The 126,764-nt window shown below is 39.2% G+C and overlaps 4 protein-coding genes across 9 annotated transcripts in view; 2 read left to right on the top strand and 2 right to left on the bottom strand.

Moving 5' to 3' along the window:
• The first annotated feature begins 6,222 nt into the window (after positions 1-6,222).
• LOC136828773 (protein MMS22-like) lies at positions 6,223-64,712 on the top strand. Of its 2 annotated transcripts, none has more exons than XM_067086991.1 (23): positions 6,223-6,425; positions 14,556-14,706; positions 15,001-15,226; positions 16,281-16,554; positions 19,200-19,463; positions 20,028-20,141; positions 22,613-22,858; positions 25,174-25,424; positions 32,434-32,537; positions 33,933-34,093; positions 34,336-34,538; positions 35,220-35,314; positions 36,126-36,248; positions 36,519-36,738; positions 46,002-46,269; positions 46,466-46,636; positions 46,915-47,037; positions 47,440-47,580; positions 53,645-53,767; positions 54,990-55,177; positions 59,072-59,263; positions 62,214-62,289; positions 64,537-64,712. In XM_067086991.1, exons 2-22 carry the CDS (start codon positions 14,562-14,564, stop codon positions 62,278-62,280), a joined length of 3,699 nt encoding a protein of 1,232 aa, XP_066943092.1. In that variant the 5' UTR covers positions 6,223-6,425; positions 14,556-14,561; the 3' UTR covers positions 62,281-62,289; positions 64,537-64,712. The 2 variants fall into 2 exon arrangements, with proteins under 2 accessions (XP_066943092.1, XP_066943091.1); XM_067086990.1 differs by lacking the exon at positions 6,223-6,425 and adding an exon at positions 12,015-13,326.
• A 15,669-nt stretch (positions 64,713-80,381) lies between these two features.
• On the bottom strand, positions 80,382-108,739 carry LOC136828775 (uncharacterized). 2 transcript variants are annotated; one of them, XM_067086993.1, is made up of 2 exons: positions 108,416-108,739; positions 80,382-83,228 (listed from the first exon to the last, which is right to left on the bottom strand). In XM_067086993.1, the coding sequence occupies exon 2, from the start codon at positions 83,222-83,224 to the stop codon at positions 81,824-81,826; it is 1,401 nt and encodes a 466-aa protein (XP_066943094.1). In that variant the 5' UTR covers positions 83,225-83,228; positions 108,416-108,739; the 3' UTR covers positions 80,382-81,823. The 2 variants fall into 2 exon arrangements, with proteins under 2 accessions (XP_066943094.1, XP_066943093.1); XM_067086992.1 differs by lacking the exon at positions 108,416-108,739 and adding an exon at positions 87,959-88,097 and having other exon boundaries at positions 81,503-83,228.
• Positions 94,883-111,930, top strand: LOC136828777 (protein XRP2-like). Its single transcript, XM_067086998.1, has 7 exons — positions 94,883-95,049; positions 98,347-98,556; positions 105,673-105,845; positions 106,057-106,213; positions 106,941-107,097; positions 107,386-107,541; positions 108,607-111,930. Exons 1-7 carry the CDS (start codon positions 94,970-94,972, stop codon positions 108,727-108,729), a joined length of 1,056 nt encoding a protein of 351 aa, XP_066943099.1. The 5' UTR covers positions 94,883-94,969; the 3' UTR covers positions 108,730-111,930.
• Positions 111,931-113,395: 1,465 nt separating this feature from the next.
• LOC136828776 (NADH-cytochrome b5 reductase 3) overlaps positions 113,396-126,764 on the bottom strand; it is a 60,484-nt gene continuing 47,115 nt past the window's right edge. For all 4 annotated transcript variants that reach the window (XM_067086997.1, XM_067086996.1, XM_067086995.1 and 1 more), the window contains 5 exons: positions 124,512-124,713; positions 121,747-121,865; positions 119,819-120,023; positions 117,781-117,975; positions 113,396-116,541 (listed from right to left, as the gene is read on the bottom strand). In XM_067086997.1, coding sequence (XP_066943098.1) covers positions 116,369-116,541; positions 117,781-117,975; positions 119,819-120,023; positions 121,747-121,865; positions 124,512-124,713 — 894 coding nt within the window. In that variant the 3' untranslated portion in view covers positions 113,396-116,368. The remainder of the gene's footprint in view (positions 116,542-117,780; positions 117,976-119,818; positions 120,024-121,746; positions 121,866-124,511; positions 124,714-126,764) is intronic.

Raw genomic sequence — 126,764 nt, 5'->3', positions numbered from 1 at the left:
GACTGTACAAGGATCAGTACAATTATGAAAATGAAAGCACATGCCGCTGATTATCTGCCCCACATTTCAGTCTCCAATGTTATATAGGATGAGGTTTATTGGGGTTATTCTTACATTAAATACAACCACAGAGATATTAGCCATAAACACACTGATGAGAATATATTGTTTGTTGAGGTAACGCTGAGATAGTTAAAGCCTTTGTTGCTCTTGGAAGCTTCATCCAAATTTTTGGTCAAGGAGAAAGACAAATGACACTAACTTACATATAAATTGAACTGAACTCTGCTAAATTTGCAAAATTCCATGAATATACCTGAAAGGGAAATTTTTATTCCCTTTTACCGTAATATTTACAGCCTTGGCGTCTAGTGTAGGATAAGTTACTGAAATTTTTGTTGTGTAAAAACCAAGTTAATTGATTGAATTCTCCCAACCTCTCTCTATGTCTCGTTCTCTCTCTCTCTCTCTCTCTCTCTCTCTCTCTCTCTCTCTCTCTCTTTATCATTCATCAATCTATCTCTGGTTCTCTTCTTAGTTCTTTTTCTCTCTGTTATATTTACGTTATTCATATATCATTATATCACTACAGTAAACTCTATCTCTCTCTCTCTCTCTCTCCACTGAATATTCAAGATTGCTTTTCGTTCAGTATTTAACAATTTCTGTTTATCATTCAGTTTTGTATCTATTTGAGAGGGAGCCTTGAAATCTAAGAGCTTCAACCGGGACCTTTACGAAAAAACCGATCGAAAGTGATAAGTTTCACCAAGGAGTGGCGACCAGCGGTTAACTTTTTGTCATATGAATGAAAATTCACTATGATTATGATCTCTTTCGATTAGTGTGTGCAGTGTCTTAGGTCTATATATAACATACACTTTTTAATAAGGATCGGAAAAGGAGAAAATTCAGTCGATTCGTGCTCCAGGTTAGGAGATATATATTTCCTCATACGTGAAAGCACAAGTGGGGAGAACGGATGCATCAAAAATGAAATGACAATGTCATTAAATTTTGTCTCGGCCGTAGGCTACTTAATCGCATCGCCCTGACGGAACTTGATTGCGCTTTTAATCTGTCACATTCAAAAACGTCTGCGTCAGAGTTTTGCTTTGCTTCAAGTCTTGCATTTCATGCTTGTACTCCCAGCTCACTTTTTTTTTTTTTTTCGCTGTATAAACACATCTGAGGGCGCCAGTAGTAGCCAGTGAATACAAGTATGACGTTCAAGGTCGTTCTGCCATTAATAATTATTCACCGGTTGTTTCGCTATCAAACCCGAATTTTGTTCGCGCTGATTTTCTAGATTTCTGGGTAATCATTCTGGATACAGCGTTTACGAACTTAAAAGACAGATATAGCCCGATCTTTCGTGTAAGCGCGGACTTTCCGTTCTGTTTTTTTTTTTTTTTTTTTTTTGTACATTGCGTCACTAACCATGAGGTGGGGAATATACTACGGGGTTGAAAGAGGTTTTTTCTGTGCATCATTTACACGTGAACGGTCGCTGGTCGTTCGTTCTGAGTACATACAGTCACTCTCTCTCTCTCTCTCTCATATCGCGTATTAATAGATCGTTCTACAGTATGGCCATATACAGTTCTCTCTCTCTCTCTCTCTCTCTCTCTCTCTCTCTCTCTCTCTCTCTCTCTCTCTCTCTCTCTCTCTCTCTCGCAAATCTGTTTTTCATACTGTTAGATCGTTCTGGGTACATATGCAATCTCTCTCTCTCTCTCTCAAGGAGTCACGCTGCTTAGTGGTTTAAGTCTCTCTCTCTCTCTCTCTCTCTCTCTCTCTCTCTCTCTCTCTCTCTCTCTCTCTCTCTCTCTCTCTCTCGGAATCATGCTGTTGCTCGTCTCCCATCCCTCCTAAACTTGTAAGCGAAAACAAGCAGGGCGGGTCGTGTTTGCCCCAGAGTTGCGGTCTTATCGCAGGGTACCTCATCCCAGGAGTCAATTTGCCAGGTGCAGGTCTCGAGTACGTATATGGAAACACCATTAAGAAACTGTACTGATTTCCCCATATCCCTCACCAAAATCTCTGTCAACAGCCGATAAGTCAAGCTGTGTTTATGACCCGTTAGTAATTCCTCGATGAAGATAAGGAAGGTCTGATTTAATGAACAGGTTTACAACACCTCGCGCACGTACACAAATAAATGATACGGCAGTTGAAATATCTCATGCACGTACTTGATATATCTGCAATTTGTAAATAAAAATAAGTAACTCATGTACGTATATGGAATGGAATAAATCATAAAATGCTTCATATACTCCTCTCTCTCTCTCTCTCTCTCTCTCTCTCTCTCTCTCTCTCTCTCTCTCTCTCTCTCTCTCTCATATCGCGTATTAACAGATCGTTCTACAGTATGGCCATGTACATTTTTCTCTCGCTCCCCTCTCGCAAATCTGTTTTTCGTACTATTAGATCGTTCTAAGTACATATACAGTCTATCTCTCTCTCTCTCTCTCTCTCTCTCTCTCTCTCTCTCTCTCTCTCTCTCTCTCTCTCTCTCTCTCTCATGTACGTACTTGATATAGTCGGGATTGATAAATAAAAACAACCTTCATGTACGTATATGGAATAAACGGCAGATGAAATATCTCATGTACGTACTTGATATAGTTGGAATTTATAAATGAAAAAAAAACCTCATGTACGTATATGGCATGCATCATAAAATGCCTCATATACTCTAATGAATCTGATTATAACCCAGGTAAGACGACGAACTCTTATCTCGGCCCGGTCACCCTTGATAACATCACAGGTACAGAGTTGGGGTGAGGTGACAAGCGGACAGGAGGCGATTTGGTATGAGGGGATTTGGGCGGAGGGGATTTGGGCGGAGGGGATTTGGGCGTTTTTCCCATACTCATACGGAACAAGCCCACAGGGGCCATTGACTTACAATTCAAGCTTCCAAAGAATATTCAGATGTTCATTAGAAAGAAGTGACAGAAGGTAAAAGGAAATATAGAAAGAAGACGTCACTTAATAAAAAAAAGAAAAAATAAGTTAAATTAATAAATAAAAAAATAAAAATGCAATCAAATTGTTAATATACCAGGAGAATTGCTTTAGGGTAGTCTTGCATTGCATCTTCGCTCGAACCTATTATTATTATTATTATTATTATTATTATTATTATTATTATTATTATTATTATTATTATTATTATTATTATTATTATTATTTTTATTTTGTCTATCACAGCCATCCTTCTTGACCGAGTGGTTTTCTAGTGTGGGTTCTGAGATGCATCCTGCCTCCTCAGGAATCCATCACTTTTCTCATTATGTGTGCTGTTTCTAGTAGCTTACATTCTTCATGAGTCCTGGAGCTACTTCGGCATTTAGTTTTTCCAGATTCCTTTTCAGGGATCTTGGGATCGTGCCTAGTGTTCCTAGGATTATGGGCACAATTTCCACTGGCATATCCCATATCCTTATTTCGATTTTCAGGTCTTGATACTTATCATTTTTTTCTTTTTTTCTCATATACTGTGGTGTCCCATGGTATTGCCACATCAATGAGTGATACTTTCTTCTTGATTTCGTCAATCTACGTCACGTCTGGTCTATTGGCACGTATCACCCTATCTGTTCTGATACCATAGTCTCAGAGGATCTTTGCCTGATCGTTTTCTATCACTCCCTCAGATTAGTGTTCGTACCACTTATTACTGCAAGCTAGCTGGTGTTCCTTGCACAGCTCCAGTGGAGGGCTTTTGCTACTGACTCATGCCTCTTTTTGTACTGGTTCTGTGCAAGCCCCGGACATTCTCTTGCTATGTGGTTTACGGTCTCGTCTTTCATATTGCACTTCCTGTATATGAGTGAAATGTTATTTCCACCTGCTGTTCTTTGAACATATCTGGTTCTTGGGGCCTGATCTTGGGCTGCTGTTAGCATTCCTACTGTTTCCTTCTTGAGTTCTCTCCTCTGTAGCCGCTGCCATGTTACATCGCTGGCCAGTTCTTTAGTCTGTCTCGTGTACTGTCCCTGCATTGGTTTGTTATGCCATTCCTCTGTTCTGTTCTTCATTCTCCTGTCTCTGTATATTTCTGGGTCTTCGTCTATTTTTATCAGTCCTTCTTCCCATGCACTCCTTAGCCTCCCGTCTTCACTGGTTTTCAGATATTGCCCCAGTCTGTGCTTAGTAGCCCTCTCCCACTTTCCTGTCGTGTTATGTATAGTCTGTCTGTATTTGCTCTTGGGTGTGATGCTCTGTGTATTGTCATGTGTGTTCTAGTTTTCTGGTCTATGCTGCGGAGGTCAGCCTTCGTCCACTCACTTAAAAGGATACACTTTTATCAAAAAAAAAAAACACATACTTAATTGTTACTTACAAATACAACAGTCAGCTCATTCAGAGACTAATTACCATTCTTTAGAGGAAACCAGGTTAAGCTGATACTAAGTCGAGGTTATAATTCATTATGAACTGTTCTGCGTAATAAGGATTTAAATTAGCTTTTGGGAAAAGGATAAACATCCTAGACTTAATAATTCTATTTTTGTTTTGTTTATTAAGACTCTCTCTCTCTCTCTCTCTCTCTCTCTCTCTCTCTCTCTCTCTCTCTCTCTCTCTCTCTCTCTCTCTCTTAGTATCGTGTGCATTATCAGCTTAAATCTTCCCATATCATTTTCTATAAAGTCTCTCTCTCTCTCTCTCTCTCTCTCTCTCTCTCTCTCTCTCTCTCTCTCTCTCTCTGTTTAGAAGTTGTTTTTTTTTCATGTGTTTTTTTAGCGTGACATCAAAGTAAATTACTAGACTCCTCAAACTGAATAGCTGACCAAGGTGTGGAAGGTAAGTATGAGCAGACAGAAAATGCTGAAGAAATAGATGATAAAACATATTGTTGTTTTGTTGAAATGTAAAGTAACAGATAGCTATGTCTATAACAATATTAGGCCTATAACTTTTCTCAGTACACCGGGGAAGGGTTACGGTATGTTGTTATGCGTTTCTGTTATCAAAGGTATGGTCGTATTGAACAGAAATGCCCCTGTTGTGTTCAAGGGATATTGAACTTTATTGTTCAAAATGCACGAGTCTGCTATAAATAATGAGGGGAGTGAGAGAATTTATTAAAAATGGATTGGACGCTCCAGCATATGAGTCTAAGGTACCCAGTACTAGGTTCCTGGTTCCTAAGCGCTCACTCCACAAATACAGTCGACATTATCACTTATTATAAACCCTTCCGTTTCTAATTACTTTCAAAAAGTGGAGGTGATGTTACGAAGCTTATTTTGACAGAATATTAACATGCAATTTCTGCTTTACTTTTCATCAAGAGATTATACAGTATAAGTTCTCTGGTACTATGGCTAATAAAAACATTCATATTTAGTGACGGCTACACCAGCGAAAGATTAATGCTGTTTACAAGTTTAATCATTATGTTTATAATAGAAAAAACTACTGTGCTGTGTAGCTTATACATCATCCTGCTAAGGACTTGAGTAGTGTTTCTCGAATTCTCTCTCGGCTTTCCTCTTAATTTAGTTTCACTGTATTTTTTTTTGCATGACAGTGAAAGTTTGTTGTTACTTCATAGATACTGAATGAACTATGAATTAATACAATCAAGTACATTGTTGTCACTTCTCTATACAGCAATGAGAAATGTTAGCGCAAAGCAGTTGAAATATTTAGACCATTCTAAACTGGCTTCTAATATTAAATCAATAATTTAATATGTATGTATGTATTCTCTGTTTATAAAATAATCATGGTTTCTTTCCATTTTCTACTATCGTAAGCAAAGACTGGAGGAGGTAATACTAAAACATACCACATATTCAAAATTACAAATGGCGGAAACAAGTGACGAGGGAAATTAAAAGTACTTTTAGCATAAATTTTATATTTGATTAATTCTATTATACTATTTTGTAGCATTCTCCGTAAGAAATTATAAGGTTTTCCTGGTATATCCGTTTCTGAAGCAAACATTTAGAGAAGTAATACAAAATCCTAATTACATTCATCATCATAAATGGTGGAAATAAGCGACGAGTGTTGTTATGATGTTTTTCGTAAAAATTTAATATTTAATCACTTAAATTATTCAATAATTATATCTTATTATCAAAATAAATAAAAATTATTATATTTTATCCTTGTATCCATTATTAAAAATAAAAATTAAGAGAATTAATACTAGATCTTAACTTACATCACTCATTACAAATGGTGGAAACAAGTGACGAGCGAAATCAAGTGCTGTTATGAAATTGTAAACAAAGCTCTAGATCAGTTACGACTGAAAAGTGACTTAAATAACTTAAGTAACGTAATTACTGTGGTACTTTCGACTCCAGAGTGAAGTTTGATTGTTACTGAATACATGGAGTGATTTTAAAGTCGGTGTAAAGCTTTAAAGAGCTTTAAAATAAGTGTTTATTAAGGTAGACCTAAATGTGAATTTTTTTTACAATTTAGCTTAGGCCTATGGCCAGGATTAGCCAGGCCTATCGTAGCATAGTTAATATTTAAACTTACAATTAGCCTATTTGAAATTAGCCTGTTAAGCTTCAGTTAACCTTTATTAATCTGTTAAGCTTCTGTTAGCATTCAGTAAGGTAGGCCCAGCCTAAGCCTAAGTGTCAATCGGATATTTCCATAATTAACCTCTTTTAAATTACCCTGTAAAGCTTTAAGGTAAGTTTGTTCTGACACAATATTCAAACCATCGGTCCTTTGCATTAGGAATTACGGCGAAGCTGGACACGGCCATTAAACTCTTGAACAAGGTGGTTAGGCGGTAACTACCGTCAGGTAGGCAGGAATACCTGCCTACCCGGATGTAACCATTCCAGTTTGCTTTCGGCCGTCATGCGGTGCAGACGTGTTTTCGGATCTCTTTGCCAGACTTTCGTTGAGCTCTTTAGTATCCCGGGGGAATCTTTTTGTATTTTGTGTATCTATTACGTGTGTTTGATATTTATTAATACACAAACCCACAAGGTATAGCCTTGCATAGGCCATCGTGTCTGTGTCCTGGGTTTGATGGCCAAGGGCATATTTAGAGGGGCGTAACCAAGTGATAATGCTTCTTTTCCAGTAGCCCTTTATTTAGATACTGAAGGCGTTTCCCCGTATGTTCGTATATATTAGATTGGGATGCAATATCTTCGCTCCCCTTCTTGGGCTCCCGCCCCCTGTGTACAAGGGCATGACTACTTCCTTTCTACTTGTGCTGAGAGTTGTTTTCAAGGCCTGCGCTTGGAGAGTTTGGTTAGGGAGGTTGCGGGCGTCGTCGGTAAGTTTTGCTTCCACGGTGCCCTTGGTGGCCTCCCCTCCTTCCTTTTCTCTTCCTGTAAGTTCTTCCTTATCTCCCCTTCGGGAGAGAGCTCTCTCCTTCGTCCTCTTCGCTCGCTCGTCGGGCGAAGACCGCGAGGGGGGGCCACCGCAGGCGGTCGGGTGACCTCTTCTCAGGGGCCTCCTCTTGCTGCGTAGGGCAGTTCCCCTCGGAGTGAGAGGAGTCTTCCTCTAATAATCTTTGTTTTTTCTTTCAGGTTGACAGTGAGCACCGTAGGCACAGCAGTAGTTGGCTGGGTATCTCAGTTAGGATATCTTTGCCTGAAAGAGGCCCGACATTCATACAGTGTTTGCTTTGGGATCGACCATAGTAGGTGGTTGGAATGGCATAGATCCAAGTCGGGATGTGGATTGATCGCTGTCATTGCTGTCCTTTATGTATGCTGTCGCACTGCCTCTGGTGTATCTGAGGTCCGTCTGCTCCTGCTGTGTTTCCTGTGTTATTGCTTCTGTTGACTTGGCGACAGTCTCTGGGCAGCTCCTCCTGGTCTCCTGCCACAGCTGTCCTGATCGTTCCTGCCTTCCGAACCACTTTCGTAGCTCCAGTATCAGCTGTCCTGATCGTGCCTGCTGCTTCTCCTGGTGGTCGTGTCCTGGGCCGCTTCCATTGTGATCCTGCCTAGCTGCCCTGGAGGTTATGATGTTTCATGTCTACCATCCTGTAGAAGATGTTGAAGTGAAGGTGAAGGAAGTCGCCCTGTGGAGGTAGCCGCCATCTTCTTCAGCTTATCTTCGATTTCGTCTTCTGCTGCTTCTTCCCTTTCTCTCCTGAGGTTCGAGGGGGTCCCAGGAACCGGATAGACCTCCGTTGGCCGAAGGAGAGGAAGGCTGCTTCTTCCCCCTTGATGTCATTTGGACATCTGGGGACTGCCTCCTTTCGAGGAGGCTCTGTGTCTCTCGTTGGCTCTTTTCAGCCTTCGGGGCTCGGGAACCAATTTGCATCCCCTGGGTTTTGTGTTTCGGGAGCCACAGGCGCGCAGACCTTGGTTTGCTCTCCCGTTCCCAGCCCTGGAGGTTCTGCCGCCGGACGGGTGCTACTTTGGGCACTTGTTCACGAGCCACTCCAAGTGTTCAAGATTCTGTGGAATATCAAGTATCCTGATCTGGTCTGGAGAGTACTCTCCTTGGCCCAGCTCGGGAACAGTGCGAGAGAAAGGGCCAAGGCATCCAGGTATCTCGGCTCTTCCTGTCAGCACTACAAGCACTCCCCGAGTGCTTACCCGTGCTCGGTCGGATTCCCAGCCTGGTGTCTCAATTCTATCGGTTCAAACACCAGAAGAAGCAGGGAAAAGGTTCCCTTCAGGAGTCCTGTGGGACTTCTAAGGGATTGACTCTCTTCTGGGAGGCAAGTTTCTCTCGGCTTTTCCCGCCCTTGGGCAGGAACTGATTTACATTCTCCTCTGGGGTCTCACGTTTCTGGGACGGCGAAAGTGCAGCCTTGCACCCTCATTGCCAGTCTTAGAAGTCTGCGTCTAAGATTGGTTCTGTGCCTGGCTCTTTTCGATTTCTTAGGAAACCGAAAGCAGCCGTTCCCATTTTTGGGAGTCTCGTAGGTCGCTCAAATTCTATGAATCACGATCTCTCTCCTGGCGAGAGGCACAGGACCAGAGGAGGTGCTGAAACACCTGGGTGTCTCAGTGCTGAGATGCCCAGGTGTCTCGATACTGCCCGCCAGCTGCTTCAGTTGCTTGGCCCAGTTTTCATCCTCATGTCTTGAACCTTAGGGTTTGAGCATGCAGGATAGCAGACACAGAATTCCCCTTTAGACCTTCTTCTCGAGGGGCCTAGGCCTCGAAGGAGTTTAGAGTTTGGGAAATTAGCACTAGTTCATGGCAGACGAGTTCCGCCCTGTCCAGTTCCGATTGCGTTCGCGTGATTGGCTCACTAGGCTTGCTTGCCCCACCCAGCTCCTGGTCGCATTTGCGAGACTGGCTCAGCTTGGCTCGCTCACTTACCTCCCAGTCCTCCGCTTACCACCTGGTCTGGATTGCGTTTGCGTGATCAGCTCAGTTTGTTGTGGCTCAGCTCAACCCCACTCGGTTTTTCCAAATTGTGTTCTCAGCACTGTTCGAGTGAACTTTTTGCTCTTCCCAGGAAAGCGCTTTGCCACGGCACAAGCTCTCTTCTTCCCCCTTGTGGCAATAATCTTCTTTGTTTGATTATCGCTCACGGTGCGCCTCTCCTGCTGGTCTTACTGGCAGGACAGGTAGGGGTACTCTTTCTCCTTACCTGTTCTCTTTTCCTCTCAGTTGTTCCGAGAGGCGCGAGACGGACATAGAGAGCTCCAATGAATTTGTCTTTCTTTGGAGTTTGGCTGCCAGGCATGCTTTCTGTGTCGGTCCCCCGATTGTCTCATGGTACAACCAGGTAGCCGAGGAGGGTTTCTTGGGATCTGTCAAGGTCTCCCTCCAGAGAGAGAGAGGTACAGGAGTTTCACACTTCAGAAGCAGTGAGGATCTTCCTCTTCAAGTTGCAGTCGCCCTCATTTCTCGGAGAACTTCACTCTGATGAATCGGCACGAGGATCCCCAAGACAGGACCGCGGCTCCCCCATTGAATAATTTTCACCACTTGCAACCCTCGCAATTCCCAAAGGGGCCTAGAGTTTTGGGGGCCGCCATGGTCTTTGCTTGCGAGAGCATTCTCAACCAGATGAATGCTTTTCTTCAGACAAGGGATTCATTCAGGTCGAGACACCAAGCTCCTCCCCTGCCTCGACAGAGTACAAATTCTTCTTACCTTGGAAGGGTCTTGCCGACTGCAGGTTGTTCCGACTCTGCTTCCTTCGGACTGGGTTTTCTGTCTGCTTCTCCTTGCCCTGAAGGGTATTCTCTTCCTCTACGAGAGGCAGCAATCTTGGAGGGCACCTGCTGGTTCCCTCCAGACAGTCGCCTGATGGATCCATGATCCTTCACTTTTAGACTTTCTCTTCTCGAGTTCGACCATTCCTGGAGAGAACCCTGCCTTCTGGAGGCTGGTCCTGTCTGGGGGTGGGTCTTCCTATATCAGACGGCAATCTGTGGGCAATTCTGGTGCTAAGAAGAAGGACTTTGCCCTAATTCAGATCTCCGGTTTCGTAAGTCCCGAGTTGGCTCGACCCTTAGGAACAAACCTTTACTTGGCTCTGCCTTTCTCTTTCAGAGATTTGCCAGATACCGCAGTAATCAAGGTTTGTACCAGGGCACTGCCTTCTCCTTTGGACAACGGCCAAGACCTATGGGTCTTAGTCATCTCGGCTCAACCTTAAGTTCAAGCCAGCCCTCCTCAACTCCAAAGAATCCCAGGCTTCGGAAGAAGATTGTGGAAACACATAGCCCTCTTCTTCCCTTTTGGGAAAATGCACATGTGTCCTTTTCCACCCTCTTTTCCATAAGGAAGGAGCGCAGAAGGGAAGAGAGAAAGAAGTATTGACTGGCAGAAGTTCTCCTACTGCTGATGCCTGGATGAAATGATACTTATCAAGTCTCTGGACCTGGCAGCGACATTGCCGAGACCTGGGAATGGATTCTTTCAGGAGGAGTATCTATTTCCCTTGGGTCTCAGCAATTCTTTTCATCAACTTCCATCCCGCTTCCTCTTCCGTGCTCCCGATTCAGGAAATGCCAGCCCGGCTAGAGCTAATCGTCTTGGTATCCTGTCATCTTGCAGAAGCTCCCCATGGTGGAGAATGAAGGTGGTCTGCTTCCAGTCCTCCATCCTTCTTTCCTCTTCAGAGTATGAGGAAAGAGTTAGGCTAATGCTTGATTGAAGAAACCTTCAAATATGCTTGCATATTCACCTCATCACGTGTCTACTCCCAGATTCACCGAACAATGAATAGGCGCACACCTGTAAGACTTTGTCTTGAAGGTGTGTGACCGAGACAATTATCATCTTCTCATTAACATCCTGAACTCAAGGCGGCCTTTTGGCCTAACAAAAATTCAGGATGAGTTTTGCAACACTCAGTAGTTTCTTTGAACAACAGAACCACAGTACAGTAGTGGCATACATCAACAAACGAGGGAATCGTTTTTTCCTCCTGTTTCATTTGTCGACATTTGCAGGTACTCAGGTGTTCTGTAGCGCACTCGATAGCTCACTTAGCTAGCTACATTCCTGGTGGGGATGTATTAGGAGGCGAGCTTAGCCTCGGGTTTAAGTGATTGGGACGGAACATGCTTTCGTTCATTTCTTCACGAAGATTCATGAAGAGACTGCTCGACTAAGAGATCCCTACCATCTTTCTGTTTGCCTACCTGCACAACAAAGTCTGTCGTTTTCTCACTCCGTACCAGACCCACGGGCTTCTACGGTGAGGCATGCTGTCTTTTTGGGAAACATCAATATCTATTTTTTTCCCCTCTGTAATATTCTTAATCGCTTGCTTGTTATTTTCATATTGATTGATAGCCCTACCCATACTTTTTAGGTAGCATTGCCATCCATGACATTTAAGCTACGAAATTTTATGAGACACAAGACGATAAATGATGAATGCACTGCAATGCCATGTAAGGAATGAAAGAATACATTTTATCTTTAAAAATTTCTTGTTTATTTCACTATCAAATATCTTACCATTAAGTTTATTGAAGTAAATAATTCATATATTATAATCCTTCAACCATTGGCTTGACATGTTTAGTGATGAAACTGGGAAACACTACTATTCTTTGGGTAAAACTGAGGTGTAATGAAAGTTATAACTTTTGAAAGACATATTCTTCAGGTGTCGGAGCGGAGATGTTCACTGTTTGGAGCTTTGAGAGAGACTGCAGGCTGGCCATTTTCCAGTGCTGTGATTGACTGACCACTAGCCAATCAGGAGCGTCGTAAGGGACGGCGCTAGACACCAAATGCACAGCCGATGTGAATGTACTATAGTTCAGCCACCCAGTTTCTCAGCTGCTGAACTTCTTCATTCAGAATTCTGTTCACCTGCTTTTTCTAAAGAATTTTTCAGTGAATTTATTTCCTGTTCCTTATTAGCCAAATCCTCTTCCTTTGCATTTTGACCACCTAATTCAGCTACCCAGTTTCTCATCTGCTGAACTACTTCATTCAGAATTCTGTTCTTCTGCTTTTCATTTTCTAAAGAATTTTTCAGTGAATTTATTTCCTGTTCCTTATTAGCCAAATCCTCTTCCTTCTTTGCATTTTGACCACCTATTAGACAACAGAAAAGTTCGTTTGGCATAGAATCAGGAAGGATGCTCGAGAGTGGGCAAAGAACTGCATACCATGCCAGACGAGTAAAATCTCACAGCACACGGAATCAGGCATCGGAGATTTCCCTCAACCATGTCGGCGTTTCGGGCACATCTATGTAGACGTTGTAGGGCCTCTGCTGCAATCACGGGGCGCCAGATACCTCCTGACGGTCATAGACCATTCCACAAGATGGCCGAAAACAACCCCGATGATGGAAGCATCAACGAGCGCCTGCGCAGAAGCCTCCTGTCAAGTTGGATAAACCGTTTTGGTGTGCCCGACAACATTACTACAGACAGAGGCCCCACATTCTTATTGGAGCTCTGGGTCTCCCTGGCACGCTTGATGGGGGCAACTCTCCACAGTACAATGGCATATAACCCTGCATCCAACAGCATGGTAGAAAGGACCCACCATTCATTGAAGGCAGCGCTGATGGCATGTTGCACCGATGACAATTGGAAGGCGCAGCTTCCCTGGGTCCTGCTGGGTCTCCGCACCGCACCAGGGACAAACGGCGAAAAATCTCCCGCAGAGAAAGCCTACGGCAAAACACTGCCCATACCAGGAGAGTTCTTCCCCACGCAGCCGGACATCACAGATATGCCCCCTCCAAGGCTGAGGGAAATTGTCAGGCGCGCTGTTGTTCGTTCTGATCGATGGGACAGCCCGTGGATGGTGTCGAACGTCTGCTTTCTCCTTGATGTGGGTATCAGGGCGCAGGTGGCCAGTGCTGGTGTCGCAGAGGAGTGTTGAACTGGACCCATCTATTGGCACATCTTCCCACCTCAGTTCGGTAGGCTGCTGTTTCTGGGTCCGTGGCTTGTTGCTTCTCCAGGTCCTCATAGTCTATGCCCAGGTGGACTGAATTTATCTCAACTCTTGATAGGGCATCAGCCACTGGGTTCTTCTTGCCAGGGACATAGCTAATGGTGCATTAAAGCATTAAATTGAATATAAAAATTATCATTTCTTCAATCAAATTGAAATAAGATATTCAAATGTACTTGTAAAACAAAATAGAATTTGCTATCCAAGTTACACAATCATTACTCAGTCCTCAGTCATAGCTATACTATTCAGGTGGTTATTGCCCCACTATATTTATGGAATTTGTTGAATAAATATTTTTTCTTCTCTTCTGATGACAACGGAAGTTATAGTATTTCTTGGTTGATCATGCGACAGGGGATGTAGATTCGACGGTTACCTTCTCGATTTTGTACTTCTTGAAACGTCCTGGAGGAATATCCTTGTGTAATTGTATGTCTCAACAAGCGTGTTATGTGTTGGTGGTTTGTTTTGTCATTGTTTGGGAAATCATGATACAACAACTGAACAGAGTACAGCCTGATCCCCTTTCCCTGTTGCAAAGGCAGCGTACGGTTGTTATATGAAGGAAATTGGAGATATATATCTACCTAGTTATTTTTTTAAGGCAAGGCTTAGGTTTCGTGTGCTGGAAAGTAGTAGCTTTGCCAAGGGTTTGCCTATTCATGACCCAGTATATCTAGTTTCACCTTGTTGAAATCTTCATGACACCTCCAATTCATTCATCAAACATTATTGCCTTTCATTTCATCATATCCATGACTCTCCATTTACAGACCCCACCCTACTTACAAACGAGTTTCATTCCAGACAGTCATTTGTATGTTGAATTGTTTATAAGTTGGTTACTGTACTCTTCATGGCTATTTAAGTACAGTATGATTTAAAATCAGTACAGTACCGTACATTTTTTCACCCTAAAACACAAAACATTGTACATACAGTATGGTATGCACAGAATAGATGTCCAAAACAAAATTTGAACTTACGGGTGACAAAAGGAGAGCTCTGAACACAATTTTAATTTGTGATCCCATTTGTTTGTGTCTGAATGATTGTAAGTTGAATGTTCTTCAGTAGGGTGGTGTCTATATTTCCTACAGAATTAATTCCTTTCACAAGCACTGCATTCATGATGCATCCTGTTATAAAGGCTACTGAAAAATTATAACTTCCAAAACAATTATCTTTCAGGTCATAATGTCTCAGACGCCCAACATATCCATGACACCCCCTTTGACCCCTCCTTTGGAGGGTGAGGGGAATAATTTTGGCAGCGACAGTCTCGACTACATGGATTTCTTCAACACGGAAATGGATGCATCCCCCGTGAAAGAAATGGAAGGTTAGGCAACTTTTGTTTGGTCTTTTACCCAGCCAATTTAATATTTGAGCAAAAAAATTGATGTGATGTTTAAAGTTGTAATTCTAGAATCATATGAATGCTATATTTGCATATATGTCTAGAATGTTGTTAGGTGTCTCCTTACCTTGCTGTCACATATTCTACCAAAATTCATAAAGTTTATTGTATTCTGTAGTGCATTTTGTTACTATAGTTCATCTTCATTTTATGTTAAATAATATCATGTTCCAGGGAAGTAGAATTTTTTCTAATGTATTTATTTCTTATCTTTAGCTCAGGATCATCCAATCGACTGTGGGTTGTTACTCTTCTCCTGTAGAAGAGAAGCCAGGTGGACAGAGAGTCTCAGCGATACGCCATGCATCGGCAAGAGAGTATTAGTTCACCTCCTCCAGCAGAAGAACCCGTCTCCTTCCTTTTCTTCAGATTATACTTTTTATTTGCCATGCACAGCTGACAATGTGCAGTGTAATTTGGAACACTACTTTTTGTGTGTTAGGTAGGACTCAAATCTTTTAGTTTTGCCTAAATATATGCCTGTTAGACTGGGAATGTTTCCAGTGTTCAGGACATACCTCACATGTTACTTCCTTTCCTTGCTTGCAGTATATTTGGGTTAATGTGATGATTTTTACTTTTCCTGTTTTAAAGTAATTTAATAAGATTGCCGAGTTACTTTGCTATACCCTTACAGGGCTAACTCAAAGGATTTATTCTTGTACTAATGTTCACTCTGTTTGCTAATCGTATCTGTTGGTGTAAAAAAATTTCTCTATGGCTGCATAATTCATTTAGGATACAGACAGTCCCCGGTTATCGGCGGGAGTTCCGTTCCCGACAGTGTCACAATAACCTAAAAACGGCTATAACAGCACTGATCCCGGGTTATTGGCACCACTGTAAAGTGGGGACCAGGGCTGATAACCAGGGATTGGCGCTGGTAACCAAAAATTGGCACATATTGGCCCTGAAAATCCAGTTATCGTCACTGCTAGACAAGTATCGTAAAACCAGATTGCCGATAACCGGGGACTGCCTGCACTGGCTTTGTTGCCATTATGAAATTGCTGGATATTTATAATTTTCAGTATCTTCAGAGAAAGAAAACAACGGAAATTAAGAAACTGGAATAATGAGTAGATATTAGCCAAAAAAATTATGTAATCATCATGATTGTCATTCATTTTGTGGGATAGAAAATGTACTTGGATCTTACGTGATATTTGCTTGATGGTAGAGAAAAATAACATTAAAAAACCTATTTGCTTAACATGAAAATTAGATGTGTTAATAGAATTAAGAAACAAAATTCTCAGGAGTAGTATTAGCATAATTATCACCATAATGGTAGTTTTATTATCTACATCATTAAACAATTGCAAACGCTTTAACATTTCAAGCATGGATTATTTTTAGTCACTATCGTTTAGAATGTAAGTTTATTTTACATATACTTCTTGTCCACTTTTCAAATCAAACTGCAACCAAACTGTGAAGTTGGCAGCTCAGATTGCTAGTAATATCAAAAATACCTTTCCTGTTCACTATTACAGACAAGCTGTGTCCGAGCTGGAAAGAGGGGCTCAGTCAAATGTTTGCCTCAGCCAGAGTTGCCACGATCCTCAGTACCCCAAAACGCGAGAAGAGGTTGCCAGGTTCTTCAATTGTCTGATCTCTCACGTCATCACATGTGGAAGCGAAAATGTGTGTGACGAAAACTTTTTGAAAAATGTCATTGCTGAGATTTTGGACTTGTTGTTATACATGCGTCCACTTCATGACCTGCCGGAACACGTGACATCAGCATCTTCACCACGTGGCAATAAGGTAAGCGTTAATAAATATTTCAATTTTGAATACAAGGTCATGATCTCAAGATATACATGTATGCAAAGATATTAAGAGTTTGTAATTTGTGGTACTGTATTCTGTAAAGCTGCCTCTTCATCAAGAACTTAAGCATGAGTGTATTGTAGATTTTCCATGTGGAAAGAGATGGACTCTTTATTGTGAAGAATAAGCTATTCTCAAGCAGTAACATAGTAAACTGTAATATTTTAATACAATTTCCACATTATGGTAGGAGGCAGTCTCTATCACATTGCATCTCCATTTTTGGCCCACATCAGTATGCTGTTAGCTACTGCAGTGAAAATTTCTGAGTGTTATTTCTATTGATCAAGGAATGTTCTTATCAAACTAAAAGCAGTAACCCACCATATCACAAAAAATAATTATGCTTTGTACAGTGTGATGTGTCCCCCAAGTTTATGGTTCAAAGTGGCCACAGTTGACCCACTACTTGAGCTAGGTATGAATATTTTATATTTGCGTGATGCACCACATGTATTAATCACCTCTGGTTCAATATTTGATCATTTCATTATTTTTTCTTTGATATTGCAATATGCAAAACATTTCTCCAATAAGTTATAGTTCCATTCTTTTATATATCCATAAAAGTATAAGTACAGAATGTTACAGATACTTGTAGGATATGACCCATTGATTTGTATAAACTGTTTCTGACAGACAACATTGTAAACATGATTGTCACAGAGAGAAGTGGGTCTGCTCAGTGAGTTACTGATGGCTGTCAACTTACAACTGAATTTCAGTTACATGGTTGGAAAACTCAAATAACGATGGGATAAAGGAATACTGTATATTGGTATTTTTACGTTTTTCCGTGGTTTTAGTTTGAAATATGCTCTGTGAGACAGGCAGCAACGATTTAAGGTAATTTAGCCTTGTGATTCTGACTTCGTGGGTACAGGAAAACGTAAAAAAAAGAGGAAAACAAAGGAGAATTTCATACGAGCATAGGGCTCTTGTTACTGAGGGAAATATTACGTAAAACACGTGGGCAAATTTAAAGGAGTGTATTTACATAATTGATATCAGTACGGGAAAGAGGAACTCAAGTAGATTACTATCCTGAAGGAGATTCCTACGGGATTGAATGAAACTGGGGGATTCCAGACACAGTCCGAGAAGCTTCCACGAAATAGGATCCCTCTGAAATGAGAGAGATGCACATTATATGCCAGTAATGAAAACAGACAAAAGAATAATGAATTCGAAGCTGCACTGAGGGTGCCAAAGGAGTAATAAAGAATTAATACTGCCGATGCAAGAGGCGCACGGACATTAGACAAGGGAGATTTCTGGCTTTCTCTTTAAGAAAATATTACGAGACAAAAGCGTGACTGAAATGGGGCTCTTCCAGGGCACTTTACCTTAGCAGATTTTCCGAGGGCGCGTGAGAAGGCGGTCCGTGGGTGACTTGCGATTTCCGAGGGCGAGTTTCTTCCACGTGGTGAGATGCAAGGGCTTCCGTAGAAGGGACAAGGCGATGGGGACTCCTCGAAACTCCAAGCAATGGCGTGTGGGCTCGAGGCAGGCCAGCGGTGGAGAGAACACTTGAATACGGTCGAAGGGCACGAGGAAAAGTATACTTTGGAAAGGGCCACGTGGTTAGGATGCAAGGGCATCGGTGGGGCCAGGTGTTGGGGACGTCTTCATTCCATATCTTCCAGCCCGCGTGTGTGTCGAGACCTCGTGGGCTTTTTGCTTTTATCCCTCCTATGGGGCAGGGGTGCGCCCAACACAGATGTTTTGACTCATTGCACCTGCTGCCCGCAGGGGAGGTTTTTGGCCTGTAGGAGAAACACCAAGCCAGATTACTTTTGCCTCGAAGGAAAGATCTTTATCAAAAATGGGAGCGCCTTTAATCTTTTAAACCCTTGTTTTAAGTCGATAGACAGATGGTCTATCGATCGGCCGGCTGGCGGTAAATGAAACACAACAGAACAACCAACAACAACAAAGGAGGGGGGGGAGGGGAGGCAATTTGCTAGCGAATTCTTGCTAACCATAATAGTATGATGGGCCTCAGTTCCCAGCTAGAGATTGCACTGTGAACTTTTTTCCTATTACTATTACAGTATAACAGCGAATGAAAAATTTTAAATAACCAGAGTCACGTTGCTACACTTGGTGAACATTGGACTGGCTGCAAGAAGTTTGGCAGCCAAGTGGGAAAAATCATAAGGGAATGAATTAGAAGTAAAAGGCAGAAACGAATGCTGTGGGAGTTGAAGGACTGCTGCAGAGAACTGTTTATATCGTCAACAATATTGTGCTTGAGGTGCACTGTAAGTTTAGAATGTGTGGACTGTCCTGTAAGATTTATTTCATCGTAGCAAAACTTGGTTATAAATGATTACTATTTGAATATTAGCTGTGAGATGATTTGTTGAAGGAAATTTTGGGAGCATGAGATATCTTGGGATCTAGTCCTTCCCTCTGTTAATTAGCCCCTGTAATTGTACATACAATTCATAAAAATTAGAGTAATGTCTACTCGTTGCATTGTGCAAAAGTGGTGAAAATATTTTGTGAAATATGTGGCAGTGAAGATATTGAGATAGCTGACAAGAGAGTTCATGGTATTGTTACTTTCTTTACAGAGTCTGTCTGCTGCTTACCATCTCTTACATCTTCATCTGGATATCCGATGGTGGAGCCTTATACTTCTCTACATCATTGAATCTAACTGGGGTTGTCTTTCCTTGCCTGCAACTCATCCCAGAGTCTCTTCAGTTCTTGTGAATGAGCCTGTCATATCTTCAAATATTGGGATGGCAGTTCTAGATGAAGCACCAGTCTTTGAACAGTTAATCTCTCTAGTAGTGTGGGATCTGATCACCATTATGTGCCGCGAAGGTTTGAAGGTAAGGACTAGTAGTTCTTATGTTACCCCCAGGGACAAAGTTTGGTGTTAGTGCCTTGAAATGTGTTTGTCTGTATGCTAAAAATTATCATGGAAACAAATGAACTGATTCTAATTAAGATTGGTGAAAATGGTAATTTTGACTTCTGAGAGATATCCACAGGTATTTGTATAAAAATAGCTTTGTCATGGAAAGTGTAAGGAGGGATGTAGAGAGTAAGACTGTTTGGTATCAATAAGAGATAAATTATGATCTGCTGAGGTTGATTATGTAATGTTTATTACACTATGAATATATAGGTTCATCTGACCATTGTATAATATACTTTTTACCATAATATTCTTTTCTTATCCTAGAACAGCGTGTGACATGTAATTCTATTAATTTATTTTTTCTTTTTTAATAAGCGAGCTTTCTTTTTTATGTATTCTTCTTAATGGACACCATATTCATTGGAAGCTTGAATTTCAAATCAATGGCTCCTGTGGTGGGCTTGTTCCATATGAGTAGGATTCATCTTCTGAATAATAATAATAATAATAATTCTGTAAAACTGATTTTCAGAAAACCATTAGTGACATGCACCAAGTCATAGGATTTTCGTGCACTTGTTCACTGGAGTTGGGCGTAATGATTCTTCACCTTCTGGACCACAGGCATTCAACTCTAGGCAAGCAGGTAAGTGGTAGAGTGCATTTTCACCATGTTGTGTTAACTTATTTAGAAAGCTTGATGATTACATAGAGCTTGGGTGGTATGTGTTTATTTTCAAAGTGAAAATAGCTATTTCTAAGATAACCCCAAGTTCATTGTCATATGTTTGAATAGTGAATGTTACCAAAACAAAATAATTGTTAACATTAAAATACATTGAGGCATTATTCAATACAACAAATTCTCATTTTTTCCTCAGCTAGATATTAAATTTAGAGTAAATTCATCTCTAATAAGTGATTCAAGTGCATGAATTGTTTCTAAAGATTTCACGCTCATTCGTTTTTTTATTGGATATTGATATTTGTGTAAAGGATAGAAATACCAATTACTGAAAATGTTAATGAGAATCGTATTGTGAAATGTTTTTAAATCTCCATCATACATTGGTATCCTAAGTTTGCGACAAATAATTCTCTAAGGTGGGGGTATACTTTATGGTGTGAGTTGTTCATTGCCTGTAGACATTACCATAAGTTCATTGCAATATCCTTTTGTCTTTTCCTGCTTTGCTGCCCAACTTCTATACCTTCGTCTTCAGTAAAGTAGTAGTCTCGTGAAACAAAAAAATATTTGTCCCGACACGATATACAAACCATCGGTCCTTTACATGAGGAATTACTTTCAGCGAAGCTGGAAACGTCCATTGAACTTTTGAATAAGGTGGTTAGGCAGTTAACTACCATTTGGGAGGTGGGAATCCCTCCAGCCCAGATGTAAACATTCCAATTTGCTTTCAGCCGTCGTTGGGTGTAGACATGTTTTCTTCGCTCTCTGCCCAGACTTCCGTCATGCTGCCTTTTCCCAGTGATCTTTTTCTTGTTTGCACTTTAATTATGAAAGCTCTTGACAAACCCTGTAAGACTAGTGCATGTCCTGGGGTTGGCAGTAAGAAATGTAATAGCTTTCGCTCTAGTATTAAGATGGACCCACACGCCCTTTGCTCTTCCTGCAGGGGGCGAGTGTGTTCATGTACTTTACCTTGTACTGAGTGTTGTTCCTGGTCTGTTGAGCAGTGGGTGAAGTTTGAGGGGAGGAGACAGTACCGAAGGAAGCCCACCAAGGCATCATCCGAGGGTTACACACCCTTGATGACTCCCTTGGTGGCTGACCCGTCGGGATCACAACAATAAGACAAACCCAATGCTTGTATTTGCCTTACTGCCACCGACTTTCAAGGTTCATCATAGCCTACTTTGCTTGAACTGATGTTTTTCTCATTCATGCAAATGTACCCAGAAGTCTGACAATTGGTCTTGAGTTTCTTACAGCCCAGCCATTTTGTCGGAGGAAGTTTTTCCTTCCTCACTCTATCGACCAGGAAGGGAAGACAAGGTGTAGTGAACTCCAGTCAGTTCATAGAGACTCGCTCAGATTCTTCCCTCCAACCAGTTAGTCTACCTAATGTAAAGGACCGACGGTTTGTATATCGTGTCGGAACAAATCACAGTTTTTCAAAGTAAGTTGTATTTTTCCTAACTATATAAACCTGAGGTCCTTTACATTACATTTTCATGCCCACCTCATGCCACCCCTCAGTCTGACATCTGGGCTGAAAGGCAAATTGGAATGTTTACAACTGGGCAGGCAGGACTCCCGCCTCCCAGATGGTAGTTAACTGCCTAACCACCTTGTTCGAAAGTTCAGCGGCCTTTTCCAGCTTCGCTGAAAGTAATTCCAAATGTAAGGGACCTCAGGTTTGTTTAGTTAGGAAAAATACAATTTACTTTAAAAGACTGTGATTTAATAATGATGAGAAAATATGGTTTCATAATGCTTGAGTTTAAGAACTATTCTCCTATGGTTTAAAGACTGGCCATTTGCTTTCTTAAGGGTTAAGTACCCATATTTGTCCATCTCCCTCCTTTTTTCATTGAGGCCTTAGCTAGGTCAGGGTGTTTGAGTTCCAAGGGTTAACTAAAAAGTGACAGGCGCATAACTAAAATAATGTTTAGACTAACTAAAACTTCCTTGACAGTATTTCCCCAGCTTTGTACTCTGCAGTAAGCTATATACCAGTATTATTTTATAGTAGTTTAACCTGGCTACTGAGAAACATTTTCATACTCTCATTGTTTTGCCCAGGAGGATGTTAGTGAGGGACAGAAATTGGAGACAGACTAAGCTATGTAGGTTGGACAGCTAGTTCAGAAGAGACCAAAGAGATGAAACTAAAGAAAAAAATGCAGCACAGGACTGATGTAATGTCGCAAAGAATCTTGACGTGCTTGGCAGAAGGCATACTTGAGGCAGTGATCTCTTGGGAGATGATGGATAAAAAGAAGGTTCAGAATTCACTGGCATCCCTTTTGCATTTTGCTTGTTATGAGTTAGTTTGGTTAATTCACTTACAGTAATTTTAAAGACTGTCTTGAGTGTTGCCAGTGGAGTCTGCTCTTGAAGAAAATCCTAATTTTCATTGTTGTCTTTTGCAGAGTTTTTGGGACCATGTAAAGAACAAGATTTTAATCCTGCTAAAGTTACACAATGAATCGTCAAACAACAGTGTCATCTCAGTCCCTTCAGAAGATGCTGTGTCAGCAGATCAACGATTTGATGTCCTTCAGTATCCGGCCCCAATAACCAGAGGAGTGAAACTCCCTCACATTTGGTGGATTTTTGTCAATTTTTCTAGATTATATACTTATGACAATTTAGGAAGACAAGTCCAGCCAAAATCTGTAAGTTGCCCTTTTGTGCATTGTACTATTTTTTTATTGTTTTCGGTACAGACACCACCCTGCTTACAAATGAGTTACATTCCAGACAGCGATTTGTAGGTTGAATTGTTTGTAAGTTGGTTACTGTACTCTTCTTCATGCCTGTTTAAGTACAGTATGATATAAAATCAATACAGTACTGTCCTTTTTTTTTTTTCATCCTAAAACACAGTACACTGTACATACAGCACTGTGTGTACAGAATAGGTAAGCAAAACAAAATTTGAACTTGCAGGTGACAAAGGGGAGCGCGTGCTGAACAAAATTTTAATTTGCAATCCCATTTGTTTGTAAGTTGAATAATGTTAAGTAGGTGGTGTATGTATTCCTAACTGTATGACCTAAGATTGAAACTGGTTGGTTGAGAATAGTTTGCAAGTCATTTATTCGATGCTTGATGTACAGAATTAACTAAATGGTTCCATGGATAAATTACACACTGTATGTGTAAGAAGTTACAAATAAAAAGACCTATTCTAAAGACATTCTGTAATCTTGAAAAGCACAACAGTTTCAAGCACACTTGGCTTTTTTAATCTTTTCAAAATTAAAGAATGTCTTTGGAAAGGGTTTTTTTATTTGCAAATGTTTCTTTTGCTGGGTCAGAAGACAAGACCTCATCAATCAAATCAACTTGATGCTTGACAGTTCTGAAGTAGAGTGCATGTAAAAGATTCTGAAGTATTCTCAGTACCCCTGACTAAGGAGATAATTTGTGATGAGTTACTTAATTTCTTATTATATGGGGTAGAACACTAAATCATGCTGAAGGTTCCTTAAGGGGACACAATGTGCACGTGTATTGTAAGCAGGTGGTGTTGGGACTAATTATGAGGTGCATGTTGTACGAAGTAATAGTGGTTCCTTACATACTGTAAACTGTGCTGGGGTCCAGTATGATATGGACACTGTAAGCATAGTGGGTTGTTTTCTGGGCTTTTAATGTAAGCATTGCTAGAAGTTCTTTGAGATTTTAATGTAAATAGTGCTTTGAGTTACTTGACATGATGCGCAATGATGATAAATGTAGTTTTAATGCTTGGCTGAGGGCCTTTTTACCACAGAGGGTTTATTTACAAATACACCCTCTGCCTTATTTAGGGCATATGCAAGATATGGATATTAATGTATGCTACAAAAATTTTTTTAAAAATAGGAAAAAATTTGGGAAAAAATAAATTTCTTAGAGCCATGTGCTTGGCATCACTATGCTACTAAGTGCAGCAGGAGTTGAATACCAAACAACAGATTATGCCAACACCGACATTTTAGACTCCAAGCCAGTCCACTTCTCTTATTCACAAATCACGACTAAGTCATTTTTACAACTAGTACTTAGTGACTAAGACAACCCACATGTATCTTATGATACCATTGCTTTTACTGCCACTCACTGTAAGCAGTCCTGGTAGTCATGTACAAGTTGCACTGTGTAGTGTAGCTAGGGGCTCTGTACAGTGAGCATACTGTAAGCAGTGCTGATTTTGTGCAGTGAGCCTTCTGTAGGCACTGCAGGGAAGCCTTTTACAGAGTGCATCTGGGTAACCAGTGCTGAGGAGGCTCTGTGCATTGCCCAGAGGTTTGCCTGGGGCACAGATTGTAAGCAGTGCTTAGGGTTTGGTAAAAGGATTATGCTCTGCATGATGTTTAGGGTTCTTTTCATCCTCAGATTACAGGCAGTCCCCCTGTTATCGGTGGTCCGGTTTTATGGCGCTTGTCTAGCGACGACAATAACTAGATTTTCATCCCTGATCCCCTCTTATTGGCACCGATATTCATCGATTTCCGGTTATCAGCGATTTTCTGTTATTGTCACGCTGTCGGGAATGGAACCCCTGCCAACAACCGGGGACAGCCTGTACTCTCTTTTATTTTTCTTAAGTTCCCTATGATATTTTTCATTAGCTCTCCCTCCTCTCTTGGTACTTACTTGTCCAACAGAACTTTTCATGTTAATTTGAAATTTATGCATGCTTTTATTTAACAAAGAATTCTTTGTTTATATTTTGATTTTAGCATATGCTAAAATTTGTCATATTGTATTACATTCTAGCTACCCTTTGTTGTGGTCAATTCTTTGTAAGTATTTTAAAGATAATGATGATTATTTCAGTGAATTTGTATTAAAAATTGCCCATTTGCTGTTATCCAAACCTAGAGTTGTTTTTTTGCTGATTGTATGTGTGAATTTGACTTGATAAATGTAGATGTATTAACTGACTCATTCTTAGAATGAAATTGATACAGTATTAACATTTTCTTTTTGCATTTTACAGAATGAAATAAAGAGCGAAACCAAACTACTTAGAACTCTTGTCAAATTATCAGTTGTTGAACCTAGAAATGGTGCACAACCCACAGAGGTTGAACTTCGTTTCTTCGTCCGAAGTTGTTTGATTCTGCACAGTTTATGGGGTGGAGAGAGAAGTAGCGAATGGGCATCATCATTGTGGGATTACTTTTCTAAACACTTGGATTCTAGTTTCCTTTTGCCAGGTGCTGGAGTAGAGGGCTTGGCATGCATGAGGTAATGGTAACATTTTCAGATCATATTTTATTTTAATTTACTGTACTATTGAATTTTGTTCCTAATGAAATGAAAACTTGAACCTTTTGTGTCATAGTACAGTGGCACCTCAGATTATCGGATGAGTCCAAGTCCAGTAAAAAGAAAAAGTATATTTCGTACTTTATGGAATAATCCAGTAAGTACAGTACACTAGATTTATTGGACAGGGAACTAAACAAAAACAGCTGCTGCTCTCCTTTCCAAACCTGTGAGAGTTATTGAGTTGGTTATTCATCTTCTTTAGTCAGTTCCTATTTCCCAAGCCCTTCATTCCTTCAGGGAGTGTGAAAAACACATGATATTATTTTACCATCACTGGAGGTACTGAGGGCCCCAGGTGCATACCTGAAAAAGTGGAAGTGTTCTATTCTTAGTATGTACTAATACAGTAATACCTTGGATTTTACATAATTCAAGTTGCGCGAATTCACAGACACGCAACTTTTCATTGGAACCTAACTAATTGTCATACGCAATTTTTTCAAACGCGTGACATTTGCGAATCCTCGAGAGAGAGAGAGAGAGGTCGTCCTTACTTGAGAGAGTGAAATTATTTATTAATTATTACTTATTACGGAGAGAGAGAGAATAACACGAGAGAGAGAGAGAGTTGTCCTTACTTGAAATATCAAGTTAAATTATTTATGAATTATTATGGAGACAGAGAGAATAACAAGAGAGAGAGAGAGAGAGAAGTTATTCATACGTTAGATATCAAAAGGTGGAAATTCATGATTTATGAAGGAAAATGGAAAAAGAAAGAAAGAAGGAGAGGGACAGGCAGACAGTACTAGAAATCCTTTGAACAGGAAATGAAATTTTTTTGTTTAAAATATCACTTAATTTTGTAATTACAATTATATTATTATTATTATTATTATTATTATTTTATTATTTTATTATTATTATTATTATTGTTGTTATTATTATTATTATTTAATCTTATTAATATATGAAAATTAGTACTTATTATAAGGTAAATCATTTATTTATCATACAAAACAAATAAACATGTATGTGTAACCATAAAAATTTTCTCATCTCTTACTGAGATGAGAGAATTTTTATGGTTACACAATCAGGAAAGAATATATGCAGAGACGTAAGGCAATACCCAAGTCAAAACTCAATGCCGGAATCATGACGAAAGCCATAAACACATGGGCAGTACCAGTAATCGGACAAGCTCAAGAGTAGTGGAGTGGACGAAGGCTGAACTCTGCGCCATAGACCAGAAAACTAGAAAACACATGACAATACACGGCATTACACCCAAGAGCAAATACAGACAGACTATACATAACATGATTGGAAGGTGGGAGAGGGCTACTAAGCATAGAGGACTGCGTCAACATCAAGAGCAGAGCACTGGGGCAATATCTGAAAACCAGTGAGTGGTTAAGGAGTGCATGGAAAGAAGGACTGATAAAAATAGACGAAGACCCAGAAATATACAGAGACAGGAGAATGAAAAACAGAACAGAGGAATGGCACAACAAACCAATGCACAGACAGCACATAGGACAGACAAAAGAACTGGCCAGTAATGAAGCATGGCAATGGCTACAGATGGGAGAACTCAAGAAGGAAACTGAAGGAATGCTAACAGTGGCACAAGATCAGGCCCTAAGAACCAAATATGTCCAAAGAACAATAGATGGAAATAAAATCGCACCCATATGCAGGAAGTGCAATATTAAAGACGAGACCATCAACTACATAGCAAGCAAATGTCTGGTGCTTGCACAGAACAAGTACAAAAAGAGGCATGATTCAGTAGCAAAAGCCCTCCACTGGCACCTGTGCAAGAAACACTAGCTAGCTTGCAGTAATAAGTGGTACGAACTCCAACCTGAGGGAGTGATAGAAAACGATCAGGCAAAGATCATCTGGGACTATGATATCAGAACAGATAGGGTGATATGTGCCAATAGACCAGACATGATGTTGATTGACAAAATCAAGAAGAAAGTATCACTTATTGATGTCACAATACCATGGGACACCAGAGTAGATGAGAAAGAATGAGAAAAAATTGATAAGCATCAAGACCTGAAAATTGAAATGAGAAGGATATGGAATATGCCAGTGGAAATTATACCCATAATCATAGGAACACTAGGCACGATCCCAAGATCCTTGAAAAGGAATCTGGAAAAACTAGATGCCAAAGTAGCTCCAGGAGTCATGCAGAAAAGTGTGCTACTAGAAACAGTGCACATAATGAGAAAAGTGATGGACTCCTAAGGAGGCAGGATGCAACCCAGAACCCCACACTATAAACCACCCAGTCGAATAGGATGACTGTGATAGAAAAATAAATAAATAAATTTTTAAAAATAATAATATAACTGTAATTACAAAATTTATATATTTCCATTGTAAATTGTGATATTTTAAAAAAAATAATTATCATTTCCCAATCTTTTGTGAAACTTTGAAGAGAGGGGTGAGGGCAAAGCTGTCAAATATGTCAGTCGTTGCCCACAGCATGTCAAAGGATTTCTATGTACACACACACACACACACACTCTCTCTCTCTCTCTCTCTCTCTCTCTCTCTCTCTCTCTCTTTTTTCCTTTTTCCTTCAAAAATCATGAATTTCCATCTTTTGATATGAGCATTTCAGTCGAGAAACATGCCAAGCGCCATCCTGGGCCAAAGTATTTTTATTTTATTTTTCACTGGTTTTATCCTTGTACATCACAGATCCATTGAGAAACATGTCAACACCACCCTCCAATATGGTCTATTTGTTGTTCAAACCCACCCTATTGTCACCTCTCGCGCATATGTCGCTTGGACTAATTTCTCGAAGCTCCCGAAACGGGACACAGTTCCGTGAAGTAACATGACACCTCCAGAACCACGCTAGCTTATGGCGCTTGGCTGGTGGCTTTTCTTCAGTCGAGAAAGATGTGCGTTATGTCACAGTGCCTTCGACCAATCAGCTTTGCCGTACAGCGTCAGCTGACATAGAAGGAGTGACTTTGTAAACACAACATGCAGTTTCACGTGGTGATTGCTGGATCGTCTGATTATTTCACCGAAATCGTGATTAATAATAAGTGTTGTGGACTAGTAAGATTATCAATATGGCAGAAAAGCGTTGTGGTGTGCTTGGGGGCAAAAAAGAGAAGGGTAAACAGTTATTAACAAAGAAAAAGCCAGTGAGAGACAGTGATGGAAAGTTTTCTGTTAATAGTTTTTACGGCCATGCTTTGCATGATTACCAAAGTTCGTCAGAAGAAAGTGACGAAAATGTTGATGTGGAGATTACTCAGTTGATTGATATTGTGTCAGACGATTCTCTAGTAATCGAAGGTGTGCGAGCAAGGTAATTTTGAAGGGAATATAGAGGGTAATAAAGGGAAAAATGAAGGTGAACCTAGTGTTGGTGAAGAAAGCCTTACCGGGAGTGTTAGGGGTAAGAAAGGCGTATGCGTGTTAGTGGCGGGAAAGGGGATAGTGATTTTGAGTTCTCTGATGATCCTGAGTACAGTGTAGGAAGTGAAATTTATTAATGTGGAAAATTTGAGGGTGCATCAGGCAACTGACCCCAGCATATTTGTGTTAAAACATTACTAAACACATAACAGGCATATTTCATGCATAGTTAGGGTATTTAGCAACAAACATGCGTTTATAACTCATTTATTGGCTTATAGAGGGGAAAATGCATACAAAATTAGGGTGTTACGTTAGGGTTTCACACAACTGCCAAAAAACTACACATCATATTGAAAATATTTTATGTTAGCTGTATTGTGCATAAAATTTGCTACTGTTTAGAAAAAAATGAAGCTCTTAGCTATTATATTTACCGAGTAACTCACGATTGAAAATTACCTATTTTCAATCGCGATTTCTTCAATATTTTAAAAATGGCACTTGGCATGTTTCTAATGTAAGAGTAATTCTCTCTCTCTCTCTCTCTCTCTCTCTCTCTCTCTCTCTCTCTCTCTCTCTCTCTCTCTCTCTCTCTCTCTCTCTCTAATAATTGATAAATAATTTCACTCTTTTAAGTAAGGACAACCCTTCTCTCTCTCTCTCTCTCTCTCTCTCTCTCTCTCTCTCTCTCTCTCTCTCCATAATAATTGATAAATAATTTCACTCTTTTAAGTAAGGACAAACCCTCTCTCTCTCTCTCTCTCTCTCTCTCTCTCTCTCTCTCTCTCTCTCTCTCTCTCTCTCTCATTCGTAGTTAGTGCTCACACATTTTTACAACTTGTTATTCCTCTATACATCTTTACCTGTACAGTAGGTAGTTGTAATTGTATCTGTATCATGTACAAACTGTAAATACCCTAGTGTGGCAAATTCGTTCTGAAACATAGAGACATAATAACTAAGAGTTGTATTAGTCCAAACAAAAAACACTGTTTGTTCTTGAAAAAACATTTCAGAACAAAGAGAAAGAGGTGTAGAATAAAGAAGTTCTTGAAAATGAGGTTGAGAAGACTTCTAAAAATAGATCGGTTGGAAGGGGGGAGAGAAATTCTCTTCCAACTCTATTTTTATGTGAACCATTTATTTCTTGTTATAAGGGTAATGTATTATGCTAACTTTTAAATGGAATTACACTAACTTTAATTTCATTTAAAAGTTAGCTTAATAATTTGGGAGCATGATTAGGGTCATATTTAGTGTTTAAACTCTTGAACATTTATTAGCATATTTAGAGACCGTGCCAAATTTACTCGAAAATTTGCCTTGCGTGAGGGGGTTATGAAACGTAACCTCGCGTAAGTTTGGGGTATTACTGTACAGGTATGGGTTATTGTGAATCAATTGTTTTGTAGTAAAAATTAAATTCTGACTTAGGAAAAAATTCATGTTGATGTTTTAACAAGATAGCCAAGTCAAAATTCTCAACTCTCTTCTCCTATTATTTTGGAAAGATATATATATATATATATATTATATATATATTATATATATATATATATATATATATATATATATATATATATATATATATATATATATATATATTATATATATATTATATATATATATATATATATATTATATATATATATATATATATATATATATATATATATATATATATATATATATATATATATATATATATATATTATATATATATTATATATATATTATATATATATTATATATATATATATATATTATATATATATTATATATATATTATATATATATTATATATATATTATATATATATTATATATATATTATATATATATATATATATATATATATATATATATATATATATATATATATATATATATATGTTTCCTGGTGCAGGTGGTTCAGTATGACTCACATTTATTACTTTACTCAAAAATGGCCTTGTAAGATACCCAGGACATATAAAACACAAACAAAAAAAGAAGTACACGGAGCGGAGGGCTCCTTCTCAAGGGGGAGTGCGTGAAACACGTGGATATAAAAATAGTTATATTTGATAGCACACAAGATCAAAGGGAAAATTAACTGAGAACACGGTAAATTACTGCCGCAGAAGTCCTCCCGAAGGGGGGGAGCTTGGGAATGCCAGGAACACGGACCAAGGATAATTCTACTACAGGCGTCTTTCTGAAACAATATTAGGACCCACGTTACACATCTAATGCTGGAATTTGGGGATTGAATTACTCGGGGGTGCACTGAAGGCGCCAAAGGACTCCCCGAGGCGTTACTTGTGACTCAGAGGAAAGAAGCTGGGAACACCTGGGCCTGGCTTGAACCAAGGAATATCAGGGAACACAACGTTATAGGCCCAGAAATTAATAAATGTAAAAGGGCTAAGTAATCGTGACTAGCAACTCGTTTTGGGTACATTACCACATTGTAGGGGAGCAAGGCTGACGACCTCTTCTGCCGAGGACCACGTGTGGGAGTGTGGACAAATGGCCTCCCTCTCCAAGGGATTTCTTCAAATCGTAGATTGGGGCGGAAAACGGGCGCCTGTGGGATGATGGAAAGGCCGCCGTTGAGTATCAGCTCGCGTTTGGAGACTTGCAATCCCCCTTGCAGTCTTCTAAGGCCATGTGGATCGGAACACGGAGCACAAAGGGCGGCGATGGGCTCCACGTGGCGGCGAGCTGAATGGAGGGCAGGGGGCAAGACCGCCGAGACGTGACTCCTTCTCTTAGACTAGTGACCGCGTGTGAGAAAGGGCTGTCCCTGACCTGCCCTTTTATTGCTTCTGGCCAGGGGTAGGGGGGGCGATGTCCTGACCCAGGGCACGCTGCTATTTCACAGAAAATGGTATTTTTCCTGCCCTGTACCAAAGAAAACGGTGCAAAGCAGATAACTGTTCCCCAACAATTATATTTCTGAGCCCTATATACCCAGACTTTCACTGGTTCAAACTAACCCGATCCAGTAGCCACTACTCCTCCCAGGTTCAAAGTAGACAGAGGCCTATCTATCGGCCGAGCAAAGCAGGAAGGAGCGCGGTTTCATAGCGTATTTTGGTGCTAATCTTTACAATATATATATATATATATATAGAGAGAGAGAGAGAGAGAGCGAGCACAAAAGCAAAAGGAACTTGGTATTGTACATCTCTCATAAAACTATTTCTAGTTTCATTTCCAATTTTTATCCAATAACTTTTTCAGAACTGTAAAAGCCATTGATACTATATTCTTATCAGTAAACCAGAAAAGAGAACAAGTAAAATATGTTTTAGATTGTTTTTATGCTTAAGTATAAAAATTTATATTTGTGTTTTTTCACTTTTGACAATTATGTACTGTATTGCATATTGAGAGCCTGTATATTGATAGTTCTCAGCTTATTCAGTAGAAATAAATAACACCTGTTGCACTTCTTCACAACTTTATTTTTTTATGGTCTTAACTTCATTTTGAAACTGAAATTATTGGCTGAATGTTAGTGTGTGGTGTTGGCAAGATGGGTTTTTCTGGATGTAGATGTACTATAATATCTTTATCCATTTTTTGTATAGCAAAACTGCTGGCGGGTGGCTAGAACAAGTCAAGTCTCGAATTTCAGACCCAGAGCTGCTTGGAAAATCTGAGAGTTCGTGGCAACTTTTCCTCAGGATTGTGGGTGAGTGACTTTGTTTTACTTTCAGACAGCTATACAGTACTGTACGTACAAATAACTACGTGAATGGCAATTTGAAAATGAAATTAAATTTCCAGTGTGTACGTGATGCAGTATCAAACATTGACATGTCATCTTTTTGCATTCACTAGGTACTTCTTTAACATTTTTGTGGACCCTTTGCTGATATTGTACTATTATGTTTTTAGAGCAGTGATTTTCAACCTTTTTCATACAGTGGCTCCTTATGAGCAACTCAGTACATATGACTGATGACCTCCTTTAAAATTTTTGATTCAGCAATATGTAGGCTTACCATATTTTCATCAATCAAAGACAGTACAACATGTTTTTATTTATTCTTCTTTTCAAATCTGTTAGACATTTTTCTTCTGACAGGTCACAAGTTGATCTGAAAACAGGATTTTTTTGCTATTCATCTCTACTTCCAAATCTGTTAGGCCTTTTTGCTCTGACAGATCCAAAGTCTATCTGCAAACATGATTTTTCACTGTTAATTTGCCGTTTACACAATCCAACTGAACACTGGAACATTGATGTAAGGCAAGACTGTTTGTCCTGAACATTCTGGGGCATTTTGCTGACTGACCAGGATGCCCAGGACAAGGCCTCAAATCCGGGACGAGTCCCAGCCAAACTAGGATGTATGGTAACCCTAATCATGTGTAATGTCCTAGTACAAAAATAGCACTGCACTGTAATAAAATTTGGTACTTGCGTTAAAAAGATATTATTTTAACTATTGGTACTTGCCTTAAAAAGATATTAATTTAACTATTTCTGTTAAATAAGTTGAATTATAGACTGTTTTGGCCTAATGATCAGGTGTTGCTTCGTGTAACAGTGGTGAAGTTGAAAAAAGCTAGAACATACCCACGCTCAAGAATAATCTTGTGACCCCCAGAAAATATGCTGGCTGTTTTAGAGCTTTTAACTTATCACATGTCTTGATGCTAGTATATAAGGCATTTGTATTGTTGTTAAGGCATGACTCTCTTTTTGTAAGAACTTTTGCTTAAGTCTACACCCTCAGTGCTTTTGAGATTGCCTTCTGTTCATGTCTCCCAGCAACAAAATGCACGCCTATGATTCAAGTCATTGTAAAAACAAAGTTTAAGTTAATGCTTCTGGGTAAGATATTAAAGTACCATTAATAAGTGTTGTGAAAGATACTGTTGGCAGCAACTCACCCCCTCCCACCAGGGAAATAGGGAAAAAGTTTTGTGGAAAGGGTGACATCATTGAGGATCCTACCATTTGGTAAACTCTATGTCTCCAACCTTTTTCATAATAATACTGTTAATTTTCATAAACCCTGAAGGGATTACAGTATAATTAAGGTTTCATACGCGTACTAACCGTAGGTTTTTCTTAAAGTTGGAGTTGTTCAGAGTGGAAACTTGGAGTGGAGGCAGATGAGGGGTCGAATTTATTCCAAGTTCCATGGCCGTAAGATGTTGGAGCTCTCCCCAGTGGGCCTGCACAATTCCATCACCTTGTTCCTTTGTTTAGCCAACACTACAGATATGGTTGACGTGGTAAGCCAACAAGTAGTTCATGTTGCCTTTTTGTTATTATGATTTGTCTTACCTACAATAATTATTAAATTATGTTAAACTTTAACCATGTGTGATTTGTTAAAAGTTTTCATATCCATCATAAAGTTTAGTATTTACCACATACTGTAGCCAAAAACATATAGTACTCTTTATGGTAAGTTTTAGAGTGATCTTCATGTGATATGCAGATGATTTATTTTGTAATTCTATGACCCTTTCAGACAAATAAACTTTGTGAATTGTTGATGATGGCTCCTCCGTCAAGTATCAACAAATCAAAAGTAGTGTGGCGTGGGTTCTTAACGACAATTTTGTTGCTTGTGGAATCCGGTTGCAACATAGCTCAAATCACTGAGAAGTTCAGTCCTCTCATTGCCTCTGCATGTCAGGAGTACATAACATCAAGGGATGCTATGCTTAGAAGGTATGTACAGTATGTGGTGATTGGTGGTACCACCTTTTACTCAGTAATTAAGTAAGTCATGCAGTTTTAATACATCAACGATGTCTCCATCAGGGTAGAAACTTGGGTAGACCTAGAAAATATAAGACTTACCTTTGAAGTTGTATCTGACCTCCCTGCAGGACCTTCCCCTTTCCATATTCTCTTAATACAATTTTTGCAAATTGAAATTTAGATTTGTTTATACCTGTTTTTGATGCAGTATAAGTTGGTCAAGATTTAGTCCAGCTCAGTGGTCTGTTTATACTACCTAGTAGAAACATTTTTTTTACTTTTAATTGGCATCTTTTTCTAAAGCTTCACCTTGAATAGAAGAGTGTATAAGTGTAATGTTTTGAGAGAATCCAGCCTCTGGTTACCTTGAAAAATCTGGTAATTGCTCAAGTTCTCATATGATTTAGAGTTCCAAATTGTATGATAACTTTCAAACCAGCTGTGCTGTTTGTGTAATTTGTGTATGAGTGATTCAAAGTTATGATGGATATTTAAGGGCCACTTTGTTCTTTAACTCCAATGAAAATGGGATACCAATTGTCTTGTTTTAAGGCATGGCAAAAATTGATCTTTAGATAGATATACTTTCAGGATCTCAATAGATCTCTTCTCATGGATTGACAGAAAATATTATCTTCCTATTTTCAGAGACTATGGTCAGCTAATAATATTGTATGCAGAAGGTATACAGGAGATATTTGAACACAGCAGTGATCTTACTTTGGGCCAGCATTCTCTCTTGTGTAAGTATTGTGCAAGGTATTAAATTTGTCAGTAGAAAAGGCAGTCTGTCTAGGAATATCGTATGGGTTTTAAGCTTTGTGTTGATGGTGTCGGTGAGAATTTTATGAAAATTAGCTTTGTTGTAATCCTTCACTGATACTTTTAGTTATTCGTGTGGGTGTAATCATGTGGAATAAGCCTATAAGTGGTAAAAGAATAAAACAGAACACAAATTACTCTAAACTGCAAATGCAAATAAGTGTAAAAATACAGTACATTTGTTCCCAAGTCCAGATCTGTGTACATGCATAATTTTTTACTGTTGTGCTCCTCATTGTTGCATATCTACGATGATTTGTTTGATTACTGTAGTAGGTATTTATTTGCTGTCCAAGAGCCATAAAAGAGACAGATCCCATAAAATTCAGATGACATGGGATGTAATGAGAAACAGAGAGAGCCAGTTGGTTAGAAAATACGAATATGGGAATAGCAAAGCCCCAGAAATCCATTTAGAAAGTGCACAAATGAATATCTAAACCAAATGGGAATTCTTACAAAAAGTACTCTAGGCAAAGTGAAGTAGAGAGAATTAATTTTACATCTGAGACTGTGAAGAGAAAATCCTTAGTAAAAATGTTATTAATTGTGATTAGTAGAAGTTTATGATGAATGAAGATCCTGATGTATTTTCAGTGGAATGAACAAGCAATTTCTTTTTGTAAATATTTAGTGATACATATACAAGGTTATTACTGCTTAAAGTTGCGAGGCAAAATTGATTTTTAACTGCTGACTATAATTATGTTGTTTTCTCCTGTCCCTTCTTAGGTACTGGGTTAAATTCTGTCTTGCAGCATTGTGGAATATCGGAGATGAAAGCCATATTACTAGCAGTTAATTCTGCACTTACTAAGGTTTTGAGTAACGCTGAAAAATTTCATTGCTTTACAGGTACTGTGTTTCTGTCCGTTATTTTAGTAAAGAAGCAATCACTGGGAATAAGCATTTAAATTTTATATTTAATCTTGTGTGTGGATTTCAAAATTTAATCTCTTTTCCGGTTTAGTTTGTAATTGTTCTAATGGGAATACAAACCTGTGATTTCATAGGTTGAGTACTCCATCTGTGAAAATGTAGGTTCATATTTTGTGAAAAAATACAAATTTACATTGAATTTGATATATTTTATTGTTTTATTGAATTCCATCTTGAATTTTTCAGTTCGTGCAGGAATGGCTGTCATTGAAACCATCTGGAAGGAGTTTGGTATTTTCATCAAGTCTCAAGCCACTGTTCTGACACCCCCTGCTGTTTTAGGGTCCGTTGCAGCATCTCTCACACTCTCTTTGGCCCTGTATAATCAGAATAACATAGATGGAATGAAGGAAACACCTTCAGGGCTGTTCATCTACTTTTTAAGCAACGAGGCTGTTAATGCTAAGTGAGTTTTTTGTTCAGCAAAAGTCTTCATTTACTTCAGATATGAATTACAGACGCAACCCTACTTACAAACGAATTACATTCCGGATGGCCATTTGTAAGTTGATTACTGTACTCTTCATGCCTATTTAAGCACAGTATGATAAAAAATAAATAGTACTGTACATTTTTTCATCCTAAAACAGTAATCTGAATACAGTACTGTATGTACAGAATAGGCTCTCAAAGTGAAATCTGAGCTTATAGGTGGCAAAGGGGAGTGCTCTGAACACTATTTTAATTTGTGATCCCATTTGTTAGTAGCTCTTGAATATTTGTAAACTGAGTGTTTGTAAGTAGGATGGTGTCTGTATACTAAAATTTAACAATAATTCTGTTGAATTATAATGTTAATAAAAATTACAAATCCTCTTATCTTTGTTGGTATTTTAAATGCTAGTAAGGGTGGACCAGTCACTGAATATTGGGTAAGAGAAACAAAGTGTCTCCTTGTTTTTTAACATTTTGTACAATTCAATTGCCAAAAATACTTGTTACCATTGATTTTCTCACTTAAAACAACTAAAAAAAGGATGCAAAGTATTACTTGGAAAGCATGTGGCATTCTCTTAATGAGGGACACCTCTGTTCACTTGTCAGGCGCTGTGATTTGTTGGCTTGATTTCAAGTGCATTTGAGTTCATGTTTAGTTCGGTAGAATATAAATGGACTCATGGCTGGAGGGTTCTTTCCCCTGCCAACAGCAATTGCCACCATCTTTCCAGTCACCCTTCTCACACAGATGTGGTAACATCTGTGCTCACCAGTACTGATCAGGTCCTCTTTTTTTTTCTTTTCTGTGATATCCTGCAAAATGTTTACTTGAAGTTTCTTGCCTCTTTATGTTGGTGAGCATGGTCCTCTACTACGTTTCTCTATAGAGTACATTTAAAATTGCATTTACGAATTCATTCATTTTGATGTGATGCAGTCTTCTCCCTGCAAGATACAATTCAGTGTTTTCCTAGAGCATTGGATTCAGTTTCTTATCCCAGGAAATCTTATTCCCAATAAGTCAGTGCAAGAGTTTTCAGCTGCTGGACCCATCTCAACAAAATTGCAGTTCAGGCTAATTGTAAGAAGCTATGAGGTTGTTTATGAAAGAAAACTAAGGTTCTTGCCTCCTAACCCTTCTGTATTTCTCATAGCTAATTGTCAAGACTGCACTTCAAGTGACATTATTTTGCTGCCTAGGACCTCAGGACATGTGAGGCACAAGTACATTGTTCACAGCCAGCAGAATATTTCTTTTTGAACAAAGAATGAACTGTTCACGATTTGCGGAGACAGTGATTGTGTTAATTACGTGTGATGGTTGTACTGTGTATGAAAAAATAATACAATGTATAAAATTTATATATTTTCAGAGGCTGCAGTTGTAAAACAAACTTGATGGTCAACATGCTTATGCTATGACTGTGCCTTAGATACTGGATTCTGGGCTGCAATGGATAATCACAGGGAGTTCTTTACACTGCCACGAAAACAACTATATTTTACCAAAAATCTGACTAAGTAAGACTGGGTAAGGCAACTCTGTAGATGAGAAATCAAGGGAGAAAATTTGGCTTAGGGCATCCTTCATTGAGGGAAAGATTACATAAACTCAAGGGGTTCTCTTAAATAAATATATTTACATAACAAAAACAGATCAGAAGAATGAAGAATTTGTTCATGAGACTTACCTGTCAGATATATATATAGCTGTATTCTCTGATAGTCCGACAGAATTTCAAAACATACGACACACGCAGTGGGAGATCAGGTGGTTAGTACCCATTCCCGCCGCTGGGAAGCGGGTATCAGGAACCATTCCCATTTTCTATTCAGATTTTCTCTGTCACCGGTACTGTCAACACCTGTTTTCAGTACCTCCGTCTTTGGATTTCGTAAACTTGGTTGTCACTTAAGTATTTGTTTGACTTTTGGTTTTTTGACTTGGACTTGTGGCTAGGCATACGCTATTGTGGACTGTTTTGGATTTTGCTTTGTTTTTACTTGGATTAAGATGTCTGGATCTAGTTCTTCTAGTTATAGAGTTTGTTGTGTGCAAGACTGTAAGGTGAGGCTACCGAAAGTTTCGGTAGATCCTCACACTGTATGCTCGAGGTGTAGGGGGCATGTTTGTTTGTTTAATGATCGATGCAAGGAGTGTGAGACTTTGCCTGATGCTAGTTGGAAGACTTATGATTCCTATGTGCGGAAGTTAGAGCGTGATAGGATCAGGAGGTCTTCCTCCAGGAGTGTATCAGTGAGTAGGAGTCAGGGTAGTGTTTTTTCACCTGCTAACCCTCCCGTAGACGTAGCTATTCCTAACCCTGTGGTGTTGCCCTCGGGCCCCGTGGTTGTGTCTGCGGAAGGGGATGCCCTGTCTGTAATTATGACTTCCATTCGTAACCTGGAAGCTAAAATGCTCGCTCTTCAAAGTGCTGTGAAGTGCAGTGATAGTGTTTGTGCCCCTAGTGTTGTGGAGGGGGCGTCAGATCAGCCGTATAATGCCTCTAGGCCTGGACCTCTGTCGGACTCCCAGGACTCAGGGAGTGGGCAAGTCTAAAGCCGCAAGAGGGTTACGCGGACCCCCCACCGATCTGGCGTCCCTTCGGCAGGACCTGTTGACGCTTCCCAGGCTGCCAAGGATCGTGCTCGTGCACGAATCCTTAAGGATTGCTTCTCGTCCCCCGAAGCTTCCTCCCCGCGTCAGGGGTGGAGCTCTCGGAAGGACTCTCGCCCTTTGAAGAGAAGCTTCAGAGAAGGAGACGCTTCACGTCCCTTTTCTCGAGATGCTCTTCGCTCTTCTCCGGAGAGTTTTGACGCCTTCCCGCCGCAGAAGAGGACCAGGACGTCATCGGACGATGACGCTTTTGAGCGCCCCGGTCGCTCCAGGGAGAGAGCTGTTGCTTCCCCTGTGAGAAGGAAGAAGGCGTCCCCTCGCCCCTCGTCTTCTCACAGGATCAGCCCTTCTCCTGAGAAGGAGACTTCTCCTACTCAGAAGCTTCTGCTAGACATGCAGCGGCAGTTGGCCTCGTTTATGGCCCAGAAGGAGACAGATCCGTGTCGACGTCGGAAGGATTCCCGACTGCCGATCAAGAGGTCCAAGCCGTCCCCTTCTCCTTCTCCTCGTTCGTCTTCTTCTCATGCTTCGCCGCCCTCTAGAAGTCCTTTGGCTCAGCGCTTTACTGGTCGCAGCAGGGATCGCCAATTTCCTCTTTCTGACGCTCTCCATGCTGCTAGGCTTGACGCCCCTCGTTCTGGCGCTCTGCATTTTTCTCGCCATGACGCTTCTCATGCTGCTAAGCATGACGCTCCTCATGCTGCTCGGCAAGACGCTCCCCTTGCTGCTCGACCTCGCCAGGATGCTCGTCAGGGACGCAGTTCGTCAAGACGCTTTCTTGCCTTTCTTGCGAGATATTCGCAACCCTCTCGGACTTCTTCCAAGCAGAAGTCCCTTTTTCGAGTTGGACTGCAAGGGCTTAGACTTCTCCCGGAGTTTCTCCAATCTCTTCGGTTGTTCCGTTGAAGAAGGAGAGCTGTCAAGTGCATCGGAGCCTGCAGATGAGGAACAGCCCTCTTCTTCTTCAGCTTCTTCTGATTACCAGGTCTTGACACGTCTGCTGAAGGACTTGTTTGGGGACAAGTTTCAACCCTCTGCTCCTCGCCCTCCTCCTTCGCAGTTAACCTCATCAAAATCACAGAAGACTTCAGGTTTTGTGAAGATGGCCACGTCTCTCTCTACGAAGAGGGCCTTTAAGAGAGTTCAGGAGTGGATGGACTCCAGGAAGGCCCAGTACAAGACTTCTTTCGCCCTGCCTCCGTCAAGATTGAGTGGAAAAGCTGGGATTTGGTATGAGACAGGGGAGAGGATGTTGGTTGGAGAGTTCCTTCCTCTTCCCAGGGAGATTTCACCAGCATTGTGGACGCGCTCCTAGGAGGTCTCTCCTTTCTTCAGCTAAGGTGTCCTGGACGTTGTCTGAAACTGATCACCATCTGAAAGGCCTCTTCAGAACAATGGAGGTGTTTCAACTTTCTGGACTGGTGCCTGGGAGTCCTGGACTTGCAGGCTCGAAGCCCTGACTCCATTAGTCTGGGAGACTTATTCAGTGTCCTAGCTTGCATGGACAAGGCTGTCAGGGATGGTTCTGAAGAGCTGGCTGCCCACTTTGTGTGGGGCTTTTAAAGAAGAGGTCCTTATACTGCAACTTCACTGCTAAGTCGGTCTCTCTTTCACAGAGGGCAGAGTTGTTGTTCGCTCCGATGTCAAGCCATCTTTTCCCCAGTCCTTGGTCAAGGATACTGCCGCCACTTTGCAAGAGAAGGCTACTCAAGACCTCCTGGCCCAGTCTTCTAGACGTCCAGCAGTCCCTTCGACTTCTTCCCTTGGGCAGGCTTCCAAGAAACAGAAGCCCCTTCATGGAGGAGCTTCTTCGAGATCGTCCCCTTGAGGAAGAGGTCTCTCCAGAGGTAGAGCCCCTTCCAAACCTAGGGGCAAGAAGTGACTCTGTGGACCTCCAGACACCTGTTGGAGCCAGGCTTCTTTCTTTGCAAGAGCCTGAGAGAGAGAGGGACGGACAGCTGGTCCCTCAAGTCTTCGAAAAAGGGATACAAGATCCCATTCCTCGACTTACCTCCGTTGTGCACGAAGCCCAAGGATCTGTCGCCCTCCTATCAGCAGGAGAAGCAGCAGATTCTTTTCGACCTGCTCGAGCAAATGCTCGAGAAGAGAGCTGTGGAACAGGTCTCAGATTTACAATCCCCGGGCTTCTACAACAGGTTTTTCCTGGTCCCGAAACAGTCAGGAGGATGGAGACCAGTCCTGGACGTCAGCAGGTTGAACCATTTCGTTCTGAAAGAGAAGTTCAAAATGGAGACGTCCCAGTCGGTTCTAGGAGCCTTAAGACCAGACGACTGGATGGTTTCTCTGGATCTTCAGGACGCCTACTTTCACGTCCCTATACATCCTCTATCAAGGAAGTACCTGAGGTTTGTCCATGGGACAGGTATATCAGTTCAGGGCTCTCTGCTTCGGGCTAAGCACAGCCTGATGGTCTTCACGGTGTTAATGAGGAATGTGGCAAGATGGCTTCACCTTGCAGGGATAAGAGTCTCGCTTTATTTGGACGATTGGCTCATTCGAGCCTCGTCAAAGTCGAGGTGTCTGGAGGACCTTCACACGACGTTGGATTTGACGAAGTCCCTAGGACTTCTCGTGAATTTCGAAAAGTCCCATCTGACCCGACTCAGTCCATCGTTTATCTGGGGATTCAGATGGATTCAGTGGCTTTTCGAGCTTTTCCGTCACAGGAACGACAGCAGCAGTGCTTAGAAAAAGTTTCAGCCTTCCTGAGGAAAGAAACATGCTCGGTGAGGGAATGGATGAGTCTGCTGGGGACCATTTCATCGCTGGAGAAGTTTGTTTCCTGGGAGACTGCATCTCAGACCGCTTCAATTCTTCCTTGCAGAGAACTGGCAGGACAAGGAGGATCTGGAAGAGAGTGTCTCTGAAGATCTCGCCAAAGGTGAAGGATCACCTAAGATGGTGGCTCGATCCTCAAAGTTGGCAGAAGGGGTTTCTCTCAACCTTCAGAACCCCGACCTAGTGTTGTTTTCCGACGCGTCCACATCGGGATGGGGAGCAACACTAGGGGGGGAAGAAGTGTCAGGCACCTGGAGAGGGGAACAGGTGTCCTGGCACATAAATCTCAAAGAATTGGGGGCGATTCAGTTGGCCCTACTTTTCTTCGAGGAACAAGTCACAAACCGAGTAGTCCAGATCAACTCGGACAACACCACGGCCCTGGCATACCTAAAGAAACAGGGAGGAACTCACTCTCGGTCCCTGTTCGCTTTAGCAAAGGACATCCTGCTGTGGGCCCAGGCACGGAATATTACGATCCTCACGAGGTTCGTTGCAGGAGTGGAGAACGTCCGTGCGGATCTTCTAAGTCGGCAACAACAACTGCTGCCGACCGAGTGGACCCTGCACCAAGAGGTTTGTCAGGGACTGTGGAGGCTATGGGGACGTCCCTTGGTGGATCTCTTTGCGACTTCCAAGACGAAGAGGCTTCCTCTTTACTGCTTCCCTGTACTCGATCCAGGAGCGATTTCAGTAGATGCTCTTCTCTGGGATTGACGGGATGGACGTTTATGCCTTTCCCCATTCAAAATCCTCGGAGAAGTCATCAGGAAGTTTGCATCGTCGGAAGGGGTAAGGATGACGTTGATCGCCCCGTTTTGGCCTTTGAGAGAGTGGTTCACAGAGGTCATGACCTTCTTAGTGGACTTCCCGAGAACACTGCCCATGAGAGTCGATCTACTCAGACAGCCCCACTTCGAGAGGTACCACAAAAACCTCCCGCTCTGAGTCTGACTGCATTCAGACTATCGAAGCTGGCCAGAGCGAGAGGTTTTTCAAGATCAGTGGCAAGAGCTATTGCCAGAGCCAGAAGATTCTCTTCCAGTAATTTGTACCAATCGAAGTGGACCGTTTTCAGGAGATGGTGTAGGAAAAGGGCATTTCCTCTACCACGACCTCTGTGAGTCAGATAGCAGACTTCCTCTTGTTTCTGAGGAGGGAAGTCAAACTAGCAGTCCCGACTATCAAGGGATATAGGAGTATGCTATCAGCCGTTTTTAGGCATAGAAACCTGGACCTGACTAACAACAAAGACCTTCACGATCTATTAAAGTCATTGAAACCACGAAGGTGCCTCAGCAAAGGACTCCTTCTTGGAACTTAGATGTTGTTACGGTTCCTGATGTCCAGTCCTTTGAGCCTCTCTATTCTGCGACATTGAGGAACATTACCAGAAAGGCTATTTTCCTAACCGCTCTAGCGACAGCAAAGAGGGTTAGTGAACTTCAAGCCTTCAGTAAGCATATAGGCTTTAAAGGGCATAATGCTGTTTGTTCTTTAAGTCCTACATTTTTAGCAAAAACGAGAACCCCGTCTAACCCTTGGCCCAGTAGCTTTGAAATTAAGGGTATGGCTGAGATTCTGGGTCAAGAGCCAGAGAGAGTCCTGTGCCCTGTCAGGGCTCTCAAGGTCTACTTGGACAAACGAAGGAAAGTCGAGGCCCCTCGGACAATCTATGGTGTTCAGTGAAGAGACCGGACTTACCTATGTCCAAGAATGCACTGGCATTCTTCCTGAGAGAACACAATTAGAGAAGCCCATTTATGCTGTCAAGACACTGATTTTAAACTTCTGAAAGTCAATGCTCACGAGGTGAGAGCAGTTTGCAACTTCAGTGGCTTTTCAGAAGAATATGACACTCAGTAACATTCTGGGTGCCACATTTTGGCGAAGCAACTCTGTGTTCGCTTCACACTACCTGAGAGATGTGAAGACGACATATGAGAACTGCTGCTCACTAGGACCATATGTTTCCGCAGATACAATCTTGGGGCAGGGAGTGACACTCATCCTATCCTTTAGAAAATGGTTAGGAAGTGTTTTTATGGTTGTTGGGTCAGCTGCCAGAGGCAGACTTCCCACTCTTTAGCTTTAGTTTTGCTATCCTAACTTAGTTAGGCTTGGTCAGGTGGTTGTTTTTACTCCTCGTTTGCCCTCATTGTATGGTCAATATGGTCTAGTCACATTGTGGTCACGCCCCCGTTGACAGATCATCTAGAACTCACCAGCTATACAGGTCACTACCTTGCTGGAGACTCTAGTAAAGCAGAAGCGGACTTGGGTGACAGTAATCACGAAGTCAGCTATGCTAACAGGTAAAGAACCAAGGTGTCAATCACCTACATGTATTGTGTTTCCTAAATCCTATTCTGTCTGTACCCACCTCCAATGGTGGTATTCAGCTATATATATATCTGACAGGTAAGTCTCATGAACAAAATGATATTTTAATAATAAAATAAAGTTTGTTCATACTTACCTGGCAGATATATATATTCATAGTGCCCGCCCACCTCCCCTCAGGAGACAGTGGCACTAGAAAATCTGAATAGAAAATGGGAATGGTTCCTGATACCCGCCTCCCAGCGGCGGGAATGGGTACTAACCACCTGATCTCCCACTGCGTGTGTCGTAAGTTTTGAAATTCTGTCGGACTATCAGAGAATACAGCTATATATATATCTGCCAGGTAAGTATGAACAAACTTTATTTTATCATTAAAATATCATTTTCGGGGCCAGTAACAATAAGGTCCTGCTAAATGAATGAATTCTACACTGGAGAAATATTCTACACCGATGATGTCTTCATAACAGGAACATCGCAGAGGGGTAGATTAAGGGGTGGCCTAAGGCCACTGCACATGGGATAGAGCTGAGATTTGGTCCCAAAGCCAAGGCCGATCTGCAATAAGATGCAAGATGGTTACTTGTACAATAATAATAATCTCAAAGGGAACTGAGGGAGTGCACAAATGGTGTCAAATAACTCAGTTCAACTCTAATGCAGAATTACGTTAACACTTAATACTTCAACACCAATTACTGAAGGTGATCACACAATGAATACTTCAACACCAATTACTGAAGGTGATCACACAATGGAAATAGAAAATAAATCAGACAGAAATAACAGGATCGTGACTGACTAAGAAACCCTGTTCTGGTACATTACCTTTGTCAGGATGACGATGTCCTCATCCAATGGGGGCGCCGGCAGTGGAGGGAGGAAAACGAAGGGATGCCACTACAAAAGTGTACTGGTTCGACCCTTGGGGTCAAACACATGGAGGGAGTACAAGGGACAGGCAAGAAGAATGGACTGTAAGTGCCCTCAATGGAGTTCTGAGGGCCTCTCTCCCTTGGCATCATCATAGGTGGCGTGCAAGTCAACCCCTGCCTTGTTTTCTATAGTGTTATGCACGTGGGTCGTTCCCAGGTGTCATGGTGACCAGACTTTCTCTTTTTTGGCTCCTCCCCTTCTGGTTGTCCGCTGCTGGCGAGGAATTTGCATCTTCGAAAGCTGCACTTAGAAATCATGATTTCAGGCAGTTGTTTTGATCAGAGAGAGGGATTAAGGCTTACCCATATAGGGAAAGAAGGAGAGAATTGGGGAAGGGGCAAATGAGACCCACAGTTCTTTTATTTAAAAATAATTAAAATTAATACGATCCTCATTCCCAAAAGAAAATCCGTAAATCCTATTCTTTTATAAACACGATATATTATGGTAAAAAGCTGGTGAGGTGGTCTGGAAAGAAGTTTCCTTCATTGCACATGCGATATGTACATTTACAAAATTATATTTATATGCAGGAGTTCGCAGCAGTACCTTCATTCACTATTGTCAGAGCCCAGTTGCATAGCAAAAATCAGCCAAGTTTGTCCCACCTATGAAGTACATTTAGTTGCCAACTGGTTGTCATCTCTCGTAACTTTGGGGGACACTGAAGAGTTCCTAGCCATAACGCCTCTCATTACTAGTCTGCCGGGAGTTTCTGAAGTTTGCCAACCTCAAGCTTGTCCGTTCACAGCCGCTAAGGCATTTGTGAAAGGCGTAGGCAGAAAGTTTTCAAATTTGACTGTAAGTTACTGGTTTTTTTTTTTTTCTTGATTTCTGTGTCTGCTTAGAACCATAAAATCTTAATTTTTTTAAATGCCACATTAGTTTGGGCACAGATGTCTTTGATTTTAAGACACAAACTTTCAGATAAGTTTGAGATTTGAAATACAATCCTTCCAAGCATCATAATTAAACCTGTGTTGTAATTTCTCACCAGAATTTCAGCGAGCGCATGGCATATCGTGACATAGCACTGCAGTACTTTTCTTCCCTAGACAAGGCTTTTGGAGCTCTGCTTAAAAAGCTCCCACTTCCAGAGTATCTTTTGTCTGCCATGGAGTTATTTGCATCCATCATATACTACTGTCATTCTGTTATATACATAAAGGTAAGGAAAGGGTGTCCAGTATATTGTATACTTCCTTACAGTACAGTAAAATCTTAATGTTATGGTGCTCACTTAAAGCCTTCTAAAAAACAGATACCTTAAGCCAAGTGTTTAAATTTTAAACTTCTGCCTCCTGTGTAGTTGTGCTATTGGCTGGTACTGTATACTTACAGCACCTCCTTCCCCTGTTCGTTTTTGTAATTATTGTATAACTGAAGCACTTGCTTCTTTGCATTATTCCAAGCAGTTTCCTTAAAACTTTTTCTTTTCTTTTCCAGTCTCGCCCTACATGTCCACTACCAAGCCTTATTAGCTCAGTCATTCTTCCAACTAATGTATATAGTTCTGAAAAGCCTCTCAGCTCACCCCTCTTAGCTGCATTGACACCAAATATGCCCAAGGTAAGATAACTATATTTACAGTACAGTAGTAACATTACCAGTTGACAATTCATCTTGTTAATAAAGAAAGAAATGTTTTTTGTATTTTAGTGGATAAAAATAAGTTCAAACTGTTAGGCCAGCCTTGTAAGGTTTGACTCATGGTCTGGATAAATAGTAAACTCAGGTGACCAGGTTTAACAGACATAAGTTAGTTTTCTCATTCTTTTTCCGATTATTTCTCATTCTTTTTCCCATTATTTTCCTTATGTACTTTATGTTAGTTAACCTGGCCACTCAGTATCAAGAACACAAACTCTCTTGCGTATTCAAATGGTGGAGTAATAGCTAGTATACTGATAATACAACTGCTTTTGTATGATTTTTCTTTCTGTGAACCACTTAATACCCTTTTGTCTACAGATTTTGTGGGGCCTTGGGTATCTCAGTGTAACACAAGATCCGTATATAATGCGCTGCGTGAAAGATATTTTTACACATTACATGCATCGCTTCCCAATCAAGACTAGCAAGAACTACATCACTGTTACTCATCCATTTATTGTAAGTATAAAGTACCTTTTAGAGATCTTTGTCTCCAAATTCCCTGCTTTCATTTTTTTGTCTTTTCTGAGTTATTTAGAGCATGCAAGTTTCCAACTGCCAAGAATTAATACTACAAATTGTTAATGAACTCACGTGTGTGAAGTTATACTTCCAAGTATATCTTTTATGTGTACAGTCATACATTGGGTTAGCTGACTTAATCTGTTCTAGTGGGCTGTCATTTAACTGACTTATCCTCTAACCAAGTGAGATTTTCCAGTAAGAAATATAATAGGAATTGGGTTAATTCACTCCATTCCTCCAAAAATACAAGTAAAACCATATTTAACACGAATTTAACAAGCCTAGCATGCAGAAGTTGTACAAAAAGAACACCAAGTAAAATTTGTTTAACCACTTCACCAGTAATTGAGAGTTGATGGCCTTTGTCCTTTGTTAGAGGTGTTTAGGCATGTGAAGATGAAGAGAGATGTTATTGTTTGGAAGGGGAGCCCCCCACCGTAAAAAAACAGTAGGTAACTGTGCTTGTGGGGTTGTTTCTCTTTTCTCTCTCTCAATTTTTTTTTTTCACAGTTCTCTTCTTGGGACTCGCTGTTTCTTTCTCACTGAAAACCTGTCCAATGATACATGTTTTTGCTTCCATTTTAAAATGTCCCTAAAGTGAGAGATAGCATTGTCACTCAGCAGGTTTATAAGTGTTTGCCACAGCTTTGTCAGGGTGATATTTTATAATGAAACTTTACACTTGTCCCCAGTTTGAGCACATTGTATTTATTAATGCACTAGGGACATCCTCCCTTCCCTCCCCTCCTCGGGAGAAAATTTCTTAGCTGGTGTCTGTTGCTGCTCACTATGAAAGTCAAGCAGTTCTTTTGTGGTGAGCTCTTTCTTGTGCTCCAGCTTTTAATCTCTAAAATTTACTCGAATAATAACTATACAAAGTACAGGTATCCCCAGTTACTATGGAGTTACGTTACAATGACCCCATCGTTACTTGAAAAAAATCGTAACTTGAAATTAGCCCAGCCTGCACTAGGGTATACAGTAAAATCTCTTCATATACTGTAGCCTAGCCTACACTATACAGTATACTCTATACATATACAGTATAATTATTAAAATCTGCTAATTCTGGAGGTTCAATGCAGATTAACTTGTGGTTAATTAGTACACAGAGAAATTGAATAACACAAACAAGAATCAGACATGTACTGTACAGGGGTACTCACCAAGATTCGGTCCGTCGTTGCCGTACTTGAACAGTGTTTTGGCTGTCGAAGGTTACTTATAACTTTCCTACAGCATGCTGGTTGATAATTTTCATTTTTATATAAGTAACTTACCCAGTAATTACTTAGCTAAGAGTTTCTACTCGAACGGCAGCTTAAATTTTAAAATTCACAGTAGCGATTCTCTTGATTTTGTGTAGGTGACAAGGCTCTGCCCACTTTCGGGGTAAGAGAGAGGAACAACTAAGCCAGTAGATCAGTTTGTTTCTGCTGCTGGTATCGTTCACACATCGTGTTGACTAAGCAGCTTGCTTTTGACAATTGTTTTTTCTTCTCATCCGGTGAAGTATTCTTTGTATGGTAGCCTTTCGGCATTGTTTGTTCTTGATTGGATTTTTGTTACTGATTATGACTTTTTAGCTAGTATGTCAGACACTAGCTCCTCCAGTATCTGGTATTGCAGCAAAGGCTGCAATACCTGGTTAACTAAAATTACCTATGACTCTCATACCCTGTGCACAGATTGCAGAGGGCAAGTTTGTACTATTGATTTGTCATGCAACAAATGAAGGGATTGGGACGAACATAAATGGAAGACTTTGACTTCTCATTTGAATAAACTAGAGAGAGATCGTAAGAGGAAGGCAGCTGCTAAAGCTGGTGAGAAATTAGCTAGTCAGACGACTCTTAAATCTAACGATATAGTTATTCCTGCTGTATCTCCTCCTATCATTCCTGTTTCCCCAGTATTGGTAAATACTCCTAGACCACCTACTCCTGTTTCTGTTTTTCACACTTCCGGGAAATTAGCTAGTCAGGCTTTGACTCCTAGATCGGATAAGGCTGACATGTCTGTTAATTCTCCAACTGTTAACCCTTCCCCACCTGAATCAATTAATTCTCCTACTCCTTCTTCTGGCGCCATCACTTCTGAACCGGATCACTTCGCCAGCCTTGAGAATAAATTTGAGCAACGTTTAAATATGATTCCCACTCAGAAGATTCTTTATTTGGGAGTTCTGATAGACTCTCTGAGTTTTCGGGCTTCGCCGTCACTCAAGAGAGTAGAATACTGTCTGAGGAAGGTAGACCTCTTCCTCTCGCTTCATTCTTGCTCCTCCACCCAGTGGATGAGTCTCTTGGGGACGATGGCTTCTCTGGAGCAACTCGTAAGACTGGGGAGACTTCACATGAGACCTCTCCAGTTCTATTTAAGAACTTGCTGGGATCGGAAGGTGCATCAGGATAACCCCAGAAATAAAGTAGGATCTGCGGTGGTAGAGGTCCACAGACAGACTTTTGGAAGGGAAGTCTCTCATTCTGGTGAGCCCCGACCTAAATTTCTTTTCCGACGCGTAGGACCTAGGTTGGGGAGTGCTCCTCAAGAACTTGAAAGTCTCGGGGAGATGGTCTTTGGAGGAGAAAGGGCTTCATATCAACGTGAGAGAATTGAAGGCGATCATCTAGGTCTGCAACACTTGGTGACGTAGGTGCACGACAAGACTATAATGGTACATGTGGATAATAGTGGATAATACCACATCCCTAGTGTACATCAAACATCAAGGGGGAGACCCAATCATTTTCACTCTGCAAGGTAGCGAGAGAGATGCTATGCTGGGCGGATCGGAACCAGACTCAATTAACCCAGTTCATATAGGGCAAGTGCAATGTCCTGGCAGATGAGTTGAGCCATCAAAAGCAAATTCTGCCCACGGAGTGGACACTAGATCTTTGTGTTTGTGCCAGCCTTTGGAAATTATGGGGTCAACCAGACATGGACCTGTTTGCAACTTCCAGGAATCACCGCCTTCCTCTGTTCTGTTCCCCTTTTCCAGACTCTCTAGCATGGGCAACAGATACAATGATCCTGGACTGGTCCAACCTAGATCTTTATGCTTTTCCTCCGTTTGGGATGATTCGAGAAGTAGTAGGGAAGTTTCGCTCACACCACAATGTAAGGATGACTCTCGTGGCTCCTTACTGGCCGCAGAAAGAGTGGTTTCCGGACCTGATTGATCTCCTCGTAGACTTTCCGAGACTCCTTCCTGAGTTTCCAAGTCTTCTCAGACAACCCCACGTCAGGAAATTTCATCAAGGCCTATCCTCTCTGGCCCTAACAGGATTTCGACTGTACAGACTCGTCAGAGCGAAAGGATTTTCTAAATCGGCATCAGAGGCTATCGCCAAAAGTAGACGCATCTCCTCCAATAAGGTCTACCAAGTTAAGTGGGCACGTTTTAGGAGTTGGTGTAGAAGAAACAAAGTCTCTTCCTATAAAACATCTATTGCTCAGATAGCAGACTTTCTTCTCTATTTGGAATCATCTAAAGGGTTGTCTGTCTTGACAATAAAGGGTTACAGAGCAATGCTCAGCTCCGTTTTTCGACATGGGTCTAGACGTCCCGAACAACCAAGACTTGTCCAAATTAATTAAGTCTTTCAATATCTCCAAGTCCAAGAAAGAGGAGTCCTTCTCTTGGAATCTTGATGAAGTTCTTAAATGGCTTTCCGACCCTCGCTTTGAACCTATGCAGTCTTCCTCTCTAAGGGATCTGACTCGGAAAACTCTCTTTCTGGTTGCCTTAGTAACAGCTAAGAGAGTAAGTGAACTTCAAGCAATAGAGCTAAGAGAATAAGTGAACTTCAAGCAATAGACAAAAGGGAACGCAGTCTGCTCCTTTTTGCTAGGATTTCTAGCGAAAAATGAAAACCCATCTCATCCCTGGCCCGTTCCTTTTCGATTTCAAACGTATCAGATATTCTAGGCACAGAAGAGGAAGAGAGAAAGCTGTGCCCAGTACGTGCCCTCAGATATTTACATTGGACAGAGAAGATTAGAGGCCAGTTTAGTAATCTCTGGCGTTCGATAAAAAACCCCTGTAGACGCCTATCGAAGAACGCCATTTCGTTTTTCTTGAGAGGCACACTCTCATTTAGCAGAAACTGACTTATCGCTATTGAAAGTTAAAGCTCATGAGGTAAGAGCAGTTGCTACTTCGGTAGTGTTCAAACAGTCTTTCTCTCTCTGCGATCCTGGAGGCAACTCATTGGAAATGCAAGTCAGTGCTGGCAGTGCACTATTTGCAGGACATCGAGACAGTTTATGATAAATGCATTATATACCCTGGGACCTGTGTCCGTAGCTGGCGTGGTGATGGGTGAGGAAGTGTAGGAATTGTCCCTTCCTTTCCTTTTCTCTTCACCTTGAAAATGGTATTGAGTTCTTGGGGAGCATGGGAGGGTACGACATACCTGGAGTGCCCACCAGTTTTTAGTGTTGGGTAGTGGTCTTTTTTCATGATTTAATCATTGTTTAATTATGGTGTAGGTGACTTTGTTGTCTGGTATATTATTTTGTGGTACTGTGCCCAGGGCAGGGGCAATTATGTATGCTTTGTCAGCCTTCGGTGCACACCTTTGTCGCAAAGCTTGATCTTGCACTTCGTCAGCCTTCGGAGTACTCCTTCGCTGCAAAGTGTCCCACTTAAGTAGAGGCGTGTATGGCCATGCCGCCACGTCACTACAGGTCGAGATGAGCGCCACTAGAGGCAGTATTTAGCTGCAGCAGCTCTCTCACCAGGTAAGGAACAACAATTATCTCATCAATTAAAATGTAAGCCTTTGTCCATGATTCCCCACCACCTTTCAATGTGGAATCAGCTAAGTAATTACTGGGCAAGTTACTTATATAAAAATAACATTTCTATGATATAATTAAGTTTTATATACCCCGAAAGTGGGTGGGACATAGTCACCTACACAAAACAAAAGAATTGCTACCACGGAATTCAGAATTCTAACTGCCGTTCGAGTAGAAACTCTTTGCTAAGTAATTACTGGGTAAGTATATATAAAACTTAATTTTATCAGAAAATGTCATATTTATGCTATTCTTAAATTTTGTAAAATCCTGTGAAGCTTGAAGTATCAGTTACATTAATAAAGCTATAGATGTTTTCAACTTAATTTTTTATAAATGCATTTAGTACAGTACATCATGAATCTGAACGTAGTCACTGAGGCATTAAGAATAAAAAACTGATGTACTATATTGATACTGTATATGTACTGAAAGTCCCGAAGGTTCTGGTAACTTTTGTTGGTTACCATTAAGCTCAGTATTCTTTTTTTACAACAGTCTTCATGATTATCAAATCAGGGGGGCACTGTGGCCTCTATATAGATACTGTATTTTAACTTGAATTTGGAAGTATACTACAACTAAAAAAAATTACTTTTAGCATAAGCAACTCAAAGTATTGTATTAGAAATCATTTTATGAATTTCAATGTATGGACTAATAACAGTTAGTCTTAATATTGTCATGATCGTCATGCCCTCCAATACTATGCAACTCAAAGAACCTCTCTGAAATTTTGCCACTCACATCTTTCACGTACTTTATCTTCCACAAATCTCAACTCATCCCCAGCCTCTCACCACATAGTTGTCATCCAAGTAGGTCTGAGTATTCTAACTCGTGGACGTAGTGTTACACCTCTACAGAAGTAAATTCCTGTTTATCAACCAAGTACTGTAGAGTGCAGGTTAAGTTATAGGTTCACCATTATATTAATGTCTCAAAGTTCTTGAAATCTGTGACACTAGTAGGGACCCATATAATGCAGGCTTATTTTTAGACATAGATATTAAAGTCAGTTATACATAATAGGTTTGGACCTATGAAAAACCTGTTTTTGGTAGCTGCTGTGAGTCGTCAGGGGGAGTTACACTGCAGTCCCATTAGGGCTCCACAAGAAAGATCATATTCTTGTATGAATTAATTTACGTACCAATTTATGTATTTATCACTAGATTATTTTTGCCAGATGTGCCTTCATGATGCTGACATACCAGAGGAAAATCTACATGATTTGCGCAGCACATTTTTAGAGGTTGTGCGGGATAATTACTTCGAAAAACCTGGTGTCAGCAACATACATCATCAGATTGTGAGTAATCTCATACCTTAATGCATTAATGCACTCTTATTGGCTTCTATACCTGCACTATGCCTTTGACTGCACCCTTGTTCTTTCAGTGTTAAAGAGTGAATATATGTAATCACAAAGTCATAAAAATGCTCATAAAACTGCATACTGTTTGGATGGCTTTACTTCAAGTACTGAGCATAATTGAATGTTCAGGCAGGGGTTGTACAGAAAATTAAATTATCTCTGCTCAACTAGGCGAGCTAGCTAGTTACCATACACACGGCAATGATTTTGTGTATAAAACTCAGACAGCTAATGATTTTGAGAATGTAAACATTACCAGAATGCAAGTGGTGCATAGTTGCAGTTTGAATTTTATAGTGATCATATGTACACGTAATATAATTGGGTACAATAAGTAAAACAGGTTTTATTAAAATTATCTTTAAATATATCTGAATTGTGTGATTTTTGCAATAGATTCTACCCTCCACAAAAATTTCAGTATTAGAGCAATTGGGCATCTATAATTTCAAATAAGGAATTTTAACTTGTACCTGTTTCAGCTGAATGTAGACAGATTCATTGCTTCCTCATTTGAGTCTTTCGTTCTTTTTCACAACAACATCCTTCAGCACATGGTTAGTCTGACATTATTCACAACTGTGGAGTAGAGCAAGCTTTGGGTTACTTGCTAATCTCAGTTCCATGTGCTCGAAATCACATCTTTGGTTACAGTTAGCTCTATACATACAGGAGTTCATCAGCAGCTAGTTCCACTTACCTAGATTTCAATTCAGACTATTTAAATGATGGGCTTATTTTCAGTAAAATTTAAATTTTAAAAACAAAACTTTTTTTTTTTTTTTTTTCATTATAAACCTTTTACACATTGAATGCCCTACCTATTACAGTACTCTTCTGATTGCTTGTAGCTGCAGCTTAGATTACAGAAGTGCAGTTCTTACCTGCCTTGACCAGATCCTTTAGATAGAGTGTGTGTATATGTTTTAGCTCTCTAGTCAACAGATTTTCCTCTTATAATTTGGAAATTGAATGTGAAGGATTCACAAAGACCATTAATTGAGCCAAAATAAATGATGACTTCACATTGATAAAATTATTTTTGGATTAGAAAAGTATGTGATTGTTTATTAATAGACAGCACAGTGCTGTACTATTTTTTTTCTCTCTTTTTGAATGTACGTAAAAGGAGATAAAACCATGCTTCTTCCCTTAGGTAATATCACTGCTGCTAGAAATCATGGCTCGAAATTCAAGTGAATGGGTGACTAGATTAACAAGAGTCCTTTTGCACCCTTTGTTGGAGTTGCTGCTAGCAGTGGAAGACCAAGTCACCAAGCGAATGGCCACAGATTTCCTTCAGAAGTTGCTTTTGGAAGCACAAGAACAGAATTCACCCCCAAGGTATGAAAGTGATGCAGTTGATATTGGTTGCTTTTAAAAACCTAGTGTCATTAATATGAGCTAGTCATTTTAATAAAAGCTTAACCATATTAAAGTACTTAATACTTTTCGTTCAACTGAAATTTCTATAGAGCACAGCCACCATTTCAGAAGTAAAGTTGTTTCATCACGATCCCTTCTCTTTAATAGCCTGTGTGTGTGTGTGTGTTGCGGAGAGATCCCAGACACAGTTCCACTGTAGGAGGAAAAAGCTTAAGTGGCTTATGTGGCTGCATGTTTCCTCAGGTTCCCAGTAATTGAATTGAATTAATCTCTGTAAGACTGCTGGACTTCCTACCAGCTTCCCTGTATTCCAGACATTTGGAAATCAGTGCTGTTTCCAGTTTTTATATTCAGTTTACATTGTATTTGATATTTTTATATAAGTAACTTACCAAGTAATTACTTAGCTAACAATTATGCTCACACGGCATCCTAAATCCAAAATTCGTGGTAATGCGTCCATTGCAAAGTGGGGGGCGGGTGACAGGTTCTGCCCAGTGCAAGGGGGGCGTAGGAGCGACTAACCGCCAGCAGCTTTATTTTCTTTTATGCCGCGCTGCCGACAGCACATCACACACTGCAATCCTGCCTAATTTGCCATTCATACTTGCTTGCTGAATTCAGGAAGTATCCACTTTTGTTTGTCAAATTGTTGCATTTTTTTATTTCTTTTTTGCATTAGATTCTTTCTTCTGTAATTATGTTGGATTCTAGCGCTTCCAGTCATCATTACCATAGCGAGGGCTGTAAGACTAGACTTATTAAGTTTTATATAAGTAACTTACCAAGTAATTACATAGCTATCGTTTCCACTTTACGGCAGCTTAGATTCAAAATTTTGGGTGTAGTGCTACAATATATTTTTTGTAGATCAGCCCATCCCACAAATGGAATATTGAAACAACTTAGCAAAAAATTCTCGTTCGTTTCCTGCCGTCCGTGGTGACAACCTGGTCTGGCGGTAGCTTTTTTTCATTATTTTCCCGTTATTTTACCGGATTCTGATGGAGGATTCTTTTAATTAGCCATCGGAACACGTATATTGTATGTAGCCTTCAAGTTGAAATCTTTCAGGATGAGTTTTTTCTCATTTTGTTTTACGTTGATTCAGTCATAATCAAGCCGCCAATAAAGGACGCCATTTGCATGATGGTTTGTTTGCCGGTTAGGCTTCTGGCTGCGCCGATAATAGTTTTGCCTTAAACTTGGATATTACAGCATTCTATTATAAAAGTACAGGCAGTCCCCAGTTATCGGCAGGATTCCGTTCCTGACAGCGTGACAACAACCGAAAATCGCCGTTAACCGAAAATCGGCGATAATAGCACTGACCCCTGGTTAGCGGCTCCGATAACCTGTGATCAGCACTGCCGATAAGAGGCGATCAGCGCCGATAACCGGTTATCAGCACCGATAACTGGTTATCAGCGACGAACATCTGGTTATCGTCGTCGCTAGACAAGTGCCGTAAAACCAGATCGCTGGTAACCGAGGCTGCCGATAACCGGGGACTGCCTGTAAGTTGTATGTTACACATTTTCACTAGGCCAATAATAGTTTTGTTTTAAAAGTAATTGTCGAGTGTTACGACACTCCATTATAAAGTAATTGGTCTAGAGACACTATTATAAAATAATTGGTTTATATGGTAGGCAAAATGAACGTTCTCGCAGATGAACTGAGTTGCAGCAAACAGGTTCTACCGACAGAGTGGACACTCAAACCACAGGTGTGCACCGACCTGGGAAACGGTGGGGAAAGCCGTCGGTAGACCTGTTTGCAACATCAAGAAACCATCATCTCCTTCTGTACTGTTCCCCGACTCCAGATCTGCAGGCATGGGCAACGGATGTCATGTTGCAAGATTGGTCGGGTCTGGATGTCTTCACCTTTCCTCCTTTCAACATGGTAAGAGAAGTGTTGAGTAAGTCCAAGACCCACAGCAACTTATCAATGACCTTAGTGGCTCCCTTTTGGCCACACAAGGAGTGGTTCCTGGACCTTCTGAGCCTACTAGTAGACTATCCAGGGCTTCTACCTCAGAAGAGAAATCTCAGACAGCCCCATTTTCTTCATTTTTACTGAGGCTTATCCACTCTAGCTCTGACAGGCTTCAGACTGTCAGGGAGCTTGTCAGAGCGAAAGGGTTTTCAAGGAAGGCTGCAGAAGCTATTGCAAGATGTAGGCAACAATCTTCTGCTGCAGTCTACCAATCGAAGTGGACAGTCTTTCGGAGCTGGTGTCGAGACAGAAATATATCCTCTTCTCAGACGACTGTAGCTCAGATTGCAGATTTTTTGCTGTTCCTCAGATCTTCAAAAGGTTTAGACAAATCAACCATCAAGGGATACAGAGCTATGTTGAATTCTGTCTTCAAACACTGAGGAATAGACCTTTTATGAAACCAGGACTTAAGTGATTTAATAAAGTCCCTGAATACTAGTAAGCAAGAGGAGAAACCTGGATCTTGCGTGGAAATTGGATATTGTCCTCAAATGGCTCTCAGGCCCACCCTTTGAGCCTCTAGAATCCTCCTCTCTTAAAGATCAGTTGGTTTGATTTTTAACAAGTTTGTGGTGTAGATTTTAACTTTCTAGTCATATTTTGTACTGCGCCCAGAGGGGGCACACACATTTCGATGTGTCTTTCTTTTGGATTGTTAGCTTTGGCAACCTGCGATTAACTCCTACGTTGCAAAGCACCCACTGAAGTAGAGGTAACTCTTGACTCTATTGCCAAGCCACTACAGGTCCAGTGGGGCTCTGACCAGAGGCAGTACCCACCTGCCGTAGCTCCCTCACCAGGTAAGGTTACAACAAGCATTTCACGACGCTAGCTAAATTTTTGTTTCAAATTCATCTCTATCCCTGAGTGGTTTTGAGTAGTTTTATCCATGTATCCCACCTCCTGTCAATGTGGGATTCAGCCATGTAATTATTTGGTAAGTTACGTGTATAAAAATGACATTTTTATAATAAAATAAAGTTTTATATATACTTACCAAATAATTACATGATCAGAGCCCTCCCTCCTCCCCTCTTATGGACCCAGAGCATAAACAAAGTGAGCTCTTTAGCTGTGTTGTATCTTCCCCGAAAGTGGGCGGGGCAGTATGACTACACCTTAAACAAACGAGCACTACCATGAATTTTAAATTTTGAGCTGCCGCATAAAGTAGAAACAAATAGCTATGTAATTATTTGGTATATATAAAACTTTATTTTATTATAAAAATGTCATGTTAGTGAAGACAGTAAAATTTTCAGTGTAACTGTATAACCCCAACTTAGGTTTGTGAACGGTTCTGGTAGTTTTGCTTTACCAGTATTAGCTCAGTACACCTACTACCTAATTAGGTAGTCAAGCTTTGTTGAAGGAATGGTTCTGCCATGAAAAAGTGTAAAGTTTAGAAATATATATATATATTTTTTTTAATGAAAACTCAGTACTATAACATAATCGCCTGCCTCCCAACCCCATTGCTGTGTTGTTGCCAGGTCACACACTTCAAAAAGTTTTTGGCTAACCTCAAGGAACCTGAGGGAAATATGCTCATGCTTCAACCTACCTGAGCCACCTGATATTCTTTTTATTATACACTGGAATGATATGTCTGGAGTCTGCATGCGACTCACAAGTAGGCAGTGTTCAAGTGATGAGTTGTTGAAAATTTTAATTTTATATTAGTGCAATGATATATCCAAGTACCAGATGATATCACTATCAAAACCTTGTTTTGTTAATACTGATTTTGTTTATTCAGTATAATTGTACAGTATTGTTTTTCAGCATGATATTGGCCAAACCCATCATCGTTGAATTTTATTGCTGTAAATTGGCTCTACTTTCCAGAAGTGTATTGGTGAAAATTATTAGGAAATTTGTACTGCAACACGTCTCTTGGTCTTCCCATCGATTATTCCGTGTTCTTGGTGTGATGGGAATCACATGCAGGCCACTTCTGGTTGACTGTCTCCCTGATATAGCATATGCTGTTAGAAAAACTGAAGAAAAGAGAGGCACTGGATTGGATCATACACTAAGGTGAGAAAATTATTTGTATTCTGAGTTTTTTCTTGCGTATAGGTATGTTATTCTGTGGAATCTATTTATCATTCAATTGGTAGGTGGATCAGTCACCATTTTAAACATCTTGCATTTGCCTGTTAGAAAAATGATACAGTTAACTCCATATTCGCGGGGGTTTTGTACCACACCCCCCTGCGAATAGCTAAAATCTGCAAATACTTAAAACCCTTCTAAAAACACTTAGGACTGCCTATTTTGATAGTTCAAACACACAAAAAACTAAAAATGCTTATACAGGTATTATCCTACTTACAATGGGGTTGGGTTACAAAAAACCCATCGTTTGTCGGAAAAAACGTATCTCGAATATAGCCTATCCTACACTAGGGTATTCAGTACCTTGTATACATATATGGTAGCCTAGCGTACACAATAAAATATACTCTATCCATATACGGTATAGTAATTAATAATATCAGCTAATTGTGGAGGTTCATGCAGATTGACTTTAATAATTCAGCACAAAGAGAAATTGAATAACAAACAAGAATTAGCTTAGCCTACACTATATCACGTAGATACACGGTAGACTAGCCTACATTATACTGTAATGTATATTCACATAATACAGGCAGTCCCCGGTTATCGGCAGCCTCAGTTACCGGCGATCCGGTTTTACAGCGCAAGTCTAGCGACGACGATAACCAGATTTTCGTCGCTGATAACCAGTTATCGGCGCTGATCACCGGTTATCGGCACCGCTAACCAGTTATTGGCGCCACTAACCAGCGATCGGTGCTACTATCGCCGATTTTCGGTTAGCAGCGACTTTCGGTTGTCGTCACGCTGTCAGGAACAGAACCCTGCCGATAACCAGGGACTGTCTGTATCGTGTTATTGGCTGGTAGCACCTGGTACCAGTCAAACCATGATGCTTTGACCATGAGGTACGTGTGGACTGATTGTTTCCCTTTGAGGCTGACTGGGGATGGCAGGTACATCCTCGTCAAGATTCTCTGGGAAAATTCAAATTACAACTTCAAACATCAACATAACGAATATGCATGGAACTTTTAAAGTGTTATGCTTTACTTTACTGTATCCAATAATATTGTATATATTCTTATATTGCTTTTGTACTATAAATTGCCATCATAGCAATCAATGTTTTGGTTTGGAAATCGATTACACAGGAAGTTTATCTCGCTGTATTTAACTCAGTTCAGAGCACTTTTCACGCTTCCAGTTAGCGTAAATGAATCTCCAGACACTTTATTTATATGGGGCAAGGTTATTTTTCGTTATATGAAGTTTTTAAGTCGAAATATAACTTAAATACGTCATATTTTGAAATAAATTTAGCTATTTTTTTTTCGTTAATAGATGACGTTGGCTGTTTGGGGGCATTTATTTTGTGTAAAAAAAAAAAATCAAGATTCCATTTGCTATTTTCACTTGATTTCATCATAACACGAGCTTTACGTATTTGTCTATCAGTGTAAAAACAGCAGTAATATGTGTTCTTTGATGCCCAGTAGTTTTGATTAAAATACTCTCTCCAATTTTTTTTACGGTCGAGTTTTATCCGTGTTGCTGATGCACGCTAATTTATAGTTATAAGCAGCTTTGAACATTGTTTTCTCAGCTTCGGCTACAACTTGCAGCTTAAATTTAGCAGTATATTTCCGTGCCGATCTTTCATCCATACTGAATAAGGGTATAATGTAAAAGTATATCAGTCCTATTCTACTTAATGTCATTTGTAACATAAGTGCGGTAATTGTTTACTATCCTACGACAGTTGAAATATGAGCAAAACGGCTATTGTTAGCCAATTCGTTTATAAGCAAAACAAGTTTCTCGTTCAGTTGTTTATGGCTGTGCACATTTACACTAGAGTATAACATTACTAACAATACTTTTATCATTCTTTTTTACTTTTTTAATAACTAGACGATGGGATAAAGAAATGGAGGAAAAGAAGTTGGTCTACAGTAAAACCCGCGTATTCGCATTCTCATGATTCGTGGACTCACACATTCGTAGGTTTCTCTGTGGAACATATCTAGCCATTATTCGCGGAAAATTCGCCCATTCGCGGTACTTTTCACTGAGAAATATTCACTCATTACTGTATTTTCATATAATTTTCATGAATAAATGCACTTTTTGTGATAAAACTATTAAAATACTCAGGTATATGCATTTTTACAGAGTTTTTCTGTCTTTGAGTTATCAAAATGGGCAGTTCTAAGTGTTTTTAGAGGGATTTTAAGTATTTGCGGATTTTAGCTATTTGTGGGGGGGTGGGGTGTGGGACGCATCCCCCGCGAATACAGGGGGTTCACTGTATTGTAATTTGGTCTCTTGCTGCCTGATTGCACACTGCGGCTTGCGCCCGCACAAAATTTTAAAATATTTTATAAATATTGTTGTATCGGTATTACCCCATCGCAAAATCGAATTATTGTAATGAGCACTACCTAGGTACCTGAGTATTTTAATAGTTTTATCACAAAAAGTGCATTTAGTCATGACATTCACTAATTACTGTATTTTCATATATTTCTCAGTGAAAAATACCGCAAATGGGGGAATTTTCCGCAGATAATGTGTATATAATTATGTTCCACAGAGAAATCTTTGAATCGGTGAGTTCACGAATCGTGAGAAGACAAATACCGGGGGTTTACTGTATTCCCAATACATAATTTTATGATTGGAAATCATGATGTACTTGAGGAATTTTATTACTCTGAGAGATGACAACAGAAATTGTCGTATTTTTTGTAAGAAATCTAATTTCACTAGTAACCTCTTGGACATTAGATAACATAGCAACATAAATAACATTTTTGTCAGCTTTATTCTACTTTGAAACTTGAAATATTCAAGATTAAATGGTATTAAGCTCCAGTGAGCATAAGAATATCTGTATATTGATTAATTCACTTTTTCCCCTCAGACAAGGGTACAACAACCTGCTCACCAGTCTTGCAGTTAACGAAGATGAAATTGAGGAGGCCAGATGACTTGTAAATGTATGTATTGTGTACAATATTAGCCTTTTCATACATTTATTGCTACATGTTTTACATTTTGTTTGTTCAGTGTTAGTTAATATGTAGTTTTCTAAGAGGGTGATTTCTGTATCACTGAACATTAACTGACATACTATGTTAATTTTATGTCTTGATTGAGAACATAACAGATAATGATAATTCAGACATTTGCAAGTTACCCAGTTTAAGAGTTTTGGTTTTGTGACATAATATCAATATTATAGTTCATAACATGCCATTGTAACAAGAGAAATGTTATTTTTTGGTTGTTTACTTCAAGTTGTTCAATGATTTGTGGCTATCTTAGTTTTGGTGTTCCATATTTGACAAGGCCTCATACAGATTTTTGTTTGTATAATGCTATGGAATGGGATATGCGATTTTGGCATAAAGCCAAGCACTGGGATTCACAGGGTCATTCAGCACTGTAATGAAAATGGAAATGATATAAATAATGAGTTTAAAATAGATATTCTAAAGATCAGTGTTTAAAACGGTAAAATTGAAGGGATTTAATTTCTAATGGAATTAGAAACTGTTATTGGTTTATTTTGGTTGTGTTTGTATGTTATCTTTAATACTACAGATGTAGGAAACATGAGTTTTAGTGCTGTTTTATTGGGAAGGATTTCTCATTGGATCAAGTATTGTATTTGTACTGGGTACTTTCAGCTCTAGTTTAGCTTCTTTTGGCCTCATTCCTGTTCTTGCCATCAGGGGTATTGTAGTGCAGGTCCAGTTTATGGTAAGATCTATTCAACCCATGAACTGCACATTCATTCAGAGGTATCACCAGCCACTGCACTCCCTTCAGCCTCGTGTATGTTGGTTATCCAACATGTCCTATAGAAGAGAGGCTTTTCTCATGGGGATGCAAGGTCGACATCTGGGTTCTCTCGTCATTCTTCTGCAAACGTGTGTACTAGGGAAAAGGACTGTCTGTGATTGGTTTAGAAGAAGGGGTGTCTCCAGTCTGAGTGTCTGTTCAATGGATTACAAACTTCCTCATCCACCCTCTTCAAGACAAGCAGTTCAGTCTTCGCAGTGAAATACTCAGCCTCGTCCTAGGCCTTCACTGAAAGGGCTTGATCTTTTATTTTATTGGAGTTATCCATGCTAATGGGCAGTATTGCACAGTCTTGCCCACCTTGGGAGCTAAATCTTTTGAAATTGGATGAAACTTAACCTTCTCAGCTTGACAAGTACCACCTTCAAACTTCTGGCACAAGCTCCAAAGAGAGATCTTACCTTCAAGCCTGTTTTTTCATCTGGCACTTGGAGGGATGAGATTCCTCTTGTTCTCCTTTGTTGCTGAGTTTGTGGGGTAAACTCTGAACCTGTCAGCTGCTAATGAGAGATTTGAAAGTTTCTTGATTTTCACTCTTCATGACTGTATTGGTACTGGGTTTGAGACTTGCTTTTTGCTCTCCATGACTGTATTGTACTGACCTAGAAAAGATTCTCTATACCCTGTGCAGGCTGCTCGGTTCTCTATACCTTGTGCAGGCTGCTCGGTACTATCTGAAAAGAACCTGTTCTCTGAAACAGATATATTGGTACTTTTTTGTCAGTGCAGACAAGCACAAGTTGGGGTGGTGTCCCGCAACCCCTTTTTTTTTCTCTGGATATGTGAGGTGATCAAACGAGTGTACGACCTCTTAGAAGGATGTAAGTCTCCCTACTCATGCAAGAGCTCACAGTCAGGCTTAGGACCATTCCTAGACTTGAGCAAGAACTTCATGATACATCATGTAATGAGGGTGGGGGTCTGGCATACACAAACTGAGTGACATTCCCCAGAAGGTAACCCCCCCTGGATACCTTCTTGGAACCTGTGTTGGCTGTTCAAGCTGCACAGGCACCCAGCTATGACTGGACAGAATAGTATCTCCCTCAAGTACTTTAGCTTAGTGTACGTCCCCAAGTACTTTAGCTTAGTGTAAGTCTGAGGGTATGAATGTGCTGTAACAGGATTCACCTACTTCCCTCCTCCTCCTCCTTTGGAGCTCCATCTAGGGGAAAACAAATGAGCCACCCAGTTCCTTTCCTTATTCAAGTGGAATGACATATCTGGGATTCACAAATAAATAGGCTTTGTGATGATAAAAATTAATATAAAGTAATTCAAAAGTATAAGAAAAATTTTAATTTAACTGTACAGAAATAGGTTGGAGTTTATTCAGAAATCTAACAAAAGTAGTATCAGTAAAATACTTTTTCTTTCAGGTGCAGCTACTACAGAGGAACACTTGAAAGGTTTGCATATTGTGCTTGGAGGTAGGAAGTACAAACTTGACAAATTGCAGGTAACATACATAACAGATGTTAAATATATATATATTTATACTGGAAATGTAAATATTTTCATTAAAAATTTTGTTAATAAAAGCTATAAAAACTTATATATTTTTTTTTTATTTTGGACCCTTTCTCATACTATGTACAAATATAAATGCAGCATATAACAAGTGAACCAGCATGTGTGTGACAGCAGTGGAAGCAACTACATACTGTAAGTAACATTCCACTCTTTGATGCAGTGATAAAAAATAGCTATACAAGGTATTTTTGATAATATGTTTTTAGAGGGCAACACAGGTTAGCATCCTTTGTCAATTCCTCAAAAAAAAAAAATAATAATAAACTTAAAATTATCACCTTAATATATGAAATTTCAAATAATTTCTTATTTTTCTTAGGTATACAAACCAGGGCCTTCCATATAGAAGCATTTTTCAGCATGAGCTGAAAATCAGTCAAAACTGGGAGACTCCTCCTAGTCTTCAACTGGGAAAGGATGCCCAGAATGCAATCACCTGTATCCTGCCCAACCCCAGCATGTACTTCGGCCTAAAAGCTGCTCTCAAAAGAGGGAGTAAGGACTGAATGGAATCCAGTCATTCTACTTCCCCTCTGAACTTACACTAGGCTTAGGTACTTCAGACAATAAACTGACATTGTCCAAAACATAGATGGCTGGCCATGGCAGGTCTCAAAGAAAAAATGTTCAAGACTTGTGAGCGACATTCCTCAGGTAAAATGAGGAACAGTGAATCTTGACATGTCAGACACCAACCATCATTACTCACAACCCCCAAAATTCAACCAAACTGTGAGGGACAGACTCAATGCCCTTAACTTCAAGATCCCTTCCCTGGGAAGGGAGCCTCCTCCTCAATGAAGTGACAGTCTGATGAACCCATGCGATGGAAAAAGACGGTGTTCCCAGACAACTCTTTCCAGTTCTAATGAAAGAAGAAAACATTCCAACTCTGGGAGTGCATAACTTCAAATAGTACTGAAAAGCACCGGATGGCAAAGCAGTATCTCATTAGGATCTCCAACATAGATATTCAGTGGATGAGTTGAAGGAACTCAATCTCTCATCAAAAAACACAAGAGCTATTTCTACAGAGGAATGACAGAAGACCAAACTAATTATGCCTCCACACCCAGTAAAAAAAGTCTAAAGACTCTGTTCAACAACAGAATAGCCTTGAAAGATACTTTTATATAATGCTTACAGTACTAAGAACATAAGTCCTCAAGGCCAAAAATTCCCAAGAGACAGAGATTGTTCAACACTTTATAGACAGATGTCTAACCCAATCAGGAAAACACTTACAGCAAACCCTAGCAAGTATGTCGCATACTGGAAAGGACATAACTCAGCTAAGGTAAAAAGGAAAGTCTGTGATTTGCCGAGTATAAGCTCTGAGCAGAGAGATTCCCCCATTTATGACACTAATTATAGATTTTCCTCTGCTTGATGCATGTTTGCCAAAAAAAAACTTGAAGGGTACACTATTTTAGCACTGAGAAATTTACAATAGGAAATTGCCTTTCAAAGAAAATTACTTGAAGTAAAGTCATTACTAGAGACAACTGCCAATGAAGGCAGCCGTCTTGGAAACAACCGCGTTAAATTTTTATGCAGGAAGTCACAATAAATGTAACTAAACAAAAGACAACAGCAGTGAGAGAGTATTCACCCAAAATCCAGCAGTGAGAGAGTATTCACCCAAAATCCAAGTTCTCAGCACAGTCAGGACAGTGAAGGGTAGCAAGCCTGTTCTCTACTGCAGCCAAAAGAAAATGTGGATGTGAAGATCAAATGAGTGCGGGATACTACCCCTCTCAACCCCCATTCCCCCACCTGTTAACCAACTGGTTAACCTGACCTTGTTGCCAAATCTCAACCGGTTTCCAGCTCAAGCTGAAAGATACTCCTCTATAAAAGGCGATGGTTTGTAGTCCCATAGGAACAAATAAAGACTTGTAATTAAAACAGGTACAAAATTATATCTTTCCAACTATATTACAATATTAACCCTTTCCATGGCCAATTCATATGGCAGATTACAAAACCACTTCTCAAAACACTGGATTAGTGAATGCTCTACTCTTCTTTAGCACAAACTAATGCTTACTCAAAGAAAGACTTGTATTAATTAGTTAATCATAAACAATTTCTCTACCCCAAAATCTATTCAGCATTTACACTAAGCACTTACTCATTTAGCACCTATGATATGATCCAAACAGAATACTACTTACAAAAACCCTTAAAGAATTTAAAGACTTCAAACATAAGAGCAAACTGATATCTGAAAATGAGGTAATTTTTACTGTGCATTGTGGGAACAGCAAGCCTTACATAGTCAATTTGAGCATAGGTCCTATAAAGTAAAATAAAAATATAAAAACCTTTGCCATTTACTTTGTGCCATTGTCTTGCCTTTGGTTCAGATTCTATGCAACATTTCTACTCACAAATACTTCCTTTTTTTTGCACAATGACAAATATAGTACTGCAACATATAGGAGCACTACTAGCTTTTGAACATGATGTACAAGTATCACTGTACATACATTTTTACAAATCAGTTTTGTATCATTCGGGTCACGGTATACGCTACACATTTTGCAAGAAAGATCTCAATCATTAAAATGCAACAATGAACTGAACCAATCACTCATAAAAACTTTATAAGTACATTATGTATGTAAAATAAAAGCACCCTGAACAAGCAGTACAGCTACTATTAGACCTCTGTTCATTTAAAACCAACTGATCAAATATTCAACTCAAATGTACTGTAAGAATGCTTAATTATACCAGATCTGATTAATTCACCAAGTGACTTGGCCCCATTTACAATACAAGTTCAATATATGGCTTCTGAAGTACAGAGATCAATTATATAGAAAGAACAGTTATGTAAAATATACACCTATTCCTAAACTGTGCATCAAACTAAGGTCATCAAACTAAGGTAACTACATCACTGTGACCCTTTCATATAAGAACATAAAAAAACAGTAATTAAAACGAACACTCAGAAAAGTCAGTTCATGAGATGTACAATGCCTAACAAATACCTGATCCAAAAGGATTTTGAAAATACACAGCAAGATGTACAAAACACCAAAGAACATCGGGAAGCATACAGTAGTAACTTTAGAACTTTCCAAACATGAGTCATACACTTACTGAAATACAGTAGTTCCTCAGATCTACAGGTCACCCTGAAATACATCACCAGATATCAACAGCTTCCTTGTCACAGTTATAACTAGCACAGGTGCTTCTGTGTGTTGTCAGAGAACAAGATTTTGCCCAAAGGAATAAAAGCATTTACCAAAAAAAATAAATATTAAGAAAATAAATTACAAAGATACTTGACAATTACTGCATACTAAAGTTAGAATATAGTATTAATGAAACTTCTAAAGACCTATTTAATATTATTACGTAAAGTGAATATAACTTACAAAAATGTCATTAAGCCTCATTTTCATTACCAATGCAAGATAACATGCCAATCAAACCATGATTGGCAATTAAGACATCACTAAAGGTAAAGCAGCACTTGAAATCAGTCACCAAAAATTTTTTAAAAATCAGTAAAACTAAATGGAGATGTAAGACCATTACAACAAAATTATCACAAAATACAGAGAATGAAGTAAAGAACTTGAAAACCACTGTTATAAATGAATAGATATGAATTTATCTGCTAATAATAAAGGCTCTATCTGCAAGTGCTTCCCATTTTAGTCTTGTAATCATTAAAGCAATACTCTGCTGACCCAGTTCACCAACTTAGAGCAGCAAATAGTAGTGTGCACTATCTCTCTTAATGACCCTCTGCTATGTTTTGTGAAGTTAACAAAAATGGAGAACAATAAATGGCTGTGAATTTGTAATGTGATTCAAACAATACTATAATGAACTATCAAAGGCACAAGTTTCCCATTTCTTAATCACTCTTAATCACATAAGCTCAAATTTTTTTGTGACATGAAGGTGTCAATAAAAAGAAAAAATTTTCCTAACCAGCAAAAAGCAACAGATGGACTGTTTCCAGTCTTTAACAGTGACACAATACATATTAGTATGCCAGGCTAAAAACGGACAGCAGTTACCATTACAGTACAGCATTTTCGTAATTGAAAAACTACAACAACTCTCATGCAGATTGGCACAGCAAAATTCTCTAAAGATGGAATTTTCAATGGACCCATATCAATCAAAACATATATCACATTCGGGTAGTTTAATCAGCAATTATTAAATGGCATGTAAAGTCAATTGTTTTAATGGCTATTTGTAAAATTAGTGTTGGCAATTACTGTATAACTTTCACACTCGACATATTCAGTCCCATACACTGTCAGTACCTATGAAAAAGATAGCACTAGTAGGTATTCATCTTTTCTTTTCAAAGCATAAGTCATTTTGTATTTTTTTACATGTCACAAACAACTTTACACTAGTTAAAAAATAAGATAAAAATAGTAATTCAGATCTAACAAGTAAATTTATCACCTAGATTTGAAAACAAACAGCCAACTCCAATGAACAATACAGTACCTGGTGACCATGAGAATGAATAAGGTGAAATTAACCTATCATGTAGCTTTATGTCATGGCTTTAGGTTTCTGAGTACATTGGCATTGATGCCAATTTTATCTGAAATTCCAACCACCTTGAGCCAACAATACAAAACAATAGTGTGGCCCAAATGTACACAAGAAATCCATTCATAAACTCCAATACCTGTTATATTAATCATCACTTGTTATACATAACAGAATAAAAAAAAAAATCATGGGTACAGCATTTCTTATAGTGTACAAATACGCAAAAATTCTAAATGTAAATGAGCGATTTATGATTACGTCTGTACAGTTCGTAGTGCTACATGCTTATTAATCTGGACTGGAAGTAATGTATCTAAAGTTATTTTTACATTTTTTTCAGCATTTTATATAGTAAAAAATTACAAAAAAAATTGGAAATGATAGAAGAAGAGAGAAAGTTGTGCATGTATGAGCATCTGTATGGTACAGGTATGGTAGCGAGTTCATCAGTGCAGTATAATAATGTTTTTCTCTCTCTCTCTCTAACATGATAGCCTAATAGTGAAATGGATATGCTGTAGATTATATGGAATAAATATAAGGAATAAAACTCTGGGTACTCACTGATTGCTTCCCTCTTTGCGCTAGCGTTAAAGCCATGATGATAACCATGACAATGGCAACAATGGCAATGTACTAAGCTTACACTAATGAAATGGTGAAGATAGCGTAAGCACTGTGAAGGCATTTGAGCTATTGACCCTCTGAAGAAACTTCAGAAGGGTCATCAGGGTCATTCTTAGCGTACAAAAGATACAGATTAAACCAGAGGAAAGAGGAGGGTAACAGTTGCATGACTTCAAGAGCTGATGAAGTCAAAGGCTGAAGATTGTCAATGGTGGACACTTTCCTCTTCTTCTGGAAGAACATTGTAATTGGCAGTTGTTTCCTTTGCCTTCTGCATTTGTTGTACACCTGCTGAAGTAGTATCACTGCTCCATTCTAAGGAATGATTGTAATCCTCTATTCTATCTTTCGCAATTTGAATTAAGCTGGACATTTCCCTCCTCTTCTCTAATGTCAATTTCAGATGTTCAACTTCACTTTCCAATTCATCTTCACTTTCCAATTCATCTTCCTCCTCTGATGTTGACGGTTATTCAACTTAAGCATTTTTCACATCATTCCATTTCCTCATAAATTTACACCTCTGAAAGGGTGGTTTAAGTGCTGAATCAATATTACTGCACCAACAAAGATGAAACCTGCAGAATCATCACTAACAATGCTAGCTAACTTTCAGACATGAAGGTTTGTAGCCTAAAGATGTTGTCATATGAGTAGAGATCTAGCCTAAAGATGTCATATGAGTAGAGACCTAAATAAATAAAGTGCTCCCCAGGTCTATTTTAGCTACATAAATGAAGCCACGGTTTTACTGTTACAACGAACTTCCAGCCTGGATGTTCCTGCTACTTGGCTTATGTGTGAAAAAAGCAAACCGACAGCTTATTCCATAAGCTCCCTATGCATATCTACAGAGAGTGACCACTGACTGGGATATGATTTAGGCTGAGTGAATCTGTATACTGTACATATTTCTGTGCCCAGAATGACTCGAGTACTACTGGATTCTGCTTCTCTTCTACCCATAAAGCAGATATTTGGGCCACTTTACATAGACTACCCAAATGAAACACATCCCCGTTTTCTTTTTTAAGCCACTATGGCTTGAGTTTTCTGACAAATTACAACTGTCCTCCCTTCTTGGCTGAATGCTAATCATAAACTAAGTACTGACTGACTGGGTTCTGGCAGACTTTAGTCTATTTTTTATAAATCTGGTAAGAGTGCACTTACTAGTCAGCAGTTTGACGGAGTTTGGCTAAATGTAACATTCGAATAGTATTGTCATAGTTCATATAGTATAATTACTTGGTGATCTGAATAATAGGTAATTTAATAACTCAAATTAATATTTCAAATAGTGCATCCGACTGGTCTGATACTGAGATGAGGGACAATAAAGAAAGTTTCAAAAGTACAAAAATAAACAACATGGTTGCAGAAGTCAACATCTTGAAATGAATTTTGGACACACACAAACAGTATGAGCTTCATCATTCATATGTACATACAAATACACTACACAAAAAACCCAAATTACTGTGCTATCTTTAACAAATTCTGTATTTTTTCAACTTTCTTTCAGTTACTTAAAACAGCAATTGGCACTTTCATCAAAGATTGTACATTGAAATTATCAAGAAGGAATAGATTTTTCACCTGCTTATCAATCATTTTACACATACTACTTGTCAAGGAAATTCTGCCTTCTGAGTGGTCAAAATTATCACATTTCACTCCCAACAACATGTACCTAAAGAAATTCTGAGAAATTCTATATCTTTTTACATAAATACACTTTAAAAGCATTTTATTTCATAAACATTTTAAAATGAATATAAAAACCTAACCATTTCCAACAATTCTTAACACTTCAACAACTAATAAAGGTAAACAACCAAGGATTTTACATTAGTTCTTTTAATAGGTATAGTGTTTCAGATAATTTTTGTCGTCAGCTATAAACATCAGTTATAAAATAAGGCTTCTAATTTTGTATGTTTGGCTAGAACTTTATATACAACATGAAGTTTTACAGATCTATCACTATGTTTTAATGGCCCTGTGCCCTAATTCCACCATAAAAAAAATAAATTAACATAGAGTAAAAACACTGATTTTTCATGAAACTTTCTGCAAATACCCAAAGGGTCAAGAATGATAGTGAAAATCAGGCCACAGAAAGCAGCAGCTGGAACAGCATTTAACTTGACCAGATGGAAAAAACGGTAAAACAATCAGATAAGGTGCGTCTCCCACTTGGAGATCATTTTTCACCTGTCTGCTTATTCTATGAGATCAAGACCACACTTAAGTAAAAAGATAGTATACGATAGTTTTGATGGCCTGTGTTGGTGTGACATCAAATTAATTAAAATGGATTACATTACACAGTCAAAAACATCTCCAAACAATAATATAACATCATGTAACTGTAAAACAATGACATAAAACATTCAGGTATCTTTACAAATCTAAAAATATGGATAAATAACAAAAAAAGGTGTTAGATATAATCTATTGAAATTTACTGTACAGCAGATATAGATAGAGAGCATGTATGTGTATATTACTTATGACAGTATATATTGGACATACAAGAAATTTATGCTATGAGAGAGAAAAGTTTGTAAGAATCGCATTTGACAGTACTAAGATTATCATGAAGTCTAAACAGATGTTTTTGTGAACATTTGACCAATGAAAATACAACTTTATTTTTTCTAACAAACCCATTACTTTACACTGCCCTGACTATGTATTCTACAGCTCTTCACAACACACACTCCAGAATTCAATTCTGCCACCTGGTCAAGTAAACCATCTGGGAACCAACAATTGTTTCTCACACAAAACTCCTTTTCTCCATTTCTTGACCTTCCCATGAAAGATAAGGGATGAGGAGGAAGGCTGATTGAAATAAGTAATGGGTTCATACAAAAATGCAAATTTGTTATTTAAAAAGAGAATTCATTCTGACACATACTCATTACTGCACTTGTCAGAAAACTGAGTAACTAACTACTGTAAATGGGATGACCTCTTAACATCCTAAAATATTAAGCCCTGTATCTGGTAACTCATTTCTGGAATAAACACAGATGATAACAGAGTTCTGGATGGCTGGGAAGTTTACTTGTTAATTTAGTATGACTGCTTTGTACTGTATTTATTCCATTCCCACTAGAATATATATATGTATTACATATATGTATCTTTACCCTCTTCCAAGAAGCATATGACATATAACTCAGAATTTATGCTTGAAGGGTTGTAAGGAAGAGGAGGACGAGTCAAATACGGGGGTCAGGTTTTGGTATTACTTGGTCTAAGGCCAATATTAGACTAATTGGCGGACATGAAAGAAACCTCTAGGAAGCAAATCCTGCGGAAGTTGATAATTTCCTAACCTTTAAGCTCCAAAGTGCATGTGTGAACTCTTTAACATGACCTGTTATAACCAAAACGAGACAGTCTTTTGACGGATGTAGTTTCTCTAGCCTGGGAGTTAAAGGACTTAGCCTTCCACAGATAAGGGTTTAAGGCTCTCACTGGACAAAGGAATATGTCCTCTTCATTCATTATTTGGAATGGTAAGGCAGAAAATGACAGACTTGTATGAAAGTTGAAGCTGAAAGAAAGTCGATGCCACCTTGGCTACAAAACCAGGTACGTAAGCCAGTTTTTTTTTAGCAATGTCACTTGAGAATGCAAAATACTTTTCTCAATCAGAAAACACCAGGAAAATGACATTTTTATGATAAAATAGTTTTATTTATACTTACCAAGCAATTACATAGCTACTAGCTTTCTGCACGGCAATCTAACAAAATTCAAATTTTCGCAGTGGCAGGGTCCCGCCCACTTTCAGGACTGACAAGTACAAATCAGCAGAGCGGATCAATTCGTTTGAAGCCTAATGTCCACTGAGGGGAGGAGGGCAGGCTCCGATTATGTAATTGCTTGGTAAGTATATATAAAACTTTATCATAAAAATGTCATATTTATATACAGTAAGTGATTTACCAAACAATTAAACAGTAAACCCCCCGTATTCGCGTTCTCATGGTTCACGGACTCACGCATTCGCGGGTTTCTCTGTGGAACATATCTAGCCATCATTCGCGGAAAATTCGCCCATTCACGGTATTTTTCACTGAGAAATATTCACTAATTACTGTATTTTCATATAATTTTCATGAATAAATGCACTTTTTGTGATAAAACTATTAAAATACTCAGGTATAAGCATTTTTACAGGGTTTTTCTTGGTTTAAGCTATCAAAATGGGCAGTTCTAAGTGTTTTTAGAGGGGTTTTAAGCATTCGCGGATTTGACCTATTCGCGGGGTGTGTGGGACGCATCCCCCGCGAATACGGGGGGTTCACTGTATAGCTGATTCCACACTGAGAGGAGGTGGGAATCATGGACAAGTTCTACTTCAAAACATTAGTACAGATAATGACAATGAACTAGGGAGGTTGCTAGCATTGGAACAATGCTTTTGTACCTTACCTGGTAAGAGAGCTGCTTCAGCCGGGTACCGCCTCTGGTCAGAGCTCCTCTTAACCTGTAGAGGGCGCGGCAGTGTGGCCAAGAGTCGCCCCTACTTCAGTGGGTACTTTGCAGCCATGGAAGTTCACCGATGCCTGAAAAAGACAACAATAGTGCCCAGCCTGGGCACAGGCCAGAATAAATACACAACACTGTCACCTACAACCGAAATTAAAAACCACCACCCGAACCATTAAAAAACTGATGGGTACTCTGGGTACACTGTACCCCCAGGCTTCCCTAAAACTCAGTAACCTTACAACACGGCGAGGAGACAGTAGAGGGACAGAGCGCCCCCTATGCTTCCTTTCCCAACACCATGCCAGCCACGGATAAAGGACCCAAAGTAGAACAATTATTAAACACCGTTTCCACGTCTTTACGATAATGAGAAGCAAACACCAATCTACACTTCCAAATTGTTGATTGTAGAATGTTCTCTCGAGAGATGTCATGCTGAAAATCCAGAGATGTTGCGACAGCCCGAACCTCATGAGCTTTAACCTTAAGGAAAGGTAAAACATCTTGAACTTGAGAATGCGCCTCTGTAATCAAACTTCTAAGGAAGAAATAAAGGGCATTCCTTGACAGAGGTTGTGTAGGGTTCTTCACTGAGCACCAGAGCCTGTCTAAGGGTCCTCTGATCTTTTCTGTCCTCTGAAGATAGTACTTCAAAGCTCTCACAGGGCAAAGAAGTCTCTCTTCTCCCTCTGGGCAGAGTACGTCTGTTAAGCTTCTAATAACTAACGAACGACACCATGGCTTAGAAATGTCATTTTTGGCGAGGAAACCAAGCGAAAGTGAATATACTGCACTTCCATTTGAAAAGCCTCCTCTCCTGCTGAAGGCTTGGAGTTAGCTAATGCATTTGGCAGTCGCCAACGCCACGAGAAAGAGTGTCTTCCTAGTAAGATTCTTGAAAGAAGTCAAGCTGAGGGGTTCGACAGTTGTGTTCGTAAGGCACTTCTGAACAAAGTCCAAACTCCAAGATACAAAACCAAGCTTTTCTAATTTGGAGGTGTCAAAGGATCTGATGAGGTCACTGAGGTCCTGGTTGGATGACAGATCCAGGCCCATATGCTTAAACACCGAGGTAGATGGGGACAGCTCCCTATAAGTCCTCAGGAAAGGAAAAAGTCGGCTAACTGGCTTATAGAGGTTTCAGAAGACGAGATGTTATTATGTCGACACCATCCTCTGAAAACTGACCACTTGGATTGGTAGAGCCTGCTAGAAGATTTTCTGCACCTAGCAACAGCTTCTGCAGCTAGCTTCGAAAAACCTTTCGCTCTGACAAGGCTCCTGACAGTCTGAAGCCTGTCAGGGCCAGAGCTAACAATCCTTGATGGAACCTGAGGAAGTGGGGCTGTGTGAGCAGTTGCTATTTTTGTGGCAGGAGTCTTGGGAGGTCCACTAAAAGACACAGCAGGTCCGGAAACCATTCCTTCCTGGGACAGAACAGAGCGATCAGGGTCCTTGAGACATTCTGGTAAGAGAACTTGTTGATCACCTCCCTGATCAATCCGAAAGGAGAAAGGCGTAGACATCCAGGCCCATCCAGTCCAACAGCATGGCATCCGTCACCTATGCGAGAGGGTCCGGGACTGGGGAGCAAAAGGGAGGCAGATGATGATTTCTCGATGTTGCAAAGAGGTCCACAGCTGGCTTGCCCCAAAGTTTCCAGAGATCATCGCATACGAGGGAGCCTTAAGTCCACTTCGTCGGCAAAACTTGATTCCAGCTACTCAATTTGTCAGCGATGACGTTCACTCTTCCCTTTACAACGCGAGTGATTATCTTCACCTGTTGTTGGTCCGTCCAGAGAAGAAGGTCCTTTGCCATCTTGTAGAGAGTGAAGGAGTGAGTGCGCCCTTGTTTGTGGACATAAGACAGTGCCGTGGTGTTGTCCACGTAAATTGCTATTACCTTGCTGGAAACTAGGGGAGAAAAGGCTGGAGACCCAGATGAATGGCCTTTAGCGCCTTCACATTGGTGTGGAGAGCTCTCTGATCTACAGACCACATTCCTGAAACTTTCTGACTCCCTGGGAGGGCTCCCCAACCTAGATCTGAAGCATTGGAATAAAATTCTAGGTTGGGGCACAATGGTAGAAAAGACTTCCCTTCCCGAAGTCTTTCTACGGACAACTGCCATTGAAGGTACGTCTTGATCTCTGAAGAGATCAGGAAAATGAAGGAGCACGGTTGGGTTTTCCTGCTCCAGCATGCTTTGAAATAAAACAGAAGAGGCCTCATGTGAAACCTGCCCAGCTTTATGAACAATTCTACTGAGGCCAAGGTCCCCTGCAGGCTCATCCACTGAAGCACTGTGCAAGTCTTGAGGTCTAGGAATTCACAGATAGTCAGAAGGTAGGAATCCATCCACTTGGGGAAGAGAAAAACCCAAAAAGTCTGAAAGTCTAGAATCATCCTTAAATAGAGAATCTTCTGTGTTGGAACTAATTACGGCCTGTGAAAGTTGACCAAAATGTCCAACTCCTGTGTCAAGCGAAGTGTCTTGTAGTCTTCCGTGCACTTCTCCTCCAAAGGAGAGCAGAGCAGCCAATCATCGAGACAGAGACAAACATTGACATCGAGAAGGTGAAGCCATTTCCCAAGAGGAGTGAGGATCCGAGTAACACCTGCAGGGGGTGGGGGGGTGGACAGGCCGAAGCACAAGGCTCGAAACTGGAGAACTTTGCCCCGAAACACAAAGCACAGGAACCTTCATGAATCTGGGTGTATTGCAACATGGAAATAGCCATCCTGCATGTCCAGGGTGACCATCCAGTCACCCTGATGGAGAGAGAACATGACAGAGTGACCTGGTTTCCATATGAAATTTAGTTTTCAGCACTAAGCGGTTCAGGGTGCTGATATCCAGAACTGGTCTCCAGTGCCCCCATGACTTGAGGACCACGAAGAGACGGTTGTAAAATCCCTCAAATTTGGATCCAAAATCTCTTCTACTGTCCCTTTGTGAAGAAGAGACTCTACCTCCTGAGAAAGGGGGACAAGCTGCTTTGGGTGAGCCAAGTAGGCAGCCAAGTTGATTGGCGATTTGGAAAGGGGAGGTTTCTCCTGGAAAGGGATGGAACATCCTTCCCTCAGCACTTGGACTAACCAAGGTTCTGCCCCTCTGCAGCTCCATTCCTCCCAAAAGAGGTGCAGCCTGGCTCCAACTGAGGCATGAAGGACTGTGTTCTCATTTCTTAGCGGCTGGTTTAAATGAAGACTTCTTGATCGATCTAGACGGGGGTACATTGGTCCGAGGTCTAGGTTGAGATCTAGCCTTTCCCCCTCGAAAGGGCTGCTGCAAAGGCAAGAAGGACTTGGTTGCTGTTGCGGGAGTCTCCTTAGGATGCTTGGTAGATTGAATTGAGCCAGAAGATTAGTTGCAGATTTCTTATGAAGATCAGACAGGATCTCTTTAACCATGCCTTGGGGGGAAGAGATGGGACCTGTCTAAAGGGAAGAACAAGAGAGCTGACTTTTGTGTTGTGGTGACTCCTTTAGTGGTGAAGGAGCACCACAGCTCTCTCTTCTTCAAGATTCCCAACGAAAACAGGAAGGCAAGTTCGAGCTCGTAAGAGCCATCCCTGACTGCCTTGTCTGTGCAAGACAATACTCCCAACTAGTCAGACAAGAAATCTTTGGCTAAAACCAGACAATCATCGATTTTTCTGGCTAAAGCCCCACCGTCCAATCAAAGAAGCTAAAAATTTCTAACACCTTGAATAGGTTCTTGACAAGACGGTCCAGTTCGGCTGACAAGAAAGAAATCTTGGCTGCAGAGAACACAGGACGACGTGTGGTGTCAACCAACCCGGAGAAATCCCCTTGGGAGGAGGCAGAGACTCCCAAGGAGGGAGCTTCCCCAGTGGCATAAAATCGATACTTTCTCTTGAGAAGTTTCGAAGGGGGGAAGGCAAAGGTTGCTTTACCTTGGGCCCCTCTTCATGGTCAACCATTCGTCCAATTCTCAAAGAACTTTCTTTGAGGAGGAAAGAACTACTGTAGCTTGGGGAGGCAGATGGTGTCAGCCGATTGTTTCCTCATAAGAAATGTCAAGGCTGGAGAACCAGGAGCAGCAGGCTCAAAGAAGCCCAGAAAATTTGCCAGAAACAATCTCAGCAATGACAAATAGGCAAAGGAGCTGTATCTTGTTCCGTTTCTTCCTCATCAGAATAGACAGGGGATAAGGTGTCCTTGCTCTTGGAAACGACTGTTTTCTTCTTTAAAAAGCCCATAAGTTCTTCAAGCTGACGCTTAATCAGGGCCAAGACTGAATCTTCCTCAGCTGATGGAGAGGGAAGAGGTGGTGAGCCCAGAAGTTGATGTCCAGCGGTCGGGTGAGGACGAATGAAGAGGCAAAGTGGGTGCCAAGTGAGCCGAAGGAGATGGGCGCTCTGAGCCGAGAGAGCGCTTAGCAGGAGGAGACAGGCACTTACTTGAAGAATCATGTTGCTTTGAGAGCAAAATAGGGCACTCGTGACTTGACAGCGGTTCTGGACTGTTCCAAGAACACTGAAGACGAGCAGAAGAAGTGGTAGTCGGTGGAACGGTGAAACTGCAGGAAGGCTGCAGACTAACACTAGCACCCTTATATCTCTTGACAGGAGGCAAGCTGTCTGCCACATCGGAATGTCTTTTTAAAGGCCGGGAGACGGGTGATCTACACCACTGATGCCTTGCGTCCAGCTAAGAGTCTCCCAAATCTGACAAAAAACGAGAAGCACTGAAAGAGACACCTTTCTAATAGCACACTGTCGTAGCCTGGGACCTTGCAACAGGCTCGACGGAGTGGGCAACTGGCCATGGGCAAACCCCACTGGCCTCCCTTGGATCCCCGGTATGTCTTCTCCCAGGTGCAGGGGAGCGGGACAGTGACCTTCATCTAGGAGCACCAGTGGGACGGGCAGCCACCTCCTCAACACTCACAACACTGTCACTATACTGACACTTTGTGCCAATTTCAACATAAAATCCCTGAAAGAAAAACCCAATTCAATAACAATATTGGCCAAAAATTTCAAATTTTTTATCGAATTTTGCTTTGAGACTGGCAACAGCATTGGTATTGAAAGCACAGGAAGCTGGTAAAGGAGTCTGGGGTAAAGGTGTAGGAGGGCTAAGAATGGGAGACATAGCATGAATCAAGGGAGAAGAGACAGAGCTATCTTCTACTACACTAGATAAAGAAGGAATCTCCTGACTAGCTCTACTTTAGGCTCTAAGGGCTGCCTTCCTTTTCCTGTCTCGATCTAATTTCTCAAAATGGGACTTTAAGGTCTTCCATTTACTATCTTTCCAATCCTGACATTCTAGACATGCGAGTTCTTTACTACACTCTTGCCCCCTACTCATGACACACTTAGTGTGCGAATCATAAGTCACCTTAGTAAGTCTGGTTTTACACCCCTCACTACAGTAACAAATGCTTGAAGAGCTGGAGTCAGACATAACTAACTATCTTGAGATATAACGTTAACTAACGAAATAACTATCTATCTTGAGATATAACGTTAACTAACGAAATAACGAAGATAGAAAAAGTTATCACAAAAAAGTGAAAGACAATTCTTCACCAAAACTAAGGACAAAATCTAAACAAGATGAAGCAGTGATTGCACAAGACTGCCAATGTTAGTCGGGAACCGGCAGAAAATTAATTGATCCTCTCTGCCAATTTGTACCTGTCAGTCCCGAAAGTGGGCGGGACCGTCAACTACACTAGCGATGGTAGCACACCGTGAAAATTTGAATTTCGTTAGACTGCCATGTAGAAAGCTGGTAGATATGTAATTGCTTGGTAAGTCACTTATATAAAATTCACACTTTCTTATAAGCCATACAAAAATAGTACAAAAAAGCTAGCCACATAGCTCAGAGAAGGCAAAAAAATTAATAAATTCTTGTTCATAAAGGAAAAAAAGGGTCATGCCTTGGCTACTCTTCAGTCCTGGGGCCAACAGGAAAATTCAATAACATCAGCAAGTACCATCACTGGAAAGGTTAGAAAGGAATTTTGAGAAATTTATTGATAGTAGAGAGCAAATATGGAAATACCAAGCACAATAAGTAAAGTCGGGAACACAAAATCATAGGTTTGCTGTCACATACAGTGGCTATTTTCACCAATAAAGAAGTACTAGAGGCCAGATAGCTTACCTGACCAGGTGGAGTTCTTAAATTAGGGGGTTTGTTTGGAAAGCTGCAGAGTACAAGATTATGCTGCTACATATAAAGTAAAGGATATGTGTAGAAAAATAATTTTGTTCCTAGCATGCTTTGAGACATTATGCTGTCATCTGAGTGTGTTTTAAACATTTTTGATGTTTCATGAAAACCTTTTCTTAATTTCATACTCAAAATTAACTTATACAATATGCAAATTATTCAAATACTCCTGTAGTAAAATAAGGATTTACTAGAGTTTCAATGTTCAAGGATTAAAATTTCAAAACCTGTTTTCAAAGCTCTCCAAATCAAGAAATATTAAGTTACTGTGCTCCACTTTATGTTAATAGGTGACTAACTCTGAAACTTTCAAGATTAAAATATTTCTAAAATCAAATGAACTTTTGGGAATACAATGATCTTGAAATACTACAACACTACTTCCTTCATTCAATCACTCCTTTGGCTATAGTGAACCACTGCTGCTCCCACAAGATTCCTACAGTCTGTTGCAAGTTTCAGTAACAGACACGGAAGGGTATGTGCCAACAGCATATGATATTAACCCCTGGCTACCCTTATAAGTACTAACTAAATTGATAACATCACTTACTACGAAACCTTTGTCACCCAGGAAAGGGTTAAATAAAATGGAGCTTTGGATAATATTCAACAATAATGAGAAAAGTTTGTTAAAATGTACATGCCCCTTACTCCCTAAAACATGATTAACATACAGTAGTGAAAAACACTGACATCAGTACAAATGGTCCAACAAAAGCTAATCTTAATTATGGACGAATATTCTTATTGGTTTCAAGATATTCAAGTGACTTCCATGAAGAAATTCCTTACCGTATATAAAATAAATCACAACTTTCTGCTTAAGGGTTTGCAATTTCCTTTTTTTTCATCTATCTTTCTGTTATTCACTTATGACAGTTAAAGATAAATTGACTATCTCTTTTGATTAGCTCTTAATTTTTTCCACATACAGGTATTTTATAATGCAGATCACTTCTAGACAGGTTCATGGTCCACTTGATTCACAACAATGCAAACTCATTATGATTAACATATGTTCTTCCTCACAGTTCATTACAGTCTAATGTATTTCACAAAGCATTTTTTTATTTGCATAAGGCAATTTTTTTTTATTTGCACTAAAAAACTAATAAACTAAAAGCCTCTCCTGAATTAGCACTAGCTCATATGAAGCAATTGGCATACACTTTTCTACCAATGGCTAAATCAATCCTTCAGGATAAAAGTTCTGCTTAGTGTTTCACTGATAAATCAACCATTTTCGGTACAAGAGCGACTTTTCGATTTTTTCCACAAACCTCTTTTTCGTGGGAAGATGGTGAGTGTCCTCATGTTTATCATTATCAGAACAGATGCTATAATGGTAGACCACTATAGTTGCAGCCGACACATGTTGGTAATTGGGAGGTCCCCCGCTTTTTTCACCAAGATTCCAGCCCGTCAGAACATGTGGGCGTAAAATGGCAACTCCCTTTTCTTCTAAACGACCAACTGTGTGAGTCTGTTGTGACATACGAATGGTTCCTGGTTTAGTGTGCTCTTTATCAAGACAAACGCCCTGACTGGTCAAATGGAATGTTGCAACATCTCGTTTATGGCGTGGATTTCCCTGGACAACCGTCAGCGTGTCTTGGAGAGATGGCTTGTGCTCCAAAATAACATACTGATTGAGGTCGAGAATAAGAACATTTTCATGGGTGTCACGGTGACGGTACAAGCAATCCAGTTCAATGACTTTCCGAATAACAGGTGGAGTCAGTTTAAAAGTTTTGGATGAAGTAAATTGTTTTTCTTCATATTCTAGTCCTGATTCATCTCCGTATTTATCCAGTAATTTCCTCGCCAAAGGAGTCAAAACAGGGCCATATGCTGTAAATTTATCAATACCAATAACATTATAGTATGCAATAAACTCTATAATACTCAGTGTCGTAACAGGAAACTCAAGAGGAACTATACACACTGCAGATTTGTTAATGACACTTTTCAAACTGTCACTCTCATGAATAAAGATGGGTCTCGATGGCTGTACACCATCCACAATGAACTGTATCATGTAAGGCGTTTTGCTCAGCATCAATTTTTTATTGTCAGCGGAGCATAAAAGATAAATCACTTCTATATCTTCTTCACGAGTGCCGTGACCATGAAATCTTTCGGCCGCATACTCCACAGAACAAGAGCCGTGAACTGGAGCATCTTCTGACTCAAACCACACCAAACAGTCGAGGGACGATGGAGCCTCGTGGGACTTACTCACAGCAGCTATGCTTTTGATCTGCGGCTCTCCCATTCCCTTCTGATCATCAAAAAATGAAGAGTACACTTCTAGGTCTGAAGTGATCTGTACCCAGTCTGCTGGAGGGGTTGATACTTTGTGAAGTGTGCTGAAACCACAATGAGGAATTGCTGCTTCATCATTGGATGGTGGCTGTCCAAAAGTATCCAGGTATTCTAACGTGTAGCGTAAACGTTCGTATTCATGTTTGTAAAACAGGAACGCAACAAGGCTTACCACCGCTGTGATAGTTAGCGCAAGCTGCTGATATTTACGCATTGTCCCATCCGTTTGTTGAAGGATTACAGCGTCTTGCAGAGGAAATGTATGGGAACACCTGGATTTTTCAGTGTGTTTCGACATTCATCTGATATAGGAAAAAAGCTGGGTCAATAAAAAGATCCAAGAATTCAAAGTTATGGTTTCATATCAAAGGCTTAATCAACTTCTAATAATTTACAATTAACCAATACAGTTTTTTATTACTTTCTTGGAAAGATTACCATTGAGAAAATCCCTCTTGACTTATGTTTAATAGATGCCACTCCTGGATAAATGACACTCCTAAATAGTTTACAAGGTGTGATCATAAAGTATCAGGACTGGTCCTATGAAAAGAAAACTACATGTACCACTTTAGCATTACATTTCCTTCGAAGTAGTCCACTTCAAAAGCCACACACTTTATCCACTGCTGTTTTCACTGAAGGAAGCATTCCTGGAACTCATTTCCTGGGATACATAATCAGCAGCTGCCTCATCACATTCACTTGGATCTCCTCAGTCTCCTGAAATCTTCTTCCTTCCAAGTGGGATTTGATTTTTTGGAAAGAGGAAAAAGCTGCAAGGGGCAAGATCTGGGGGACACGGAGGCTGTCAGACCTGGGGGATGTTGTGCTTGGCCAAAAACTGCTGCACAAGCTCCGCTGAATGGGCAGGAGCGTTGTCATGGTGCAATTGCCACTCACCTGATGCATGCAATTCTGGCCTTTACCAACAAACAGCATCCCACAAATGCCACAAAACATCACAGTAGTACATACTCCTTGTTTACTGTCTGACCAGGTGGAGCATACTCATGATGAACAATTCCCTTGTAGTCGAAGAAAACGAACAACAGTGTCTTCACATTGCTTCAACTTATTTGTGCTTTCTTCAGTCTCGGAGAGGTTGGGGTCTCCCACTGCAAACACTGAGCCTTGGTTTTGGGGTCATAGCCATAGACCCAAGATTCATCACTCGTTATGACCGTTTTCAAAAAGTTTTCGTCATCGACGATTTCCCCTCACAGCTGCATGCACAACTGCAATGTTTTTCTTAGTTCTACTGGTTGCAGGTCTCCCAGAACATTCGTCACTATCGACATTTTGTTGTCCATCTTGAAAACATCTGAACCACTCGTGTGCGGCTCATACACTCCTCTCCATACACTTTTTGCAACTTTGCATAGTCTGTATGGAGCTATCGCCAAGCTTTTGGCAAAATTTGATGCAGATTCTCGGCTCAACTTTCTCCATCATAGTCAATGCAACGACCACACACTACACATTCCTTCAGAGCACTGCTGTAAAGAGCGGTTGTGAGCTAGGACCCTAAAAACTTAGTGTGCATAGGCCTACACAGTGGGGGTCAAGGTCAATCTGTGCCAACTGGCCTCATTCTGTGTATTTTAGCTCCTTTCCTATAGCAAGTCAAGATACTTTATGATCAGACCTCATATAAAGTACTGTATTAAGATAAATTCCAGATTTTAAGCAATTTATGAACTTTAACATCTTGTCTAGAAGTACAAATGGTTAATCAAAAGTACAGCATATCCAAAAAACTGCTCACCACTGTAAATTACTAAAAGAAGAATACAGCAGCTTATCAAGGAGTTTTTTCGGAACTTTAATAAAAGGATTTACCTGTACTGGGAAAAGGACAATCAGTGATCAAAAGGCTAAATAATCACCTTCAAATTTTAGCTGATGTGCCTAAAGGGAATTAATGGTAATACAAGGCATCGTGCTTACCCCATATGAAAAATGGGAAAAAGCACATTAAACGAAGAAGAAGAAAAAGGAAAATCACTGAAATATTTGTGCCTTTCTCAAAAAAGCTTTTACATGGTCACATGGAAATGTTGCATTATCCTAATATTATTCTATTACTTATAGAGCATTTACAGTTTAACATTTAAATTTTTCCAAGATACTCAGTGAGGGGGAAAGAGTTGAAAATTGTAGGTGAAAGTAAAAAATCAATATAAGATCAGCATAACCCAGTTGCCCCTTAAAATTCAGAGGTTTGGGATATCAGCTCCCCTTGAAAACTGAAACTCCACGAATAACTCTTGATCCCCTAAACCTAAGTCCTCGTACTAGTCGTTAATTTAGTCCTAATACCAATTTTTAATAAATACAAACGATTATTTGCAATTAAATCTAATACTGTACAGTACAGTACAATACACGCTTCTTATTGTACAGTACAGTTACTCATACTGTACCTGTAGAGAACTATAACACTCCAGTAATGTCCAGTGCTGTAGTTTAGTTTTTTCCAAGTATGATTCTTTTTATAAAACTATTGAACCAATACCAATTTTAAAACCATTACTGCGATCTTAAGGATACCACTCATTTTATACACACTTGAAGATTTACGTATAAGATGAAAATTATGATGCAACACAAACCACACTGATGTAGTTCTTAACATTCCATTATTACATTTACACATGAAGGGATATACAGACAAAACCAATGTTTGACTATACAATATTATCGTTATGCCATAAGTTGACATGGAGCAATAACATCTTCCTCCCCATCAACACATTCCATATGAGAAAGAGGAGGAGTGACTTTCTTGGAGCTTCTGTGAAGGCAGGAGTCTGGGTTGGACCCTTGCAAATTGCGCTGAGATATCTCTTGAAATCTGTGCCTTTTCATTTCTTTAAAAATGAATCTGAACAGTGCAACTGCTTCTTCTGTTAATTCCTTCACTTTCAAGGCATTTATTACAAAGGTCAATAGCATAAAAATAGTCCCGGACACAAGGGAACCAATGCAATCATTCTGCACCTGTCAGTTAATTCAACTGGGATGGTATCAATTAAATCTTGAACTTCTCCAAGATCTGTATCTTAAGCCCATATCCACCCATCTTTGCCACTATACCAATTTCTTTCACTATTTTTTTGATAGGCTCCATGAATATCCTGTTAAGTCACTGACACATTCTCGCCAAGTTTTTTCAAGCTTCACAGCTTCCATGGCTCTTCCAACGATATTTATGCATTAATATTTGATAGAATTTAAGCAACTCTGAATGACTTGGGGAGTCTAGAAATAGCCTTGAAAAATAATGTCAAAATTTTAAACTGAACCATTATTGCATTTCAATCCTGAAAATATACTTTCCCTATATGTTTTAATGTGTGCTTTGAACATAGCCTAACCTAGAATGCTGGATCCCTACCTGGACCTTCCCCCCTTAACTTACCTATCCTGAGGGGCTGCATCCTAACTTAATCAGGGGGCTCCACCATCCTGGACCCCTTTCCATCTAACCTAACCTGGATGCCAGGTCCTCACCTAGCCCCACCACCTAACCTAACTTAGGGCACTGCAAATTACTATTGATTGACTGATTATGAAATTTAGGTCTTGAAGACCAAGTGCCAGAACCCATCAGGATTATTCAGTGCTAATAAGGTTGTACTACACGTTATGGGAACTTAAGATCATGACTTTGGTGTACTACACATTATGGGAACTTAAGATAGTGACATAAAAGCTTCGACCTCAAGTAATGGTATAAAGCAATACCACTAACATAATACATAAAATCTATATGATAATTATGATTACCATGCTTTACAACAAATTATAAGTTAAAAAACTTAAATACTGGCCCCCTAGGTTATGTTAACATTTGGTGTTGGGGGAGGGGGCAAAGTTTCCTGCTAAATAAGAACCTAGCCCCCTAGGTTAGATTAGGTTCAATCCTTCCCTGTATTTAACTTATTTTGTTTTCTCCCTGCCTAAAAACTTTGCTTACCCATTACGGTCCCAATATCACAGGAAAGCCTATAGTGGGGGAGGTCCAGTATCTCTATAACCACTCATTTGTTAAAAATCAAACCTCAGAAATATTCAAAACACACATTAAAGCAAAGGTGAATCATATTTTGCACTCAAGAATGCAATTATGGTTAAATGTAAATACCTATAATACTCGTATAGGTATTCCTGAGTAATAGCTCCACATGGACTGTAGCCTATGCAATGGTTCCACAAATACTTAAGTCATTAGGGAGCCATATGTTCAAGAAGGGATGGCTAAGGAAATCTATTATAACAAGATCCATACTAACTTAACATACCCTAATCTAACCTAACCTAACCTAGGGTAGTAGGCCATGTTACTTAGCATGGGGGGGTCCGTCCCAGACCCCATGGTACTGGTATCCACTTTTTACCAAGAGTTCCCCTACAACACTGCGCATGCACAATAGCATTCCAGGATGGCCAGCATACATAAACATAATCAGTTCTGAGGTTAATTACAGGTTAATTTACAGGTTAATTACAGTCTACTGACAAAAAATAATGGTAAATTCTTGATAAGCAATCAAAATACTGTGGGAAAAGTAAATTTTAAAGGAAATACCCGACACGGAGCTAATGCTTAGTTCTACCTTCGTATATTGCAAAAACAATCCTAACTTAAATTAGTTAACGCTAGCCTACACATGCGAATAAAAGTTATATTTGAAGAATATGTTAACATAATTTTTACGAAATGTAGTTCTACAAAACGTTATTGTTTCCAAACAATAAAACAAACAAACAAATAAACAAGCTGCCTGACCAAGACAAAATATAAACAAGCTGATGCAATATTAAATTATATTACGTGGCCTCGCCTACCGGTACTCTGGCCCCCAAACTTATAGCCATAAGATGTAAGCTTCAGCCTAAATAACCTAGAAAAATTAATTTCAGTCCTTCTATATCCTTCCTAAAATGTATATAAACATGGCATAAAAGACCTACCATGTGAATTAACAAATAAACGTAAAACAATTAAAAACAAATGTGACATTACCCTAGAGCCTTCAACAAGATGGCACTTTGTGTTCCTCTTCGTTGTAAACACTGCATCCGAATCGCTCGACTGGATTCGGAATGGGTTTGTTATTTGATTTTCCAAAGGATTGTGGATAAGTGATGTTTATAGACGAACAATAAATTCCGTATGAGGTTTGTTTTTATTAGTTTCTTTTCTTTTTCCCATTGCTCATCCATCTAATGATATAATTTAGATATCTAAGTCAAAGTCTGCTCCATATCGAAACAAAAAACTTACAGTGCTGGTGTAATGTGTTTTCCTACTAACAATGACTATTTATCACTGTATTTTACTGTGTTTACAATCCGACCCGTATTCTTGGTCCTCCATTTTACACTTAATGTTTATTGCAAGCTAAGCTTAAGAAGCAATGTAACGGTGATAAAATCTGTAAATTAAAATTGTTTCAGTCATGATCTGTTTTCATGAAGTTGTCTTGCATGACGGGAAACTTCCGGAGACTAATTTAAGTGCTTTTTTTATATTTTATTTGTTTTATCTTAGTAACTGACATTCCCCTTTTTCCACAGCAAGTATAGATTCTGCACCATTTGAATACCCAAGGTAGTTGGGGCAGCAGATATCTTTAGGGGTCAGGCATGGTGCAATTACATTACATGTATAATTTCTATTCGTAAAGATTTTTGTAACAATTCTTACAAGAAAAAGCGGGAGTTTCTGCATTTCTGAAGCCATAATCTTATATAAAAAATGGCTGCTACCTGGTCTCTTCTTCACTCCCACTACTATCCCTATGCTACGGGGCCGGTTGCCTTGATGTATATGTATATATACATATATACAGACAAATTGGAGCAACAGAAAGGCGTTCTTTCTTCTTATCCATTTATTTTTACGCCTACGTTTCGTATCTCTTGATACATCTTCTAGGCTGAAAAAGCGATGAACTTAAACAGTACTGTGTATTAACACTAAAAGGTATACACATTATATACTTAACACCATATTAAATGACAATTAAAATATGGTGTTAAGTATATAATGTGTATACCTTTTAGTGTTAATACACAGTACTGTTTAAGTTCATCGCTTTTTCAGCCTAGAAGATGTATCAAGAGATACGAAACGTCGGCGTAAAAATAAATGGATAAGAAGAAAGAACGCCTTTCTGTTGCTCCAATTTGTCTGTTGTTTGAGTGTCTGCTCCTGTCTTCATTCTTACATATATACATATATATATATATATATATATATATATATATATATATATATATATATATATATATATATATATATATGGGAGTGAAGAAGAGACCAGGTAGCAGCCATTTTTTATATAAGATTATGGCTTCAGAAATGCAGAAACTCCCGCTTTTTCTTGTAAGAATTGTTACAAAAATCTTGTGTGTGTGTATATATATATATGTATATATATATATATATATATATATATATATATATATATATATATATATATATATATATATACATATATATGGCTTAGATATGTAGATGATATCTTTACTTTCTGGGACAATAGCTGGGCGACTTTAATGAATTTTTTAATAGGCTAAATTATATATATATATATATATATATATATATATATATATATATGGCTTAGATACGTAGATGATATCTTTACTTTCTGGGATAATAGCTGGGGGGACTTTAATGAATTTTTTAATAGGCTAAATTCGCTAGTTCCGACCATAAAATTTAAAACGGAATGGGAAAAGGACGAAAAACTGCCGTTCCTAGATGTACTGATCATAAGAAAACAGAACAGGTATGCATTTACAGTATATAGAAAACCCACCTTTGCTGTTTCCTACATTAATTTCTTAAGCTACCACGACGTCTCCGTAAAAATCATGGTAGGGTGCAACTTATTCCTCAGAGGACTTAGGATATGTTCAAATGAGTACCTGGATAAAGAATTTAACACGATCCGCCAACACCTAACACAACTGCTATATCCACCACACATTATCGAGAGGGCTATTAACAAAGCGAATAAAATATACTATAGAGGTCCCACTCACAACAGACAAATAGATTTCAACAACAAAATAAAGCTTCCGTACGATGAAAACATCCAAAAGGCCACCGAACAACTCAGGTCTAGCAATCCTTTCATTTTCCATTATCCCAAATCCATCGGGAGTTCGCTCATTAACGTATACTTAAATAACAAAAGGGAAGAAGCCGGAGTTTACAAGATACCGTGTAGCAATTGTCATGACATCTACGTAGGCGAGACAGGTAGATCGCTCTCGCAAAGAATAACAGAGCACAAAAGATCAGTATGTCACGCCTCGGAGAGTTTGGGAATTTTCCTACATATCAGAAATACAGGGCATGTCATTAACTGGAGTGGGGCGGAGTTGGTTTTCAAAAGTAGCTGTCCGTACAAAAGAAAGATGCTGGAATCTGCTATCATCAATCAAACCAACAATATGAACCTGTCAGGAGGACATTGGAAATCGGACGACATCAACACCTTAATCCTCAAACCCCTCCTGAAGAAGATGACCCAAGAAACGCGACCGCCAGATCCATTGCCAAACGGGAGCTAATGAGGCCAAAAACCACTAGGGAATTTGGTCATTCTCCTCCTTCTTAAGAAACGCCACCTCCATACCATCAGAGGCCTAAGGCCACACCTTTATGTTTTTGTATATATACCATTGTAACTTTCCACCTGTCCATATTCTACCAGTGAACAGGGGCACAGAAGAAAGTGCCCGAAATATATGGTTTCAACGTTTAAATAGTGTTTTATGGGCCTTCTTATATTCATATATATATATATATATATATATATATATATATATATATATATATATATATATATATATATATATATATATATATATATATATATATAAGAAAGACGAATGCGCCCACCCTCAGGACCATCATTGAAGGTAACATCAGCGGTCCAATCCCGATATGATGATTAAACTTGTCATATTCTACAGGAATAAGAAGACCAGCAGCCTGGTAATGAGAAATAACCCGGCTCCCCTCAAGCAGGATCTCTTGAAGAAAACCAGCGTAGTCTACCGATACAAATGCCCTGTCCGAGAGTGCCTCTGCTCTTACATCGGTATGACTACCACGCGCTTCTCTGAGAGGATCTCCTGTCATGCCCAGGAGGGTGCCATATTTAATCACGCCAGGAATGCCCGTAACCTGAGAATAAAAAGGAATGACATTATCCCTAACATAGAGATAATAGATCAAGCGACCGCCCATCGCCACCTACGCCTCCTGGAAGCCCTACACATCTGGAGAGAGAAAAGTAAGTATATCTTAGTTTAACCAGACCACTGAGCTGATTAACAGCTCTCCTAGGGCTGGCCTGAAGGATTACATTTATTTTACGTGGCTAAGAACCAACTGGTTACCTAGCAACGGGACCTACAGCTTATTGTGGAATCCGAACAACATTATGACGAGAAATGAATTTCTATCACCAGAAATAAATTCCTCTAATTCTTCACTGGCCGGTCGGAGAGTCGAACGCTGGGCCAACAGCTGGAGAGAGAAGCCGAGTCTCATTACCACACAGGAGACCTTCCTCCTCCCGACATCGGCGCGAAGGGCGGCACCCACTGGCACCCCGGATGAGCGAACCAATCAGGAAAGTCCATCTGCAGGCAGCAACCCTCTGAATAATACACTCACTAACGAGCACTCCAGCGCACGCACGCTAGAGCGCACACACCCATTACGAGCGCCCTGTGTCACCAGACTCTCATAACGACCAGAAGATGACCATCGAGTTGGTCGAAACATGTCGACAGAAAGAGTGCTAAAAAATAATTGATAGACGTCAGAAAAAAAGAAGAAATACCATCAGGAAAATCTACAGATTTACATCTCAGGTTTCAGTAACCTGCTATAATGCTATAAAATAAAGAATTTCTGCTGTAAATCTACGCAGTTTCATCCATCGAAATATGAACATTGAACAATCGCAGGAAAAGCGAATTATTAGAGGAACTCGGTATAAAATCAATTTGCAAAATGCAGCAATTTTATTCAACAAAACTTGCCTCCAAGAGGGCCTTCTCCCTTCGAACAACAACAACAACAAACAACAACAACAACAACAACAATAATAATAATAATAATAATAATAATAATAATAATAATAATATTATTGCTGCTTCAGCTGCATTTATTTTGTAGAAGACTTTTTCTATTTTCCTTATTGCGGACTTCTCTTCAGTGGAGGTGCGTGCTAACAGCTCGCCTATATTTGTCATTTCATGGGGGAAAAGTCAAAATCTGGATTCTGCTTCTTTATATATTCTATACAGTTGGTTCTATACAATTGTTGCCGCGACACGTTTCGACAGACTCTTCTGTCATTCTCCAGCGGGAGCTGGTAGAGGACTGGTGATGAAGAATAACCCCTCTCCGCCAGCAAGAGAACCCTCAAGCAGAAGAACGTGGTCTACCAATTTGTATGTCCTGTCCGAGGATGCCCCGGCGCTTATATTGGAATGACCACGATGCGTCTGTCAAGGATCTCCTGCCACGCCCAGGAGGGTGCCATCATGAACCACGCCCGTGCTACTCACAATATTTCCATCTCCCGCGACAGTATTATACAAAATATAAGTATAATCGGGAGAGCCGCCGACCCTCGACGTCTGCGCCTGCTAGAGGCGCTCCTCATTGCCGAGAGAAAACCAACAATGAATACGACGCAGGAGGCATCGCTCCTACCCACGAATTTAAGAAGAATAATGCAGAACACCCACCAAATCCAACGAATACCTGAAAACGACAACCCTGAGAATGGAGATGCCCCTGATGAGCGAGGCGCCTTCGAGACAATCCCCGACTACGACAGAAAGAGTAGATAATGACATCATTCATCCGCAGCCCAATAGCAGCCAAACTACCGATGATGTCAGCCGGCATGACATCACACAACGGCAGGCCAATGGGAACGCTGGAATGAATGACATTCCCAGGTTGCGAAGATCTGTCAGGATCGAGCTTCCGCAGAAATTTGGCTTGAAGTTCGCTGACTGCAACCAATCAGAATTCGCCATCCATGACCCGCCCCTGAAGCCCGTGTATAAATTCAGAAGGACCTATGCAATCTGCCAGTCCTCTACTAGCTCCCGTTGGAGAATGACAGAAGAGTCTGTCGAACGTGTCAGCGGCAACAATTGTATAGAACCAACTGTATAGAATATATAAAGAAGCAGAATCCAGATTTTGACTTTTCCCCATGAAATGACAAATATAGGCGAGCTGTTAGCACGCACCTCCACTGAAGAGAAGTCCGCAATAAGGAAAATAGAAAAAGTCTTCTATTAAAATAAATGCAGCTGAAGCAGCAATAATATTCAATAGAACCTGTTTAAAGAGGGTCTGCTGCCAAATTATAATAATAATAATAATAATATTGACATGCAAGGCGACTAATTAAAGGTCTCTTTTAGATTAACCTTAAATTACATAAGGTTGAACGGTAGCGTTGTTGAGTACACAGTTTTACCCATAGCCTATAAAGTACTCTATAGTACGAGGTACTGAAACCCAAACGACAGCAGCCATCGTTATTACCATTTTTTGAATGTTAAGTTTCTCTTCTATTATATTCCACGAAATAAAACTCATTTCCCATTAGGGGTTTTCACTGGCCAATGAAGTCGATTACAAATGTTCAAGAAACGAATTTTTTTTTTTTCGGGGAGGGGGGGCGAACTGATCATGTAGTTTATATTTACCTTTACTTTATTATTATCATTTAATTTTACATTTTGGCACAATTCTTTCCATTATGGCACATTTTTTACACTAAACTCCGGGAAGAATTTTACAAGCTTTTGACACTCTCGACTCTAGTCACCGGTCGCACCCCCACCCCCCAACCCAAAATAGAATATATTATGTGTATTCATTCGTTATTTTCAGTACCACTTTACTGAACGTTCCTTTAAAATTTTTTCTCCATGAACTCATTCACTGAACATAGCTTTGTTTTAAATCAAGCCAGCAGTTACCCAGCACGGGCTCTTGCTCCCAGGGGACCAGCCCGTAAAAATAATAAAAAACAGACGCTACGGATGTGAGCTGTTTTATTCTACTTTTGAAGACCAATGAACGCGTCCATATACTAATCGTTCCACAACCTCTTATGAGAATTGTCATGAATTCACTAAGTTTAAATTAAGCCGGTAGTCACAAACACGGGCTCTTGCTCCGAAAGCAGCCCGTGAAACTAAACATTAGTGAAAGAAACGATGATGTAAGCTATTTTGTGATCACTAACGAAGCAAATGAACGCTCCCATTTATTGAACGTTCCTGAACCTACGATAAGAATTATTCGTCGTGAACTCACTCCTAGACATGTCTTTGATTTAGATTAAGCCGGTAGTTACCAAGCACGGGCTCTTGCTCCCAGAGGAGCAGCCCGTAAAACTAAACATAAGTAAACGACACATGAAAACTGCTTTGTGCTCACTAAGTCAATGAACGCGCCCAGTTATTGAATGTTCCTCAACCTACGATAAGAATCCTTTACCATGAATTCACTGCATAAACAGGCTTTGTTTTAAACCAAGCCAGCAGTTACCCAGCACGGGCTCTTGCTCCTAAAGCAGCAGCCCGTAAAACTAAAGAGAAAAGTTCAAGATGTGAGCAGTTTTATGCTGCTTACCAAAGACAATTATCGCACCCAATTGAACGTTCAAGTCTCCTATAAGAATCATTCGTCATGAACTAATTCTCTAAACATGCTTTGTTTTAAATCAAGCCAGCAATTGTCCAGCACGGGCTCTTGCTCCGAAAGCAGCAGCCCGTAAAACCAAACATCATTAAAAGACACTAAACACCGTTAAAAGAAACATTAAAGATATGAGCTGTTTTATGCTGCTTTGGAAGGCCTCTGAACGCGTCCATTTGTTTACAGCAGCAGACGACGCCCTGGAAATTCTTCGCGGGAAAAAGATTCCCTCGAGAACTGTCAAAAGTGTTCGGGTGTATTTCGACCATGGGCTGTCTGCAGAGCAAGGAAAAGGAAGAGAATAACCAAGTCCAGGGGGATAAGGATCCGCCCAAGACTTATTCTTGGTGAATAATTCATTTTTTATTATGTTTAGACATATATATTATCTGGCTCATCTAAGCCCTCTTCCTGGGGAGACCGATCAGATGATTGTCATTTCCATCCCTTAATTATAATAATTATGACAGTTTATCCTTACAAGAGATTCTCACTGTATAATTAAAATAATACACTTAATTTAAATTTTAACAAAAATACCAATGTGAAAATGCTGGTCCTTGAATGTACACAGATGTGCCACATGTATGATATATATATATATATATATATATATATATATATATATATATATATATATATATATATATATATATATATGTTTTGACATTTGTATTCATCTTGACGAGATCCTCACTGTATCCTCAAAATAATTTTTTTTTTATTTTAACGTAAATATCAAAGAAAATCCTGGTTACTGATTCTACCGATATTTTTCATATATATATTATTTCAATTTTGACTTTGTATTCATTTTGGGGTAACAAATGAAAGAATTGCATGGAAATGGGAGTTTTGAAAATAGAGACATATTAGGATATTGGGAGTTTTAAATAGAAATTTAAATGGAATTATACAACAAAATATAAGTAATCAAAGAAAGCAAACAAAGCCAATAGCCTAATGCATCACATAGTCCCCAACAATAATACTAAATACAGCGATACATCCTAACCTAACCTAACATACCCCAGGGCACTGTAGCGTACTAAGGGGGGGGGCCGCTTAACTTTAACTAATCCAGCTTTACTGACGTGGATTCATCCTAACCTAACCTTCACAACCCAAGCTGGATCTAGAACCCCCCCCCCCCATAAATTAATTTATGATTAAACGTTACCCTTAAGTATCTGAAGATGACTTTGTAGCCTTGGAAGGTCTGATTAATCGAGCGTTTTTCATGTCATTAGACTGATTGAGTGTCTTTAAGGGATTCACAAACCACTACTAGCCTACCTACCACTGTTGCTAGCTATGTAAGCTACATGCTGCTGTAAGCCAAGTAACTGTTACTGGCCAAGTAACATGTATGCTGTTTGTTGCTGGCTAAATTGCCTGTAATGTATGCTATTTCTGTTGTTGCAGGCTACATAACCTTAATGTATTTCCTGGCTACGTAGTCTGTATGCTGCTTTAGGTCAAATAGATGCTGCTGGCTACATAGCCCGCGCCGCTGCCGGCTAAGAAGCTGTCACTGGCTACGTAGCCTTTGTGCAGCTGCAGGCCAAGTAACTTACTGGCAATGTAGCCTGTGTGCCTCTGCAGGCCAAGTAACTGTTGCTGGCTATGTAGCCACTTCAAAGACAGTATCATGTATTATGTAATGCAGTGTTGGTTATTTGTTATGGTAATACTGTAACAAAATAAAAATCTTACTAGCCTATCTTTAACAGAGAAAGTTCTGCCTTTCTTCCTATCCTGCATTTAAAGAAATTCAGAACATATGTGTTGGTTAACTAAGGTGGCTTAGTAATAAGGTATTGGTTTAAATCACTATGGCACATACCTTTGCCAATGACCCATTCCAGTAGGAACTCTCGTATTTTGTGGTACATTCATTCCTAAAGAAATACAAACCACTGCAACTTGTATTGAAGTAAAAGAAATTATAAATACTGCACAAACAATATCTTTAAGATTTACTCTCATGCAATGATCCTAAAGCTTTACATTAATGCCTGATTGAATCTTGAATTGTTTAATATTTTCCATTTCAGTGAAAACTTAAGTGTGGTCAATACTGGGTTATTGTCTAGAGTATTATATATAAAATAGCAAAATTTCACATTTATCATAGAGCAGTGCAAGACAAAAATATTACTTTACATATTAAGACCTTTGAACAATAACTTTTCTGTGTTGCTGGGCGGTCTTAGGCCTACTGTACACTGTACCTCAGACCTTTGTGGTCGCTACCAGCAATTTATTTGGGTAGCAGATTTTTTACCATAGGAATGGAATATAGAATGTAGGCCAAAGACCCAGTACTGGGACCTATTAGGTCATTCAGTGCTGAAAGGGAAATTGATTGCAGAAAGTTTTAAAAGGTGTAACAGGAGGAAAACCTTGCAGTTGCATTATGAAACAATTGTTAGGAGAGGGTGGATAGCAAGGTGTAAGAAAGAGAATGTGAATGGAGGTACAGTAAAAGGAATGAAAAGGGTTGCAGCTAGGGGCCAAAGGGACGCTGCAAAGTAATGCCCACAGGGCACTGCCCAAGGTGCATTGACAGCACTACCCAACTACAGTACAGGGTTTTACCATTGGTATAACTGAATAGTGTTGTAAAAATGAGATATTTATTAAATGAGGAGTACTGGCGACAGTTTTCTACTCATGAGGGCTTTGGAATGTGACCCTCAGAAATGTTGATGGGCTACAGTATTTTATCAATCTCAAATTTGCCACATTCTCTGCCTCTTTACATATGCAAAAATGGATAGTATGCAGAGTAGGGAGACAGGGATATTCAGTTACTTGAGGGTTTGGGGGGGGGAGACCACCTGGCCAGGTTAGGACATGGCTCTTTAAGTTAGGTTAGAAAGGTAAGGTCTGGTTATGTCAGACACAGTATTCTAGGAGAGGTTAGGATCTCTCATGCCTACCCCCTGTTTCCGTACTCTACATCCATTCTACAAAAGTATTAAAGTACTGTGCCACAAAGTCTTAAAACTGCTGTGGAGAAATATGAAAGACTTGGCTTCAGTGGCCCTTACTCAATGAATGTGGTGCCTCGTTGGATGTCTGAAGTTCGCAATGTTTCATCATAAATGTAAGGAAGAATGGCTGGAGTAATTCCCAGGAAGAAAGCAACATGTTTTGTGAAAACAAAAATTTAGTTGAATATTTACTATAAAGTACAGTATACTTTAATTTTGTTTAGTTTTTTCTAGAAAAAATAAATAAGTTTTAACTGTGGAATATACAGTATTGCTCCATCAAGATTCACTGACTACCTTCTGATTGACTGATTATCAAATTTAGGTCTTGAAGACCAAGTGCCGGAACCCATCAGGATTATTCAGCGCACTACCTTCTGATAATGTCCTCAACATTTGCATTGTGGACATGAATTTTGTTTGATGGTCACTACTGCACTTTCTTTCTCTGATATACTTGAAAATCACGCTGGCTTCACATTCTTTATGCTATTTCATAGTGTGTTTTAGTGTAAAAAATACCATGTTGGGTTTCCTCATAGTCAATGATCTCTGCTTACAATAATTTTACATTCTCTCTACTAGTCATTTTGATTCCTTTGCTTTTTTAATCACCTTTTAATGTGGTTCTTCTGTTATTCTTAGGGACAAAAGAGAAAAGGTTAATCCAGCAGACTTCACGATAGAAAACATCTCAGGCCAAGAAGTTGGGCGGTTACCAGGTACAATAAATGGTCAGCAGTTCATCATACAAAACTGCCAGTCATCAAAAATATACTTGTTTGATTACATCAACACAATAACAGTTGATGACTGCTCTGACTGCATCATCTTTATTGGGCCCACAACTGGAAGGTAAGTGTAAGGCGGATTGTTTTACACGTATATTTTTCTCTCTAGATACTCTAGTTTCTACTCTTTTATTTTTTCACTTGAAAACTAGATTGCCAGTCAATGCAATGGCCTTTTGCCTTGTTCTTTAAGAATGTACAGAATATGTATACAGTACAGTATACACTGTACTATACTGTATTATGAACAATAACAGAGAGTAATATTTTTTGAAGTTCAGTGACTCGGTGAAAGTGGCACAAAATGTCTGAAATTCCTCTTCAAATACAAGATTCATTTGTAGAAAAATAAGAGAAAGAATCCTTCAGTAACAACACCAACATATATATTATAAGTGAAAATAAATGAAATTACAAATGATAAATGCTATGCTCAGGTCTTCATACATTATCACTTCATTTCTTCTGCGTATTAATTATTTTACAGAGCTTTCCAAGGCACTTTAGTTGGTAGTTGAATATGACATTTTTATGATAAAATAAAGTTTTATACAGTATATGCTTACCAAGTAATTACATAGCTATTGGTTCCCTAACCTATGGCAGCTTAAAAATTCAAAATTCACACGGTGGCACTTTTATCGTTAGTGTGTAGGTGACAAGGTCCCGCCCACTATCCGGGACTCGAGGAAACAACCCAGCAGAGAGCTTAATTCATTTTATGCTCTGATGTCCTTGCACGGGGAGGAGGGCAGGCTCTGATCATGTAATTACTTGGTAAGTATATATAAAACTTTATCATAAAAATGTAATTTTTATATAAGTAACTTACCAAGTAATCACATAGCTGATTCCACACTGTAAGGTGGTCGGAAAGAGCATGGACATATTCTACTCCAAAGCATTAAGTAAGTAATGAATTTGAAATAGATAGGTTGCTAACACTGAATAAATGCTTGTTGTTTCCTTACCTGTTGAGAGAGCTGCTGCAGGTAGGAACTGCCTCTGGTCGGCGCTTCTTTCAACTTGTAGTGGACGGGGCAGTATAGCCAAGGGTCGCCACTACAATAGTGGGAACTTTGCAGAGGAGGAAGTACACCGTATGCTGACAAAGTTTTAAAAGATGCCCTTGCCCTAGGCGAAGACCAGAATACAAAATGACAACACTATCACCTACACCACAGAATAAAACCAAAACCCAACCATTATCAATAAAAAAATACGAACTGGTGGGTACGCATGGTACAGTGTACCCCCAGGCTTCCCATCAACTCAAAACCTTAAGTCAAGGCGAGTGGATAACAGAGGAACAAAGAGATTCCCTATGCTTCCTCTCCCAGCACTACGCCAGCCATTGATAAAGGTCCTAAAGTGCTACAATTTTCAAACACGGTTTCTATGTCCTTGAGGTAGTGTGAGGCAAATATGGATTTGCATCTCCAGAACATCAACTGCAGGATCGAGGAAAGAGACAAGTGGTGTTTAAAAACGAGGGAAGTTGCGACTGCCCTAATTTTGTGAGCCTTAACCTTAAGTAACGGAAAGGCTTCTTCCTGGATCTGAGAGTGGGCTTCTAATATTGACTCTCTCAGAAAAAAGGGTATGGTATTTTTGAGAGAGGGCTAACTGGGTTTCTTACAGAGCACCAGAGGTTGCTCGAAGGTCCTCTAATCTTTTCTGTCCTCTGAAGATAGTACCTGAGGCACCCAACTGGACAAAGGAGTCTTTCTTTTTCCTCAGGTCCTAAGATGTCCATAAGGTTCTTGATGACGAAGGATCTAGGCCAGGGTTTAGAAGGGTCCTCGTTCTCTGTGAGGAAACCAATAGAAAGAGAGCAGACTGCGGCCTCTTGTGCAAAGCCTGTTCTCTTGTCTATTGCCTGTAACTCGCTAATACGTTTGGCAGTAGCGAGAGCCACTAAAAAGAGAGTCTTTTTCATGAGATCCCTGAGGGAAACAGAACGAAGAGGTTTGAATTGAGGACCTGAAAGCCACTTCAGTACAACATCTAAGTTCCAAGAGATGTTGGAAGAACTTTCTTTCTTGGACATATCGAAGGATTTGATCAAGTCGGTGATATCTTGATTAGAAGACAGGTCCATTCCTTTGTGCTTAAAAACTGAGCTGAGCATCAACCTATACCCTTTGGTGGTAGAGGTCGATAGCTTCCTGACGGACTTTAGGAATAACAAAAAGTCGGCTATTTGGCTTATAGATGTCTCAGAGGAAGAGACATTATGGCGCCTGCACCACCTTCTGAAGACTGCCTCTGCATCTCGCAATTGCCTCTGCAGCCTGTCTCAAAAACCCTTTTGCTCTGATGAGGCACTTGACAGTCTGAAGCCTGTCAGGGCCAGAGTGGATAACCCTTGGTGGAATCTGAGAAAGTGGGGCTGCCTGAGCAGAGACCGTTTTTGTGGAAGGAGTCTTGGGTAGTCTACCAGGAGTCGAATCAAGTCTGGAAACCATTCCTTGTTCGGCCAAAATGGGGCTACTAGGGTCATGGAGGTGTTCTGATGTGTTGACAGCATGTTGATTACTTCCCTGATCAGTCTGAAGGGAGGGAAGGCATACACATCTAAGTCTGTCCAGTCCAAAAGCACGGCGTCTGTGCTCCATGCTTGAGGATCCGGGACTGGAGAGCACAATAGGGGAAGACGGTGGTTTCTCGACATTGCAAAAAGATCCACTGTGAGTTTGCCCCACAGTTTCCACAGGTTGTCGCGATTATCGGGTCTAAGGTTCAGTCAGTTGGAAGGACCTGTTTGAGGCGGCTTAATTCGTCCGCAATCACATTCATTCTCCCTTGAATGAACCGGGTGACAAGAGAGACTTGGTTTTTCTCCGCCCACAGAAGGAGATCCCTTGCCGTCTCGTACAGAGAGAGGGAATGAGTGCCCCCCCCTGATCCTAAAAGGACTGAGGGCCCAGGTGAATTGCTCTCAGTTCCTTTACGTTGATGTGAGAATTCTGTTGTACCGTAGTCCATGTTCCGGAGACTTCCCAGCCGTCCAGAAGGGCGCCCCAGCCTAGGTCGGAGGCATCTGAATAACATAGAAGGTCTGGGCGCACTGGAAGAAGAGCTTCCCTTCCTAAAGTCTTTCTCCACACAGCCACACCAGAGATCCTCTTTGATTTCGGACATAATCGGGAAGATAAAAGAGTCTGGTTGGGTTTTTCTACAATTTGCTTTGAGGAAAAACTGAAGGGGTCTCATGTGCAGTCTGCCTAGAATTACAAACTGCTCTACTGAAGCAAGGGTCCCCAGAAGACTCATCCACTGCACTGCCGAGCAGGAAGGAAGAGCAAGGAACTGACTAACAGTTTGAAGGCAGTTCTCGACTCTTTTGGGCGACAGAAAAGCCCAAAAAGTCTGAGAGTTCAAAATTATCCCGAGATAGAATCAGAAGGGATTTCTTTTTGTTTATGAGGATGCGTAACTCCTGTGTCAGGCAAAGAATTCTTCTCAAGTCCTCCGCGCACTTTTCCTTTGACGACGAGCGGAGAAGCCAATCGTCTAGATATAAGTTGATGTTGATTCCCAGAAGGTGAAGCCAATTCCCCAGAGGAGCAAGGATTCGTATGAAAACTTGAGGATCCATTGATAAGCCGAAGCACAAGGCCTGGAACTGTAGTATCCTGTCCTGAAAAATGAAGCGTAGAAATTTTCTTGAGTCTGGGTGAACAGGGACATGAGAATACACATCCTGCATATCCAGGGTGACCATCCAGTCCCCCTGTTGTACTGAGGACGTGACAGAGCGAACAGTCTCCATATGAAACTTCGTCTTCAGTACGAACATATTCAAGGCGCTGACATCCAGAACAGGCCTCCAGCCCCCCCCAGGCCTTTGGAACCACGAAAAGGCGATTGTACAAACCTCTGAGTGGGGATCTAGCACTTCTTCCACTGCTCCTTAGGAAAGAAGGGATTGGACTTCTTGAGAGAGAGCCAAAAACTTCATGGAACCTTTTGAATACGCTGTCAAGGCAATTGGAGATGTAACTAAAGGAGGAGTCTTTATGAAAGGAATGGAGTAGCCCTCCTTGAGAACCTTGATCACCCAGGGGTCTGCTCCTCTGCTCTCCCATTCTTTCCAATAAAGTAGAAGTCTGGCTCTTACCTGGGCGCAGAGGACTAACTTCTCACTTCTTGGGGTTGGATTTGAAGGAAGACCTCTTAATGGACTCTGTAGGAGGTCACAAGTTTGATCTAGGTCGAGGCTGGGTCTTAGCTCTCCCTCCACAAAAGGGTTGAGACTGAAGAGGGGAGAATGATCTTGATGCGGAAGGCACAGGCTCCTTCGGACATGTAGTGGACTGTGCCAACTAGTCAGTGGTGGACTTACTCTGTAAGTCCGAAAGAATCTCCTTCACTGTGCTTTGAGGAAAGAGATGAGACTTGTCTAAAGGAGCGAAAAGTAAAGCTGACTTCTAAGTCGGCGGGACTCCTTTCGAGGTGAACATACACCAGAGCTCCCTCTTCTTAAGGACGGCCATAGAAAATAGGGAGGCAAGTTCTAAAGAGCCATCTCTAATTGCTCTGTCTGAGCATGAATGAACTCCTAGCCAATCAGAGGCAAAATCTTCAGCTAGATCAGGACAGTCTTCAGTCTTCCTCGCTAGCGCCCCGATGGCCCAATCGAGGAAACTAAATATCTCAAACACCTTACATATGTTCTTGATAAGGTGATCCAGTTCAGCCGACAAAAAGGCCGTTCTGTGAGATGAATCCACCAGACCAGAGAAGTCCCCTTGGGAGGAGGCAGGAACTCCCAAAAAGGAGCTTCCCCGGTGGTATAGTAAGAGTACCTCATCTTCAACAATTTGCTGGGCGGAAAAGCAAATGTCGCTTTGCCCTGAATTTGCTGGGCGGAAAAGCAAATGTCGCTTTGCCCTGTTCTCTCTTAGTGGCCAGCCAGGCATGAACTACTCTGAGAGCCTTCTTCAAGGGGGAGGAAAGAACTAGCTTGGGTAACCTGGTACCTTCTGACGAATGCTTTTTCGTGAGGAAGGTAGAAGCTGGAGAAGTAGACGAAGCAGGCACGAAGAAATCAGGGAAATTATCCAGGAGGAAAAGCAGAAGAGACGAGTAAGCAGAAGAGGTAACCGAATCCTGAACAAACTCTTTCTCCACTGAAGAGACAGGAGACAATGATTTATCCTTGGACTCTGGAGCAGAAGAGGATTTCTTCAAAAAACCCATAAGCTCAGTCAATTGGTGCTTGAGTGGGGCTAAAGAATTTTCCTGGACCAATGAGGAAGACAGAATAACAGAAGAAGGTGCATGGGCTCCAGAAGCAGAAGCTGGGAGTTCGGCTGTTGGCGTCAGAAGTTTGGGAGTTAGTGCCGGGCGCTCTAGAGTGGAAGTTTGGCGCGAGATGGTGGGCGCCGGGCGCTCATCAGCGGTATTCTGGCGAGAGACAGCGGGCACCGGGCGCTCATCCGCAGTATTCTGGCACGAGGCGGGAGGTGCCAGGCGCTCATCAGCAGAAGTCTGGCGCAAGTCAGTGGGCTCTTGGCACTCGGAAGAAGTCGGGCACTTAGAACGCTTATAGCGCTCAAGACTATCTCTGAAGAAATGGCAATGATGAGCAAGAGAATCAGGCTGGACTTGAAAGCTGCAGGAAGGTTGTGGGCTAGTCTCCCTGTACCTCTTGACAGCCAGGAGGGAAGAATCGCTAATATCCACACGTCTCTTGAGTGGGCGTGAAGAAGTCGAGTAGCAATATGGGAGCTTCTTGTGCAGACTGGAAGATTCCAAATCAGAAGAAAGTTGATGCACAGGAACGCCTTTCCAATGGCGTTTAGTTGAAGCCTGAGAGCACACGACAGGCTTGACAGAGGGGGTGACTGCCTGTGGGCAAACCCCACCAGCTTCCCTTGGACTTCTGGTATGTCTTCTCCCCAGTGCGGGGGAGCGGAACAATGACCTTCATCTAGGAGCACTGGTGGGACAGACAGCCACCTCCTCAGTATATACAGCACTCTCACTTCTCACTGCACTGTCAATACTTACATTTTTTTCCATTAGAGATTTAATAGCTGATCCCATTTTCATGATAGCACTAGATAATACACTAAATTTTTTATTGAACCTAGATTCGAGGCTGGCAATGGCACTAAGAGTGGAATCATGGAAACCTGGAACAGGAGTAGATGGTAAAGTAGGAGGACTTAGGATAGGAGGAGGAGGAATTGGAGGAGTGGTAGTTCTGTCATCCCCTACATTTTCCAAAGGAATGGAATCTACATTGGCCCTACTTTCACCCCTAATGGCTGCTTTCCTCTTATCTCTTTCTAATTTCTCTAGATGGGATTTCAAAGTTTTCCATTTCTTATCCTCCCAATCCTGATGCTCTATGTAAATATTATCCTTACTACATTCTTGCACCCTACATTTAGTGCATTTTGTGTGAGAATCGTAAGAAAGCTTAGTTAGCCTAGTTCTACAACCGTCAGAACAAAAGTGAATACCAGATGAAATGGAATCCGACATCGTTAACTAAATAATACCTCGAACAACAATTCAACAGTGGTAGCAAGCCGCAAAGCAACAAATTCTGAATACTTCACCAAATTCATGTAAAGAAAAGCCGAAAAGCGAAGAAGCAGCTGCGTGAAAACTTCCAATGTTAACTGGAAGCCGGCAGAAAAAGAATTGAGCTCTCCACTGGGTTGTTTCCTCGTGTCCCGGATGGTGGGCGGGACCTTTTCACCTACACACTAACAGCGCCATCGCGCGAATTTTGAATTTTTAAGCTGCTATAGGTTAGGGAACCAATAGCTATATAATTACTTGGTAAGTTACTTATATAAAAATAAAATTTTGGTCAAAGGCCAAGTGCTGGGACCTATGAGGAGGTCATTCAGCACTGAAAGGGAAATTGAGAGTAAAAAGGTTTGAGAGGTGTTACAAGAGGAAGACCTCCCAGTTGCACTATGAAACAATTGTTAGGAGAGGGTGGAAAGTAAGATGGAAGACAATATGAATGGAGGTACAGTCAAAGTAATGAAACGGGTTACAGCTAGGGGCCAAAGGGACTCTTCAAAGAGCCTTAAGTAATGCCTACAGTGCCCTAAGGCACTTTAGTATAATTCAGTAACCGAATAAAATTCCAGTTATTTGTTTTATCCTGCAGTGTGATTTGATTCTTTTCATGATTTTGGTTTCTTTGCAGTCTCTTCTTGAGAGACTGTCACGACTGCGTTATTATGGCTGCATGTGGGCAGTTTCGTACCCGAGACTGCTGTAAGATGGATGTGTTCCTTCTCTGTCAGACACAGCCAATTATAGAGGCGTCAACAAAAATGAGATTTGGGTGTTTCCAGGCATATTACCCTCAGCTTGCAGGTATGGAATATTTTTTGCCTGTGATCTTTTGCCTAAGAAATCATAAGATTGCAAAATGTGTGTTAGAATGATAGGGTTTTCCTCTATGAAGCAAATATTTTTGTCATCATTTCCATGGATCATATTCATCGGTTTTGTTGCCGTCACCACTGTTGTTTACAATATTACTACATAAAGAATACAGATAACTGAATGTTTACTTTCTTTTCAGATCATTTTACCAAAGCTAAAATCAGCATTTTTAACAATAACTGGTCCAACATTCATGACTTCACACCTGTTGAAGGAGAGACAAACTGGTCAAGTGTTTCGCAAAATTCAGCCCTAGTAGAAGTCTTCAAATTGCCTAAAAGCGAAGATTTCAAAAGGTTTGTATTGGCTTGGATATTCAATTTATAGTTTTGGTTCTCAGTGTAGATATTTTGAAGAAACTTGCATGATTTGCTTCTTGAAATGACCATTGTATCTCTAACTAAGATCTTTATGTAAGAGTAGGCCACTGTATACAAGATTTCATTCATACCAGAGAAAGTAGCTGATGATTTTATAATCAGGGGCTTTGTGAAGCAATGCTTTGCACCTTGTGCTAATGCATTTGTACATGCTTATTTAGCATTGATGATAGTACTGTATATATATGTTTGCTTAGCAATCTTGGACTTGTTAGTATGAACTGAGTGACAGTTAAGTTTAGGTTACAATAACCTTGCTTAGAGATGAAATATATGAAAAAATTTGACATTCTGCATACTAATATTGGACACTTTCTAAAAAACTACCTTGAACTTCAAACACATTAGCATCCTTAGGAATTAGATTTGTGTCTAATATACTTGTAACACATTAGAATGCTTTCATTATACGTAAGTATCTCTTTAGATTTTGCAGTCGTAATCTGTCTTACAGGGAGGTAAAAGGCTCTTCATATACAGTACTGTTCTTTTACCTCAAAGGATCAACTGTGGTTTCACTACGATTTATTGTTACTGCTCATACGTGTTTGTTGACAACAGTGTCGTAATAGTATCTAAACACATCTTTACAATAACCTTATTTCCTTTATATAAAGTGTTTTGTATTGTTTTGACATTGTAGCGTGGGTCTGTCTCTCGATACCAACATGAGCATTGTCCCTTACTCATTGGGGTCTCCAGTGTATGGGACACAGGAAGCGACACTGATCATTTTCTTTTATGATGCATCGTACAAACAAAGGGCCATTAACTTCATAACGCTGCTAAGAACAGAAGTTGTAAGTACTTAGCCAGCTGTATTTATTATACTGTGTTGACACTGCATGTTTACTCCAAAACACTCAAGACTTGAATTTCAAGGTGGGAAGTACCATGATTAATTTCTGTCCATAGATATATACTATGTACAGCAGATATCATCTACAGTAGTTCCAACATAACTGTGGTACAGTATTAGGTTTCCTTAAAATCAAGTCAGCAGTGCTGTTTAACCAAGATACTGATACATTGTAGTTCTTATGGTTTAATATCCTCTTTAGATATTTAATTTACACCATTTATTCTAGACCAATTGTGTAATACAACACAGTCGTGAGGTCAAAATGGAAGTTGCAGATGCACAGCGTGTTTTCCGAACATCAGAATACAACAGCGTCATTAGTCAGGGTCCAGTCATAGCTTTACTCTGTCTTGGGAATGGTGTAATGGAGGCTAGCAGTGCGGTAAGAATACTTTCATTGTTCAGCTCGTGTTGTCCTTATTTATGTAACGTGCCCATGAAAATTGGTGACTTTTAACATGAAAAGTCTCAAATTTGCAATCTTTTTATTATGCTTTATATTCTTTTCTACATTACTTTTTACTTCTCTTTCATTGCAGATATGTGTTTTACCCTATCATCACTTGAAAGTAGAATTAGTTATTACATATCTCTCTTCTTCTTTTGTATGTGTAATCATTTTCATATACATTTGTTTTTCAATTCTTTTTCACTTTTTATATAAGGAATATATGTTTTACTCTTATTAAGCGTGCTTGTAAGTACATTTACTCAAAGCTAATCTTTCCCTCTCTCTCTCTTGTTTGTAATAATTTTTCAGTTTTTATTTTTTAAATTCTTTTCCACTTTTTTTGTAATGAATACAGTATATGTTTTACTCTAATTATATGTACATTACTTGTAGGCACAGTTACTTAATGCTAGTCTCTCTCTTCTCTCTCTCTCTCACATGAGCATTCATTTTCTTTTGTTTTTACTCAATTTTCAAATCACTTCATCCAGCCTGTTACTATTCTTCTTCTTACTGCCCTCTCAATACCTACTGGTCAGTGTATCCTAAAATAACAAATATTTTACCTCTTTCAAGTTCAGCTCTTTCACCACATGTTTTGTCACTGCCCTTTCTTCTCATTAGCTTTTCTTAATTCATTTTTGCATCAGAGAAGAAATCTCATACTCCAAGTATATTTTGCAATCCTGAACATCTTAGTTGCAAATTCATCCCACACCTTTCCATTGGCCTCCAATGGTCACTTTCCTGACTGTACTTTTCTTTTTGCTTCCATTCCAATTATCAAAACATTTAATTTACTTACCTTGATTTTCAGTCCTCTCTTCTCCATTCTGCTCATTCATGTTTCAAACACTTCTAGAACCCTGCCTCTGATTCAGCTCTTAACACTAGGTCATCTGCATATGGAAGATAAAATGACATGTAATTATTCCAATCTGTAACAACCGATTCCTTGATTTGTTGTGAAATAGAATGACAGATCTTTATTTTCAGATCGCTGCACAAGTGAACTCATCCTCCACAAGCCAGACGGTTTACGTGACATCTGACAGCAACACCAGCAATCAGCAAATTGATGCCTTCTTCTCTTACGCCTCCATGTCAATGTCCCTCTGAAAAGTGTATGCTGAAATGATTCACAGAAAGTCTTTTACTTCAGGCAATGATCACGGGACCTGCTTACAAAACTACTGTTTGGTTTGCCAAATTTAATAGACAATGCCCTACTAACAAACATTCAAGTTACAAACATTCAGAGATATGAGCAAACATGATCATAAATTAAAATTGCTTTTGGTAAGAACGCTTATTATCATAATTTATTTAGGTTTTATGTATCCTTTATATTAATAACATACTGTACTCTATAAAATACAGTACTGTACTGTATGTGCACTGCACAGTACTGTATTGTGTTTTAAGATTAAAAAACGTACAGTACTGCACAGTATTGACTTTTACATCATATTGTACTTAAATAGGCGTGAAGACCAACTTACGAACAATTCAAGATACAAACGGCCGTTCGGAATGTTACTCGTTCGTATGTAGGGTAATGTCTGTAGTCATAGCTGTACTACTTAAAAATATTTTATACAGTACTTTCTCATTTAGTAGGCAAGTATGACGAAACTCAGGCACTCAGTAGAAATACACTCAGTTTATTATTTTAATAGATCATAAGTTTCTCTGTTACATTTTCATTGGGCCTTGCAGAAGCCTTTGCAGGAATAACATCTGGGTAGCTTATGGTAATTCTACTTGTTCTAAATATTTCGGAGACCTAATCTGAAGTGTAAGACTTAATGAGAGCATTCTTTGTATGTCTTTGAAGTAATATTGAATTTGTTTTATTGAATTAAGACTTAATGATCCCAGAATTAGATTACAGTACTAATGATTACAGACGTTTAGTTGTAATAATGCACACTTGTCTGAATACAATAAATTTAATTTAGCACACTCGTACACTACTTGTTAACATTACCATTTCAACATTAATATTTTTCTCATTTTTACAGTAAAAATAATAAATGTCTGGTAATTTAAAATGGTTGCCATTCACAATTAGCCTGAAAGTAGACATGGCTGTGACCATAATGTCTGGGATCAGTGCTCTTAACATTACACTACATACTTCAAAAAAAGGTTGTTCCCAGTAAGTATTATTATTATTCAGAACACGAACCCTATTCATATGGGGTTCATGTTCTAAATAATAAACACAGTATGTCCCCATGTGCAGGGAAAAAAGCACATGCAAAATGTTAAGTCTCCTAGAAAGGGTATGGGTTCACGCAAGGTTTTGTATTCAGGTTTTTTAAAGTGAATTTATATATTTGATTTGTGGCTGGAAGATGCTTAAAAGCACTTATGTGTCTGTTTTAATATATTAAACCTCAGTTTTCAGAGGCCCTCATAGTATGTGTTCGTGGATGGCGAAGGTATTTACAGTGCTGTGTTAACGTGGAGTTTAATTTTTTAAAGTGTATTTTATCCAGATATATTCTTTTTCTTGATATTTTTTGTGAAGCATTTTTTTACAGGTCAAAATGAATTTCTCAGAGAAGAAAGCAGATTTTATCATAGGACAATGAGCAATAGGTTTTGCTAGTGGCCAATATATCATAGACATATAAATGTAATATTCCTTCACATGCTGCATTCACAACTATTGTGTAATCATGCAAGGAACATACTGACACTTCTCATAAGATTTAGTGTTAACCTAAGAGGAGAGACCAGGTACTGAATTGTTTATCAGAAGCACACTAAGTGGTTATAGTTAGGCAAATGACAAACATCTGAAGAGGGCCCTGTTTCACCCAGTACAACTCATTTTGTTACTTTCTCTGCATGTGGGCAGAACTTTACGTGAAGCTTATCACTTTGTCAAGTTTTTGCCGAGCACTGTTTTTTGTCTTTCACTTGTAGTCACTCATCATTTATTGTCTATTGGTATTTGGTGTTTCGTTTATGGAATCTGTATAATAACCACAATTCTTATGTGGCTCAATGCATCACCACCAGTTGGCATCACAGATTTTCCTTACTCGGGTTTTTACACTATTCAACTTGTCTAGAATGGCTATGGTGCACATGACTTTGGTGATCACCAAAAGATGATGCTGTCGAAGGGGTGTGTATGAGTGGCTGATGGTTCAGCAGGATGGTAGAATAGAACAGAACATAGAGAATTTAGGCCAAAGGCAAAGTGCTGGGACCTATGAGGTCATTCAGTGCTTAAACAGAAATTTACAGTAAAAATCTCTGAAAGGTGTAACAGGAGGAAAACCTCGCAGTTGCACTATGGTTCAATTGTTAGGAGAAGGTGGAAAGTAAGATGAAAGAAAGATAATATGAACAGAGATACAGTAAAAGGAATGAAGGGGTTGCAGCTAGGGGCTGAAGGGATGTTGCAAATAACTGTAAGTAATGTATACACTGCAGCACTACCTCCCTACGGGGCTGGACATAAGGTGGAGAGTGTCTGAATTGTCTGGTGCTGAGATGTACAGCAATTAGTTCTCTATCGAAGGTGCTATACTTTTATCTTATGAAGTGAACCCATGTTACCAGCATCAAAAGCTCTTTTCCACTACTGTACATTCACTTGTACAGCTCTCCCCATCTTACTTCCATATGAACACTATATTCTTTGTTAGTGTGGATTTCAAGTCAATGGCCTTGTGGGCTTGATCCATATGAATAGGGTTCTTCATCATCTGAAATAATAAGGAATAAATATTTTATGTTTGGAAGTTTCATGATGTTTTTTTTAGGGCACATATTATAGGATCGTCCTTTGTTTGAGTCTTCACTGTAGACATGCAGATTCCAAATAGACAAGATAGTATTATGGTATCAGTAACCACTTTTCTCTCTGGTTGGCAGAGATATTTAGGTACACCACCCTCCTTCAAAGTGGAGGAAAGTCATTTAACAGGTGAGACAGGGGTCTCTGTTTTGGGATAACACAACTAACAATGTAAGCACAGCTCTCCGAGTTTCTAATTACCGATTCAGAATTTGGTTCCCCTACTACACAAGTAATGACATTAGTATTTAAAATGAGTATGTTCTGAAAAAAAAAAATTGATTTTTGCCTGTGATTCTCACGTCAGAATAATGCATCCGTCCAGTATGTGATAACGAGCATCCTATTAGCACTATTTTTATATATTAAGTCATTTTATATCATTCCAAACCAAAGATGTAGCTATATGTAGTTTTGTTGAATGACAACCATTCAGAATGCTTTAGTGCACAATCTCATGTTGAATATAATTTTATATGGTTAATAAATTATTTAACATTTACTTTTTATTGGTCACCTTTAAGTTGCTATCTCCCAGTTAAAAGGTCCAACCTTGTTTACTCAACTCATGACAGTTATAATTGGCTGTCTCCAAATGTAATAAATCATTGTTGGACTGTGTAGTTGATTTTAAAGCTGGAAGTCTGCAAGTCTTCCAAACAACTTTGATAACAAACAATGTATTTATGCAGTGTTGTTGGAAAACTGCTCATACTGACATTATTGAAATCATGCTGATTCAGTATTACTGTATATTCCTAAAAATTGGAATGTACAGTACTGGACTTCATAAAACAATGCTGGTGTATCTGGGCGAAATGAAGAATTATCTTTGTAAAAACTGATTCTTTCCTATGAGAATACAAACTTCTTTTACACAGAGACTGGTGTGGATCTCCCACCCAGAAACGTCAGCTTCTTGGTCACGTATATGAACAAGGAAAGAACAACTCCAGCAGCCACCTGTATATCCCAGAAAAAGTAATGTCGAAGATGACAGGGCCTTGCCCCAGAGTACTCTAAGATTTAAAGAACTCTGGTTCCCCATCTCGGACAGGAATCCAAATCAAGTGTGTCCTACCTGGGACCCTTTTTAAAGAAGAAATTGAGGAAGTCACATATACTGACTGCCAAAAAGTCAAAAGAAATGGAGCTCCATTGTGCAACAAAGCTGCACCTGAAGTGACCAGTGAGAATACAGCTGCTGTTAGTCAACCAATGCAGCTTTACCTGCTTTGTCAGAAACACAATGTCCCTTAATATCTATGCAAGCAGAGTCCAACGTATTTCAATACTCATACCATTTCATAATTTGTTGAATAAAGGAATTTTCAAGAAAATTCTGATGAATTTGTAGCAGTACAGTAATTCCGTTCCCTGAAGACAAAATCTTTTGTACCAGCATCCTTTCAATAATCATCAGTCTGTAATGTGCCAACAGATGAGCAGTACAGTAAATGTATTGTTTTTTTTCTAAATGTGCTGACTTAATATCACTGCCTTTGGCATTCATGGCTGATGATTTTCATACTTTATTAGTACCAAAGTTAATCAACATTTCTGGCACTTTTCACTTCCAATTCAAGATTTACTACCTTTCATTATACTGGGAAATTTATCTTTCATACATACCTATTTTTACCTAGTTTACAAATAATAATGGAAGTTTTACTACTCTTTATTACTAATGAAAGAATTTTAACCATTTCACACAACATATAAATTTATCAAAGGAACAAATAAGTCAATCTGATGAAGTTTCTAAGCCAAACTGGAAGTCGAAAATTCTGTCTGCAAACCTAACTGCTATACAAGTACTACTGCTTACTTAATATTCCATACCACTATAAACAAGGCAAAACTACGCAAGAAATTTGTTAGTGTACTACGTGCATGAGAAGTAACCCATTTCTACTCTACGATTCAATAAGGAAAAAGAGGGTGTCATCTTAAAATACATACAAAGAAACTCAGAACTTTTTTATTACATTTTACACTTTTCTTCATACAGTATAGCTAAAGCAAACAGTAACTATGGTATTTTTACAGGCTGTAAGCCCTCAACCAAACAAATAGACTCAATCTGGTTATCATACTGACAATGACAGTAATCTCTCTGAACTATTAAAAATAATTTGCCCATCATCAACAGGGGTTACAGATATTTAGTCATACCACAAATATACATTAGTTACAGATCTGGTCACCCAGTTTTATCTACACAAGCCAATCGAATTCCTTGGATGTTTGTAATCCGTCAAAGATACCAGCAATTCTTTACACAGATACTACCCTACTTACGAACATTCAAGTAATGAACATTCAGATACTGTACAAACAAACGTGACCATAAATTAAAATTGTGTTCGGTAAGAAACAACTTTATTATCTTTACAATTTACTTAGGTTTCATGTATTTACATTAATAAAGTACTGTGCTCTATAAAATACAGTACTATATATAATGTGTACAGTACTGTTTTGTGTTTTAGGATGAAAAAATGTACAGTACTGTACTGAATTATATCATACTGTACTTAAATAGGCATGAAGACCAATTTACAAACAATGCAAGATATGAACGGCCGTTCGGAACGTAACTCTTCCGTATGTAGGGTAGCGTCTATATTACCATCACTATCTGATAAGAATTACAAATCAGCATTTTACAATTCTACAAGAAATATATTACAAGTGCTGAAGCCTGAAACAAACTCCACTCAACATCTGATAAATCAAAAACTCACCAGCTTCCAGCAAATCTCAAGCTAATATACTTTTGTCAGACAGTAAGTGCACTCCATATCAGAAATACATTACATATTTGACCAACTCCACTCTAGTGTTCTGACAATTGCCGGTGACTTACTCTACAATATTTAATTGCAAAATAACAAAGGATAGTTTACGTAGCAGAGTAGTATTCAACTAATCAACGCTACAACTTTTGCTACTTGTGAAAGATGTTAATCAGGTCAACTAAAAGGCTAATGCTGGTAGTAAGAATACCAAAATCAGTGCCTCAATAGTAAATTCACTTTTGTGACACTTATTCTGATAATAATTGCACATAACAAAAAGTACACTTTTTGTATGCATTATTCTATGATGAAAAACAATAAACTACAGTTGGCCCTTGTTTTTGCAAACTTTTTGTTCATGAATCTGTCTCTTCACGGTATTTTGGGAAAACTTAATGCACGGAAAATTTAATGTACGTAACGAGATATGCCAAAAAATATCTCCTCCAGCATCTACAAACAAGACACGTACTTAAGTTTTATAATTAAAAATATTGAAAAATTGAAAATAGAAAAAAGGCAAAACACATACTGTGCTATATGAGAAGCATTACTTTTGTGGTTGAATGTCCCATGCAACTTAGTCAACGTTGCCTCCCAAGAAAATATGCATAAAGCATTATACTTTATCATTTTGATGAGAACAACAGTGTCTTTACATATGCAATATACAAACTTAATTCTTACAATACAATTTATTAACCATAAATAAATAAATGATAAAAAAATAGGGTTTCATCACTATGGTTTCAAGGTCCATGCCATAAAACTGAAGGAAGGCATAAAGAATTAATGACTAAATTGTCATTATTACGGACTAACAGTTAAACAGAAAGTCCTAATATTAGTATTAGTATAAAATAACTTTTGTTGTATACAGCCTGATCTTTACTAACTATTCCTTCTGTGCTAGAAAAACAACACATGCAAAATTTTTACTCATGTAAAAAGGAGACAGAGAAACATTTTCATATGAAAAAGTCTCTGTTTCAGCAGCTCAAAGTTTTATACATCAACATAATTTACAAATTCAGGTCTAACATAAATGTAAACTCAAGATAAGTCCAACACCTAACTTACAGAGCTGTCAACTAGACTTGCAACGAATTGCTTGAGTATCAACTGAAAATAATATTTACACCAGCATACCTTTCATAAATGTTAAACTTAGGCAAGTCACTAATCAAATGAAATATCTCAAATTGCAATCCAATAATACTAGAGGCAGCAATAATATCAACAAAATGGTATGTGTACTAGCATATGTGTGTAATACATATACTGTATCTCTCCTACTGTACTTGTTATTGCAAAGACAAAAATTCAATTGATGCCATAAATAAGTCTCTTCAAATTAAAAGGAGTCACAATCATGCAGAGAGAGAGAGAGAGAGAGAGAGAGAGAGAGAGAGAGAGAGAGAGAGAGAGAGAGAGAGAGAGAGAGAGAGAGAGAAACTAAGATTGTTCTTACTCCTCTCTTCTCTTTTTCTTCCACCCATAAATGTGGATCCACACGTTGAAAATAGGAGTACTACAAACACATATATATAATCCTATGAAGCCAACTTGTCATAAAATAAGACAACATATATAAACATCCTCCCGTGCTGTACTAATGTTTTTTGTTAGATGCGAACTGCAAATAACTAAATATACTGGGGCAATTATCAAGACAATTTGTTGTTTACAGGTGACTGTTTTTGGTGCTGACAGTTTACTCTGCAAACATTTTATGGTGGTATTTTTTACTGTGCAAACATTTTATGTTGGTATTTTTTAAAGTATATTTAAAATGTATTTACTGTATTTATAAACGTACAAACTGCACTTGTAATGTAACTTACAGCGGGTTAAAAGTACATATGGCAATATGGCATGTTAGATTAGCAGCTGTGAAATCCGGCTATAATATAAAGGAAGAAGGGAGCTGAAAACCGCATGGTTGCATACATAAAGGGCCAACTGTGCTTTGTCGAAAACCATTTCATTTTGTTCATGTCTTGTTACTAATGTCTTCCCATTTTTTCCAGTGGACAAAAGCACATCGAAATCCACCAGAAAGAGCTTACATCCTTAATCCTACCTTTGTTAGTAACAGCCAAGCTTTACAGAATACTGTTTATATACTCCTCTCAGTTTAATAGGCAAACCTCATACTGGGTGAATATCCAAGTTTGTCAAGGTTTGGAATACAAGCAAAGTTGATCATCGGTGGGGGACCACACATCAACACCAGCGTGTCGTCAGAAGGTGGAAAAAGGTGTTCCGAAATCATTTCAGCACTTACAAAGCCATTGCTGTACTTCCAACCTATATAAAAAGAAAAACTAGACAGTATAAAATATAACAAGAAAAAACTATACAGTACAGTCTCACAATTCGCGGACTCACCTATTTACAGATTTCTCTGTGGAACATATATATGCATCCCCCACAAATATGAGGGGTTTACTGTATAAAATTTTGATATTCATAAATATTCTTACCCAATATATACCAAAATCCACCAAATTGAGTACAGACACCACCCTACTTACAAACGAGTTACGTTCCGGACTACCATTCGTATGCTGAATTGCTTATAAATTGGGCTACTACTGTGCTCTTCATGACTACTGAAGTAAAGTATGATATAAAATCAATACAGCACGGTAAGTTTTTCATCCTACAACAAAATACACTGTACATGCAGTACTGTATGTACAGAATAGGTTTGCAAAACAAAATTTGAACTTGCGGGTGGCAAAGGGGAATGCTCTAAACACAATTTTAATTTGCAATCCCATTTGTTTTTATCTCAGAATGTTTGTAAGTTGAATGTTCGTAAGTAGGGTGGTGTTTGTACACAAAACTATGCAGGAAACATATTAAGGAATAATAATGCAAAAACTGTAAAAATTCATCTTTCTTGGAAGATAATGCCCAAAACAAATGCCCAAAACAATAGTTGCAAAAATTGCAAGCTTAAAAAATACTACACAAGGCAGTCAGGACAGTCATTCTTACTCACTGCATATACTACAACCAAAAATGACAATTATTAGTTGCTAACTGCAAGACCAGTGATCCAGAGAACAGAAATTGCCAACATAACTAGACTCAAGTGTATAAATCACACTTTTATTGCTGATAATGAAAATTGAATGGAAAAAGCTGAAAAGATAAATTACATAAGAATAACTGAATTATGGATGAAGGCAAGCCTCTTTTGGAGGGAAAAGCTTGGAGAATTCTGCTCAACTGTTAATAGTTATGCGTGAAAAGTAAAGCAGATGATTGATGGGGTACCTAAGGCTCCATGTGGCACAAGCATCATGCTACTGCTAATCATCTTTCTGTTTGAGGAAACAGCAGAGAGTCAAGGAACATTTAAACCAAGAATGAGACAAATAAGAGAGAGTGGGGTTGCAACAGAACAAACTAAGTGTACTTTGGCAATAGTTTACAGTTTCATGCAAGCATACAACACAATTACCTAGCGACACCAAATCACATAAAATAATCTTAAGAATCAAACAGCAACCTGTACCCTCTAAAATTCTAACTTACCCGATTCAGGACGATCAACAGTATACCACAACTTGAATTTATCTGGGTGTTGTGATAAGACTTCCTCCAACTCATGTCTGAGGAGTATATCTGCCTCAGTTTGGTTGGCAAACAAGAGTGCCAAATGAGTCTTATCACTTTCACTGCGTGCAACGTGTCTGATCAACTGCAACATTGGAGTAATTCCTGTGCCACCTGCATGAAGAAAAAACATTATCATCCTGTTTCTTTCATGGGGTTAAATTTGAACAAGTTCTTTACAATCTCTTCTGTCCTGTACTCTTCTTGCCTGAACTTTTATGTGGTTAAATCTTAATTTACCACATTTTCCCATGATTTCTTGGCCTTACAACTGACTTAGAGTATGATAAAATATAAAGGGAGGCAGCAATTTAAACAATATTTACAATAAAAAAAACCTTCAAGTAAATCCGGCTAGCTGTCTCAAAATCTGGTGAAAGGTCAACCCTCTTTTTATTTTGCCCAGGACATGCAAGCATATTGCTGTCGTTTCTTAGCCATGTTACTGGAAGAGTTCATTTTTCCAGTTTTATCTCCTTACCAGATGGGGAAACTTTCCTATTTATCCTTAATGTGTCATAAACTATTCATTTTTCCAGTTTTATCTCCTTACCAGATGGGGAAACTTTCCTATTTATCCTTAATGTGTCATAAACTAAAGTATTTATCAAAAAGGGTTACACTGGGATAGAAACTCCACGAAAATAACGTGGCATTTGTTTTCATAAATGCTGAGTTACAATGAGTTCCTAACACATGTGACCTTTGATAATTATGGCACAAAAAAGATCGATTTTTAAACCCCACGGAAACAAGACTGACTGAAGTGTATTTTCCAAAGCTGTATGTACACAAAAATCATAAACCACAATGTATATCTTGATATCTCTTCCCTGATATCACATTACATACTACTTCTAAAAGAAGGCATACAAAGGCCACAGAAGTTTTTACTGACTGCTTTTTCATGCTATATCGGCAGTCACTTTTTCTTGCTTAATTTTTCAGTTTCTGGGCTTTCATCATCTTTCTATCCTTCAATGACAAATTAGCTCACACCAAGCTAAGTTGTGTTAATAACAATGCTGTAATAATCTTTAATGACATCAATACTTTTTTTCACTTTAAAGTCAATCTGTGCGTCAGTGGCTCCACTGTTAAAATTTTCAGTGTATGGTTCAAATGAAAACATTCAGAAATGAGCAACCAAAACACGAAGAACAAAAGCCAAAGTTCGCACAAAGTAATGTAGCTCTGGTCAAAATGAATCACATGTAACATAGTTTCTGGTCAAAATGAACTCAGAGAAACGTAGCTTTTGATCAAAATGAACAAGGTATCTTAATTTTATTCGCATTTTCATTGTAAAATACAGTATTGATACAAATTTCCCACCCAGCAACGGAACTATTTGCTTTTAAATGCAACTTTCAAACTTCATGCTTTTCCATTGTCAATTTCATTCTTCCTACCTCTAACTGGAAAAGAGCATCAATAAATCCAAAACTTCCTCTTCTTGTTATTTGACATTTTTTATAGCCTACATTGAGCAATTTTAGCCTGACTAAGGAAAGATATTAGTTTTCTGTACCTCCAATCTTCAAGTCTTGACATATTTCTTACAGGAGAGACAAAAGCAATGGCAGAGTAACTTAGCAGGAGTCACAAGTTGAATGTAATATGACAGTCATAAAACACTTGGCTAAACATACCTTTCCTCTACAACTTGACTTAACCCATATTAGCAAAGCATTCAACATTCATACTTGTAACCTGATTACAGCAGGTAGGAAAATTATTATTATTATTACTCTATTATTATTATTCCATATTCATATAGAACAAGCCCACCAAAGGGGGCATTGGCTTGAAATTCAAGCTTTAATATGGTGTTCATCAAAAAGAAATAACAGAGTAAAGGATACAGAAAGAAGAGACCGCTTATTAAAAAATAAAAAATAATTTAATGAACCTTGATATAAAAAAAACATTGTAAATATAGACATTATTGACATACCTGCGATCATGTTGACTTTTTTGGCTGTGACAAGATTGGGAGGGGATTTCTTATCTGGTTTAATGGCAAAGGTGCCATTACCATGGTATTCAAGCAAGCCAGATGGACCCCTGACATCAATGGTCTCTCCAAGGGACATTGCTTCCATGTACTGACTCAGCTTGCCACCATCAGGGAACTTTGGGTGAACGTTCTTGAAGTAAACCTGAATGAAGATAATAATTTTAAGGGGCATGCTGATCACAGAATTTTGAGGAATTATCGATTTTTAATTTTTTAAAGTTTTGGACTGATATGTCTAAATTTTTGTTCACCGCATTTACCAGCACTTGAGCGGCATTGAGCGAAAAATATTCGCAAACATTCTGTATGACTTTTTAGGTGGAAGTGAGAAATATACTTTACTTTCTTGCTAAAATACACATTACCTACGATAAAAACTGACTCTCTCTCAAAAAATATAATACAGCTATAAATATGTATCTATGTATCTTGATATCACCCTGCAATATTGCCCTGTGAGCAACATTGAGCGACAAATTGTCATACAATGTCTGTATGACTTGCCAATTCTGGATAGTAGAAAGTGAGAAATTTACTTCAGTATCCTACTAAAACTACCCATTTTCTGCTTTAAGAGCTTGTTTGTTTTCTAAGAAAAAATATCAATTAAAGTAAATACTGTATATATTTATGTATCTTGATATTTTGAACTCGTCATAGTCATATCACAGATGTACCATGCCAAATAGTATACATATAATATTTTATATTTCTTGACATATTTTTACTGCATATTTTTGGAAATATGAAATTATATAAGTACATAACAGTTCCAAACATAGTGTCAGGTTTTACCAATAACCCATCTCAATTTGTGTGCGGTTCTGGTTCAGGCGATATCCTAGTGCTTTGTGATGCATTTCCTGTTCGGATTTTCTTACCGTGTAGTGTGTTCATGCAATTTCATTGCCATAAGCAAGAGAGGTACTACCTTTATGAGGGAGAAATTTGAACGATTGCATCTCATGAAATTTGAATGATTGCGTCTCATAAGTTTGTTACAAGAGAGGGATGAAGCAAATGGGAACTGTCTTGCCTGGGATAGCAACAACACCAGAACACCTATATCTAAGTAAGGGATTTGTTTTCCTGTATTAGTGATATTCAAATTAATGATTACAATTTTTCATATTATAATAATTATATAAGACCACAAAGGTTGATTTTACTGCAGTGAGTTGTCGTCTGACTCGTGACTTGTGTAGTATTCATGGATTTCTCTGTGGAATGTATATACACATTATTTGTGGAAAATTCACCCCATTCACAGTAGTTTTCACTACGAAATATTCACTGGTTACTGTATTTTCCTATCATTTTCATGACTAAATGCACTTTTTGTGATAAAACTATTAAAATACTCATGTATGAGCATTTTTAGATTTTTTATTTTTGAACTGTCATGTCATTTGCCACTGAAACAGAAACTGACAGTATAAAGGTCTGAAAGGCATAACAGGAAGAAAAGCTCGCAGCTGCACAATGAATCAATTGTTAGGAGAGAGTGGAAAATAAGATGGAAGAAACCTTAAGTAATGCCTACAGTGCACTGCATGAGGTGCACTAATGGCACCAACCCCCTATAGGAAGAATTTTCTATGTATCCCTCGGTTGTTACCTTTTTAAAATAAAATTATATATGTACTAAGTTACCATCCTAAGATTCAACTAGTTCCATATTTTTATATATCCAAGAAAGAATTTTCTTTAACCCTCTTGGTTGTCACCTCTTTTAAAATAAATTGAACAGCTATGTGGAAAGAGATCACAGGGAAAGATGAGAGGTAAAAGATGTTAAACAACCCAGAGAACCTTCAGTTAAATCTAAGAACATTGTAAGCAGAGAGAGAGAGAGAGATGCATACCTTGATGACCAAATCCATGTACCCTTTGTCCTCATCACAAGAGACTGGAGTGTATGGACGAACAACAAGTTGTCCATCTACCCGGGCTGACAGGTAGATATGCTGTCCAATTGGCAAACCTGTATAAAAATACAAAATGCACATCAGTTAATCTTAAAGTTAATGGAATTTGGAATTACAAGGTCACACTAATAAAACCACTTCTAAATATTTCTTAAATAGCATCCTATAAGAAAATGTAGGCTTTGTAATTATTTTAATGTACAACCATGCCACTTTTTATAAAGAAGTTTAACCACACCACTGAGGTAATTTATTTAGCTCTCACTGGGTTGACCCAAAAGGATTTGTATCTATTAATAGTGTAGATTGGCCAAAAAGCATTTTCATTTATTAACCCTCTAATGCCAAGCCTTTATTTACAAAAACGTCTCCCGTATGCCGGCAGTGTTCGGGAGTTAGCGCCGAAGCTGAAAAAAAGTTTTTTTCAAAAAATCACAGCACGCTTAGTTTTTAAGATTAAGAGTTCATTTTTGGCTCCTTTTTTTGTCATTGCCTGAAGTTTAGTATGCAACCATCAGAAATGAAAAAAATATCATTATCATATATAAATATTTAAATATATAACAGCGAAAAAAAATTTTTCATATATAATTTTATACAAATCGCGCTGTGAGCAAAACGGTTAAAGCTAATGGGTTATTTTTTTTCTTTGTATTGTACACTAAATTGCGATGATTTTGGTATATAACAAATTGTAAAACGATCAAAGCAACACAGAGAAAATATTATCACAAAATGATGCATGAATTCGTAACGCGTGGACGTAAAAAAATGTTTTTTTCAAAAATTCACCATAAATCGAAATACTGTGCTAGAGACTTCCCGTTTGTTGAAAAATGAAGCTAATTGATTGAATATTACTAGACTGTAAGTGTTTTAGCTTACAATTGCAGTTTTCGACCATTTCGGTCGAGTTAAAGTTGACCGAAAGTCGAATTTTTTCTATTTATCATGATTTATATGAAAATATTTCAAAACTGATAAAAGCTACAACCATGAGTTATTTTCTGTTGTATTGTACATGAAATTGCGCACATTTTCATATATAAAACTTTATGTAACGACTAATATAAAACGGTGCAAATATTACGAAACCGAGACGAAAGAATTTCTGAGATGTTCGGCCGAGTTACAGCATGAGACGTAAGGAAAATGTTTTTCAAAAATTCACCATAAATCGAAATATTGTGCTAGAGACTTCCAATTTATTGCAAAATGAAGGTAAACAATTGAATATTACTAGAATGTAAGAGTTTTAGCTTACAATTGCGTTTTTTTACCATTTCGGTCGAGTTAAAGTTGACCGAAGGTTGAAATTTGGCAGTTATCGTGATTTATGTGAAAATATTTCAAAACTGATAAAAGCTACAACCATGAGCTATCTTCTGCTCTATTCTACATGAAATTGCGCACATTTTCATATATAAAAGTTTATGTAACGACTAATGTAAAACGATGCAAACATTACGACAACATGACGAAAGAATTTCTGAGATGTTCGGCCGAGTTACCGCGCGCAGACGTACGGAAAAAGTTTTTTTTTTTTCAGAAATTCACCATAAATCGAAATATTGTGCTAGAGACTTCCAGTTTGTTGCAAAATGAAGGTACATGATTGAATATTACTAGAATGTAAGAGTTTTAGCTTATAATTGCGTTTTTTTACCATTTCGGTCGAGTTAAAACTGACCGAAGCTTGAAATTTTGGCAGTTATCATGATTTATATGAAAATATTTCAAAACTGATAAAAGCTACAACCATGAGTTACTTTCTGTTGTATTCTACATGAAATTGCGCACACTTCCATATATAAAACTTTATGTAACGACTAATATAAAACAGTGCAAACATTACGACAACGTGATAAAAGAATTTCTGGCGCGGACGTAAGGAAAAAGTTTTTTTCAAAAATTCACCATAAATCGAAATATTGTGCTAGAGACTTCCAATTGGTTGCAAACAAAATGAAGGTAAATGATTGAATATTACTAGAATGTAAGTTTTAGCGTAGAATTGCGTTTTTTTACCATTTTGGTTGAGTCAAAGTTGACCGAAGGTTGAAATTTTGGCAGTTATCGTGATTTATATGAAAATATTTCAAAACTCATAAAAGCTACAACCATGAGTTATTTTCTGTTGTATTGTACATGAAATTGCGCACATTTTCATATATAAAACTTTATGTAACGGCTAATATAGAACAGTGCAAAAATTACGACAAAATGACATAAGAATTTCTGAAATTTCCGGCCGAGTTACCGCGCGGGCGTAAGAAAAAAGTTTTTTTCAAAAATTCACCATAAATCGAAATATTGTGCTAGAGACTTGCAATTTGTTGCAAAATGAAGGTACATGATTGAATATTACTAGAATGTAAGAGTTTTAGCTTACAATTGCGTTTTTCGACCATTTCGGTCGAGTCAAAGTTGACCGAAGGTTGAAATTTTTTGTAGTCGACGTACGGTATATCCACTTGGCACCCAACAGACAATTTTAGTCGACATATGATACGTCCAGTAGGCGTTTAAGGGTTAAGTGATGTCTACAGAGCACAGCATGAGGTGCACTGACGGCACTAGCCCCGCTACAGGGTTTAATAAATATTGCTCAATCATATGCAGATAAAGAAAGCCTGCTTGATTAAATGCCTTCACTAAGCCTAAAACCATTTTAAAATTTGGCTAAAATTTACAAACCTTACCCAAAATGTGGTCAGGGGACGGCAGCTTAAACCTGAACCGGCGCGTGTCGTGAGATATGTCTTCCCGTTCAATTAATTCCAAGGGATACTTGACAGTTGGGTCCTGAAGGGTTTTGGGTGGACCACGTTTCTTTGACAGATAAAGCTTCGTCAAAATAGCTGTGCCAACCACTACCACCAAACCCACCACCAAAGGAATTGCCTGCAAAACAAAGAATACTGTATAGTTAGATTTGATAAAATTACTCCATGAGGACTTACCCTCAAATAAAAAACTGCTAAATGGATACAAATAACCTCACACATAATTTTGTTTACCAAATCAGACAAGTACTGTTAGTAAGTTTACACTAAGTGTACCTTATTGCCTGTGATAACAGGGAACATGCAGAGGCACCTCCAAAGATATGAACCCTCCTTCCTTACCTGCTAGCTCAATACAATTTAACTTAGAGAGGCTGTTATGTCACAGCTTTACTGTAGCACAGCCAATGATATACTTGAGGTTAATCCATCCTTATATCAACTTCCTCACACTGTTGGGCTGTGGAACAACCTCCCTGATGATGTCATGCAATTGAACTTACGATGTTCAAGTAAAACTGCATTGCATTACTACCCTAATACAATTCTCCTTGTATTTTAATAATTTACAGGAAGCTTGAATTTCAAGTCAGTGGCCTCTATGGGTTCGTTCCGTATGAAGTGTTCAACAGCTTCATCATCATCATAATAATAATAACAATATTAACAATAATAATAATAAGCAAATATTATTTCTCTCACTGACTGCTCTTCCAGCATGCTGGTCACTCCCCGTATAACAGTTAAGGCTCTTCTGTGCCCAAGATGTTTTTCTAGCCTTTAGTAGAGTTTCCACAGAGCAATAAAATCACTGCTGGAAATCTAGAACAGACCCCTAACTTGGGCATACCTATTACTGATGATTTTCAGATACAGACAGTCCCCAGTTATCAGCGGGGTTCCGTTCCGACAGCATGACAATAAGCAAAAATCGCCAATTTTCGGTTATCAGCACTTCTGTTAGGTATGTATCAGCGCCAATATGTGATTATCGGCACAGAAAATCGGTGATTTTCGTCACTAGACAGGCACCGAAAAACTGGATCGCTGATAACTAAGCCCGCCGATAACAAGGGACTGCCTGTACATTCTTGTTGATGGTAAGAACACAAACTAATTCATTATTTATACCAAAGTGATTTTCATATGTGTAAAGATAGTGGTTAGTAAGACTGCCCAGCATATGGTTCAGGAAATACTGAAGGTGGCAGAGGATTCCTGATTTTTGAGTGAATGGTATGAGACTGACCAAAGTGAATGTCCATAGTATCTATGGGATTGTGAGGTCTGATATTTAAAATAAGATGAAAGAGTGGAGGTAGTGTACAATCTAGAAATCACTGAGTGGAATTTTGCTTTGTAAAATTATCTAAAATTCTAAGATTTGTGATTAAAAGAAGTGTAATTACACTTATATGTGTACTACAGAATAGGAAATAATCTGTATAATCAATGTAAAAACCATTCTTGCTTTTATTTTTTTACTATAATGGAAGTCAGCTATTCTTACGCCTAAAATGTCCTGTGTCACCATAATCCACTATGCTTCAAAGTGCTGTCTTCATGGTAAGATTACACAAAATTTACTAAAGTACAATCTTTAGCATAAACGGTTTGATATTTTAACTTCTCTCTGGGCTCCTTTAATATTGTGTTCATCAACTTTCATCCTTGGCTTTGAAAGTATTCTAGTATTGCTTCCCTCTCCCGAATTCTTTCTCCTACACTATATCAACCCATATTATTATTCACAGAACTATAGCTCTGCCTATTCTTTGTATCCATTTAAGACTCCTCCTGTCAGTATCCCACCTGAATGCGGCAATTCTGTCACTGACACAAACACATTAATATTTCCTCTAAGTGGGTTTTCCTCTAAGTGGTAAGAAAAAAATTTATACTGTACAGAAGTCAGTGTTGCAGGCTTAACGCAATATTTTTTGTTCCAGAAGTAATATGAATTCTACCATATCTCTATTTTCGATCCATAGTTGGCTCACTGGTCTGGGGCATTTGGGATGCAAATCCTACCTAGGCCTGATGAAAAAAAATTAAATTCCTGAATTTAAATAACAGACAGTTTTCTAACATTTATAAATTTCTTCCAGCTGGATATAAGCAGAACTACATCTTTTAAATTCAACATTACACTGAATACTTTCACGAAAG

The sequence above is a fragment of the Macrobrachium rosenbergii genome, chromosome 43, assembly GCF_040412425.1.
Source record: "Macrobrachium rosenbergii isolate ZJJX-2024 chromosome 43, ASM4041242v1, whole genome shotgun sequence".
Taxonomy (NCBI): domain Eukaryota; kingdom Metazoa; phylum Arthropoda; class Malacostraca; order Decapoda; family Palaemonidae; genus Macrobrachium; species Macrobrachium rosenbergii.
The sequence above is the reverse complement of the archived record's forward strand: the minus strand, read 5'-3'. Positions and strand labels throughout refer to the sequence as shown.

What these genes read in the sequence shown, in the direction of transcription:
- LOC136828773 (XM_067086990.1), top strand. Translation starts at nt 13,234, where the DNA reads ATGTGGGTATCAGGGCGCAGGTGGCCAGTGCTGGTGTCGCAGAGGAGT. An exon ending in CCCCGTGAAAGAAATGGAAG is followed by an intron (nt 14,707 to 15,000) that starts GTTAGGCAACTT and finishes TCTTATCTTTAG; the next exon opens with CTCAGGATCATCCAATCGAC. An exon ending in GCAACATACATCATCAGATT is followed by an intron (nt 53,768 to 54,989) that starts GTGAGTAATCTC and finishes TTCTTCCCTTAG; the next exon opens with GTAATATCACTGCTGCTAGA.
- LOC136828775 (XM_067086993.1), bottom strand. Translation starts at nt 83,224, where the DNA reads ATGTCGAAACACACTGAAAAATCCAGGTGTTCCCATACATTTCCTCTG.
- LOC136828777 (XM_067086998.1), top strand. Translation starts at nt 94,970, where the DNA reads ATGGGCTGTCTGCAGAGCAAGGAAAAGGAAGAGAATAACCAAGTCCAG. An exon ending in AAAAGCGAAGATTTCAAAAG is followed by an intron (nt 106,214 to 106,940) that starts GTTTGTATTGGC and finishes TTGACATTGTAG; the next exon opens with CGTGGGTCTGTCTCTCGATA. An exon ending in CGCTGCTAAGAACAGAAGTT is followed by an intron (nt 107,098 to 107,385) that starts GTAAGTACTTAG and finishes CATTTATTCTAG; the next exon opens with ACCAATTGTGTAATACAACA.